The sequence below is a fragment of the Scleropages formosus genome, chromosome 17 (assembly GCF_900964775.1).
Source record: "Scleropages formosus chromosome 17, fSclFor1.1, whole genome shotgun sequence".
Lineage (NCBI taxonomy): Eukaryota > Metazoa > Chordata > Actinopteri > Osteoglossiformes > Osteoglossidae > Scleropages > Scleropages formosus.
The window spans coordinates 11,162,784-11,306,962 of NC_041822.1; the positions used below are offsets into that span (position 1 = coordinate 11,162,784).

Below are 144,179 nucleotides of genomic sequence, written 5' to 3' on the forward strand. Positions count from 1 at the left end.
CTCTGAAAATAATTAAAACATGCTAAATGCGTGTGGAATCATTATTTGACTCCAATTCTCTCGACTGAGTGTAATAATCTGTATGATTAAAGTGACGATTACGGTGACAAACATAACGTACAACTGCTATACGTAACGTAGTTCCCTAATACTGATCTTTGCTCGTAGTCGTTACAGAAAATTATGTAGGTGGATTATGTGATTACATTTTAATTAATTTACACTGATAGAACACGAAACATGGAAATACTTATGATAGATGTAGAAGGGAGTGTACTAAAATCAGTTTATGCCAAAATGTCTAGGATCACAGTGTTGTGTGAAATCTCTATAAAAAACAGTGTAGCCAAAATGCATTATTTCAAAACGTACATAAAACTGCAGACATTTTGTTTTGTATGTGTACGGCATCTCTATTTTATTGGTTAGGTAATGCCAATGCGGTCCTGATGACTAATCTACACTGACCAAGATGTGGTATGTATGTGTGAAGGTTAAGTGTTAACAGAAGAGCCCAGAGACGAGAAATGTACACTTGCCCTTTAAGAAAAAATCTAAAGTAAACGAGTGAAATCTAATAAACGTGGTGGTGAACAGTACCAATGAAAATGATATGTGTTCAGATATTACTGCCAGTTATATCAGCGCACTTAAATTTTTGGATAAAAAAAAAAAGATAAACACGCGTAACATTTAATGTGTGAAACAATGTTCACATCATGTACAGTTACGAATTTCTGTTTATCAAGTTAATGAATGCTGAGTCGCAGCCACGGGTTTCATTTCTGAAAAACTTTCAAATCTTATTAAATATTTTTCATTTAGGGACTCGAGTCATTACACACAGTAATCAGAAATGAAAACAGAAAATATAAGCTTTGTTTGTGGCGCAAATTGTGTCGGGAGGCGGCAGATGGAGATATGAACACCACAAGCTAAAACGCCATGGAAATTATATGGGATCTGACACCGGAAACGAGCAAACCTCCAGCACGACGTCTTTCCATAGGAGAGGCTCGCGTGGAGCAGCATCACCGACGAAGAGTGAATCTTAATGACTTAAAACTTCCAGATTAAGGAACAGCTCTTGACATCTGCGACTTTTTTTCCCCACACACTGCCGCGGCGATTTCGCAACAACAGCAAACGAGGGGAAAGGTGCGGTTTCGCGAAGGGCCAGTTGCTCAAGTTGATCTCTGAGCTCCAAGCGGCTTCGCTGTATAGTAGGAAGCTGTAATGTCAGCCCCGACACGGGCACGCAGCGCGCCGCGGCACTGAGGCAAACACACACCACACTCATTCACACACAATGGATGCACTCTGGGTTGTGCTCGCGATGCTCGTGCCGGTCCTGCTGTGCACGAGCAGCACGTTCGTGTTTTATTTCAAGAAGTGCTTCTACATGGCCTGGATGATGATTCTGGCCGCGATCACGATCCCGATCTGCGTGCTGAAGAGCGGCGGCCGCGACGTGGAGAACATGAGGTGAGCGCGCGCCCCTCGCGCCGCCGACACGGACACTACTACTACTACTAGTGCTATTAGCTGCGGCTAACGGGGCTCAAAAGGCGCCTCATTCCATTGTTTGTGGAAACTTGTAGTGCTTTAGTTTACTTAGCTGTGTAGCTGTGGCTTCACGCCCGGCTGTGTGCACGCATGGCCTTTTCGTGCTCAATTTGGCTCCTTTCCTTTGTTGCTAGCCGTGTCCCGGGGGAGGTCCGCAAACGCCCCGCCGCCTCGTTCACCTGAGCTGCTAACGCCGCTAACGGCAACTATTGTCTTCATTGATCATTCACATGTAAAAACGGCGATTTTCGACGGCTGGCGGAACGCACCCTTTTTGCCCGTCTGTCTGCTATTTAACTTCTCGCTTAACTGGCACTGACAAGGTTATTTTTCGACAAGAACGTGAATTTTAAAGTTCCAGCGAACAACTTCATATAAAATAAAACTAAACTGCGATAGTACGCCTTAGCTTAGTTGTGCCCTTAAAATATTACGTAAAATGTATAATTATTCCTTCTTTGGCTTGAACGTTGAATAAATGTAAAGTTTAATAGTTCAGTCGTCTAATGTCATATAATATATAATATGATAAAGGCAATTTCCTGTTTTTCTCTCTCCATATTTTATTGCTGAGGTAAAAGTGTTCAGAGTTGCCCGTTGTGTCCTCTGCAAACAAATTGCAACAGGTTGAATACTGGTGGATTTTTTTTTTTTTTTTTTTTTTTTTCCTCCATTTCTTTCCAGTAACATGTATAAAGGACAGAGATGATGATCATGATGACACAGGTCAGCAGTACTTTTGAAAGCCTAAAACTGCAGAGTGGAGCAATACACGGCCAACCTACAAGCCGAAGCTCATTTGGAGATGAACCTAATGCTGTTGATCGATTTCAGCAGTGTGCGAGTGTGTAGTTGATACTGGATCCTCATGAGCGGTAGGGTGAAGATCCCTCTGTCGCCCTGCCCTCCTACTTCATAATTTTCTGTTCCACACTTGAATGACTCCTTCACTCGAGCTATTCCTTGGTATCAGTAAACTTGCGCATTCGTCTTTCTCTAGGCCTTGCTTTATTTCTCTGTTAAACACATTCGTGACCTCTACTGCTGGCTGTGGGGCTACGGCTAGAGGTTTGTGAGATGAATAGGACGGTTGATATTGTGCTTGCTGCAAGATGTTATCGTTTATTGTTAATAAGGGACAGGAATGATCTGAAGGATTTCAGGTGTACGTGCATTATTATGTGAAAGTCGTGTATTAATTCTGGCAGAATGCGAGTGACAGCCATGTCCGTACAATTGTGCAAATGTAGTTTGCTTCAACGGTTTTCTCATTAAAGGCAAATTATGTCTGAAATGTGTGGAACAGATTTAGTGTCAGTTTTCGCACGGAGTGTTATGCGTTAGCTGTGAAACTTAACACATTACCGGTAAAGACCTTTCATTGCAGGGGTAACATAAATAGAGAACGCTGAACTTGAAGATTTAAGTCTTGCAGTTCCTGTTGCAGATTCAGTCCATCAGATGAAGGTCAGGAATGGAATCTCTTGCTGTAGGCGTGAGAAAAGGAAAGCCTTTGGTCAAGGTTCCGGAATGCAGTCCAAGATTGCTGGACTGTGAGGATATTCCACAGTCCCTAGCTGTCATGGAGGCCTACAGTGGGTAGCATATCAGTTAAGGACATCTACTTGTTACTTGAAGTACTGTAGTTGAAGCCCCAGTCCCTGTTCCTTCCATAGACTGTTCAAGGAAGGTACTTTCAGGTACTTCTGTTCTGGTACAGTAAAAACACCTCGCTGAATAAATTAATCAGTAACTGTGAGATTGAAGTGTCAGCTAAGCAGCAAATTATTGCTGCTGTTTTTAATTGACCATGAGACATTCCTGTTTTTATTGGAAGCATCTGAAAATGAATGGCTGAATTTTGCTGAAATTCAAAAAAAAAGTGGATCAGCTGATGGAGGAATGATGATTAAATTGGTAGACTGATGGATATTTCTGGATCTTTGGAAGGCTTTGAAGAAGAGGGGTATGATGGGAGAACTGAGAAACCGAGTAATTGTAGCATGCTTGGAATTGACAGAAGGTGAAAGCAGGCATGAAAGTTCTAGGAGTTAATAAGGATAACCGTAGGGGGCCTAGAATAGTGCACTCGACTATCGTTTTCTTGTCACTGCTGTTCCCATACAGCGTGGGCAATTTGCTACAATTAGTAATAGAATATAATTTGAAATGTTTAATTTCAGCATGCTTTGTTTCACTGCATGGTTTGAACATTTTTTTTTTTTTTTTACACTTATTGGTCTAATTTGCTTGCCTGTTCAATAGGTTCAAGTCAAGTACATTGAGTGCTTTGTTTTTGGTTAAACCTTTTTTGCTACAAGAGAAGCAAGTCAAGGTCTCGTGTAAATTATGTTGAAAGGGGAAAAAAAAAAATAAACTGTGGATCAGTTCATTAGTTTTTTCATAGTTCTAAGTATTCTGTGAGGAAATAACTAATCAATTTAACTCTGGAAATAAAGTGACTGTTAGTACTGTTTTTTTTCTTTCCTTTCCTTTCCAAAAACCTTGAGAATCACAGGTTACCCTTGGTCTATTGGGAAGTCTTTTGACAGCTGTCCTCTATTTAAACCATTTAGGACTGGATATTTACTGATGTGTAGACAGGACAGCACTGTGAAATGCAAAATGCTCTTACCTTGAAGGAAAAGGCAATTCGAAAAGTGTTCTTTTCAGCTGGAGTGTGACTTTGAGCTCATTTGTAGCTATGATGACAGTTGTAGGTGTGGATCTGGATATGCACGGTACCCTGAATGAACATGTCTGAGACATTTTGCAAAAACTTTTTTTTTTTTTTTTTTTTGTACTTTGTCCTCTTTGGATCAAATCCTTTATATGACTCAAAGTGGTGTTCTCTTTCTGTTTAAACAACTTATATGGGCACTGTAAATTGTGAAACATTGCAGTTTCACAAAATTTGTGAAACTGCAGACATGGAGTAAAGGATGACTAAAGTAAACAACTTTAAACTGATAATAAAATAGTTCATCCTCTACAGCACTCAGAGTGCTTTGTTCTGGTTTATAAATGTGAGACCATGTTGTGTGGGTACAGACAAGAGGGTGTTGTGCTGTTGTGTAATGAAGGGTTGGGTGGGGAGAACAAAGTAAAAAGCATCACACTTTAAATACCAACTGCGTGTCTTCTGGAAAAACAAAGAGAACCATTCACAAATAAGAGAATGATGCGTCAAATAAGCATTTTTCAACATCTGGTTAATTTGTTTGGAATCAAAAGGTGTAATAATAACAAAATTCCTCTGTTTGTTTTTGCTAAATCTATAGGATTTAGCTGTAATACCTTTTCAAAAAATACAGTGACTAAAATTGGTCCATGAAGGGTCCTGTTTCAGCTTCTGCTCCCACATTTGAGTTTCTGGTCTGTATGTTTGTTGCCCACTAATTCAGGCCATTTTTCACTCAAGAAACAGAGAAATGATAGAAAATCAAACAGTGAGGAGAAATTAATAAAAAAGAAATAGACTTGGAAATACTTCTATATTTTAAGTAGTGTATTATAGTCATTCAGCAGGGTAAGAGGAGATCCTAACATAATTCACTTTTAGAGTTTTATGTAAATTATGAGGGGGGGTGCGGTGGCGCAGTGGGTTGGACCGGGTCCTGCTCTCCAGTGGGTCTGGGGTTCGAGTCCTACTTGGGGCGCCTTGCGACGGACTGGCGTCCCGTCCTGGGTGTGTCCCCTCTACCTCCGGCCTTACGCCCTGAGTTGCCGAGTAGGCTCTGGTTCCCCGCGACCCTGTATGGGACAAGCGGTTCTGAAAGTGTGTGTGTGTGTGTGTGTGTGTGTGTGTGTGTGTGTGTGTGTGTGTGTGTGTGTGTGTGTAAATACTTCTTTATTTAAGAAAAAAAACATAAATTCGATGTTGATAACATGAGCTACAAGTGTATGTTCCCCCATAATAGTGTAAGATTTATGAACATATGGACTATTACAGCAGACCCCTGTTAATGTGTCTTCTATAATCCAGGCCAGTGTTATTTTCTTTTGCATATGTTAAACTGAAGACTTGGCCACTTCAAATAACTATTTTAGTATTTTTGCAAACAAACTCCATCTAATTTATTTATTTATTTATTTACTTACTTACTTACTTACTTACTTACTTACATCTAATTTATTAACTTTTAATGGGATTACATGAATAAGTTCTCTGGAAGACAATCATGTGAAATTCATAATAAGGAAAATTATTTGTTCCTGTTTTGGACAAGAATGTTTTAAGAGGCATACGTTAGCATAAGATCTGTAGACTTTGGGTAACTCTTAAGTTCTCTTTGATAAATGAATATTTGGTATGTTAATTTAATATTTTGAAATGCTACAATGTGAGACAAGCCCAAGACTTGCTCACAGCAATGAGGATCAAATGAGGAATATTATATATTTAATTATTCTTGTCTGAACCCTTCATTTACTCGAGTGAGAGATGGTAAAGAATGAGCACGTTTAAAAGCTGATAACAATATGCCGTTGCTGCAGATAAAAGCAGCTACATCTGATTTACAAGTTAGGCCGTAGAGTGTTTCCGTTGGCGTGGTGTTCAAAGGTCATGTATCATGGCAGTCCTTCATCCAGAGTGGCTCATTTACCATGTTTGTTGAGTACGTGAACATTTTCTAATTCATCATGCTATCACAGCAATTTGTTAAAATGCATATGAAAGTCATCACTCTTTGCCATGGCATTTGGTGAGTTTATTTCAAGTGCTTGCCAAATATTTGTCATGAACAAAATGAAGGAAAAAAACTGTATATTTTTAATTTTTTATGATTGTGTATAGTAAAACATACAGAGAGACTTTTTTTAATATCTAGCTGTGAACTGTGTTTTTTTTTTTTTTTATTGATACAGATGTGGATGTGAATTTCCGATTATAGAATCTCCAGTGTACCCCCTTTTTGTATACTTTATGATGTTCAAGTAAATGCAATTTTGATTGTTCTGCAGAATAATTCGTTTCATGGTGCGGCATGTGAAGTACTTGCTGGGCTTGAGGTTTGAGGTGAGTGGTTGGCAGCATTTCCAGTTGGAAGGACCATATGTGATCATATCCAACCACCAGAGCTCCCTGGATGTCTTGGGTAAGTGCCTTGCTTTTTCTTCTGTAACCTTCCTAATCAGTGATGGAACAGAGAACCGCTGTTCTACCTCTATGCAGCTACTGCCATAGTTACCTCATCTTTTGTACTTGAACTATAATAGCTCTGACAGCCATGAAGGTATTAACATCAGCTCATTAGTCCACAAGACCGCTTCGTGTTCGCTCGCTACTGTGACCTCGGTGACGTCGAACACAGTGCAATAAAGGGAGCTCACTGCACCCTAGCCAAAGAGATCCAGTACAGATGTGTACTACTAGACTCCGTGGCTGTTGACTTGATGTGACCTTGATATCATGGGTAGTAACATGGCCCCAGGTTAACATTATTGCTGCTATTATTGTTATTGGTCCATTTCCCATCTGCATTAACTACTTGTCCTGTGCAGGGTCATAGCGGTCCACAGCATATCGAGACAATATAGAGCACAGGGCAGGGTTCGCCCTACACGGGATACTGGTCCATCACAGGGAAATCACAAATTCATTCATTCACTCACTCACACAAGAACATATCATAGGCAATTTAGTGTCACCAGTAGATCTGAAATGCATGTCTGTGGAGTGTGAGAGGAAACCAGAGCACCCAGGAGAAGGGGAAGAACATACAAGGTCCGCACAGACCGAGCCAGATTCATACCCATATCCAAGCATAGTTGAATAATAAAAATAACAGCCTTTATGTGGCTGGTAAAATGGTCCTAGTGGACCTGCAGTGTTGGATAACAAAGTTTGCATTGATTTACTAATTTATACTGGTCCATATTGTTTTGTATGAATTCAGGATATTTACCTTGATTAAGAATATTACAGCTGGAGGGATATTTCAACTAGAATCCTTCAAATTTATAGAAAGAAAACAGCTCTGACTGCTACGCCACCTGCTGTTCCACCATCAGCACAGTGGCGCATCCAAGCCACAGTGCGATTAATGATGGGGAATTGTGAAGTACTGAACTATAAAAAGTTGTCAGTCAGTACTGTGACATAACAAGTACAGAAAAGTACCCTTAAGTATCGACTGAACCTGACGTAAGGATCAGTCAAGCTATCAAATGGAACAAATGTAGGTAGATGTTGAGCATCGTTTTCCCATCTCTTGGAGATGCTGAAATACTCTTTGTTGTTGAACTTCATTCTCAGCAGTTACATTTGGTGAGCACTACATGAAGCAGTCACTGTAAGTTGTACACTGACAGCGCAGTGTTCTTAAGAGCACACATCTATTTACTCTTCCTCAGTCTCACAGCTAATAGGGTATTAATTGTGGGCTGATTAAAGTCAGGATATATAAAGCCTGTTTTATATCCTCTGTTACTATTACCTGGCTTCTCATATTGTGAACGGTGATGCTATGAATTTTTGAAGATGGGAACATTTTCCGCTTCTCCTGTACTCTGATCTATTTTCTAGAATTGGGACAAGAGGTAATGTGACCTGTATTTACACGCCCAGGCGGTAAAATGCACCCAAAGAGAACAGGAGTATGGGGCCGCCTTCGTTCAGCTCGCTTCCACAGGGTTTACACATCATGTCTGCTGTGCTTGGTTGTGTGTAAAATAACAAGATGAGGTGATCATTGACAGGGGGAGGAACAAACTGGTCAGCAGTCAGGATTCAATAGGATTTGTGGAAGAAGGTATTTTTACATAGTCACTTTAATTTTCAAAGTTGAATAAAATGTCAAAAGTACTTTTATTTTTGCCAAAGCTATAGCCAGGATTTTTATAGAATCTAACTGCACATATATCAAGTAAGGGACATATGTTGAGGGGACACACCCCGGACGGGACGCCAGTCCATCACAAGGCACCCCGAGCAGGACTTGAATCCCAAACCTGCCAGAGAGCAGGACCCGGCCAAACCCTGCTGCACCACCGCGCCCCCAGTTCTGTTGAGAACGCAAAGCAGGATCTCCAGGCAGTTCTGTTAAATCAGACCCACAGAGTACTGATTTGTCACTGGTGCTTTTTGCCGCCAGCTTTTAATGAAACACTCGTCTGCTTTCCAAGTCTGTCGGTGCACCAGCATTGGACCACTGGAGGTTGGCAGGAGTTTCTGACTGTTAGGGTCCACACTGGCTAGATCCATTTGTGGATTTGGGGTTCGATTTACTTTGGCTGGCGAGAACGACTGTGTTTTCCTTCCCTGTATTAATAGTATCGTGACACTTTTTCTTTCCAGTGTGGCGGAAGCAATGCACACAGGTCTTAGTAATGGAATGGAGATGGACTTTGTCTTTATTTAAAATTTTATTATATGACAAATTCAGCTTCCAGGGCATTATGACAGTAACTAAGGATGTATGACACTCAAACATGGCATCTGTATTTTATTAATTGTTTGGCATATTCAACAGTCAGCATCAGTGCCTGCGGTGCAACCAAAAGACTTGATAAAACACATAAAAGGTTAAATGTGATCCCAGTGAGCCCTGGCAAGAAATGGACTCCAAGCTGGGGTTTGGTGTATTCAGGTTGTCTCAGGGACAGTGTTAATAGGAGGCTTATCCACTGGCACAAAAGGCTACTCCTGAATTTTTACTTAAAGGTCCAACATCTGAGGAGGGAGAGGCCACCCGGCTGCAGCCAAGGCCCACTAAGTGCTAGTAAGAGCCTGACAAAAAGAATTTGCACTGAAGAATTTTAGTGCAGCACTCATTTTTTATGTAACGTAAAGTTGTAATTTTCTAATAATTTTTATTTTATATTCTGCGCTTTTTGCTTTCTTCCCCTAAGGCAAGCCAGGGGTGCCTTTTATAAGCAGTGCATGAAAACACGTCCCTGTAAGTCAGCGGAAACAGGTGTTAAAATTGTATCAGTCTGTGTCGCCGTCTTGCTCGGTAGAAATAAAAAAAAACGAGTCGCAGGAGAATTACCCTATTGATGCCCGGTACTTGGAAACACCGTGTTCCTTCTGCCTGACTGAAAGGGAAAATGCAACGCAGACTGACTGCTCAGTCCTACAAATTTAGAATATGCTGCCCCTTTCGTTTTAAAGTTTAGAGGATCTTAAAGGACTTGACATCCAAGTCCAGCGATGTTCAGTTGCGGGAACAGTTGCTATAGGAGAAACTGTAACCTGTCAGATATATGTAATAACTTCAAAATTCCTGCAGACAGGATTCTCATCAACACAGATGTGAGTCAAGCAGAAAAAAAGTGAAGTAAATGTTGAGCATTTGTTCTCAGGGTTTGGGAAGAAGAGCCTTGGTGTCCATCCTCGACAAAGCGGCCGTATTTGTGCAGTTCAGCATTACGTTACGAACTTTAATGACAATTAGAAGGAATGCAATGTACATCTTAAATGTTTGGACTCTTAACTCTGGATTGTACAGTTCACTGTACACTGCAACAAGGTAACAGGAATCACATGTTTCAGTTGGAGCTTTTCTTCATTTTTCATATTTGTCACATTGATCATAATCAGTGCTATATTGTCCCCCCCCCCCCCCCCCGGCTAACACCTTTGTGAAATTTGAGTGGAAATTCCCATAACTTTGCACAGCTTGATATTTTATATGAGTAATTCAGGTTAATTACTGCACCATTGCTTTAGACCCTTGTGGGACTTGATCAGACAGGCGCTGCTATGTGTCCATTGATACCTGTTGGCATTTTAGCTAACAACTGGTAACTGGAAGTTGCAGCTGCTAGTTTCTTGTAATATAGCACCCATTGTGTACCTTTTATTGATGGTTACAGTTTTTTGTGCCAGGAATGTGTTGGAGTAGCCACGCACGCACTCTCAGGTAACCAACTTGCTCTTATTTTCAAAGGCCTGATTGAGGTCCTTCCTGATCGATGCACCTCGATTGCCAAGAAGGAGCTGATGTATGCTGGCACCGTAGGGCTGGTCTGCTGGCTGGGCGGCGTCGTGTTCATCAATCGGAAGAAGACGGACACGGCTAAGAGCGTGATGGGTGAAGCGGCCAAGACCATGCTGGACGAACAGGTTGGGCTGTTTCATCACGGTACCAGTCACATTTGCCAATCCTCATTCGTGAAAGAAAACAATCTGTTGAAGCACGTTACTTCAGTTTCACCGCATTGAGGAAGAGCTGAGACACATTCACTATATGAAGGGCAGTGTAAAGTCCATATAAGTGTACGGTTTACATACTTCTATTTTTGCTGAGCTTTGTGTACGTACCTATAACACTTACATGAAACCTTATGTGTGAGAGGGACCATAAATTTGATAAAATGCGTGTAAATACATATATAAGTACTATATATTTAGCTGTCTGAGCTTTTCAGTTTGGATGTTTTCATGAATTATGTGTGCATGACAAAAAACTGAAGCTCTTTTGTACACCGAATGCAGTGCTGCCTGGTCGTGCCATTCCAGCGTAGTTTTATATGCAACCCCATTACTGTACATTCCCATGGAGAACATATCTGTCCTTGAGCTATTTCTCCCCCCCCCCCGGGTTACTTGTCACAGATCCGTCTGTGGATTTTCCCAGAAGGAACACGGAACCAGAAGGGTGACCTGCTACCCTTTAAAAAGGGTGCGTTCCACTTGGCAGTGCAGGCACAGGTGAGATTTGGTTTCCACTGCTTTTTTTTATTTCTTTCATATTCTTGCATACTAGGGAACAATATATTATCATGTTATGACAATGAATAAAGCAGAGAAGCTGGGTTTTTAATTTACTAAATGTATTATGTTTGCTAAGTAATAATTAATTGAAATAATTTTTAAAAATCTGCACAGTGGTTGAATTTAAGAGGCATTGTTTCGCCATGACCCCACGGTCAACAAACGCATGGTTCGGATCCGGAGTGAGTCGTCATAGATGTAATTCCCAGAGAAGCATCAGTACGCTGCCTTCTGTACAAGACTGGATCAGTTGTCTAAAGATGTGATTCTGAGTCAGTCTCTGAGATCACTCTGTCAGGTCTGTAGAGCTGCAGTTTTGACGGTTTATCATACGTGAGTCGAGAGGGAATTCTGTTACGGTGATGCCCTGATGCATCTGCACAACTGTCCAAGTGAAAGTGCTTTAGACTTTATAGTGAAACTGGTTTTTATTTTGAGTTTTGGGGCAGTCCCCAGGGAAAAATGCTAAATATTCAAATAGTGCAATTGCTGATGTCGCAATGTTAAGCCTTTAAGTCATAGTTACATTTTATTCATATTCATTCTACAACGTTAATTTTGCTGCAGTGTTCATTGTTGCAGTGTATTCCTTGAATGCAGGGTGTTTTTATATCCGATGTCTTGTGATGCTTTAGCCACGGACCTTTACTTTCTTTGACTGACTCTTTGACTCTTCTGCTTTGTTGTTAGTTCTGCAGACATTGCTTGGAAGCCATGTAATCTGGTCCTGATTCCTATTCTTTCGTGTGGTTCGTGTGACTGTATGCCTCAATACTGCCACGTGTTCTCCCCTTTCAGGTTCCTATCATACCAGTAGTGTTCTCCTCTTACAATAACTTCTACCTGCGGAAAGAAAAGCAGTTCAATTCTGGTAAGAGAGATTATTGTAGTTTGTTTATTTAAAGTATTGAATTAATATAAATGTCGTACTGTAAACTCTTATATGAGATTGACTAAATAAATCACATCAGAACTCTGTTGAGTGTTTAAATGTACGCTGAGTCATACTGCTGGATGTTTCAGCTGATATTGTCAACACTATATGCAATAACACTTGATATATTTCGCTGTGGTACCATTTTTCACCATAGGTCACATGTTACGCAGTGCAATCTGTCTGTCCACCATCTGCCCTCAGGTACAATCAAACTGAAGATCCTTCCCAAGATTGAGACAAAGGGTCTTTCCTCAGACGACGTGTCTGCTTTGTCCGAGAAATGCTACCAAGTCATGCGCTCTGCGTTCATAGAGATCTCGGGAATGACAGGTGACAGCAATGGGTCCACTGGCCATTAAGAGCCCCTGCACCAAGCCGGCCACCCGCAATCCAACGGGATGATGACTTAGTGGGTTCTCCAGATGTGCCCACATTCTCCTCCCTGTGCCACGGATATGGCGGGATGTTGATGAAGCAACATGCACCATTTGAGATTTTTCTGGTGGGTTGGGTGACTAAGGTCAAGGTAGACCGCTGGGTATGAAGTGGAGGAGGAGCATATTTGCAGTTAATTGGGTGGAGAGGACAGTCTGTCATTCAGACCCTGTATTTTTAGCCCAGCTGGTTGCTGCCATCGATGTACACTGCCCTACAGCGCAGAATTGTGCTTTTGAGGCCTGGATGGGCCTGATTCAGCCTAGTGGGGTTTTTTTTTTTCCCTCCTGCTGTCAGACCTCGTGTTTTCTTTACTGACATCTCATTAACTCCTGTCTCTTTCATTTTTGCCTTAAGTTTTTTTTTTTTTTTTTTTTTTTTGTCTTCGTCTTCTATCCTTCCCATTATTTTTACACCTACCTTCAGGTCAATTTCACCAGCACCTTTTTCACAATTTTTCTGAATTGGAGCTCTCTCAAATTAAATCTGACTGATGAAAACACAACAGAATGCAATACTGATAAAAAAAATAACTTTTTTTTCCTCTTTCTCCCAGTGTCATTGTTTTATTCAGGGATATAGGTTATTTTGTTTCCCACCCCTTACCATTATCAACAATCTGCATGAAATCTAAGTTTCCAAGCTGTCACCCTCTATTTATATGTATATTCAATAATTTATTTTTTTCTTGTAAGATAGCTTGATATAGTGTCTTACAGTGCACATGTACAAAAAAAAATGTCAGTGGTAATTTTAGAGTTCAGTGTGGAATCTGTTGTTCAGTATTCACTGGACAAATGTTACTGTTCATGTAAGTTATGACTCCATTTGTGCCTGGTCAGGTTTTAAGCAACTGGTGAATTGTTCAAAAATAGAAACCATGGCCTCACTGCTGTATGCCCAGTACTGCCTGAGCTTGAACAGAATTAGAAACACTAACAGTGAAAAGCAATGTTCAGTGTTTGGCTGATGGGGAAACCGTGTCAGGTTTTCTTTTTCTTGTGGCCTGCCATTTGTTATACTTTGAATTTTTGAAGTAGCACACTGCATTGAATCTTTTCTAGTCCTATTTCCTACCTGTCCTGAATTAATGTAGTGCAGACTTTTCTTTTTCCCATCTTGGAGATGCACATTTTTGCACTAGTTAAGGTGGTTTAAAAAAAAAAAAAAAAAAAATCTTGATTTAAAAAAAGGAACCCACTTCAAGTACCCTGTGTGGATTCTGCTTGCAGTTTGGCTGTACTCTTTCTAGAAACGTGTTTCAGTGGACAGAGACACTTCTGCTGTTGGCAAAGGAATAGCCTTTATTTCATTAACTGCTGGAGGAAGGCAGCCAGTTTTACACAGAATGCTACAAGTTCCAAAAGACACCAGGAACCCTTTAGTGAAGGCAAGCTTAATACTGCTGCACTTTCGTTAATGGATTGAAATGCACTTCAATTTTTTTCCAACAAAATACTTTCTTGGGGACTGCTGTTCATGAGATTGTGTTGTATATCTTAGAATCACTAAATAATGATACAGCAGTTTGATACTTCATCTTAAGGCTGTTTGGAAGCAAGCAGTAACTGCTATTCACACATTCCATAATGTTAAAACAAAGTGGACAGCCTTTGACCTGTTTATGAATCAGATACAACTCTACATGCTGTCAGTGTCACCAGTTAGGAGGATGGGTATAAAATGTTTTGCGTAGGAGATGTATTTCCTGAATGATGTTGTGATTATAAATGCTCTGAGGTTCCACAGGAATGATGGCTGTTCATAGACAGGTACAGTTGGGAATCATGGGACCTCCATGGCCCTTACTGGATAATGCTTAAACTGTACTCAAACTCTTCCATGAATTATCACCCATGGCTTTTTTTGTGATTATTTCATACAAAGGTTTGTGTATTTAAGTGTTAAAATACAGTTTTGGATATTACAAGTGAGGACTTTCAAAATTGTTTAAAATGTGTTCTACTGAATTAACCAGACTTATTAAAATTTGTGGTTTAAATGCAGAACCTTGTGTGTTTCTATATTTAAGTATAGTTATTCATATGTCCATATGAGTGCAATGTGAACTACTTACTATACAGTATACAGCTCTGGTACTACTAAGGATTTTATAGTCTCACTGAACCTGTCTGGAAATGGTTTATTAAATAATTTTTCTATGATTCCATAATGGTTGCATGTGTGTGATTCTGTAAGACAAATGAATCTTTGAACCAGCACTGGGTTCCAAGTGGGTACTAACGTTAACCATTTTTAGATTCCGCTGCCACAAATGTGTCTTTTTGGGAACAATTCTATCATCAGAAGAACTTACAACTGATCCACAGAAGCACACTAAATGACAAATACATAAATACAGATAACCCATAAATCTGAGGGTAAATACAGTTGAGAAAGGTGTTGACTTTCCTGACTAGTGGTGGTTTTATCATATAGCTATAGATTTAAAATGACAAACTTCAGGGTGCAAAGGCAAACAATGCCTTAAAATTCATATTTACACTGTAGGAAAAGGTCTTAGCAATGTGTTACGGCAAACAAATAAATAAGATGTCCATGATTGTTGTTCAGAACAATCAGCCATTACTGCTTCCATCCTGTAGTGCCATCACTCCACAAGCAGGCATGGACACTACACTGCACGTTCTTACCACGGTCATTTCAGCGAGCCGCAACTATGAAATCACTGAGAAACAGGTCATCGTGAAAACAGTCCACTGTGAAACTGCCTGGAATAAGTAAGGAAGTAGACCTCCATCCTTTAGAGCCTCCTTATGGTCTCCTTTACATCTTCTCTTGGCAGGAACCTGGAGTGAGAAAGAAGGCAAAAGGTTGCTAGTTGCAGAATGTGGTGGAGAAAACAGATGATTTGCTGCCCTTATTTCATACTTTTTTTGTCCTTTAATTTAAAAAGGCTGTTCTACAATATATAGATATGTGCAAAGTACAGCTAATTAGAACTTTCTTCTTCAGGGTAACCAGAATATTTTCTCTTCTTTCATAGGAATGTCCCTGTTTAGGCCAGATCAGACAATTCGAGTGACAATGAGCTCATCCTGCTTCCCGTCCAGAATGATGGGAAGTGATGGACCCCCTCCCAGCATCACAGGCATAAGGCTTAGGGCTTATTCTCTGTACATTCCAGCCTTTTCTCCACACAGTGCTTGTAATCTGGTTACAAGTGTGCCCTTGTTCTCTGATTCACTTCACTTGTAAATTGTGCATTGCAAACTTGATTACCTCAACATGGAACTATAACGTATCCTTCGGGAATGTTTAAAAAAAAAACAAAAAAGGAAGTAATATGGCATATTCTCTGATGGCGAAAATGTGGCATATAAAATAAAGCAGTATTAAGATATTAGGGCTTGGTGTCATCTTCAAAGTACAGCTATGATGCTAATGTTAATAATTCTTAAGAGAGACAATTAGAATCGAATGATTAGTGTCATTAGAACAGAAGATCGCTGGGTGAGAGCAGGAGGCGCGAATAGGTACCCACAGGTCTCGAGGCGCTCCTCCAAAAAGCCGATCTGCTCGCTGAGGGAATCGATACGGTCCAGCTGCTGAAAGGAATGGGAAAGGAAGTTGGACCGCTCCGCCACACTCTGGTCCAGAGACACTGGGAAGAGGCTGTTGAAGGGAGCCAGAGCCTGGTGCAGCTTCTGCAATGAACCACAGCAGCTCATTAATTAAAAAGGAAGCATTCTTAAATCAATATCTTAAACGGCAATGTCCTTAAACAGGTGAAGCAACCAATATCTACACTAAAGTGAACAGTTCTGGTGAGTACTGTATTGGAAGATGTACGAAAGATGGGTCTTGGTCTAACCGACAGTTGTTTCTCCATCAGAACCAGCTGTGTCGACTATATACTGACTGTTCATTTTCGGGGATGGCTCCCTTAAAATACTGGCAGGTGCACTAAACCAACTCCCACTCCACAAGCTATAAAATGGGGTGTTGTACGTTCACGTGGATAAGGGCATTGTGTTTGGCTGTACCTCCTCCAGCAGTTCCACTCTGTTCTTCAATTCCTGGACCTCCTCTGTGACATTGTCAACATTCTTGACACCAGAGCCTGGAAAGAGGAGCACAGCACAATGAAGAGTGTCATTACATGCAACGCTTCTGTGGATCTCCTCCGAGTTACAACGCTACCAGTGTAAAATACTGACACCATCATTCGGCCACAAGGGCTCCCAAATGAGACAGCTGGTAGCGTAGGGGTTAGAGCTGCTGCTGCCTTTGGACGCAAAGGTTGCAGGTTTGAATCGCACCTCTGCCTGTAGTACCCTTGAGAAAGGTACTTACTCTGAATTGCTCCAGTAAAAAATGTTATTCAGCTGTATAAATAGGTAAATAATTGTAAGTTGCATTGGAGAAAAGTGTCAGGTAAGAGTTGAGGAATTTTATTCCTCTGGTTTCACTGATGGCACAGTCTGGGGAGACTTTCTACAATTTAAACTCACGGTGGGTTTGGTGTATTGTCACGGACCCAGATTCCGCAGCAGTAACCCCCCCCACCCCCGGCCTTCCATGTAACGTGTAAGTAACGTCAGTGTTTGGCCCTGCTGAGGACCATTACACTTGTCATGTAAATCTAACCTCAGCCCAGACGAGAATCTTTCCCAGATGTTGGCTGTCGGTCAGACCTGTGAAAAGCACTAAATGTAGGGGCTGGAGTGTGAACCCCTGCAGACAAGGCTGAAGGAACTGGATCGAGAACACAGAGCCACCGAATATAAAAGTAATCCTCCACTAAAGGCAAACAAAGGTTTTCCTGGGTCCATGGATGTATCGTTGTTTCTTGTGACTACGATCAACTGAAACCAAGTGGTTTAAGTCTTAAAAATAGGTCTCAAAAAAAAAAAAACTGAACTATTGGACTAGTACATAGCCAGAAGTGTTTTCTGTATGATTCCATTGTTCCCCCCTCATTCCCCAAGCATTCATGTGTATCTGTGTGATAAAATAATCAAACACACCCGCCATTCTACTTCAGTCCAAAGCTGCACTGGTTTCAAAAGATATTTGTATGGCACCTGAGCGGTGGCTGCCCCATCACGAACACACCTGCAGCACTTCAGGCTGGACATTGCTAATATTACTCCGCTGTAAATCTGAGACTGAACTAGTCAACCATTTGACACCGATTTGTCCAATTCATTTAGTGTAATTCAACAACATTTTGCATTATTGAATACTTTGTCTTTTCACATTTGACATATCATGCATACCTTTTTCAACTGAGACTCTAGTAAAGAACTTGCATTGCTGTCAAAATCTAGCAGTAACCAGATGTATCTACTACTCTCTGTGCAAAGGAAAACCCATGCGAAACAGTCAAACCATGGTGTTTTGCCAACTCATGTGTGTGTGTGTGAGTTTCTGGGATATGGCGCTGTACGACAGCAGACATAAACAGCCCCCTCCCCCAGGGCTGGAGCGACCTGCTGGCGACGATGCCGACCACAGTGCATTATTACTCACGGTACGAGTTTGAGAGTGGCCTAGCGCGTACCAAAAGTAATAATGAACCGTGCAGCCGGAAATGGTCCAGTCTTCTCGCAGGCAGGAGGTGCTGCAGCGGCAAACAATTTTAATCTACAGAGAGCCTGACACAAACACATGGGGCGCAAAGACTACTGCTAAGAACTCCCTTGGAATTCTGATCGTCAAGACAGCTGCATGCAATTTCAAAATTTAACACGAACTGTTCTTGCAAGAGACTTTTCTGAACCTCTTGATCACGGAAGGAGAACGTACAGGGTTGATCTGGAGAATATCTGAACTCCGAACCTAAGTCAGGACCCCGGGTCACGCAGAACGACGGCTTGACCCCATGCAAGTGTTTGACCACATTCCTAATACACCCATTTCCTGATGTTATTAAGAGCTGGTCACTGGAGCTGCCACTGGGTTAACAAGTTGCCATGGAGATGGGGAATACAGGGAAACACAAGGAACACTGCAGTGCAGCAAACTCATTTCCCATTTCAGATGCTGGGAACTAAAGGCTGTAGTTCTACTGTTGGCAGGGCTCACTGGTGCAGACACACTGGCAGATTGCACCGTCTTGCCCTTTTCAAATAGCCAAGACCTGATTAACCTAATAACCCGTGCGGCTCCAACACACCTTCTCTCGCAAGCGAAATACAAATGTTGGCTGTGGGAAGACCCCATCGTTCGGCAACGAAAAGCCGTTTCCGTTGTCGCAGCGTTACCGTTTTCGCTGGCGGACGCTCTGAGGTTGTCCGTTTTGGTCCGGGCTGGAAGGGTGGGTGGCGGCAGGGCCTCACAGGACCGCCCATCCTCAGCCAGCGCGTAGCCCTCCTTGCACTCGCAACGGTAACTCCCTGCTGTGTTGCGGCACGTCTGAGAGCAGGGCCGAGAACCGCTGCACTCGTCCACATCTGCAGCACAGGTAAGGTAGAAGGAGAGGTTCTTACTCCTCGTGGCGTAAACTTGGATGACCACGAAACCACTGTTAGACCCAGTGAGCACAGTAACAAATAAAACAAAACGGGATTAAACAAACAAACAGGCCATTTTACGGTTACCTGTTTGGCAGCTCCGGCCCGTCCAACCCGACGGACAGACGCAGCGATTGGGCCTCGCGCAGGTACCTCCGTTCACACAGCCATCAGCACACACCGCTGTTGAACCAGGTAAGGGTCAAAGCAAAGAGAGCAGGATGCATATTACCTCCACAGAAAGCAACACTGTTAGGCAGGTAAAAACTAGGAGGACCTTTTTCTTACGCTAACTAAACCGCATACTTGTCACACAGCAGGACCAATTTCATGTGTAAGAACATGTTATGTAAAATTGAAATCCCAGATCTCGTTATTGTAAAGCCCCTTAAACACATTTCATTTACACTAAAACTGCTTCATTTTGCACACTGTGTGAAACGGTACATAAAAACCGTAGAAGCGAAATACTGTTTGCGCCCCAATGTTAATGCAGCGAAGGAACGGGAGCAGGGAACCCCCTCACCTTGATTACAGCTGCGAGAGTAGACCCTGCGCCAACCCGGACAGCATTCTGGGTAGGAATACGTGTCCGGCGCCGTTCGGCGAACTTGCCGATAGGCCACCCTGTACAGCGTCCTGTTAACGAGGAGTGCGTTATCGCCATGCTTAGCCTCGTACCTCCCACGCAGGTTGTGTAATTGTACAGACATGTAAACTGCACAAAGCCCCTGGGATTAGCCTGTGCTGGGTCATTTCTCTTTTTATCTGAACTGTCTGCTAACAAAGTTAATTAGCCCTCTATGCCTGCGCTAAGTTTATAGAAGGCGCCTATTTTTTAAACCGCATTATTCGCGTGAGCTTATTAGTCCCACGCACACTTGTAACCTGGCGTTGACCACATGTATGGAATGTGAAATTTAGGGCAGGTACATTATCAAGCGATTAATAGCTGTCACGCAATGCCAAGTGCTCCGTACAAAAGGAAATCGCATGCGTTTCGAAAAAGATCACGGGGACCGTCTCCGAGCACATGGGTGTCTGTGCGAGACAGCAAAGAGCGTGGTGCCAAATCTCTTAGATTACACCGATGACTGATGTAGAGATTTTTCCTGTATTGTGTGATCCACGGGAGACTTCCCAAACACTGCTTAAGGACGGTGGCTGTTGTTCATGCATTCTGAAATCATGACTAAGTTGGAAGAGGTTCTACAGTATGAGGTCTGGAATACATTGAGCACTAAGGCCAGGACGATAGACCTGAATACTAAATCAAATACCAACTCTTTTGCCTGGGACATAATCTGAATAACTGAAGCCTTTAACAGAACACACCAGGAAGTCATCATGGATGCAAGTCCTATACAGCGATAATAAAGTAACAGCACTGGGGAACTTTAGGGAACAGTAGTTACAGAATCACTGCATTACAGCAGCTTCTTGCTCACAGTCTTTCTGGACACAGGAATCCTGCCTCAATGTAAAGGGTCAAAAACAACCTGCCATGAACAAACTTTTGAGTATACAGACAATCACAACACACACACACATATACATATATACACACACACACACACATATATATATATATATATATATATATATATATGGTATTTGCACTACTGACAATTGACTGTAACAATGGCACAAACTTTTGACAGAAAACCTTTACACTCATTTGTTTCATGCATTTTTTAAAATTCTTTGAAAAAAAGAATGTTTTTTAAATAAAAAAAAAAAACCCCACGTAACTGCAACCTGTGTCTGTGGCATTTACCAATCAGTGAAATCTATATGTGCTAATATGGATTGTATCTGTAAACCTAAAATGTCAATACCTCTGGCTGGTCAAATATAATCAAGATTAACTATATTTCTGGGAGTCAGAGAAATGCAAGTAGTTGGCCACTAAAGTCCTATTCAATTTACTAGACAACAAGCAGTTAACGTTAGTGCCATTCAGCCCATATTACAAATTTACAAGCCAGGATGTGGCAGGTAGATTTCCATCAGTGTCAGTAGGGTTTCATACCATTCAGCAGGAGTAAAAGAGGGGAGCAGGTTACTGAAATTGCCCACTAAAGCAAAAGCTCACCTGTAGGTGCTACAAAGCCGATGGCCTGGGCATTGGGTGATGTAAGGCTGGTGGATTGGCTGCACAAAAGACTCTGTGCGGACGACTATGGGGTTGTGATGGAAGACACCCTGAGCGCAAGTCCTGCGCCTGTGAACCCAAAAAAAAAAAATCTAATTCAGTTGGTTAGTCGACCAGCAGTGGCCTTCAACTACTTTGTTATATACAGTATATACAAATAACACCAAGGCAATACTACACTAATAATAACATCAGAAACATCACCACCATTCCCTGTATTGACTCTGGCAAAGTCTTCATTACTTAACTTCAGCAACTCATGTATTCACTGAAGTTCTCAGTCCCCAGCCTGTACTCTGACTGGCTTTCAGTCTGTTCAGTGGAGCTTTTATTATACGCATCTATGCGAGTACATGCATACAACATGGTTTCAGAGGAAACTGCAATAAGGTTAAACGAGGTTAAACGAACCCTTTTCTGGAGCGTTTGAGTTAAACTGACGGGAACCTTCATGGTAAAGAACTGAAAATTATGCCAATTTAGCCCTATTACCGCTCGTGAATTTGCCTTGCCCTGCTGGAGCTGAGTAACTTATTTAAAACATATTGCCCATGAAGAGTCAAAAATGTGGTCCTGAATGGAAAAGTGAGGAGGCCCAGAAAATAGATTCCAGATGAGAAGCCCATGGTCACCAAGCATCAAAATGTTGAAACAATGCTGTCAGTTCCTCACTATGTCTTCAGGGGAGGGCATGACCCTCAGGCCAGAGTGACCCCAAAGATTTGCAAAGGAAGCCCAACATGAAGCTCATGCAAGCAGGTTTCACGGTTATAACCCAATATACAGAGAAAGTTGCACAAGATCTGACACGGGTTCCAAAACAGAGAGGATTTTGCATTTGACAAGAAGCACTCAAGTATGCCACGTGACAAGAATAGAGCGGGAGCTGGTGGACACAAGTGAGCGCTGATACCCGGGGCGCCCGTAGTGCTGGTGCGCATTGGAGACTGCGTGTAGAAGGAACAGCACCACCAAATACATGGCTGGCTGTCTTTCCGTTTCGTTTTCCCAGGTTCCGTTCTACAGGCGACACCGCAGCTGACGGGAGACCCAAGTCCGGTGGGGATCAGTTCCTCTCCTCGGGTCCACCTTGAGCAGTTGACTCCAGGTGACTGCATTTACAAGAAAAACAAAAAAAAAAGACAGTGATCACCAAAAGATCACAATTTACTTTACTGCTCAAGTGCTTTCTGTCAATATCCTCCACGTACATCAGCTGTAGATCTAGCTAGCTTTGACACCGTTTCAAGGTGCAAAAATGTGAGAAATGTAACATATCCACTACAGACAATGAGACTGAAATACGAGAAACACACTCTTGATGTATTCTAACGACTTGGAAAAAGCGATCAGACAATCATCTGAGGTCAGAAAACATTTTTCAGGTACTATCATTTGAAAAGAATCATTCCCTCATCCCAGACAGCAACAGCTGAAGTCACTGGAAACACAATGACGGGGCAAAATGATGGGACAATATTCCTGAAGATACAGGCCAGGACAACAGATTCTTTCGCTCTCAGAGACTATCCACACATGCAGTCATCGATCCATGACTGCATAACGTGATTAGTTATGGCAAGATAATGCTCCAGTGCGGCGAGTATCCAGCGAGCGTCAGCATTACGCAATCTTTAAGGACTGTGTGACACACGGTTGTGTCGTTCAGGGTGTGACCGCGGGTCAGGTGGCAATGGGTCAGCATGCTCCTTTTTGTCGGCCTCTTCCCGGAAACATCGAAAAAATCCGCAAAACAACAACAAAATACGAAGAACCAAGTGGCCTCATAGCTGTAACAGAAAGAAATTCACCTAAGTGGACAGTAAAAATCCTTTCAGATCACTTGAAACACAAACTCAGATCACCAGAGCAAAACACAACCATCACACCATAGTGATTCACACTGCTTTCTGCAACAGACTACTTCAAGTCCACGGTAAACAGGGTATACAGCACTCACGTGAAACATGACTATGGATTCATTTCCTTGAGACACTGGCTGACAGCATATTGCTACTGAGGTTTCTGAAGGGAATCCAGCTTTCTTAGCCTAAGGAGAAGACTGACAGTATATTAGGTTGCAAAGAAAAAGGGAAAGACGATCCTCCTGGTGCAGTAGTACCTAGGTTTGCCCCCCCGGCATAAGTTCAAATTTAAAGGTCCGATGGAAAAATGAGTCAGACTGGACTTGAAGGAGTTATACTGAAGTTCACTGACTCTAGTGACTTGCAATAATGTCTGTCTCTGCCAAAAACTGTTCCCTTGGGTGTGTTTTGTGAGCACAAAGACAAATAAATTAAAAACAGCAGAACTCTGAAGTGTGGTGGATTGTTTTTTTTGCCTTTCTCCATGTCGACCTCTTCTATATACAGAAACATTCGCAGTGTTATATTGTAGTAGATTCATTTTGAACTCTGAAGAAACAGCAGTCCAGTATTAATTAAACATTACACATTCTCACACTTTGGGACTATGGTCCTATTAGGTTCATCAATAATGTGTTACAACCACACGCAATGGGCTGAATGCAGAACATTTTAAAAAGAGACCTGTGTAACACCCTACAGTAGCAGGAAGCCTCGTGCCAGTTGTGCTGCAGTCTTGGCTTTTATGTATGCACTTCCTACCATTATGCTGCAAAACGCAAATTATTTTTACACCTTGAATTTGCAATGACTTTCATTACCACTGATTTCGTGACAGTTAAGAAAATGAGAACTAGCATTAACAACAAGCTGAACTGCCATATTTATAAAAGAAGTGGGAAAGGTATGGGACAGCTGGTTGCGTAGTAGTTGAGCTGCTGCCTTTGGCTCCAAAGGTCCCAGGTTTGATCCATACCTCTGGCTGTAGGACCCTTGAGCAAGGTACTCACCATAAGTTACTCCAGTAACATTACCCAGCTGTATAAATGGGTAAAATAATTGTAAGTACTTAACATTATAAGTTGCTTTGGAGAAAAATATCAGCTAAATGAATAAAAGTAGAATTGCAAACCACTCCTTTAGGGGCAATAAAGAGTTGGTTCTACATCACCTTGACAATGTAAATATTGCTCTTCATCACTTACAGATCAAAGAGAGTCTGCCGAAATTTATGACGCTTACAAACTGCCATCTTCGGCTTCTGAGTAGTGCAGATCGCCAGCAGGTGTTTGGCTCGGTGTCCCTACACGCAAGGAACATTCCACCATACAGCAGCGTACCTTATTCAGCACCAGGGGGTGTAGTGGGCAGAGAGGGATGAAGAGTGTCTCACAGAGACGAGTGGAATGGTAACAACTCTGTCTCTTTTCCTGGTTTCACTACATTACCACATTACATAACTGCAGACCCGATGGTTCTGACCAATTCTGAAAGAAAGCTGAAAGCGGAAAGCAGAGCAAATCCATTGACCGTGCAGGTATTGGCACAGCTTTAAATCCTATGCCAGGGTTTTGCAGCTTTCAGACACCAAAGCTCTGAAGGCCATCATCCATCTGTCTTCAGTAAGTCAAAAGAAAGCCTATGTCCTTCTGGCGGACTGGACGTTTCTATGATTTATGAGTGGCTTCCTGCCAAATGGCCAAAGCCACTTGTGCCGTGTCCATTCAGAAACATTACCGACACAGCCCTCCCATTTGGCGAAATGAAAGCTCAACAGAACACCCCAAACAAGCTGACCTGGAGCTGGAACAGGGAAGTAATACAAAGGCAGTACCCATTATCTACTATATAGACAGAAAGGCCTCTATGCATCGTTCCCTCCAAGTGGCCCCTTCTCCTTTCACCGTAGGGTGCACTGTTAATGCACACCTGAGCCACGAGATATCTTAAACACACATTTCAGTGCAAATAAATTATTATTTCTTCAAGTAGGCATGACACTTTCTGGAAGCAGTGCGAAAAGTTGAATTTTGTCCAGTGACTTTTTTGCCAGCATGACACCTTGTTCAGTGTTATATAATAATTGCTATTGCCAAAGTTATCAATATACCTCTAACATAAGTCAACATTTATATGTCACATGCAGGCTCAGACACCACACTAGGCTATTAGGCAAACAGTGCAAGACAGTACAAGACTGCATGCATGCTTTCTGAAACAAGCACGGAAGTACAGCAGCAATGCAGGATATGTGGTTTCCGCCTGGAGTTTACATTGTGCCATTATGGCAGGCACGGCTGCACTCTGCTCTACCGCCTTGACTTCGGCGAGCAACAGATTGTTAAACATCGTTCCGGGTTCCCTTTGGCCTAAAGAGAAACCAGGCATACAAAGAGGCCTCTCGCCAGAAAACAGGCACCGAATCTGCACCTCCCGGCCCGGGTCACGGTCCTGGGCGGGAAGCAAAAGCCGAACCCCACCCCCAGGTGTCAAACCGCAATGACCCAACATAATACCACACTGTCTAAAGGAGGTCCCAATTTCAGGCAAGAACATGCTAGCAAACACTGCCTTGCTTAGTAGTGCTTGTATCTTTAAAGTAATTCGGAAATAGCTGGACTACAATAGAATGCAGTTCTGTTATTTTACAAATATTTACAGTACTAAACATATGAATGCAAAATTAGAGGTCTGCAGTGCAAAAGTAGAAAAAGAAAGACTACAATAATCTAACTGGGTATGTTTCACTCCGATGTTTACTCAGTACCCAACAAAATAAAAATGACAGATGAATCCAATTTTTAAAAAGTTTTTTTCTTTTTTGAATTGAATTTTGGTTTTTTTAAAGGATTTTTCAGAACTGTGGCATTTGTCCCTCACAACATGAACCAGACTTCATGGAATGATTGATTGACTGCTCCCTGACCACTGGCAGGCAAAAGTTGCTTCTCTTTGACAAGGAAGAGGTAATTGGCTGTACTTTTCTTCCAAAATTCATTGAGAAAGAAAGTGAAAAAACTAATTAGGCAAGAGTTTCGTGAAAGCCTCCACTTCCTGGGGCGAGCACTTCTTCATTTCCCCCCCCCCAGACAATACCAGCTTTTGCAATTGTGATCTCAGGAATGATTCTTCTGTGACTTTTTTCAAATAAGGTACCGGGAAAGGGGGTGGAGTGGGCAGTACGGAGGGCTGAGGTCATAACCCTCTTGTGGGGGTAACTACTTCAGTCAATCAAACCTCTTCATGCAAAGCATTGCTATTCAGGCCTGGATTGGAATGCTAAAATGCAACACAAGAGGACAGGAAACGACGACGGCCAAAAGACGCACGCAATTTTCTCCAATAACAGCGAATAACACTACTAGCACGTATTTTTTTTTTGCATGATATGAGCTTGAGTAAAAGCAGGATTTATATTAAAATGTCCAGTACCATGGCCTTCAATGCACAAGAAAAAACTGTAAACCTAAAAATTAAGAAATAAATTAATAAATTGACATGCATATTACATGGAGCACAATTAACTTTTTGAAAGATCTTCACTGTTGGACCATAAAAACAAATCAGCACTATCCCCCCCGTTTGAGAGCTCGTGTTTTTGCTTCCCCTGTGGGCCTGTTCCAATAATCTCAGTCACTGCAAGAAACAGTTTAAAGGGATGAATGAAAATTTACACCGGACAACAGCGTCTGCTGGCCAACAGGGGGCGTCATGTTACAAGCAACGGGAATCTCAGCGAGCGCGTCAACAAACGGCTCCGTCTGTATCTCACCGCACTTAAAGCTCCACGAGAATGTATGGTGCAAAATGTTTGTCATTAATAAGCAACAAGCTCTTGCTCACGTCGACGGTGGCATATTCCAGAACCATTGCGAATACGAAAATGCAAAAAAATTAAAAACTTTGTCCATGGCATTCAAAATAGCCCACTCACATTCACTTTTTTGAAGTACGAGTACTGCAGTTAACTTGTGTTCACTCATTATTACGGGTTTTATATATATATATATATATATATATCACTATTTGGGAGAAAATAGCATAATAATATCATTACCGCCAAGCAACTTACTTCTTCCTGCAGCACCCAGCTGGAGGACAAACGAAATCTGCAGTGATGGGTTCTACCGGTGTCTCGGTGAAGTTACAATTTGTGTCCCGCTGCGGCTGCGGAGCGCAGACACGCCTGGTCTGCGAGGCGCCTCTCACTGCAGCGCGCGCGCCTCCGATGCCCGGACACACACACAGCGCGCGCGTACTCGCGCGCGGACTCCTTCACCTCGCTTCGCCGCAACGGACTGCGGGAGATGCTGCTTTGCGCCTTTTCCACCGTAGCGGGGATGGCCGGAACGAGCGGGGGTGCGAACCCCAGCCTTCTTTACACCCCACACGCGCACACATCCCTTACCCCCCGCGACAGGGAAACACCCATCGTGACGTAATGAGACCGGGATTCCGACTGGGAAGCGAAGCTCCGTAAATAATTTAAACAGAATTTGTGCCTGGGGGATTTGTCTGTAGAATGAATTTTAAGATTTGTTTATTGAACCAGTGACTGAAACAAGCAAACATGATTTAAGGGAAATTAAAAACGGAACACTGTTAACCAGTTTACTTCCATAAACAATAGTTACTCTGTCATAATAAATATGCGACACGGCGCTACAGCTAGTAGCGCTGTTGACTCACAAGCACCTGGGGGGTGCAGGAGGACGTGGGTTCGATCCTCACTCAGTCTGTGTGGAGTTTGCATGTTGTCTGCGTGGGTTTCCTCCAGGTGCTCCGGTTTCCTACCACAGTCCAAAGACATGCTGTTCAGCTTTACCCCTGCTAGTGTGTGAGTGACACACAGAGCGTGTGTTCCACTGCTATATTATGAGTGACCCAGTGTAAGTAGTGTATCCAGGCTATCCAGCAGTTTAAGTCACCTTGGTGAATAAGGTGTGTGGGCTGATAACAGTACAGAGTTCATTGGAAGTTACTTTGGAGAAAAGTGACTGCTAAATGAATAAATAAATGCAATGTGTACATAGTCTTGCATGATTAAAACGCGTAGTTTCGAAACAGAGGAAACGTCATCATCACAATGATTTACAGGGCCGGCACAGCTAGGCAAAAATCAGTCCGGAACCCTTTATTACCACACTTAAATTAATAGCGGTATACAAACAGGGGGGGTAGTGGCGCAGTGGGTAGGACCACAGTCCTGCTCTCCGGTGGGTCTGGGGTTCGAGTCCTGCTTGGGGTGCCTTTGCGACGGAGTGGCGTCCCGTCCTGGGTGTGTCCCCTCCCCTTCTGGCCTTACGCCCTGTGTTACCGGGTAGGCTCTGTGACCCCGTATGGAACAAGCGGTTCTGAAAGTGTGTGTGTGTGTGTGTGTGTGTGTGTGTGTGTGTGTGTGTGTGTGTGTGTGTGTGTGTGTTCACACATATTGCACACACTTTCATAAAGGGCTTGTTGCTGTCAGGGACGGGGTGGTGCGGGGCCTATTCCAGAAATGTGCGCAAGGCAAGGACAGGCACGGGACGCCAATCCACTGCAAGGTAGTTTATAAATAAAATGTTATTTTTACTCAATTGTTTATAAGAACACGGGTGTGTGAACGTTTTATATGCTCACAAGACAAGTTTGTACCCGAAGGGCTAAAAACGGACTGAAAAGCAATGCTTACGAGTCAAGTGCGCTAAGGGGACAAATAACGCGCACACCGGATTCGTTTCATACAATATAATATGTTACCTAAAGACGAAACGTTTCAAAGCCATGGGGCACGACGGTTACATTAATAGTTCTTTAATTATTAAGGAGAGAGGAGAGTTTATCTAATAAAACTGTTTCTTTATGACTGAGGGACGTTTTCAATTGTTTTCTGAAGATTGCAAAGTATTTTTAGGTTGCATTGAACTGTACCCACGCATCACGTGCGTGCATCCAAAACTCTCCTGGATGTAATGTACTTTTTGTGTTGTTTTAGGAGATGTACGTCGCTTTGGGGGAAAGGACCGTTAAATTAATAGGCAATAATGTAAACTCGATGTCGACAGCTTAGATTGGCCCTTATTATCACTTACATTTCAGTGTCCAGAAATGGCCAACATCATGGTGTGTGGGGACTGCGCGCCGTATTTACTATCAGTGCTGCTCTTTCATATTAAAATTTAATATGATTTAATTTAAATCGTCCCAGACACTCGAATTAGCTGCATTCAGCCAACTCGGAGTTTACAAATTTACAGGGATCGTCAGTATTCTTGTGTAAAATATTAAAATAAGGTTATGAAACCTAAATCCTAAATCAAATTTATAAAAATAAATAAATGATTATAATTCATACATGATTCTATTTACCTACTTTAACCGATGCAACTAGGGTTCATTTATTTGCACCAGCACTACTTCTGCTTTTCTACTACACACATGATTTACTAAAGCAACATATGGAACTGGTCATTACACACCTCTTGTGTCACATGTGAAAGACAGGTTCTCAATAAATAGCGATTTTGGGGTAAAAACAGGGGACTCAAGGGGTTCACATACTTTCGAGCAGCACGGCACATACTGTTTTCTACATGGATGAGTAAAGAGAATGTTTTTCGCCTTGAGACTAATTCAGTGCATGTTAGACACACACATATTTATCCTTTTTATGGAGCAACGTAGCCTCGTAGGCTAATTACTCGCTCTGTTGTACTACAGCCGAGATTGGAACCTATGACCTTCGGGTCCAAAAGCAGGAGCGCTAACGAGGACACTACAAGGAGTATGGAAGAGCTACCTATTCAGATTCGTACTCATTCTGACACTCAGCTCATCGGAGACCAGTGAATGTATTTATGTAGTGCAGAGATTCGAGTTGGTAAACTTATTAAAGCTTATCAGCTGAAAAATAGCTGTTTTCTCGCTGTAACAGAGATCTGAATTAGATAATTTATTATAATATCCTTATATAAAAGCGGCTCCCTAAGTCCATCAACCTTCCGAAGGTATATTGTTGTATATATTGAAGATGATCCATAACTGTGCAGCAGTCCACTGCATATTACATTTACATTATTCATTTAGCAGACCCTTTTCTCCAAGCGACATAAATCTCGCCGAAAATATAACATAAGAGAGACATAGCTGCACACGTTATTAAGTAAACCTAGTTTGTTACTTTCCACTTTGATGCACCGATGTTCATCGCTCGAGTAGGTGCATAATATTATTAATTTGCCACAATGTTATTGTAGTTTAATTCAATGAGGAGACGCATTTATTTATGCAAGGGCATAATATTAGAGAAAAAACGTTCTCATCGTTTTGTAGGGCAGAGTGTTTTCAGGGGAGAACAGATCGGGGTTAGGAACGCGTCTAGGCTAAGCAGAGGGATTCGAACCACAAACTTTCGCACCAGGAAAGTACAGCCCCACCCCCTACGCTACTACTGCTTCGCAGAGACATCTTGTCGGCGTCAAATGGCAGCTTAAAATTAGATGCTTTTACGCCCCACTAGGAAAAAGGAAAAAAAATAAAAGAAAATTTTCGAAGCACCACTAAGTATGTCTAGAGACAGCTGCTGGTACTGTGGTTATAGCTCCTCGCTTTACATATGAACAGCGCAGGTTCGAGTCCCTTCTCCGCCTGTACTTCAAGGTACTTGTCCTGAATAATAATTGTTCCAGTAAAATTACCCAGGTGCATCAGGGTCAAACATTGAAACTTAACACACAGTTTGAGTTTCTCTGCGCCCAAAAAAAAAAAAAGCGTCAGATAACGTCAATGATTATTCAACCTTTTGAAGTCTGATCTCATTCAAAAGTCGGCATCGAAACAAAAGCCAAACGGTGCCAAATCATGGAGCGTCACAACTAAAAAGCGGTCGTCGTCCTTATTACAAATTATCCTTTGAATAATTGAAACACTCCTACCTGCAGGCTGCGATGCTCGCTCGGCAGTGGTGTCCCACGCGTGTCCACAGACACACACACACACAACAAGTCCACGCAGCGCTCCGCTCGTGGGCCCCCACGCAGCCCCACAGCTGCACAGCGCTTGCCCGCCATTGTGGGCTCTTATTACTGTTAATAATATGAATTAAAGCAGCTGCAATAAAGGGCCACGAGCGCTGTTGTCGCCGCTCCCCGCGAGTGGAATGGCGCGCGCCGAGCGCCTCGCTGCTTTTTATGGCAGCCTTCCTGTGTGGAAGTGAGGAATGAAGGACAATCCCAAACCGGAATTCCCGTGTGTGCTTCCAGCTGATAAAGTGTATTCAATAAATAAATAAATAAATAAATAATAATTAAAAACACACACTGAGAACAAAGTTCATCCTGCTCAGTTTGATGGGGTCCCATTGCATCGGGGCCTCCTCCCTTTCTATTTTAAACGTCCAGGAGCCATTCATTAATGGCAACTGTATTTACCTTTACACTCACTCATTCAGTGAGCAGACACCTGTACCCAAAGCGAAATACGAGTGAGTAAAAATAAAAGAGCATTTCACCGAGAGGAGGAGGAGAGAGAGAGATGCAGACACACGTTGTCTCCAAGTGCAGTCGCTTTGTCTGATGTGACCATTTAAACCATTTAACCAAGTGGCTGTACACAGAATTGGTAGCATAAAGTTTCTCAAACAGGTGACATGATTAAGAGTAACATTACTTCAGTGGCAGCATGTACAATTACAGGAAATGCTAAGATTTTTGTAACAAATTATATAGTGTAAATGTATAGAGTGAAGGGGAGATCCAGAGAGAGAAGTGAGTGGCAGAAGAGGCGCTTTGAAACCCTTCTTCTTGAGCATGAGAGGGATTCTGCAGTTCTGAGTGATAGATGGAGCTCATTCCATCAGTTTGGAGCCAGAGCTTTGAGGTTTTGATTTTGGACCTCTAGCGTGTGGGACTAGGGGTCTGTACTACAAATTTCCCAAATAGTACTGTGCTTAACAACACTCTGGACTGTGTCACCCTAGCGGTTAGAGCTGCTGCCTTGTTTGGCCTTAAAGGCTGCAGGTTTGATTCCTACGTCTGGCTGTAGTACCACTGTGTAAGGTACTTACCTTAAAATTTCTGCAGTAACATAACCCAGCTGGAGAAATAGGTCATAATTGAAGGTAGACTAACATTGTAAGTTGCTTTGAAGAAAAATGTCACCTAAATGACCACCACATGCGTTCAGTATAACCAGGTTGCAACCGCTCTGTCGTGCAGTCACGTAGTAAACGCGTTTTTGAATTTTGCGGCCTACGGACGACATGGTGACGCGATTGTTGTATTCATCAACATTTATTCCGATGTACAGATGTGAACCAGGCTCCGAAGTCCTTACTTCTTTTGACGCAACTGTAAAAACGCAGCGGCGTACGTGACCCGTGCCCGTCAAAACAAGAGATACGGCTGTATGGGGAGCAACTCGGCTGAGGTGTTTGGGTGTGGTTTGGTCAGTACAGGTGGCGTTTTTAAGGATTTTTTTCTGTCTTTGTCTGAAATCAAAGCTGCGCTAACCCGGTTTTATTTCGAGCTGCATTTTACAGAAAAGTCCCTAAAAAAAAAGCTGCAGCATTTCCTGCCAGAAAGGAAGCAGGAGGTGGCTGCTCTAGAGAGATACCAAAGCTCGGTTCCTCAGGACAATAAAAATCTCACTTGGACGGGAAACGGACCTGCGTCAAAGGGGACCCAGCAAAGGGCAGCGTCACTGACTTCATGGAGACATGATTAAATGACTACTTTACAAAATTTTTCACTGACTAACACTTTGCACTGTACAAAATGGCCAAACAATAATTTGGGGCGTTATTATAATAGCTGCGATGCAGGACATTTACTGGAAAGCTGACACTATTCACAGAACCACCTAAGTCCCTGAATGAGTAGGGAGACATTGTGCACTTCTAACTGGCATTCAGAAAACATTTTCAAATGTCTCTTTGGATGTTTCTGCTTAAACATTGCCATATGTGTTTGCTGAATTGTAACATTTATTTGTAGTGTTTCGTTCCACCGGATCTTCCTAAAAGAAAATATTCTGAAACTGTCAGTGAGAAGCTGACCAATGGTAAATTCCGACAAACACGACATGCATGATGAAGGGATTCATGTCTCAAGCATTAAAATTCTGCGACCTCAAAGCTATGATATTCAGATATATCAAAGAGCAGTTGGCGTTTGATCTTTAAGAATGATTAATTCCTTGTAAGAATAATTTTTTTTTTACAAGTTTAATTTTGAAGAACATGGTGGGGATTCTTTCAGTGGTAAACATGTTTTCTGAATTTTCCAGCCAAGATGCAAACTACATCCTGGTCCTCCATCCGTGTCAGAAAGAAAATGTGGCATGATGTCTGCTCTCTTGTGAATATCAGGATCTGGTTTCACTTTAAACAGAGACAACATTTTTCGCATCAAGTGATGAATCCTTAAGTCATTAAAAAGCTCTCCTCTCTAACTGATTTGTAGTACATGCCTTGGGATTTGTCTCTCACTGCTAAGGAGTAAAGATGTATTATGTGTGTATTTTGTATATGCACGTGTAATGTATTAGCAACCCAATTTAGACAGTTTTGTTATGAATATCAAAAATTATAATCAATGGTAAAATGGACAGTGTTTAATTTGCTCTGGAAGAGTTGGTGTAGCCCCTTTGTGCTGTAATTAACTGCGTTCATGATCTGACAATCTGATGTTATTGCACAACTGAACAGAAGGCGCTTGTACTTCTCATTCTTAAAAATCTTGCAAAGGTGCAAAGGGACAGCATATGCACGTTAACAAGCACACTTGTATGCTGTGATGTCAGAGCACCCCCACATCTGTGATCCTTCGATAATCTCCAAGACTCACTCTGGGATCAATGTCCAACATGGGGAGCCAAAAAAAGAATTTCCTGGCTGCTCATGCCTGGAACCTTCTTTCTTCCACTTACTGGATGCTGAGGGCACACTTACCAGGGACAACACATGCTGATTCCAGGCAAAAGCACACAGAACCCATTCAGATGGGTTAAGAATGTAAAGCACAATTTCTAGGCCATCTTGCGTCCTGCTCCCGGGTTGGAAAAATGCCCATCAATCGATATATATTGGGAACAGACATGGGGAGTGTGGGGAATTAGATTTTTAACTTCAGCAATGATACTGAATAAAAAATTATTCTAAGCACCACATTAGTGTTCCACATTGCACTGGATGTTGTAAAAACACTATAGTACAACAAAAATGAGATCAATTCAGTGTTTTCTTCAATAACTGATCATGTGGAAAGAGAGATTTCCAGTTCTGGACATCAGCTTAGTAGTACAGCACCAGTGTGGTCTAGGTTCAGATATTCTGGGGGTTTTTGATTTGTTGGACAGGTGAAAAGACTTCATGGTTTAAAAAACATTTTTTTCTGGAACACTGAAAACCCTTCATCTGTCTGTAACCCTATTGTCAGAAAAGTGCTTAAATAATGGCATTTGAGCAACATTGTTTCCTTAATGAAGGAATTTGGCAGTTTTTTTTTAATTTTTTTTTTTTATCAATTGCAGTGAATGTCATGCTTAATTCACTATACCTCCACTATACCTTCTATACTGAGGTGATGTCTTTTGTGCAGACACCTCTCTTCTGGACAGGATGAGGGAAGTATTGTGGAAGTACTGACAATGTGCAACATGATGGTAGATAGTGGCTTTGTGTTGAGATTTATGGTTTATTTGTGTTAGTGATCAAGTTCCTTCTTTACAACACTCATATATCAGCTATGTGTCTCGGCAAATGGAAGAAACGCAAACTGACTTAAGTCATTAAGTCATAAAACTGAACATTTTTAAAGCTTTAGCCTGAGCTTATGGCCACTGTTCATAAAACAGTTAAACACAAATCACTGTTCTCTCAAAACAGAGAAAAAAGCAACAGAAAACAGAGAAGCAAAAGGAAAGGGTTTCTGGCAAAATGCTTACTTTGGTCTGTAAGACACAGACGGACAGTGCTTTGGGTACACACGCCGGGCCCCCTGCCGTGCTCGTCCGTGTTTGAGCGTCAAGCTGCACTTCCATATTGTCACAGGTGGTTATACCACAGTCATCATTTGCCATCACTGGCAGCTTGAAGCAATTTGGCAGAAAGCCTGATGAGAAAGAAACGAGTGTGAAGAGAGGCATCATGTGTGTTAAACCTGGAGGCCTGCGTGGTGGGGGGGTGGAGGTGTGAAAAATGGCCAAACACTGCCTGAGAGACAAAGAAGTCCTACAAGGCAACCACTGGCCAAGCAGGAATCAGTCGATTGACTGTACAAGCATTTATGCTTCATTCATATTTTTTGCAGTTTCTTCATGAATATAAATGCACTACTATAAATAACCGGCTAGCCCGCGGGGTCACGCAAAATAAAATAATGGGATTACAGAACTTTTACTATTGAAGGGTTTGTTTCTTTCCGAAACATTTTCAAATGAGACCCATAAAAAAAAAAAAATCACCTCATACCTCACTTTGTATCACCGAGGCTCTTCTTGCTCACAAATTATCAAGAGGGTGCAAGTCACTTTTTGTTGTTTATTTTTTCAAAATTTCATTTGTAATTACAAAAAATAGACTGAGATAATGCTATGATTTGTTAAAGCCCTCAACGTTTTAGAGTACAGTGAAACTATGCTGCGGTGTAACTGCACTTTTGGATATTTTGGACGAGTGGGCCATTGAAGGTTGGCGCTTGGAGGACACATGGGCACTCGCAGCAGGGAAAAGGCCAAGGTGGAGCAGGATGTGACACAAAGCACTGCAATACAGCAATGCCACCATTCCCAAACCCAACCATGACCAGACAGACAGCTTTTCCTGGCCGTGCCGCAGGGGGTTAATGGGCTTGTTTTGAATTCCTTTTGTCCTGTGGCGGAATGTCATTCTAAACCTTGAAAATAAAGCGCAGAACAAAAGGAGGAAGTGATGTGAGAAGTTCCCTGCCTTTATCTCACCAGTGCAGTCCTCATCTGACTAACTGATTCCACATCAGCCCCCTGACCAGCCCCCACTGCCCCCCACCTTCTATCTGCCCCAGCCTTTTAAAGGCTCGGACCTCACCTCACACTGCTTATTTTTTATACCACTGAGGGAGTAATACACAAATCCACCAGAGGGATGCCCTCAATGGGTAATGTGCTATACTTGTCAGAGCCACAGTGTGCTTGACAGCTGCCACAGCATTGGAAGAAATCACAGGTATCAAAAAATCTGTCCCGTGACAGCAGACACAAGGATGTTTCAGGTATACCCCTGGGCGTCACATACCAAATTAACTTATGTTCATTCATTTAGCTCATGCTTTTCTCTCGAGAACATCTTACAATTATTGCTTCTGTAAAAGATTTAATTTTGGATGTGGTGACAATAGGAGACTGTTCAGTAGTGGTGCGTATGTGTGTATGATGAGTCTTTTCTCCTCTCGGGGTTTGTCATAGGCTGGATTTTGTACATGCGCAGTGGAGTGCATCAGCCAGTCTTCTTGTAAGTTATACACGTGTTGCATCTAATAAAGACTTTGAAGGTATTGGAAACCAAACCGGACGGGTATCGTTTGTTATTTTCTGGAGCCCTAAGCGTCTAGGCGAACCCGACAAGAACGCTCGGTTACATTGGTGGCAGCGGTGGGATATATGTAAAAGATTTAATTATGGATGTGGTGACACTAGGAGACTGTTCACTAATGGTGGATATGTGTGTATGATGAGTTTTTTCTCCCCTTGGGGTTTGCTATAGGCTGGACTTTGTACATGTCCACTGGAGTGCATCAGCCAGTCTTCTTGTAAGTTATACACGTGTTGCATCCGATAAAGACTTTGAAGGTGTTGGAAACCAACCCGGACAGGTGTCATTTGTTATTTTCTAGAGCCGTAAGTGTCTAGGTGAACCTGACAAGAACACTCGGTTACATTACTGTCTCTCTGGGTAAGTACCTTGGTCAAGAGTAATACAGCAGGAGGTAGTATTTGAACTTGGGTCTTCTGGGTCTAAAGGCAGTGGTTGCAATCACTATACTACTACACCTGCTGCCTAAGGTGGGTTCTTCTCTAATCTCTTGCCGCAGCTGTTCCGGAAAACACACCCTGCCTTTCATTTGATCACATCGGCGGTGTTATAAAAAGAGTGTCCGACAGAGATGGGCAGAGAACATTACAGAAAAGGGAGTAAATTGTGTAGAAGACACGGTATTTTATTCACTGGCATGAAATACAGAGTTGTGGGATACATGGATGATTAAGAGCTATGTTAACAAATTCAATCCTTAATGTGGGTATGAAAAAATTTAATAAATATTTATTTTGTGGAGGGGTGGATGGCCAGCCCTAGCCTTGGAAAACACACTACAATTAGACTCTGACTTAGACCTGAGACACTGTATCACTTGACTTTCAGAATAAAACCATTGCTTTTTAATGTTCACTGTTGTCTCTCTATCACAAAGCACTCTGAGATTTGTATTATAATTTAATGATAGTAAAGCAAAGGGGTGCGGTGGCGCAGTGGGTTGGACCACAGTCCTCCTCTCCGGTGGGTCTGGGGTTCGAGTCCCACTTGGGGTGCCTTGCGGCGGACTGGCATCCTGTCCTGGGTGTGTCCCCTCCCCCTCCGGCCTTACGCCCTGTGTTATCGGGTAGGCTCCGGTTCCCCGTGACCCCGTATGGGATGAGCGGTTCTGAAAATGTGTGTGTGTGTGTGATAGTAAAGCACAAGCATTGTAACTCTTTGTCCTTTCATGACTTTAAATCACGCTGTATTTTTCGATTCATTATTTTGCAACAAGGAAGATTAAGTTTGTCGTATAAAACCTATTGGGCGATGAGATGATTGCTCTGGTTGTGAAGTGACGGAAATGTCTGTGACTAGATGGGAGGGGCAGGTGGGCAGCATGGCTGAGGAGAAATGAGCGAGACATGGCATTGTTTGGAAACAAAGGCAGTGTGGCGTTCCTGTGCTTTGGGGAGAACTGAAACGTAACAGGCGTGAAAAATTACAGCCTTTCATCCTTGCTTTTCAGTTTTTCTACTCTGTCTATGAATCGTTTTTTTAAACAATTAATTCAATATGGGTGGTGCGAGAGAATGTGGAATTCAATATGATTCATATCGAATATTCAATATAAGTTGCAGGCATCCAAAAAATACGTTCCACATAAGTAAAATGTACTCATCAGAAACTAGTACAGGTGGCACGGTGGCGTAGCAAGCAGAGCTACTGCCGTACAGCTCCTGGGCTGTATAGGTGTAGGTCTGACTCCAGCTCTGTCTCTGCGGGGTTTCATGCCCCTCCTGTGTCTGCATGGGTTTCCTCTAGGTGCTCTGGTTTCCTCCCACAGTCCAAAGGCATACAGTTCAGGTGAACCGGTGATACTAAATTGCCCAAAGTGTGTGAATGGGTGACTGTGATGGACTGATGTCCTGTCTGGGGTGCATGCCCCCTTAGCCTTGCGACCAATGATTCCTCCCCTACCCTGATCACTTGGCAGTTAAAGAGTGCAAAATCTGCTCTACGCACACAAAACAATATCTGGTATTGAAACCATGTCAGTTATGGGAAAAATCCTTTATGTCATCTCACAACACATGTAGAAATAGAAAAAGTGAAAAATAAAGTTTAGAAAAGACACACAGAGTCTGAAACCACTTGTCCCAAGCAGGGTCGTGGCAAACCAGAGCCTAACCCGGCAACGCAGGGCATAAGGCTGGAGGGGGAGGGGACACACCCAGGACAGGACGCCGGTTCGTCCCAGGGCAACCGAAGCGGGACTTGAACCCCAAACTCACCAGAGAGCAGGACCCAGTCAAGCCTGCTGTGCCACCGCCCCCCTAAGTTTAGAAAATATTTTACCAATTCTAAATCATGTGCACCAGGCAGGGTAAGCTAAAACAGGGCAGGTAGGCTGAACACCAGAAGCAAGAGCTTTAACTGCAGGAAACTGATGACAAACTCTTTTATTGGATACACACCGGGGACAGAAACATCTGTAGGTCGAGCAGGAATTGGTGTGAGGGTGTGTAAACAGCTCCAGCTGTGGGAGAGGAAGCCTCCTCTGTGGGGGACGGATTAAATCATAACCCATAAAACGCATCGTGTCACAGTTCATGTGCTTGGTGTAAGCGTGTGGATGGAATAGTGAGAGGTGTGTAGAACAATATAAAACAGTACGAATATTAAAGATTATTAAATGAATCATGCTTATTACTCTTCTCACAATAAATCAACAAACAAATATCTTCATAGCAGTACCACAGATGTTATCGTAAGTCATTTTATAGTACGTACATGATCTCTCTGAAGATTGTAAAACATTACCTGTCATACATTAGTAGCACCAGGCTGTCTTATATGTACGTCCACCCTTCCGATTTCAATAACCGCTTGCTCTGATCAGGGTCGCAGTGATCCGGAGCCTATCCTCAAATTACTGGGCACAAGGCTTTACCCTGGACAGGATGCTAGTCCATTGCAAGGTAACCAGCACCACAACACACAAACACAGAGCAGGGACAATTCAGAGTAACCAGTCTACTTGAACTGTTTGTCTTTGGACCGTTGGAGGAAACCAGACACAGGGAGAACACGCAAACTCCGCACAGAGCGAGCAGGGATTGAACCGGCATGCTCTCGCACCACCCAGGCGCAGTAAGGCGACAGCACTACTCACCATGCCACCGTGCTGCACGTACGGTACGTACATTACTACCATAATTAAAACAAAGTTAAAACAATTTAAAACATTTTTCAGGTACAAGGGAGACAAGAGGAAGCCCTATTAAGGGAGCTTGCAGCTGCATAGCCTGTGGTGAAACCTTCCGACCCTCTATAAAAAAGGCTTGGATCAGTTAAAGCCGTCTCCCACCCCCCCCCCCGACTGAGAAGGTGGCTAAGCACCAAGGGACAGAGTGAGATCCAGGTACAAGGACGAACTCCTGGAGACCTCAACAACAATCTTGTGTCACTGACCGCCCTCCTAGACGCACCGTTTCCCTGCTTCACCACCGCTCTCCTTTTGCATCATGCATGTGCGGAAACGTGAGCAAGGGCGCGAGTGCTGGTGTTAGTTTTCCTCAAAGGTTCTGTCTCACGTTTATCCAAAGACAGCACCTCTGCAATAACACAGGTGTGCACGGCCTCAGAGATCATCCCACATTTACATGTATCGTCTCCAGGGCAACTGGCGAACCAGTGGCAGCACCTCGAGGATGGCAGCCTCATTATTCACCCCCCTACTTTCCTCTCTTTTGGGTTGGAGTGGTTTACATCTGCCAGCATGTTTTGTAATTATAAACAAAACGAGTGAAGGAAAATGAAATAATTCGAGGACATCAAAGTAACGGATCCAATGTGGGCCTTTGTTATGGTATGATGGTAACCATTTTTATTTGTATTTGGAACAATTTCTGGGCTTCAGATGATAATGACAGTCCTTCTGTGCCTCACTTGGCCTTTTGATGGTATTGAACGGATACTATGTGCGCTCCACCAGCATTCGAGGATGGCTGAACTCATGTTCTGTAGACCGGTAGGTTCGCCAAGCATTCTGTGCACACCTGCGTCGGTCTCTTGTGTAAAGAACGTGCATCTTCAGTTAGTCCTCCGATCGCGTTCCACACTCGCATTCCCTGAAGTCTGCTCGCTCTCCCTCTGCTTCTCTCCACAGGTACTTACATTATTTTAGGAACAACAGCTGTGTAATAACTTGTAAAAATGTAACGGAAGTTATATGTGTATTTTTTCCTTTATTCTTATGGCTTGTAGCCCAGGTTCTCTCCATGGTAGCAAAGCTTCCTTCTGTATGGACATCTTTAACTAATCCGACGGTGTTTTACACAGCCTTTATAGACGTCTCCCTGAGGCTTCATTTACAAACGGTACTGGTTATACTGGTTTTACACGGCCTGCCCTGGCCTCTCTTCTGTGTGCACTAGGACTGCTTTTATTGGCTCTTAGCGCATGACTGTAATGATCAAAGGGGCCATTTGCGAAGGACTCCACTGCAGCCCTTGAACCACAGAGTGCCCAAGTGTGGTGAAATGAGGACTACTATTTACCGACTACCTGAGGGAGTTCACTGCTGCAGTGAAGGTTCCACTGGGCTTAACACTCCAACGTATCCCAGCCTCCCGCGTTTATTCTGTACCTGGAGATCGACACTTTTGAACGGATCTCTTTTACACATGGCACAAATTACCTGCAAAGCAGATCAATGAGTCTACAGCAGACGGGTTTCACGCTGTTCGGCTGTATGTGTTACGCTTAATGAATGAGGACATTCATTTCCATAATGCTCTCGAGCACAGGTGGACAGCAGTAGTGGAATGGCTCCCCGATCCAGCTTCTTCTTCCATGCTAATGAGTTTCCTTCTCATGCAAAACATGGCAGTGGAGCTGCGACCACATTCACCACATGGCCTAATATTTGTCTATCTTTCTGGCAGCATCTTCAGTAGGGCGTCATCTGAACTTACGCTGCATAGTAAGCATGTCTTTTTGGTGTCCCATGATAGAGCCCAAAGAAAATACTGAGTCCAAAACAGACTAACTTTTGAAAGTATTTTGCACAACAAATTGGTCTTTAAAGTTAAGGATACAGTTTGGTCAGCAGGTGATATAGTGATTAGAACCTCTGCCTTTGGACACAGATGGGGTAGGTTAGAACCCACCTCCTTTTGTTGTACTCTTGAGAAGGTTACTAAAAAATAAATCAAATAAACAGTGAAAGTGAAGCTCCGGTAAAAATGATCCAGCTCCATAAATGTGCAATTTCAAAAACATAGCTTAACACTATAAGTCGCTCTAGAAAAAAGTGTCGGCTGAATAAATCCGAATGTTCGCTCCCTGGTAAACTCTGTTCCAGAAGGGAAGGTTACATGAAGTTTGACAGTTTTTGTGTACACTGTGCACAGCACAAGTTTTGTCTGATCGCGAGTGTGTGAATTGGGGTGAGTATAATTGTTTCAACAGGAATGAAAGCTGGGATCAAATGGTGGGAGTCAGACTCTTCTCTTTTGTATATAGGTACTGATATATTTGTACATACTGTAGGTATACTGAACTATATCGGAATTGAGACGCTCAGCAATACGTTGATCATTTTATGACACACTGACATATTCTCCTAAAAATGAAGTATCAACTAATGCAAACCGTATATTATAGCCGAAAAAGAAGATTCAAAGATAACTTTTAGAAATTGATTATAAACCTTTAAATATCGAGTAATTATTTAAATGATGAGAACAGTATTAAATGAGGAAACAAGCACTCTTTTATCGATTTCTTTCAAGAGATAGTCAGTAAGTTCACATTTACTTCAGTAGCGGTACAGCAGAAAAAAAAAGGTCCACTGTTCTAATTGTTGGGATTCATAGTTTTTCCATTTGATAATGGAAAACCTCGGTAGTTATATCCAGAATGAGACCAAGTCACAACGGCTGAATTCTCAAAACCTGAGTGCAGTTTCCCAGAAGCTATCGAAACCTTGACAATTTCAAAAGCAGCACTGGTACTGTAATCCATTTACTTAATGGATTTGAAAACATTCAGAGAACTACATTAGTATCCAGTCAAACATTTTAACAATTACACGACTGTTTGACGTTCTCTTTATTTACTCAGTCTGCACTGGATCATAATGCAGTCCAGAACCATAATTCACGCTAAGAAAAAAAAAAAAGGAGGCCTTCAGTCATTTACACACACAATAATGGTTTCATTCAGAGCACAAACCCATAAATTTAAGATGCAAGTTTTTGGACAAAAATCACAGAGGACTTAAGATTTGCAATCCATGCATACATCCCATCCATACATATATTTCTTACTGTGATCAGAAATTGAACATAAGCATCTTCATTCTTGAGTACAAACAGCTATGCTCTTTAGACAATCAGTATCTCTCACTCACACACACACACACTTTCTGAACCGCTCGTCCTATACGGGGTCGCAGGGAACCAGAGCCTACCTGGCAACACAGGGCGTAAGGCCGGAGGGGAAGGGAACACACCCAGGACGGGATGCCAGTCCATCGCAAGGCACCCCAAGCAGGACTTGAACCCCAGACCCACTGGAGAGCAGGACTGTGGTCCAACCCACTATGCCACCGCACCCCCACACAATCAGTATCCACATTTGCAAATGCATATGGTAAAAATGTGAGTAATGCAAATCAGAAACATTAGATGGTTTTAAAAGAAATGCTCCGAAGTGTCACAAATCAACACTGTTCTCCTCCAAGGAGCCGCATGATGAATATAAAGAGTTATAGGACAACACTGCAGAAGGGGACATGTGCCATGTGGTGTGTGAAGGGTAACACACTTGGAGCTCTTTTGCACTGTATATGTAGTAGTCTCCTTACCTTAGCACTGTACCCATTTCACCCTGTGGGGCTCCGGTGACTCCTTCTGTCCAGTGCCAGCGCTTCTTTTTTGATACTTCTGGCTCTGGTGTCATCGAGCTCCTTGCGACAGCAGCGCTTGCAACGAAAGGCTCGGTACACCTACCCTGCAGGCCACAGGCCCGATTCGCGGAGCGCTAGGGAACGCCGGAATCCACAAACTCACCAATTACAACATGCAGTTTGTCGCCCCTGATCGGAAGGCTCCGCTAAGTGAGACGCTTCATGGCGCTGGTCGTGCTCTCCTGGTCATCCACCGAAGACAGACCTGCCGCTGGTGGACTCATCCCCTCCTCGCTCGAAGACAAAAGGAAGCATTACTGCATTAAACGGGAAACTCATGACATGTGGACTTGCTAGCCAAGTGAAACACGCGCACGCAAGTGCACTCTTACACGCAGCCCCAGCGAGATGAATGAGTGACTCCCGCAGCCCTAGTGCCGTCACGAGCGAAATGAGGTACCGAACCTTTGCAGAGCAGCGACCGCGAACAGGTGCTCGCACTTATCTGCGGATCACAGACGCTTCCTTCCTCGGCGCAGCTCGTGTCGTTCGTCCGGGACCCGCAGCGAGCTCCCGGCGCTGCTAAAGCACTCAGCTGGCAGGTCTGTGTGCCTCCCGACCGAACATCTCAAGGTAAGGGGCTTCGTTCAAAGCACGGGGAAGCCAGTTGTCAGGATAAATCAGGGAGGGAAGAGTGTGCTGTTCTCTCTCCTCATAATTCTTTTTTCTTGGGCCCAAATACATCTACCAGAGGCTGTGCAAGGAGGGGGGGCACAGACACAATGGGCTGTCAGAACATTGATCTTCCGCACCTTCTTGGTTCAAATCGTGATTTATCCTTCTGGGCTGTCGGCTACAGAAGGAGGCTGGGGAGGGGCAGGGGGGGGTGAGAGACACAGGCGCTTTTATTTTCGGAGACCAAAGAAGACCATCTTCAAGTCTTATTCCTAAACTGTGGGAAGGACACTTCTCTTGGTCCCTTGAGAGGCACGTGCTGAATATTTGGATTCATAAACTGATGAATTGTGGAATAATGAGTGGCAGTGATCCTCAGTAAAGCAGTGTTCTTACACAAAGCAGTAACACAGTGTAAAGCAGTGTAAATGTGACTTAGAGGGAAGTGGATGGAACCTAGTTCATTCTCATTAAAAAAAAGACCCATGTTGCTTTTTATCCAGCGGTCGCCCAGATAAGATGCCCCATTGAAGATAAAAAAAATAATGGGCACCGATTCCCTTGAAAGTTAGGAAAAGGGTATTTTCACACCTTAGACCGAAAACATGCAAGAAGAGAAATTTTATATTTTTCAGTTTAAAATCTTTTTTAGACGTTAAATCCTTTTTGACAATTCTGGATGTGCACAAGGTCATTAAGACATTCTGAGACTTTTCATTGTTTAAACTGCTGTGTAGATGGAAGCCCCAGGAGACTCGAGGGATGATACTGTCTGTGATGTTGTCTGTCTCCTTGTCCACTGGAGCCTGTAGCACAAACAGATCCTCCCCAGAGCGGTGGGACATGCATCACTGTCAGGGAAAGGGCAGCAGCCTGAAATTTATGATGTACAAACACAGTTTGGGGTCAGAGGGGCCTGTGGGTGCCTGTAACCCTGGATCAGCAGGAGAAGCACTGCAGGGGGTCTCTCCCTCAGAAATTTCCCATGCAATCAAATTGTGGACAAACTTCGCTTTTGTGGAGTATCAGGGCCTCTAACAAGTCATCCTTACTGGTGCTGTTGGTGCTCCTGGGAAGGATTTTTCTACCGTCTATGCACCTTCAGAAACAAAGTAATGTTTGGAAACTGTAATTACTGCATTTCTGTTCACTACCAGTTGAGTTCTTTTAAACTTTTCAATTATTATAGTTTATTTACATTGATTCATTTAGCTGATGCTTTTCTCCAAAGATAATTACTATGTTATGGTTGCAATTACTACAGCTGCAAACATCCAATTATTTATCTATTTATACAGCTGGGTAATGTTACTACAACAATTTTTTTTTGGGTAAGCACCTTACTTAGGAGTACTATAACTGGAGGCAGGGGGGGGCTTGAACTCACAACTATGGGGTCTAAATGGAAATGCACTAACCACTACACTACCAGCTGTCCCCTTACTTAAACTCTACACCCATCCTTCCAATTTCAACAACCACTTGTGCTGATCAGGGTCACAGCAAACCAAATCCTATCGTGGAAGCATTGGGTGCAAGGCTGAGGGGGTTACACCCTGGATCATAGAGAGACGCACACACACGCACACACAGCCCCATTCACACAGCAAGGGCAATTTAGAGTCACCAATTCATCTGAACTGCATGTCTTTGGGCTGTGGGAGGAAACAGGAGCACTCGGAGGAAACCTCCACAGACAAAGGGAGAACACAGTAACTCCACACAGACTGAGTGGGGACTGAACCCTTGTTCTCTTGCACCATCCTACAGTCTACATGCTTTTTCTAATTTATAAAGAAGAGCACACTATACTCTTTTTCATAACAATAAGAGCAACTGAGTGTGTTTTTGAAGTACAGAATTACACTAAAGAGAAAAGAAAGATTGCCTGGAACCCCAGTAGGAACTTTGATAAGATGTTGCAGTCTTTAGATGAGACCCCCCCTGGTGGAGAGGGGGTGTATGACAGTCATGAAGAAGCTGTTTCTCTGTGCAAGTGCAAGTATCAAAAACTGAAGAGGTACAAAATAACCTACAGGCTCCTTGTTCTTTTTTTTTTTTTTTTTTTTTTTTTTTTTTTTTTTTATAATGTCAGTGAATGTAAAAGTGTACTTCCACAAAAGATCATTTAAAGTGGGTATTTTATTCTGGAAATACTGTTCTTGTTTGCAGTCGATCGCAGGGTTTGATTACGCTCACATTTACTGGTTTAGGTGACAGGGCCAGACGTAGCAGCTCTAATCACTACACCGCCTGCAGCCAATTTTAAATAATGTTGTAAGGATCAATACACAAAACATTAGGTTCAGTGTTTTATGACATCTGTCTGGAAGTTTTGTCATGTTACCAATTAAATTAACAAAGACAAAAGGGTAGCGTCATGGACTTCAGGCATCAAGTAGAAAGAGTAAGAGTTTGGCTGCAGTCATTGCAACAAATATCGATGCAACAAAAAATAGTGGTCTACACCATTGCTCACACACATCATCCGAAACCACTTGTCCCATACAGGGGTCGCGGGGAGCCGGAGCCTAACCCGGCAACACAAGGCACAAGGCTGGAGGGGGAGGGGACACACCCAGGACGGGACGCCAGTCCGTCGCAAGGCACCCCGAGCGGGACTCGATCCAACCCACAGCACCACCTCCTACACCATTACTGGTGACGTTAAAGTGCCCAAAAGAAGTGGCTTCACTTCAATCCTTCACCACCGTCGTACCAGAATCGAAACGAAATGATGAATAAAAATGTCTTAATTCCTTGAAATTATGAATCGCGGTTTTAACCCACCATGAAAGTCTGATGGAGCTGTAAGGTAATTAAAAAGGTAATTTCATATTCCAGGTCCTCCCAAAGACGTACTAGTGTGTCAAGGCTCTGGGTCAGGCACAGCACTGTTTCAACACTACTCTCTGCAAACATCATGCTTGCAGTCCTTGCTCTCGAACCCATCACTTTTGGTAAGAGCACACAGAAGGCAAAATACAAACTTAACAACGACAGCTTTTCCCCATTTTCTCTTTTATTGGCACAGTTAATACAATGCAATATATTCAGTGCTCAGGACAGAAGCACATCAAATGTAACACAACCGAAAAGAGGAAAAACACATTAAAACATTTGGCCGACTTTACAAAAAATGACGAGCAAAGAAAAAAAGTAAACAACAAAATGTACAGTTACTTTCTTTTTAAAAAATATATTTATTTTTGATTCTCTCAATGGGTTTTAACATTATTTATATATTTATATATAATTTTGCACGTTGAAAAGCTCATCTCCTGTACACGGCGAGGGCGGATATGGGCAACGTCAGCGAACTGCGGCGTGAATGACTGTGCTTCTTGCCTTCCTGTGGTCTCGACCCTCAGCACGACAGCAGCGGTCGCCGGGCGAGGAGAGGGATGCGGCAGCCCTGTGTTTCTTCTTCGCTCCGGCAGCATTGCTCTGCAAAGCTTGGGCATGCAGTTTTGCCATGTTTTTCCACATTTCGTTTTTTGACAGAGGCCGAAGCACAGGTCTTTGTGTGTCTGGATCAGTTACAAGAGTTCTGCAGGGCTCAACGGGTGGCCAGCAGGAAGCCTCACCTGTAGTTCAGCTCTATTTAGTACAGAAACTCTACACGTGTTATTTGAGTATATCCCCATTCACTTTTTCAGTCCCTGCAGTTTAACAGTAGTTAACAGAAGTGGTGCTGTTTTCCAAAGACATTTCAGAGCATAAAATTACTTAGATGCCCACTTAGTGCAATAGAAGCTCAACACTTCGCAATTCTCGCTCAGCTCTTCAAAAGTCATGGAAGGACTTTGACTCCAAGACTCATGACTCCAAGGTCAACTTAATTTCATTGCGCAAGAATGGCCAAGCAAATTCATGTTTCTGCTCTATTATCCACATAGAGCCCAATTATCATAGTTTTAAAAAGACAGTTAAATGGTTATGTGCCACGTTACAGTTTAAACACTGATGCTCTGCCATTGTGGACCAACAGTAATGTACTGTCTGACTACACAAAGAAACAAGCACCAATTTCCTACAAACAAAAGAAATCAAACAACACACAAGTCCAATCAGTACTCTTGGAAATCACAGATCACAGAATTTTCTCTAATCAGTTAGTCATAAAATACCCCAATTTGGCATTTCTGTAATCACATACAGCTCTTGAGGGAAAAGGTACAGGAGACTTCTGGACGGCGGCAATGAGAAAACTATGCCAGCACCTCCTAGGTCTGGTTGTAACACTTTGTGTTTCTTGTCAGTGAGTTCCCCATCTTTATATGTACAATATATATTTATATATGATGATGAAAGACACATGACAGTATGGTTCCAATTTAAAAAAAAAAAAAAAAGGAAAAAAGCTTCATCCGGTGGTGAAACAACAGAGATCAGAAGACAAATTTTAAGGGAACAGGTGGTCATGCAGAAGAGACAGTGTTAAAAACTCCAAATAATGATTAATATATATAAAAAAAAAAAAACACAGGCACAAAATTAAAGGTAGAAAATAGGTTTAAAAACTGTACAGGCAGTGGGTTAATTGAAGTAAGAAGCATTAAGGTCAGACCTCTGGGATTGGCAGAGGCAAGGAGACAGGGCAAGCAAGCATGCTGAGAGACACAAGGCCAACTGAGGACCCGGCAGTGGCTGCCTGGAGCTGTCGCTACTGACAAGGGGTGTGGCTTGTGATAAGAGGGCGTGGCCAGAGACAAGGGGTGTGGCTTGCGAAAAGAGGGCGTGGCCAGAGACAGGGATGCAGCCAGAGAGGTGAACTGTGACAGGGCTCGCCATGGCAACAGCCTATGCAATGCCGAGGTCAGAGAGAGGATCTCTTACCTGTGCACGGTGGGGAAGTTAACGTTACAAAATGTATTCTCACCTGTTTCCGTAGTACAAAGTAGTACAAAGTGCCATTCGGGTCTACGGTTATGGTTGTGTGGCTAGCTACTCCAGTAAAACAGAAACTGGTAAACTGTCCTTAGCGACACTATTTACCACTAATTGTGTGGATATTGCAGAGGCAATATAAGATGATGAACAACCCCCGAAATGCTCAGGTTCTACATGGAATTTAAGCGCTTTGCACTGATTGTCAGCGTTGGGATGCATGTACTTTACAGATATGGCTACAGGGACAGGGAGAGGAATGTGTGGTCTGACTGATCCGAGGTCTGTAGGACCTCCCAGCTCTAGATCCAGGTCCGGTCGGAGCTCCGGGCTCTGGCTCCAGGGCTTGAGGGGACCTGAAGTCCCTGGATCCGGGACTCGCGGTAGCTCCCGTCTCTGACCGCGGCAGGCTGCATGCTGTGGGTGTGGAACAAGAGCCATCCGCTGCCACGCACGAGAGCGCAAAGCCAGGTTAGTACACCAAAAAGCAAGCTTTGCGGAAATATCAGCAGCAAAATAAGATATAAAAAAATTAGAAAAATCACGCAATGGTTGCTGAATTGTTTTTGCTTCGATCAGCTGTTCTGGAGAAGGAGGACTAAATGGATTACTGAACGGAACAGAAATTGAAGCGTTTTTCCTAGTTTGTCCCCTAGCTTGTTTCTGCTCTTTCGCAGATTTTTAAGCACTTAAAGTAGAGGGTGGTTTTGTCCCAGGCAACTTGCCCTGTCATTCCTGTGCCAGTCCCACACTTTTAGGAATCTGCAATAAAATAGGGGGGGAAAAAAAAAAAACAGATAACAAAGCAGGTTAGAGAGGAAGCATGAAGCAGAAACCAAAAAATACTGTGCCAACCTCAAACAGCTCAAACAGATGGAAACCACTCAGCATTTCAGGATGGACAATGATGTGCTAAAGCTGTTGTCAATCAATCAGAGTGACCAGTTTTAATTAGGTGGTTGACATGATGACAACCACTTTTGCTGAAGTCTAAGCTCTTTTTCTAGTTAAAAAAACATTCAAAACCACATGCAGTCATTGCCCAGTTAACGCCATACATGTTTAAGGACGGCACACGTTTTTTTGGACCATGTTCACTAATACTCAGTGCACTCGTAAGTGTGTTTCTACTAAAACTCACGTCTTTGACCGAACCTGAGTAACCGACCATTAATATTTTTGAGTCTGCTCCGGCAGTGCAGCTCACACATGTCCACTGATTAAAGGCATACGATGAATAAAAATTCATTAATTATTTGCAAATACAGGCGTAAAGCATACATTATGCTGCATACTTACGTGTAAATACAAAGGTAAGGCTTTCCAGTTTTCTTATTTTTGGTGGGGGGAAATGAAAATAGAGCAGCGCCTCATCTTGCAAAAAACAACTGGGACCTGTTTTTAACTTGGAATTGCTTGTCAAAAGCTAAAACAATACAGCTTAATCCCTTAGTTTATGTATGGGTTAGGTTCTGTTAAAACAGAATCAAATAAAGGGATAATGAGTTAAAAATTTGCTGTAAGACTTTATTTTTATCAGTAGCTCATACACTGCAGGGTTTCGGTGTTCCCCTACACCGGAAACGGTGGGCGTGAGACAAGATTAGTTCGGACGAGACCCGAGTTTAATTTATTATCTTTTGCTAAGATGACGCAGCATTAACGTCATATCATTTCTACATTTCCTGCTTTATATAAAGGGCAGAGTTCTCAGCTACTTCTGGCTCAGGAGAGTAGAACAAAGAGGGTGAGCTGCAGCGTAACGGAGGATTGCATGGGGAGAACAAATTAAAAGTGTTTCATCTTAAATACCGACTGCGTAACGCTGTGCAGTTTCCATAAAAGTCTTGGATAAAGCTATAATACATACAAATAAACTGCGGAAAGTGTGTGTGGTTCAACAGCTTTGAGCTTTGATATGGTGCCCCCCCCCCATCCCCCATCTCCTCCTCCCCAAAACAATGAGTTTATATTTTCCAACAGTTACATTGGAAATGCAGGCTGGTTTTGCTCCCCGATAGAGAAATTTTAGAAAATTAAACAGTGAAGAAAATACAATTAAAAATAAACTGTGACCTTTCAAAATTTGTTATTTGGACATTCATAACACAAGGTACACGTGTACAAAGAAATTCATTGTAAAATAAATATACGTAATTATTTATGTATATTTATACGTAATTTATATAAATGGTAATGGTGTGATGGGTTTGGGGAGTGACCAGGTTGTGAGGTGGTATGGGGTGAATTTATGGAGTGTTTTATTAAAAACGTAAAACAAATAGTGCACCAAATTTTGCAACACTGATGCTTATTTTTTATGTGTAATGTGATATTTCAACAAATTAAACAAAAAGACCTAAAAATGTTTATCTTGGCAAAACTGCACCCCCAGCTGTCTCACTCAATGGTACCAGTCATAGGACCTCACAGGAGGAGGCACTAAACCCAAATGTAGTGTTATCGGATGCGCTTCGGTCCCTTAACAATGATGTTAACTGGGCAGTGACTGTGTCTCTGTGTGTGTGTGTCTCTGTGTGTGTGTGTGTGTGTGTGTGTGTGTGGATAGAGTCAGACAATTTAATTTAGTAATATCTAACATGTAGAACAGGGGAACTTATGAAAATCTAATTTCATTACTTTCAAAAAAAAAAACTAACTAGGTAATGGCCTGGGAATTTTAAATAATAATACTGTTATGTTGTACCCAGAAATATAAAATGTACTTCCGCATGACAACAACTTAGATCCAAACAAAGAAGCATGAACAAATACTTCTGTATTTAGACCATGCTTTCCGGCAAAAAAAACATACAAGAGGCAGCCTCAAACTCATGCACACTTATTGTTTTGAAGACACCATTGACCTCATGTTAATAAGCAGGTTGTGATTTGTTGTGTCACATCTTACAATGAGGCTGATCTCAGCTGTGTCACTTCATGTCCTTATGCTGGCAGCGTTTGCTTTCCTCATTCATTCTTACACATGTAACCGTTGAAGATTCCTTTTCAATTTTTAAAAATGGAATCTGGATGAAATTCCTGAAAGCATGCAACATCAGAAGCTTTTTTTTATAATAAAAAACCTTGAAATTTCATATTTACATTGTTTTTTTTAAAAAAAAAAGGAGTTTCCATCATTTCATACCATATCACTTAGCATGCACTCCTATTTCATATAAGGTGAAGTCACAGCTTTAAATGCTTCATAAAGTTATCCAGCCGAATTAAAAATACAAAAATGTTAAAAGACTTCTGTTGTACAAGCCACACATTCTCAAGTGAAAATTCTAAGGAAAAAAAACAAGGGTCACTTAAGATCAGCAGTAAGTCAATATGTTCTGAGAAAGGGGAGAAAGAAAGTTGAGTTAAGAACTGAAGAAGCAGGGACTGCGACGGTATGACAGACACACGCACTGTATCTGCTGATGTCATGAAGGTACCATCCGAAACATCTCAACTCCGAACCCTTCTACAGAATCTGGTCGTTTCACATTGCTACTGGGTTACATAATGAGTATGGATCAATTTTGTTCAAGTACATACAGCACATGCATCAAAAAAGGTATAACCCATATACTCAGTATAAAATTCTATTTTTGAGTAAAAAAAAAAAAAAAGAAGGGCATAAAATGAAATAGATTTTTTCCTCTGAAGGCTATGGCAACGTACAGATGAAAGTACGCCAAGAAGACTGTTCTGCACTGGAGCCAAAAGATATGTACAAAGTTTGTATCAGCCTATTACTCTATGTCACATTTTCACACTTGACTCGTGCAATATGATCAAAGCAATGCGAAAGCAGAAAAACCCCCACTGTACAGCAGGGGTGTCCAAATATATTCAAATCTATGTATGCTCATTTAGAATGATCATTTTCTTCCTTTAGCTGATGGGCTACATAGGGGCGCAGCGGGTGGTGCTGGTGCCTTATAGCTCTTAGGTTGTGGGTTCGGGCATGGGGGTTTGAAATCTGTGCGTGAACGTTTGCTTGTTCTTCCGTGTTCATGTGGGTTTCCACCAAGTGCCCTGGTTTCTCCTCTCAATCCGAAGACGTGTGTTTTGAGTGAACTGATGGGTAAAACCTTCCACCATGTGTGTATATGAGAGTCACTGAGTGTATGTGATTTCCCTGGGATGAACTGGTGTCCTGTTCAGGATGTACCCTGCCTTATGCCCTATCCTTCCAAGGTAGGCTTTAGGCCACTCCTGCACAGTGTTTGTACGAGAAGTTACAGATAAATGAATGAATAATTTAAATAAGGCTTAGTTGATATTTGCATCCAAAGCAACTTAGAAAACTGAGTAATTTATACACTGGAGTATTTTCTTATTATATGATACTTTTACCAGATTTTTTTCTTCAAAGCAACTTACAATGTTAAGCTACCTACAATTATTTACCAATTTATACAGCTGGGTATTTGTTTACTGGAGCACTTTAGGGTAAGTGCATACTCAAGGGTACTACAGTAAGAAGTGGGATTTGAATCTGCGACCGGATGCAACAGCTCTAATCCCTATGCTACACTACCCTGCCAGTATATTAAAAAGTTTGAATATTTAAATGTTATTAATATTTTTTAAATGTACAAAATAAAGCAAATAAATACCGAAGTCGCTTAATAAGGGACTACTTGGACCAAGTAAGACGAGTAAAATGGCTGGAGCAAAACCCCGCCTAGAGAGAGACTCTTGGTGAATCGAGTTGGACACCCCTGCTCCAGAGTGTACTCTACTCACTGTTTCTCACGGCCGGAGCTGGCGGGGGGACAAAACCACACACAGAGAAATGAATGAACTTGCTTTCCAGCTCTGCACTCAATGGGTTGTCAGTAACTCAAACAATTAACACCAAAATCTTACCTTTCAACAGTTAAAGGAGAAGGAAGCGGAAATATAATTAGAGTATGAACACATAAGAGAGTCAGGCACTCGCAGAGCTACCTAAACACCCCAGAAACCCTCTGAGATACAGTACATTTACTAGACTTTCTTGAGCAAGGTCTTAGCAAGGTGAGAAGATGTGGACATTGTCTGGATTTTAGCGCGCTGCCCTGTTTGAGCCCTGTGTCCCGAGACCCATCGCCCAGCGAAGGACCCCCCCCCCCCACGCTCAGTCCCAAAGGGAACACTTAAATGTATGTCATAGCACCTTTGGTGTTTTCTAGAAAGACCTCCACATAGGATGTAGGCACGTATCCCTCCTCGTCGTCGTTCCGGCGCACACGTGTCCAGCCGTCGCCCTTGTCCTCCTCGATCACGTGCAGCACTTCGCCCTCTGCCACCGATATAGTGCCTTCATTTTGGCCTGGGGGGTGGGAGACCACAGAGAGATACATATGAAGTACATTGTTTATTGTTGGAAGGACCACCAATGAACCGCTGATAGACCTGACACCATGAACGCAAGACACCGAAATCCGCCATAACAAAAACACGTCGTGACAAAACGGTGTCATCAGATATGTTTACGTTGGTGGAAGAGTCACAGTGACTTTCCTCATTTATTTTGGTAGAGCCCTTTCACAACAATAAAAAGCAGAGGCCCCCAGTGGACATCCTGTATGCCCCCCCCACACGTCATTCACAGAAAGATAAGACAATAAACATGAGGAGATCCATGCGGACATACGACTTCTAACTGATTGCCGAAAGTATCACGAGAAAGGAAACGGGTTGTTTCATGCATTGTTGGCAAGGTTACATGTTTTAAACCGATGGCAGTGTTATCACGAGGAGCATGTTGCTATGGTAACCCTCAGGCACTGTTTTTTCCCTACTTCTTCAAAGTGAATGTTGCAACTATCTGTATTTTGTAAGAATACTCAAAACAAACACACTTGAGAATCCTAGAATACATCCCCAGGCTTTTGTGAGTAGAGAGCACTGCGGTGGTCCTGCCATTCGCCTCGGTTGAGTCAAGTCTACAGTGACAATCTAAACACCAAACAGCCAATTGTTTGTGGGTATTGCAAGTTGATAAGTGAAGAACTGCATAAAACAAACTCTAATTTTACTGTAACTGTAATATAACTGACTGGCTGCAGTTTTTCATACAGGTCCTGTGGGACTCCCTGAGAAACACAAATGGACTTTGCGTTTTCATATTAAATTTCAGAGAGCCATAGGGATAATAGAAAATGAAAATGCAAATCAGAACTGTAGTTTAAATTTGGATATTGACATGCACCATGTGTGCACAGCATGGAATTAAACCGCAAATATGTTTCAGACGCACAATTTTCCAATTTGTTATGTAATTTGAATTGTGGCAGGACAACACTTCCATTATCTGTGAAACGATTTTTCGAAAAAGGCTCAAATTTGTCACGCTGCGTCTTGGCTGTTTTCATTTACTTATCTAGCTGACGCCTTTGTCCGATGTGACTTCCCACGTTAGGCTTGTATGCCAAGCGTCTTACAATGATTTAGCCATGTGTACAGTGTGGTAGCTTTCACTGCATCAGTTCAGGACAAGTACTTCAATAAAGGTTGCTACAGCAAAAATAAGAATTTGAACCTACGTCCTTTCAATTCAAGGTGACCGCTCTAACCATTCCCCCTCCTTATTCTGTTTCCTTGTTGAGAATATTTTACATATTTTGGACATGTTATATATCACAACTCCACTGCACTGAGTTGAGGTGTTTAATGAAGGGATGTCCAGCGCATTTACTGAGTTTGATAAATGAATCCTAATCCCTGTCACCACTACAGATGTCTCACAGGTCCACATCTGGTTGTCACAGCCAACGGTAACGAAAATCTCTCTTTTGCATACTCCTGCCATTAACACAGACGTGTCCTTGGATTGAAATGTAACAGTGTCATGACCAACGGGGTCTGGAGAACTGTGCAATGAGATGATGTCACACCTCTGCGTGCTCTGAGAGTGGATTCTGAATTCCAGAGCTCTGCTTGAGTGGTTCAGGTTGTTGCCGAGTTCCCCAGCTTTGTAGCCATTACCTTCGAAGGGGTACAGCACTTTGCAGGTTCCAATGGTGGGCAGCGGCTCCTCGTCGTCGAACTCGTCATCGAACTCTTTAACCTGGGCTTCTGAGCTTCGCTCTTCTGTGTAACTGCCATCTGGGCTGCTCAAGGAGGAAAACATGCACCAACTAAAGCGAACGGCAAAGGACCCACAACCATGATCGCACTGCACGAGCACATACCGTCTCAGCACAAACTAACTTGTTACCATGGAACATTCCTAACAATCTCACACATGTTGTCTGAAGCCACTTCACCCAAGTGGGGTCACGGCAAGCCAGAGCCTAACCTGGCAACACAGGGCACAAGACTGGAGGGGAAGGGACGTAACCAGGATGGGACACCGGTCTGTTACGAGGCACCCCACGTAGGATTCGAACCCCAGACCCACCAGGGAGCAGGCCCTGGCCAAACCCACTGCACCACTGCACCACCACACTCCCCCGACCAATCTGTAGGCTTGTTCATCCAAGTGGAGGCCAAATATGGACTTTGTCATGTCTCGCCTGAACTGACCTGCACCGTGGTTTACTATGCAATGGATCTCGACGGATCAACATCAGACAGCAAGTAATGGAAACTGAAGGAAAAAAAAAAACCACACAAACCAAACGTGGATATTTACAGTACCTCTCACGGTCCTGCGCACAATTGTTGTTGACGGGGGCATTGTTCTGGGCCTCAAACATCCCGCTCTGTCGTTTGGATGAATCACTCCTCACTGGCATTCTCCCCTCTACCTCTGCTAGCCAGCCCTTAAGGGGAATATGTGCAAAAGGGTGTGACAATGAGACTCTCATGCCCATGAACATATACTAAATTGCCTAGAGGACTCCTTGTTGACGTGGCTCTCTTCCACGGTGACGTTTTTGCTTGGACTTTTTACTTTTTCCCCAGTGGTTCGACCAAGTGGTTTTCTAAAGCCTAATGACAGGAATCACCGAAAAGCAGAAGGACTCACATCAAATTTCTGGAGCTCGAGCCTTAGCTTCTCAATGTTCTGGCTGATCTCCGCTAGCCGTGGATCCACACTACTGGGGTCTCCCATTTGGGGGTTCTTCAAGTACACGTCTTTCATTTTAGTAAGTGCCTCCCTGGGGAAAGAAAAAAAAACCATCTTCACTCATCACTGTTCAGAAGCAAAGCTCGGTCTCCTTTTCTAGGTGTGCGGCTTCACCTCTGGTCCATCTCTTTTTGGATATCCTTGTTGATTTCGTCAATCTTGGCCTGCAGTTTTTTTCTCCTCTGCTCGGGAGGCAAGTGGCTGAAATCTTCTGGTCCAGACCCCTTGGGTACAGAGGGAGACGAGTGAGGTGTCTCCGTACACAAACGATCCACAGCAGCGGAAGAATCGACGTGCACTGTCTCTCGGGGGACTGCGAGCATCCCCCGGCGCAGCGTCCTCCCTTTCACTTCAGTTCTCTCAAGGGTGCGGTGAAACACTAGCGAGGCGAGCGACTTCAGTAAATACACTCAATCGGCCAAAGTGGATGCAAAGTAGAACACAGAAGGACACCCAATCCCGCTTATGGCCCTAGGCCTCGTATCTGTACTTCTAAGCAAATCTCTTGTTAATACTGCACCTCTTAAAAGTGGATGTGGGACAGTAACCTCGCTGTGTACTCGTCTTGCTCCCTACGACAGACTCAGACCTGAACGTTTTCAATCTAGCCTATGAATTCTACACAGGCCCTCATCCCCATTACAGATATGCTCAGTGTGTATTCTCCGCAGCTGTGATTTATAAAATTAAAGGCTAAAAGCCTAAAAAACTGAGTCATCATACTTGCAGCATTTATAATCGTGTAATAAGCCAATGCATAAATCAAGGACATTATGTCCAGTAAAGGAAATGCCTGAGCGGTTAACATGACGACACATGAATGACGCTGGATGATTCACGGCCTGGATGATGAACTTGTACAAACAAAATTTTCTTCTTTGCTCTGAGAACTGTACGAAAATGTAGAAGCGCTGGATAGAGACTTGGTATTAGAGACAGAATTCACACCGGACACGGGTAAGACTGAGTCTGTCTTATAATTAGACGTTGACTTTAGGATGGCACTAGACTGACCATCGATGTCTAGCTCCTCTCTTTTGGTCCCCTTCTAGTTTTCACAACATGTTTTCCTTGGTTTAGCCTCTTGATGGCGATACTGAACCATCATGACAAATGGAAAAGGAGGCACAGAGACTATTGCAACTCTGGTGAAAAAAATCTGCACTGATAACCTTCAAGGCCTTTTCGGTTTTTGTAAGAAGTGGCAACATTATTAAAAGCAATACGGGTGTTTGAAATGATTTCTGTCATAGGAAGACTAATAAAATAATGGGGGTTTATACTGTAACCTTGCATATGCTGTACTGCTGGGAAATTGCTGTTATGGGATAGTTTGGGCTGAACAGGTTCACAAAATCAGTAAAAACTGCAAAGGGAGGTTAAAAAAATGGCCAGTTTTAGACAGTTAAAATTCACAGGTCTACCATGGTGAGCTTACCCCTTCACTTTGCACCACCACACAACACTCATGCGACACATTCAGTGGGTTTCACTGCAACCCTTGCATACTTTAACAAGTGCGTCCCATTACACACTGCCATAAACACAACAGTGACTCCCTTAACTGGTTTATACCGCCAAAAACAGCTGGACAACACAACACAGATTTAGACAAAGCATTTCACACATGAGCGTTCATTACTTACCATCTTAGGCAGGCACAAAAACAACATTTCACTGAGCATTCTGAACATGTTATCTACTGCAACAACTGATGTTAACATGTAGGGAAATAGTCATTAAGGCATTATAAATAAATAAAGCAAACTAAATGTTTACAGCGCTGTTCTTTTAGCTAGTTTCACAGAGGTGAGCTGCAAAGGGCTGTTAACATTAACGTCTGTCATTGTTTTAAAAAAGAAAGCAGTGCAATTCACAGAAGAACAATTACCGCAGTACTAACATCACTGCTGCAAACTAGATTAAAGCCAAACAAAAAAAGCAATATAATACTGCTGCTGCAGGTGGGTTGCTGGGATGTGGTCTAATATCAGGTGAGCGTTTTTGATTTCCTAAATGCAATATGTCTACAAAGTCAACTGCCATGCGACACACAGGGGGATAAATGGGCTTAAACCCGTTGGCAGCAAACAAGGGGAACGGAACCGCCGCTGTGGCCGCAACGTCACACTGTGCAACCGGACCCAGGAACACGAGAAGGGGGTCACGACTCCCTGGAGCGCAGATCATTGTACCATGCGGGTTTCTTTTGGAGTTGGTCTGCTGTCTGCTTCTAACTTCCAGTTATATGTCAATTATTCTCAATTTCTCTTATCCTTCGGGCACCGACACAAGGGCACGAAGTCCCCCATCACGGCTTTGATGCAAAAGATGCTAAAAAGACTTGCGCTAACAGAAGTCTAAGGGACTTGGCGGTGGGGGGGGCTTGACACACAAACACAAATTTATTCCTTTTGAGATCTGGAGTTAGAGGGAAAAAAAAATTCAAATCTCACTTCCACGTACTTGAAATGAGGTGTTTATCGTGCGGTTTTTTGACTGTCGCATTACAGATTTCCCTTTGATGAGGGGGAAAAAGGGAAGTGCATCAGGCAGCGATTTACTCTCGTTAAAGAGACAGGGCTGCATTGTTCAGACGCGACCCCGATTCAGCGGGAGGTGGCCCGCGTGTTCCTGCACGGGCGGGATTCGAAAACGGCGGTCCGAGTTGCAAGCGGATCGTCTTCCCCTCGGTCGCGCGGGATTCCGCACCGGACCCAGGACTGCCGCTCGCATTGCGCCGCGAGCCCCAGCTGCGGTGTCGCAAGGCAGCCGAAAGTACGCCGTTACGGGAACCCTCTCTTCTACTACTGTCAGCAAGTTATTGACAACAAAATAAAGTGAAATAATGAATAGTTCTGGTCACCTCAATTAGATTCCGGACCTGAGCATTGAGAGTGCTCTGACAGGACAGATACACAGAAGCGGACAGACACGGCGACAGAAGAATAAAGAAGAGACAAGGAAAAAACATTGACAAAAAAGTTTTGACAATTGATCCTCAAGTGAGAGCAACAGCAGGAACAACAACATCGCAGCAAGAACAACGAGAGCAGTAATAAGAAACACGGAGAAAACAAAAAGGAGCTAGTGTGTCAGTCGGAGGACGAGCATGCTGCGGTCATGCTTACCAGCTTGAGGGAAAGCTTCAGGGTAGAAGGGAGAGTGGTGAAAAAGAGAAAGAAGAGAAGAGTGAACTTCATATCGAGCATTTCTGGCGCACGATGGCAGCTGTCGGCCGGAAAAAAAATCAATGCACCTTTCGGTCAAAGGTCAACAGTAATAAAAGTGCCCGCCGTGCATTGAACATTCACCATATGACACAGGTTGAGCGGAACTTCTCGCAGACTGGCGTGCGTTCCCTGTGCCCGAGGGAGAAGAAAAGAGAAGGCGTTGACGCTGGGTTCAGAGGGACAGAGTGAACTTGGAAATGCGAACGGCTCGACCGCAGTCTGAAAGTTTCTCGCTCCATCCGCCCCATCTTGGTCTGATCAGGTCAGATCCTTTCAAGAGGTCTTTATGTATCGGTTGTCATCATGTGGTGAAGGTCTGTGACAGGTTTCACGAACGAAACACTTCTTAATGGCACAGCACACTAGTCTAGCACACTAGTCTAGGCATCCAGTGAGCAGCGAGGGGGAAGGGGGAGAGGGGCGGGGCCTGGATGAGCGAACGGGCTTGCTCCGCCAACGGGGCACGGCACGAACACACGAACACATACACAACACACACTAATCCACGTACGCGCACGAACACCAACACACAGAGTGATGGGAGAGCGTCAGGACATGCAGTGCACGGACACGCCACTGGGAGGAGCCCGACGGGAGTACGTACAGGTGCGGCGACCCCGGGGGGATCCGACCCCATCCTCCCATTCTCGTCGCCTGGAGCGAGGAGGGCCTTGGAGCCCCACCCTGCCGGCCCAACCCTGCCACACCCCCATTGCTCTTCGAACCACTGTTGCATTACTCATCCACGCACGCATCGCTCTTAGTTGTACATCTGACGCGAAAGGGGCACACGTTAATTTTAACGAAGCATCAAAAGAACCATATGTCGCTAAAATCTGAGCCCTCTTCGGCCTACGGAACAAAACCGATGAGGTGTTCTTGTTCTACCTTTTAGCAAAGTACACTCACCAGCCTAAATGCTGCCACATAAATAGCAACCCAGGAGAGGTTTGTATTCTAGTGTTTTTCAAGCACAGTTTATGGTTCAGTTTATGGCTGTTCTGGATTTGGGTTAGTCAGCAGGTACTTAATTTTTCTTAAGACAAATAATAATAAGGGAAATAGGAACAAGATTATAGCTGTTCGTTCCTTTTCATAAGAAACACCTTTAATTCAAACTCGAGCCAAAAGTCATAATTAGACCACGGAGGCTTTCTAAATAAAACCTTACCGTGTAAAAGGCGGATTTCAGTTCATGCCGCCCAGTCTGGAACAATTTTATTATCAACTTTTCAATTAATGTATTCTTCAGACCAAAGGTGTCCCCAGGGCCAGTGGCTAAATGGAAAATGTCACTGCGCAGGTTTTAACCATGTTTAATAATAGACCTCATATGATGTTCATCAGGCGGGATCAATAGGCTTACAGAGGATTAGGACTTAAATGTTACAAGTGCTGAACCCAATTAACGCACATTTACAACAGGAACATCGGTGTCGTCATCCTCCGTTACACACATACTTACCAGCACGAGTCCATACGTTAAATTTACAAATGAAGCACGTTAATTACCCTTTGAATTGAAATAAGTGCCGTTCTACATATTAGGAGGCACAGATAATGCACTGATTAGCCTTAATATATTGTCTCTTTTCATAGGCTACAAATAACAGCACAGGCATCCGTTCGGTGCGTTTCGACCAGCGTGCTAAACGTGCACTGCTTTTTTTTGTGTTAAATATGGTTACCAGTGAGCAACAGGAGGCTGACAATCCTTGAAAAAGCAGAGATTTAAAAATATAGGACAGCTGCTGGGGAAAAAAGGAAAAAAAAAAAAAAAAAGAAAGAAAAACCAACAGATGGGCAGCAACATTTTACATTACATTTATTCATTTAGCATATAAAATGTGTGCTCATTACTCCTGTAAGAGTATCACCAAAGTGTCACCAGCACCTGAAAGGGCACAGATTCTAGAACGAGATGAGGAAGCGCAAGGGTGAGAGTAGGGCCTTTTCACTTCCTGTAGACCACACCCCCAAATCACTTCCCTATTTTTGCTGGTGCGTGCAACACTCTGATTTAACCCTTCGCTGTAGTGCGGAAATGCATGGATGCGGAGTAGAGGGGGTAGGGGGAGGGGGAGGGGGAGGGGGAAGGCCAGCGATGGTCAGGCGAATGAGCGTCTAGTCTATGAGCACGTAGCATCTGCTCCGTGGAGCCACGGGCTGCAGCAACACATGGGGCGAGAGATGAGGTCGTGACATGTGATCATGTGACCAGTAGAGCGCATTTGTTACCACAGACACTAGCCTCATTTAAGGGAGCCCAATAAAGACTGCTTTGAGGAAAACAAGCTGGTAAACAGGAACAACAAATTCCTTCTAGTGATGATGGTGGCGGGGAGGTGGGCGAGTGCACTAAAGGCGGCCTTATCCCGAACGTCTCCGACTTCTTTTGCAGCACACTTGGCATTAAAGAGAGACCGAACAAAGACTAAATCCCGAATAATGAAAACGAACGGGCTCCAAACGGAGACAGAAAGTCTAACGGAAACAACGTGACCGTGTGAAATCGTAAGAGCGCAATTTGTGCTTTGAGGATCCTTTGCCCATCACGCGACGGAAGCGTGGGCCCGTGAGCATGACTCCGCTTCCCCGGGGGAGGGAGGGGGTTGGGGGAGCAAGCACTGGAAGCCATGACACGTCCGCTTCCACCGTTTAAATGCGGTTAGTGTCTGTGCAGCCAGCGGACGGCCCGGCCGGGCCACGCGCGCACACACTTACGACATAGCGCCTGGCCTCGAAGGCGTACGTCGGCTTGCCTAGCGTCCTCTTCATGAGCTCTTTGTGATAAGTGTGAGAGCAGCTGGACTGCTGCGGGGGGTGGGGGTGAGAGAGAACACACTTTCGTTAATGCAGAGGATCGGAGGGGTGAGCTCTAGTTGGGCGGCTCAACCGCTCACAAGAAAATCATTCAACTGCTTTACATTATTCCATATTAGACACACACACATTAGCTGAAGCCGTTTGTCCCAAGCAGGGTCGCGGCAAACCGGAGCCTAACCCGGCAACAGGGGGCGTAAAGCCGGAGGGGGAGGGATCGCACCCGGGACGGGACGCCAGTCCGTCGCAAGGCACCCCAAGCGGGACTCGAACCCCAGACCCACTGGAGAGCGGGACCCGGTCAAACCCACTGCGACATCGCACCCCCTTCTCCGTATTAGACAGTATCCGCCTATTGCTTTCGGTCTCATTTGCCTTATTGCTCCTACAAACGGACGTAAGCGAGAGCGCGTGGCTCGCACCCTCGCCCGGAGCCCAGACGGAGCGTGATCCTCTCTTTGTTTCCACGGCCTGTTAGTCTGAGGTTGCCCTCCTGCCCTCATTGCGCAATACACCGAAACGGGCAGGTTTAAACGAAAGGGGCAGGTAAAAGCTTCGCAACGCCGACACGGACAAGTGAGCCCCGCCGAGACGCAGTATCGGGCTTCAACGGGCCTCTCGCGTGTTAGCGCTTGCATGCGCAACGTTTGTGCCCCAGCACTTTGCTTTTAATAGCAGTTCTTCTAAAAACCGCTACAAACCCCGGATTCCACAACAGCTTCATTGATGCGAAAATCAGCTCGGCACCTTTAAAAGATATATAAAGAAAGGAAAAGAAAAACAGAGAAATGCAATGATAATGTAAATGACTATGGGTATCAATGATGTCATGAAGTGCATTTGCATTTTCAGTTAGATCGTCATGGAACGATGCACAATTTTTACTTTGTCACAGTCCCATTGCCACAGACACATAATCCATTTTTTTTTCCCCCGTGTCAGCATGCAGGTGTGCCCTTTGCCACCTCTCCTCCCATCTTCTTTCCGCTCGACTGTACCCTGCCTGTGGAACCACTGGCAAACCATCTACTGCTGGAGAAGGACACGGTGCCCGCTGCCTACGCAGCTCTGACGACGGCACACGCTTCCATCACCCGGCTGAAACCAGAGACGTGCACTCAAACACAATTACGGGCCAGTTAAAGTAAAACCCAAAGTGAATCCGAAATCCGCGGCAGTCCATCGAACAGAAAGAGCCTCCGGCGGAGCGGTGAACGTTTCCCATTTCACCTTCCGGCTAGAGACAGAAGATAACTAACGCTACGCTACTCAACACTTGGTAAATCTGGTACGATTTCCGTTTACTGCATACATGTTTTGCTGCAGCTAGTCACTGCACTCTTAGAAAGAAACAATGGCAAGCACCCGATCTGACCCAGCAGAGCACGAGCGACGCTTTCCGTTTGGCCTGCGAAGAGTGCACGTGGATCATGTCATAGGAACATCGTAAGGAAGAGTGCGATGCGAGGAAGGTCCCGGCCAATTGTCCCATCTCATTAACACGTCACGTGGCCTCACTTTCCATCCAGTACGCACAATTTCCGAAAGTGGAGCAAATCCCCCGGGACTCAGTTAGCTTCATTAAATTTCAGAGTATATTTAGCAATTGCACTAATCGCTTGCTCACCATTGAGCAGAGGTCAAAAACCGCAAATGCCAACGAGGAGACCCGGACGCTGTGTCTCAGGTACGGCGACCACGGGTATCCCGACATGTAGAGCGACACCGCCGGAAGGGCGTAATGCCACTTTTCGCAGCAGGCTTCCCCGCAGATCAAAAATGCAGAAATCGGGCACTGCAAGATGTTGTGCTGGAGAGGAAGCGTGCAAGAGGCAGCGAGGCACAGAAAGTATGAGTCAGTGAGGCACGAAGAGCGTGAGAGGAGAGCGCCGTACGAGGGGAACGAGGGTCCGCCACGGACGCTGCCGAGCAATCCCTCCGCCGTATGGAGCCGGCTCTCGTTTGAGCGCATCACCGCGGTACATATTTAGAAACGTACATTAACTCGGAGAGTTATTTCGGCGCTCCAAATCGAATTGCTCACGTTCACTCTGATGGCAGAGGAAGCTTCATGGCTAGATTTCAGAGAGCCGATCGCGCAGGAGTAAGACGTTCGGGCTGTAAATGCTGTGGAGCACGAAACAGCCGGTGATGCGGATTCTTACGAGTCATAGGGAAACCGTGGTTGTCAACAGTGGATCACGGAAGCACCTCAGCCTTGGTTGAATATCTCACCTCACCACTGATAAGCATGCTCAGCATTAAGACATAGAACCAAGGCAGAACGACCCGAACCACCGGAGACATGATCAGCTCCTCCACGTGCTTCTTTTGGACAGCAGATTCCGCTGCTGTCGGAGCCGGGACCCCGACAGGACCGTGGTCCCCATCGCATACGGCGGAGTGGGACAGCGAGAGACGCACAGCATCCACAGGACAACTTACCCCACGCTTCAGACTCCGGAAGCAGTGCATTTTGGGTTTGGAGGTCATGAACTCGTTGAGGCGGTGTGAGAGGGGCTCCTTGTGCTGCTTGGGAGACTGGGGGCCATTGGGGATAGCAGAAGGGGAGGGGGAGGCAGGAGGGGGAGGTGGGGGCTGGTGGGGGGACGTTAACAGGGACATAAGCTACCGAGTAAGATAGATGATGGTGGCAGAAAAGAGGAGCGAAACAACAAGGATAAAAAGAAACACAAAACGAGAAAAATAAGACTAAAGACATGAGCAGCAAACAAAATATCAAACCAAACGCTTCTGTTTCTTCGTTCAATTAATAGAAGGGACAACTACACAAACAAAGTTTAGAAAATAGAAAAAGCGAAAGGAGGTTGAAGCATGTTGTTAGAGGTTCATGCGCTCGTCCTTTATCCATTTGGCACATGCAAGCGATTTGATCTGGACTTCGGCACATTATTGGGCAGCAGCATAATTCATTGCCATATTGTTTAAAGAAAGAAAAGAAAAAAAAAAACACAAAGCACACTCTTGGGTGCAAACGAAAATGTACCGTACAGCTCTCCGCTCCAGGATATGAGCGTATTTTAATACGACCCTTCATCACTAATTTTGACAAAGTCATGAGATTCAAACCAATTTAAAGCAAGTGTCTTGATAATGTGCCACAATTTTCAACAGTATCAAACAGAATTAGAACGGAGGAATACTGGTGAAAATGTAAGTAAAAAGCAGCGTTATTACTGCTTGAAAGAATAACGCTACGACTGATTTACTTGCACACATAAACAGAATGTTTTCTCAGCCACTGCTCTAAAACAAGGTCTCAGTTACTCCCTCATTTCTGTGTGCTTGGAATCAGTAAATCAATGCAATGTATTCAATTAATATACAAATCAAGGCCGAGCATTTAAGAGCTTTACTGGGGCATGGACGAGCATACCCCGTGGCCTGTGAGGACGGGGAATTAAGACCTGGGACGCAACCAAATGCAGTAAAGGTTTAAAAAAATAATAAAAAAAAAATCCACTCCCCGTTTGAACTTGTGATGACATTCATATAAATTTAGGAGCACCTTAGGAGCGAGAGGAAATGTTTTCCTGCTTGTGCTTTTCTGTACAACATATTAATGTTTGTTAAAGTTTTGTTAAAGGCAGCCATAAGTTTGACCTCTTAATTTTCATCTTTTTCCAGGTTACTTTCACAAAAGTTTAAGTGGTTACTAAATAATCTTCAAAACAATTAACTGACATCACATCCAGTAAGCAAAGCAAGTTTTTGAGAATTAGCAGAGTATATCATAATATGCAAAAGTATCTCTTTAAAATCTAAATCTATTACGATCACACAGAAAGACAAATTCAGGCAAATATTACCAATCACTTGGTGGTTGTTAATAACGGAATTAAATTTCCACTGTTGCCTTATGGACTGTATACAATATATTTACTATATAGTATACTGTATAATTTATTTATGTACTATGTATATTTAGCAAAAATTTACCAGTATTTCAGTACAGTACAATCTTAATTATCCAGCTAAACCTGAACAACTGTGGGCTGGAAAACAAAAAAATCCAGAAAATATGGACCCATATCGAATACTGTATGAGATGCACTGTACTTGGATACAAATTGCTCGATCGGCAACTTAAAAAGCTACGAAAACTTTAATTCATTAATTTTCAACCAAAGGCAGTCATCATTATTTCAGTGTATTTGAAATAAAACCTAAAGCAAAACAAAAATTACACCACAGTTATTAAATGGTCACAGTTCAGCACACAGCTATGTTTAAAAAAAAAAAAAAAAAAAAAAAAAGCTTGTAAAACGTGTGTGGGGAGTAGTATGTTTGCACGTGCTGCTAAAGTGGATGGACTTTCAATTAGAGACGTTTTGCTAAAAGCGTAGCATAAAAGACACAAAAACACGTGCAGTCAGATGACATGGAGGACTGGATAACGGGGACCGTACTGCATATTCGGGACTTCACGGTCAGCTAGTAGCAGTTCAACTATAGCAGTTAATAAGAATCAGTTAGTTTGCGATACGCGCAGATGTGCGTCCATACGGTGGACTAGTGTACGATGACCTGGATAACCTAGATGGGATCGTTATTTGGCATAGTAGAATTTTTTTTTTTATCCTTATCCAAAAGACCTTTATCCAGATGGCTCAACATACAGAACACACAACTGACATACGAAGAGCAACACGTACATGTCAGAGGAGTGCTTCATAAGGTTGTCATTATAATGCGATGCTTCGATGGCATGTCTGAAGCGCTTCAGTTTACACAAGGAAAACATCCAAAATATTAATTGCTCTAAAAATGTGCCACATTCCACTAAAAAAAAAAACCTGTATGACTTATAAAATTTGAAACGCATGACTTGCACTGTATTTGAGTGTTTGCTATTAACATTTCATTCCAGAACATTCAGTTCTGTTCCACAGCACTTTCTCTTGCTGCTGTTAACAGTTTGTGACATTAATCTGGCAAACCAAATGGCATAAGTGCAACAGGTCATATCTGTCATTTATCTGTGAGTATTGTGACCCCTATTCCTGTGTCCTCTGACAGACAGCAATACTTCTGTCATCCATGCAAAACAGATAAAACACACCAAATATACAAAGGTAGGTCAAGGGTTGGAAGGTCCATTTCCTTGTAATGACGATGAACTGAAACAGGATCCGTTGCTTTAAAAAATGCAGCAGGAAACTCACATTTCCCTGGATATGAACAAAACTGTGATGATGTTTAAAAAAAGAAAAAATGTTTCCTTGCACTTGACACATATTTGTCCTTAATAATCTCAACATTTCCCAACTGACAGATGACTGCCAAACTGTATGGTAGCTGGGGATTGCGGTAAATCACTGTAAATCACACCAGACACACAAGGATGAGGAAATAATTAATAGAGGATAAAGGTGGGGTGAAGCAGAGAGGGGTATGGCAACAGCCAAAGGGTGAGGTTATGTTTTAATCTATTTCATTTGGAGAGTGTCTCTGTGGCTCAACAACTGTGACAGGGGAGAGAGTTAAGAAGGATGGTTCAAAAAACATGGAAATAACCAATGACCAATGGTGGGTGAAGAAAAGAAAAGAAAAAACTGCAATCACAATACGTATAAAAGCCATAAACAGCCTGAAATAAGATAAAGGAATGTGAATGGCAAAACAAGAACAGTGATGACAACACAAGGAAAAAAGGAAATTCAGAAAGTGTGCAATAAGATGGGATTGAACCGTCGAGTAAAGGATCCCAAGGAGCGCCGTTTCTAAGGCACACCGAGACGTTAGAACAAGAAGACAACTGGTGGATCTGCACTGACATGAAGCACATTCTGGGCTATGAGAGGAAAAACAAGTGGATTTTGTTAGTAGGTCTACCTTATTCTTCTTGATGAAAGGCCACAGTTTGCCCTTGCTTTTGCTGATGGGCTTATCTGGCTTTCCTTCATTACGGGAGTTGGACAAGCTGGTGTCTGATGCCGTCCTTTTCATTGGCTGACTGTAGTCTTCAAACTCCACGTCTCCTGGTGGCTCGAACCCAGACTTGTACGACTCTATCACCTGATTTGAATCCTAGGAAACAGTAAGACAATAAGAGAATCTCGCTAGGAAAAAGGACACTAGAAAATAAGCTATCATTAGGATGGACTTAGCATTTATCACCACACACACACACACACACACACACACGTCGTCAATAACCGCTTGTCCTGAGGGGGGCACAGTGAGCTGGAGCCTGACCCAGCAACACAGGGCGTAAGGCCGAAGAGGGAGGGGACATACCGAAGACGGGACGCCAGTCCGTCGCAAGGCACCCCAAGCAGGGCTCGAACCTCAGACCCGTAACATAGTGGGGATTGGCCAGACCTCCTGCCCCCCCATTGGATCACCAGTTTTAAGCAATACAGTTAAATCCCACAGTTAAAAAAAAAAATAAATAAATAAAAAACTATGTTTTCTTTCTTTTAGATAATTTTTTCGATCAATGTCATTGAAGCCCGTAACAGGCTACTGTATTTGTTTTTATAACAGTTCTATTATTCTGATAAATTACATAGAGGAAAATTTTTCCAGAAGCTGCAGGAAAACTTGTAAGATGAGCGAGGACATTAACACGAGTGCAAACCAGCGACCGTCAAAAGGGAAAAAAAGGAAAACATTAAACAATCAATAAAAACAACAAAGAAATGGAACGAGGGGATGGTGTTTGAGTAACGACTTCCTGTTGACATTACGTCATCTGCACTCCCTTTTCTCCAGCAGCCGGAGGCCGCACAACAACCGTGGCGGCTTATCTTAGTCCGCAGCCTTGGACTCAGGCCACAGTGAAGACTGGGTGCCGCATCCCACTTCTGACACCATCAAATCAGAGCGAGCAGCTAGGCATAGGCAAAAGGGCTACAGTATTACAGTGCAATTTTCACATTACTGCTGTTAATGTGTCCTTACTTCATGAATCAACGTAACTTAACATTACATTGTTTTTAGTAATGCTGTCTTTAAGTATATGGGAGAGATTAGGTCATATAGGGAAATGGTGATCATTTAAGGTGAGCAATTTGTAATTTACAGAAAAATCCATCAGTTTTAGGCCTAGGTTAGTTCCCCCCTATCTCTCTGAATGTAAGTGGTCTGCTGAAGATACTGCCTAGCAACAAATTTTGCAGGTTCATCAATTAGTTACTGTATGCGAAAGAGGCAGACCATTCTCGGGAATCCGACTTCCATTTTGCTAGCATGCATAATTCATCCGCTTTCATAATGGCCTGCATTCCACAGTGTGCAACACTTTAAAATATTCCTCACAGTCGCTTCTGAATTTTGGTTTTACTCATTAAACTCTTTTACTTTCATTCGCTTAGCGTGGGAAAATAATTTCAAAGAAAGTAACGACAGAATCTAAAAGTTCATTTCTCAAATCTGTTGCTCTCAGTCGGTTAGGTTTTTTTTAATGCTAATATAACCAGTATTCTCATTAACGTACTTGTGTTACATGTGGAGTATGACCAGAATAAAGAAAAGTACTGCAAGCATCTTATTCTACTTACACTTTTGGGCTCAATAGATTCTGCTGCCTTAGTCATGCCATCCAGACACTTGCCCACAATGGGCAGCACTTGGCGGTCAACCTCTGCGAAGGTCTTCATGGATTCCCCAACTTTCTGAATCCGCCTCTCTTCCATGTCCTGAATCCTCTACGAGAGTCAAAAGTACATGGCTTGACTTCCGGCGTTCTTAATGTTTAGAATGTTGCACGTCGTTTCCACCGATTCAAGAATACATTTTAGGGACCTTCGAGGATTTCGGAAAGGAATTCTGCAGGTACTTGTAAGTCAGACTATAAAGTAAGCCATTACCTGGAAGATATGTGGTATAAGGGTGTAATAATGTTCATTCTGCTCCTGGTTGAACTTCTGAAGGCAGGCTGAGTATTCATTCTTGCTGTCCTCTGCCATCTGATGCCTCATTTGTGCCTGCTGCCGTGCCTGTCGGGAGAGCAGAGGAGATGAGGTGGGGATATGATGGCATAACTTACACTTGCTAACACTGTTTTATGGGACACTTTTGAAAACACCCTGATGTGGCACACACAAAGCCCGGTGCTGCTCCGGATGTGAAGCACAGTAGCTCTTTGTGGAGGCAAAACTCAGCAAAAAAAAAAAAAAATCAGGCAAGGACATTTCTGTGACGGCAAGTGAAATGAGCACTTGACAAACAGGGAAGTGGAAATTTATAAGCACGTGCTGTCCAAATAATGTTAAAATACCTCACTCTGAGAGAAGTGCTTAATATCACAGAACAGGTTCTTATTTTGGCACTATAAAGAGCAGCCACAAACAATTAATTATAATAACATGTAAATACAAACCAGCGAACATCTGCCTAAAGCTGGACTCGCATGGATTTTAACCTCTCTCGCTTTATAGATTATTTTTTCAGAATTTTTTTATTTTGAGTTCTTTTTACTGGTGGCGCAGTGGGTTTGGTCGGGTCCTGCTCTCTGGCAGGTCTGGGGTTCGAGTTCTACTTGGGGTGCCTTGCAACGGACTGGCGTCCCGTCCTGGGTGTGTCCCTTCCCCCTCCAGCCTTACGCCCTTTTTTGCCGGGTTAGGCTCCGGTTCACTGGGTCCCCACTTGGGACAAGCAGCAATGTGTGTGTGTGTGTGTGTGCGTGTGTGGTTATTAAGATGTCCACAGCAGGCATGACATCTTCATTTTAATAGAAAATCAGGATGTATGCTTTTCACAGTCTGGCTGCTTTCTTTCCTTTATTATTATTATTATTATTATTACTTTTCATTGTAGGTAAAGCTTACTGAAGTTGCAGTCCCTCCATCACAGCTCACAAGCGGCCACCTGCACATGCCTGTCCTGTCTGTAGGTGGCGCTCGAGCAACAACAGATGCCCCGTCTTCTACCCAAAAATGATTTTTTCAATAATAGGTCACAATTGACTCATAGCACAGTGTACGGTACAGAGCTAAGTTAGGAATAGCACCTTAACTGGCTGAGCCACTTGGAAGCCCACAGGCAACATTTTTACCTAAGGTGCATGACGTCTTTTCCACACAAGCCCTTCCAGTTGGACATGACCTCAGGGCAGAAACAACCAGCGTGTTAGAGACTCCAGTTTTATAGCAGGTGTAAAGCTTTCCACTTAGAGGCACCTTGGCCCTCCTTCAACTGCGTGTAGACAATTCTCCATCCGGTTTTAAATGTTGTGCCCAGGGCAGAGAGTGCGCGTGGCTTTAGTGAGCAAAGGCTGAGGCTCCCCCGTTTCAGCCATGGTAACAGAAGGCAGAAGTCTCCTGGCGAATGGATCCGGACACCGCACATGACAGCTGCTCAGCATTTTAATGTGAGTCACGTTTGGGGCAGACCTCCGCAGCGTCCGTTTCCATTTTGTGACGCATGACCTTTCATACATGTACTCTGCCTGCGGGCACAACTCAGTAAAACAAGTCATCCCCGGTCATGTGTTTTTCTTGTCATCTCATTTATTTTAAATGGGATAGCATCTTCGTTAGAGAAATTAATTTTTTGCCCATTCGCTTATCATGACTATGTGGAAAAGCCCTTTGTGAGGCGTCAAACCCCCCTTATGAAACGAAACGTGGAGCCTTTGATCAACTGGCAGAGCTCAACCACCGCTGCCGTAATGGCCCGGTTCGCAGCATTTGCAAAGGCCAAAAACATCTGCAAAGGCCTTAAATGGTCCCAGTCACCACATCAAAGCAGCAACCCAGTGGTCCATCACATGGTGGATGAAATAATGATCTGGGCATTACAGTTTGCACCTGCACTTCTCCGTGACACAGCTCCGTCAGACCGGAGGCCGCTTCAGTAGGATGGGTGATCTGATGATCCTGGGACACTTCCCTAATTCTACCCCAGGTGAGAGCACATTGTCACGCGAAACATAGGGAGCCGGGACGGCTGGACCCAAGTGCAGCGTCGTTCGTCCGGAGTCGAGGGATGAGGCAAGTTCTCGGTGTCGGGGACAGATGAAGGGTCGGTCGATTGGCGGTCAGGGTCAGGGTGAAGATTCACGAGCAAGATCGGGGGACTTAGCGAAGGGTCGGTCAAGTGGCGAACATGACAGGAAAGAGGATCCGTGGACGTGGTTGGGAAACGAAGCGAAGAGTCAAAAACCGGAGGATGTGAACGAAGCGTCACGAGGAAGGGCGGTTGTCTCTGACGAGATTCCGCAAAGGTATGGGAGCTGTAGAGTGTTTTTTAAAGGGTAGGGAGTTAGTCAGGTGCTGGACCGGAGTCAGGTGCCGTCGACTGAGTTGCGGGCGTGGACGTGACACACATGTAGAATGTGTTGTGCAATGCTGGGCTGCGCAGCAGGCGTCGTGCTGCGCTTAAAGGATTGAAATCGAGCTCCACCTTGCTCTACCTGTGACCCAGCTGGATGTCTTTGGTAGACGCAGCATGTTCCCCTATAATTAAGCCACTCTAGTCCCGACAGCTCACAAATGACTAACGAACAATGTTCTGATGACTCGTCTTACATGTGCAATGGGAAGGATGTAAGACTGCAGCGGTTTATAGGGGACAGAGTTTCATTATCTAAATGTTAAACCACGAGATCCTAACGCCCTATCGCATTAGCGCTTATGCCTCACAGCTCCTGGGCTGCGGATTTGGACATGAGTTTGAATCCAACGCTGTCGGCGTGCAGCGTGCACATTTCCCCGTACCTGCCCGGGTTTCCTCCAGGTGCACGGGTGTCCTCCCACATGTAAAACTCATGTTTCAGATGGACTGGCAACTACAATTCGCCCATGGTGTGTGTATGTCTAGGATGTATCCTGACTCATGCCCTGTGCTTCCTGGATAAACTCGAGACCACTGCAACTCTGCACCGGACAAGTGGTCACAGATAATAAATAGACAAATAATTTTTTTTTCCCCTTGTGCTACTGTCAGCTTCATGGACTGGTGTCTCATCCTGGGTGCTCCCTTCCAGCACAGGCTCCAGACCACCGCGACCCTGACTTGGACAGGGATTTCACAGTGAGTGGGTACTGCGAACTGGAGAAGCGACGGGTAAAACGACAAACAGATTAGAATGGGACTGGAAAGAAGAAAGCCAAGTTTTGCTTATAGACTGATGTGTTCTGCATGTTGTAAGAATGACAGTTTGAAGTAAAAGATATGAACCGCACTCAGTATAAGAAGCTCTAGCTTGTTGAGTAAAGGAAAACAACGCAAGTGTGAATGGTGAGCAGAGCCGCCAACACCTCAGCTTGACACGAGGGTCCAACTGGAAGGACACACCCAGAAACTCGGCACTGTCAGTCACACATGAGGAATGGACCTGCTGGGCACTATTAACCATTGCATGTCTGAACAGGAGAGGAGTGGAAGCTGAATGCCAGTCGCTCTGTTTCTGTACCAGTGTGGTCAATCTTGATGGGGGGGGCGGGTACTTGGCATGCATTGAGCCACACACACACACACACACACACACACACACACACACATTTTCAGAACCGCTTGTCCCATATGGGGTGACAGGGAACCGGAGCCTACCCGGCAACACAGGGCGTAAGGCCGGAGGGGGAGGGGACACACCCAGGACGGGACACCAGTCCATCGCAAGGCACCCCAAGCGGGACTCGAACCCCAGACCCACCGGAGAGCAGGACTGTGGTCCAACCCACTGCGCCACCGCGCCCCCCGCATTGAGCCATACATCCTGAAAATAACAGCTAACTGAATAAAACAAATATATTATTTCATTCATGTGGACAATGCACATTTATAAAAATATCAGTAAATATTGCTTTCATTCATATGGACGATTGGTAAAACATCACTATGAATTTCCTGTGCATTCAGCAACATCCATGGCATGCTGGCTCCTCAGCAAAAACAACACATACTGGCATAAATGCTCACCTTGACTGCCTGAGCAATATTTTCTGCCATATGAAAGGTTTTGGACTCATTCTGTTTGCTTCCATACATTTTTAAGCTCACTGGCACAGCGGTACCAAACCCTGCAATTAGCCATCACTGTTCCCTTTATTCCCATTCTGTACTTTCATGGAGATGATTTAAAGGTAGTGATTTCAGCTGTTATTGGAAGGAGAAGGTCAGTATGTTGGGACCTTGAAGCATCATCACTAAATCATAATCATTTAGTTCTTTAGCTCACCCTTTTGTCCACAGACATGTAGCACTGAGCTGCTGGAGAAAATTCTGGTTAACTTCCTCACCACATGGTAACTGCAGCAGATCCTCTCACTTTGTACCCTTAACCACTAACGCACCTGCTGAGCACCGGGAGTCCAGGCTCTGAGGGGAAAGCAGAGCACTACCATGTGAAAGGATCCCTTGGGACAGGACAGGCTGCGCTTTGCAACTCCAGCAGCCACCCTCTCCCCCCACCCGCTCCCCGCTGCCATCTCTGCCTGCCAGAAACCTGGAGAGGAGTGCCGCCTGTTCGGCGACTCCGACTTGTTCTGGGAAGCGCCGTGAGAGCGGTCCAGCAGATGGACGGGCTGCTTGGGCCGGCAGGAAGCAGGAGGAGGACGGTGGAGACACAGGACCCCTCTCATTTCCTTGCTCCGTTTCTGGGGACAAAGACCCCACTGTGTGCTGTCCGCCTGCGGTCCAGTCCTGCTCCTCCAAGTACAATAACAAACGGGGATCTACACCAAAACATTTAAAACCAGTCCAGTACGTCAGTGACCTGCCACAACACTATCCTTCACCCCGAGGACAATGAACACACCAGGCATGTGCTATTTATCAGAACCCAGCTTTCCCTTATTATACAGTTAATTCAATTTGCCGCTTGGCTGCATCACAATCTCTTGCTTTTACTATGCAAAAGGCAGGACAAACAGAGACATCTATGCATCCTGCTGGATGAGAGCCCTCCTGGACCAGAAGAGTGTTGCACTGGCACCGACAACTCGGGCTTTTGCAGAGAGCGACGTCACAGCTGCGCCGATCCAAACAACATCAGAGCTCATGAATCTGCGGGGCGACAGAGGCACCAGGGACCGGGAGGCTTTCGAATAAATCACAGCGCACCAGTCCCACTGTCTCCCCGCAGAGCTTGGCACACTTCTACATAGGGCAGAGCTGCATTTTTAAGGAGCAATTGCGCTATAGGAATAAACGATTTCGAGCGCTGCTGTGTTCGTCGAAGGGACAGGAATGTGCAGAGGGCAAAGTCGTGTTCCTGAGCACCGGAAACTGTGGCTCCGAGCTCACAGGCAACCGCAAAGCAGCTGCACCTCCAATGCACAGCTTCCTGTTTCTGTCAAGATCACCATAGCACCTACGTAACCAAGGAAGTGCGCCGCCATGGCCAAAGGAAGTCGACTGAGAATTCTGAGAAAGTATGTTGCTCAGGAAACTGTATTAGCTGCCAAAAAGTGGCACGCATCCCAGTATTGTCACCTCTGGCAGACATCTCGCCGTAACCGCACCGAGCACATGAGATGGGAAACGACGAAAAGCTAAAAGCCCGTAGGCTTGTTAGGAAGATCTCGTCGGAGAGCCTTGTTGCGGGGGTCGGAAAGGCTCACAGAAACGTGTGAAAACGGCAGAGCCACGAGCTGCGATGACGGTGGAATGGAAAGGCAGCAGGAGCATGTGTGCCCTTGCAAATCACACTGAAAAGGAATTGGTGATGAAATATGACCTACTTCTCTCGCAGCTAAAATGTAAGAGTGACGCGTGCGGCTGTCTTTAGGAAAGCCGTCAAATCCAAAGTTTTCCGCAGAGCACTTTTTAGGAACTTAACCAGCACCCTCCTATACATTTCCAGCGTATCCAAGTATCCGTTTAAAATCCCAGCCTCCACTTAACTGAGTATCCTTAGCGTGATTTCAGTGGTAAATACGGCATGAGCTGGATGGACTTGGGGAAAAAGCAATAAGTGACTCATGCTTACAGCGACATCGCGAAAACAAGATCTGAACGTATGACCAACATATTGAGTGTGACACGCAATAAAGTTAAATACAGGTACACAGACAGGTGATATGAAATTCAGCCAAGTTAAAGACCGTACGCACTTTACCGCGGCATGCAGGAAGCAAACAGACAGGGCTAAAAGGACAGACGGCATGTGAAGCAGCAGAAAACGACCAGGACTTTCTCTGGGATGAAGAGTCAAAGACGAACTCATTGAAACTAACGGGCTGATAATGGGCTTTGTTCAGACCATCAAGGTGGAGAAAGTTCGTTAAACGAAATGCGACTTTTCACGTTGTTCAGTTTCATCACCGAGTGCCATGATAAATAATGAATGCCATAGAAAAATTTCATTTTCTATGAATATGTTACAAAATAACTAGGCATGAAGCAACAAAGGTGTGTGGGAGAAACGTGTGCCGGTGATCCGACATCAGAACGTATACTTCCAGGATGAGTTCCAGAACACGATTATAGAAGTAAAGGAGGCATAGATGCCAGTAAACCCTGGTCGTGATTCAGCAGAAGGATACGCTTTAGGAACGTGTTTTGCTTGAACAGATGGCTGGATCTGGTAACACACTGGCCTCGGCGTGACTATGGGTGCACGTTCAACAGATAAACGGATCTCCACAAACACGAAGGACGCCTGTGGGACCTACCTTGAGGGAACTTCGCTTCAGTGCATGTTAGAAAACAGACAGACAGAGCAGTTAGCTTTAGGCCCCGATGAGAGAATGCCCTGACCCACATCAGCCTTTGCCCTAAACAATGTTCATCTCAGCTGACGGAGACGACGGACCGACCGGCATCACTTGTGATGATCAAATTCTAATACATGAACAGTAAGAGAAGGAAGAGGAGGAATGCTCATAGGAGACCGATTCAAAACAGTAATAGTACAATACAGCACTAGTATAAAATTATTTTTGGTCAGCTTCTGCTAAAATGTAACTGTTACATAATAACCTAACCTGTTTCCAAGTTCCTTGGAAAAATGGGTCTTATTCAGGGAAGAGTGATATATATACAGACCCATAATTATATATATAATTGTGCAAAATATGCAAATTACAGTGATAGTTCAAACAAGGCAGTAAAACAAACTCACTCACTTTCAGTAACTGCTTATCCTTATCAGGCCTGCAGTGATGTGGGGCCTATCTCGGAATCACCGTGCCCTCGGCTGGGGAGGGGGGTGCACTACGGACAGGGTGCCAGTCCATTTTGAAGCAGCCACACGTGCATGCAGTCACACGCACGGTCATGTGACATGGGCTGTTTAGGGTTGCTAATTTAACCAGAAGGCATGTCTTTGCGTTGTGGGAGGAAACCCAAGCGCGTATGGGGTGAACGAGCCGACTCCACACAGACCGAGCTGCATTCGAGCCTATGCCCGAACAACATGAGCATAACAGCACCTAGAAAGACATGCCGTCTAATGCAAATTAAATTGTTAAACTTAGAGCTTTACGTACAGTTGTTCATTTTAATAAAGGGTGTGTAAGAGTAGCACAGCCTTACACTGCCACGGAAAGACCTCCTCTGAGCAGTCGGTACATCCTGTTCCCTCATGGCTTCATTGTAGCACTAAGGAACTGAGTCTCAACATCTGCTGATGGTGGATGGCTCCTGAGAGCAAGGCAGGCCTCTTTAGACATATACATTACATTTATTTAGCTGATGCTTTTCTCCAAAGCAACTTACAGTGTTAATCTTGTAACTATTCACCCATTTCACCAGAGCAATTTAGGGTAAGTGCCTTGCTCCAGGGTACTACAGCCATAGGTGAGGATCAAGCCTCTGACCTTTAGATCAAAAGACAGTAGCACTAACCACTACGCTACCAGCTGTCTAGACAACACAGCCACCGCAAGAGTCTTCACGTCAGCCGACTATTCCAACTGATTCAGAGTATTGGAGTGAGGAAGTGCCCTCCACAAGGTATATGCTCCATTAGATTGTCCTAATCACCGTACCACACCCCAGTACAAGTGATGACATGTTCTGGGTCAAAGAGACAGTCTGCATTTCCCTTGACAAAAACTCACATTTAAGGAGCTAATGAAAGCATTTGTGCCCCTGACCTTAGCTTTTTTAGTGTGTCCTCTTGGGGCCTGGTCTGGCAGATACATGGTTTGCAGAACCAGACAATATCCAGTACTTGAGAAGAAACCATTCCATAAAGCCTGCTTACACGCTAAATTCAGAAAGCCAAAATTCACACCCCTACAGAATCAAAGACAATAACACGTTGTTATTCTACAGGCTTGGATGAAGTAACCCATGATAACAGCGAAGCAGCAGCGAAAGATCGCATGCTTTAGCAAAGAGCTTGTGAAAATGTGGATGCAATAGAATGTAAAATGGCATAAGCACATTACATCAAGTCGCTCCTTTTTACCCAGAGACACGTAATTGTGTTCCGATTTGTCGAAGCCGACAAAAAATCAAATGTTGAAAGAAAAAAAATCCAAGAATTATTGAGGTGCACATGACAATACTTCAACTGATCTGCTACCGAGCGCTGAGATATGAATACCCATTTGGGCCAACGACCTCGGCGGACCTACGTTTGGCTATGCAAATGCCAAGAAGCTACAAAGAGATTAGGTGGAAGACCTGAGCCTGATCTCCTTTTACTCCCCATGAAAATGAGGAAAACATCCTGGCCCCACCAGAAAAAAAAAAAAAAATTAAAACAGCAAATGGGTGTGTTGAATGGCTGTCGCCGTGAGAACAGGCCAGCTGGCTCTCCTACCCTGTACAACTCAACAATGAACACACACTCCTTGCTCGTCTCACACAAACACACTTCCACGGAATGCATAGCATTACAACGTCTTACTGGTTTACGTTACCATATCAGTGTTGCTGTCAGTGTGCCAATAAAATGAAAAATCACTCTGTTGTGGAATTTTATTCTTCCGAGATAAATATATATGAGAAGGAGTGATTAGAGCTGATGACTGTTTGTTGGTGTTTGCTTCACTGTAGGCTTGTTTGTTCAACCAAAAGAGCAACAGGATCCCACCTCTTTTTTGGGTAATGTCACTAAGCATATTTACAAAACTTTCCACTTGTGGCTATTAATTAATGCACTATGCATACCTTACGTTCTGAATATAGATCAGAAAATGTTAGTGGCTTACAGCGATTTTGAAGTTCCCATTCATTGTACTTTCATATAGAAAAGGGATCGGAACATATTCTTTTGATTGCAATGGTTCTAACCACTTTTCCATCTGGTGCCCCTGACGCCCCCCATTTGTTTATATATACCTGAAAATGTTGATGGACATAAAAGGCAGCCAAGGCCTAATTAATGTATGATGCAAAGCTAAGCAGCCTCAGAAATTTAATTTTAATATGATCTCCTATCAGCCTGCAGAGATTGTGCCAAAAGATACATCACTTTGTACGTCTCTTTGCATCGATCTCACAAAAACTGACATCGATCGCCGTGTTTAAATCAATACGACAGACTCCCTTCCTGTACTCGGGTTACGTATAAAGAAAGGTGTGGGACGGGAGTTTCTATCCACGACGTCCAGAATAAAATCTGATCTAGATGTAATCGCATCATATATGCAATAAAATGACACCGAGACACCATTGTCCTTTCAGCTAAAGATGAGCCAGCACAGCAAGCCACAGCAAAGTAACAAAGTCCAGGATGGATTGTTATTGATGGGGAGACACTAAACAAGGTGACTGTCAGGGAAAATAAATGACTATCACCTAACTGACTATGGCAACAAGCACACGTTTACCGAAATCCCAGGTATATGACAAACGATGAGTGTATGGCAAATGAATAAATAGTAAAAATAAAAAAAAAAATCAGTTTTGTGCTAAACTTACTGGGAGGGTGACAAGGACACTAATTTTGGGGTCTACAGCCTTCGGACTTTAGTTGTAATTAAGATGTCGTGAGAGTAAAGCATGAATACCGATACTCTTTTATTATTAATCACTCATTTGAAGACTGAATTAAGAGTAAAGATGATTCATGACCTTGGCACTAAGATGCCTTAAAATATGGAAACACCGCTGCTCCTTATGGGTGATAATGGAAAAAAAAAAAATGTTGTCAATAATAGCACTGCATTCCAAAAGTCCAAAATACTAGAGGGACAAAAGTTTATACCTCAAGACTGCTTTACCATTGCAGTTGGGGGGCTTCCAATTTTCAGATCTCTGCCCTTCTGCAGCCAAACTGCTTCTATTTTGATCCTTTCACAGGGCACCCTAACCTCTCCCTCCCATCTCCTTGCTTTCTCCAATACGGCATTCGTCCCTGCAAAACTCAGACGAGAGCAGGTGCTGCTTTAGCTCTGCTGCTTTGCGCCATGTTCTTTGTTTACTTGATGTCCTCCAACACAAAGGCCGAGCCGAAAAAAGTTCCCGTTTTCCTCCTTTCTTCCTGCCAGAATCACATAAAGGCCTCAGCCTCCAACAAAACGGATATGAGTCTTGCTTGTCCTCCCGCAGAATAAAACCGCCACTGGACTCTCGCTACATCTGAAGAACGTTATTCTTCTCTGAACCTAACAAAATACTCGGTTACCCGTAGGAATTCCACCCAGAAATTTGTGGGGCTTCTGGTATCTGACACGGCTGATTCACAGCACTGAAGTTCAAGAAGAGAAACCGGGATGTGAAAACCACGTGTAACTGGCTTCCTCCGCTCGCAAGACAGGAAGGAACTGTGGTGCTGCCTCAGAGTCGTCACCTTACCTTCTCCACGTCGGCTTTCGTCACGTTGATGTCCGCGTCCATCTTCTCAAAATACTGCTGCGCCCTATCGGCCTCCTTGCAGTCCCTCTCGAACCTCCGTTTACTCTAGGGGAACAAGCGTGAAAAGTTAAATGCGTTTCTCCTCCCAGTTACGAAGAGTTTGGTTTTTCTCTTTTGCTTTTCATTCTGACACTGATCAGACCTTTCCCTGATCTGATGTTTTGAGGAAATAACATTACATTAGATTCTAGTTCAGTAGAAATACGCTAGAAGCAAGCTGGGTTACGGAATCCTGGTTATGTCCTCCGCAGGAGAATTCTAATCCTGGTGTCCTGATCCACAGACACAATTCTAAAACCATCGCTGTACTGCTGTGCATCAATATGGGGGCCAGGTAGGGAAACAGTGCATCAAGCCACTCAAAGAGTGCTCTCCCTTTATGTTAGTACTCGACTTCCAAAGAAACCCAGAATGCATCACACTTATTAATTTAGCTGAGGATTTTGTCCAAAGCAACATACAACGTTAAGGTACTTACAGTTATTCAGCTAGGTAAATTTACTGGAACAATTTAAGGTAAGTACCTTGCTTGGGTACTAGAGGCAGCAGTCTAACCACGAGGCTCAAATTGCTTTGTCACTTAGCTCTGTTACACTGTAAATAAAGCAGTAAAATATGTTTAGAAAATTCAATAACAAGTTAAAAAAAAAAAAAAAACTTTAAACACACACACATTTTCAGAACCGCTTGTCCCATACAGGGTCGCGGGGAACCGGAGCCTAACCCGGCAACTCAGGGCGTAAGGCTGGAGGGGACACACCCAGGACGGGACGCCAGTCCATCGCAAGGCACCCCAAGTGGGACTCGAACCCCAGACCCACCGGAGAGCAGGACCTGGGCCAACCCACTGCACCACCGCACCCCCAAAACTTTAAACACTTTGCTAAGAAATCAGCTGTTCATAACAGTAATCATCTTTGCTAATTTAATTGAAGGGGGGTGCAGTGGGTTGGACCTCGTCCTGCTCTCCGGGGGGTCTGGGGTTTGAGTCCCGCTTGGGGTGCCTTGTGGCGGACTGGCGTCCCGTCCTGGCGTCCTGTCCTGGCTGTGTCCCTTCCCCCTCCAACCCCACACTCTGTGTTGCTGGGTTAGGCTGCGACTCCATATAGGACAAGCGGTTCAGACGATGTATGTATGTATGATTTAACTGAGATACTTCAAAAAAGACAATATCTATGAGGCTTCTTTTGGACAATATAGTTTGATCTTAATGTTTGTGTTTTACAAGCAAAAACAAAAAGAATCAATATTGAAGAATAAAATTTCCTCCAAAAACAGGTCCCCTTATGATAAACCAGCTTCACTGCCCCAGTATGTGTGGTAGAGAAGTGAAATTACATTTTAAAAAGCCTTCAGAAATCCTTACTGAAACTTTTCACTCGGCCACTGTTTGTCTGTCTGTTGTCGTCAATCAGTTCAGTTTAGCACATGTAGGAACCCTGCCAGGAGATCACGTTTGCCATCAGCAGGGTCACAGGGGGTCATTTCAAGGCTACGTCACCCAGCCATGACAAAGGTACGCTTAAGGCAGCGTGCCGACGCAAGCTGCAATTGCGGACCGTGAAGGGTCCCGCGGACTCCCGGCCAAAGACACCACGCTGCCATAAATCTCCCTTCTTTCTTTAGAGACAATGGCTGGGGCAGCAAAAAGCAAAAACGTCCTCTGTCTATAACAGCAGCACCAGAGAAATTATGGTTTTCTCAAAGAAATGTTGCCCTTAAAAGGGACAGCGGGTCGTGTAGTGGTTAGATTTGCTGCCTTTGGACCCCAAGGTCATAGGTTTGATTCCCCCCTCCAGCTGTTGTATCCTTGAGCAAGGTCCTTACCCTGAAATGTTCCAGTAAAATTACCCAGATGTATAAAGGGACAGATAAGTGTAAGTTGCTTTGGAGAAAAGTGTTAGATAAATAGAATTGCACCTATGTATAAAATCATCCTTCTTCCATGCAGGTTTCAAATCAGGCTGTGGTTATGTGACAGCCACCAAAGCCATAGTCCTTCATAAATAACGTCCCTCCGCACCAGAGGCTCAGCTCTCTCCCGACGGGAGCGCTCACCGATTCCAGCTGCTTCCAGCAGTTCTCGATGTGCTGCTGTGCCTTGCGTCCGTCGTGGAAATGCTGAGGGGGGGGGAGAAAATGAAAAGCCGTTAAAAATGAACCTGAACCGCCATAACCCTTATTAAAGTGATTAAAACGAACCTTGATTGCGGAATATTTAAAGGTCCGGAGAGAGAGGGGGAGGAAGCAGGTTCACAGGAGTGCAGCAGCGAACTCAATGGCAGCACACACGCCATTCACCAAATAACACATTTGGTTAACCAGATACCACTTTCCACTACTAGCGCTCACTTGAGTGTGATAGCAAATATGTTGTGGTCTCATGAAAGCTGTCAACAGGATCAGATGGGAGAGGTAAAGAGGCCCGTGGGCTGCTGGTTTGCACTCGGCTGCCCTGCTAGAAGTGCGTAACTGGGGCAGAGAGCGAAGACGACACTGGGGGACACCAGCAGGCGACGGGAAGGCGGCGATGAACAGGGGACAGCTGGTAGCGTAGTGCTTACAGCTACTGCCTTTGGATCCGAAGGTTGCAGGGCTGATCCCCACCTCCGGCTGTAGTGCCCTTGTGCAAGGTACTTACCCTAAATTGCTCCAGTAAAATTACCCAGCTGTATAAATGGGTAAATAATTGTAAATACCTCAACATTGCAAGGCGCTTTGGAGAAAAGTATCAGCTAAATGTAAATGTGCAGAAGGAGAGGGAAGGCAGAGATTTTGCAACTGTTACTATGGAAGACTCTGAGGTGTTTGGGCTGCACATCTGATTGCGACTCATTCCGCGCAGGGTTCGCGTGTTCTTCCCGCGTTTCTTCTGGGTTTCCTTCCACAGCGAGTGTGTGCTACACTGCTCTGTTGTCAGAACAGGCACAGCGATACTTGCATGCAGTGTATCTAGAAGTGTAAGTCACCTTGGACAAAGAAATCAGGTAAGTTGCACTGCACTGTCTACAACCACTTGTCGCAAGTGGGGTCGCGCCGAGCCAGAGCCTACTCGGCAACACAGGGTGCAAGGCCAAAGGTGGGGGGAGACGCCCTGGATGGGACGCCAGTCCGCCACAGGTCACCCCAAGCAGGGCTCAAACCCCAGACCTGCCACACAGCGGGCACAGGCCGAACCCACCACACTGCCGTGCCCTTCCTAAATCAGGTAAATTCTACATAAGAACGATCTTGTAAGTGCACGGTAGATGTTTATGTTTAATAATTTTTTTTATCAGAAATTCTTGAACAATGGGTAAACCTTTATAGAGCTACTCGTGTGATGCGTCCTGGTTCGTATGGTGGAATGTAACAAATTAACTGTACTCTAGAATCGCGTGTCCGCATCCAAATCTCTCCTTCCGTTGATGTAATGCACTCTTTGTATTTTTCCGCTGAGACATGCATCGCTTTGGAGAAAAGTGTCTGTTGAAATGCAAATGGAAAAGTAATAAGGAATATGAGCTTTAGTCCAGAGCGGAGGATGCATGTGGTATTCAGGGTTAGGGTTAGGGTTAGGCCCACTAGGTCATGATCTGTGTAGGAAGGAGTGCTGCTCAGATCCCACTGGCGACTGGGTAAACACGAGCACTGCACCAAAGGGCAAAGCACTGCAGGACTTATGGGACGGCATTTAGTACAACATAGTAGTTCCCTCGAAGCCCAATGAACAGTACCGCTATATTGCTGGAGCACATTTTTAAATAATAATAAAAAAAAATAAAAAAATCAGGCTGTTTAGACAAGCACTGCAGGCAAACAAAGAGTACAGTTCGGGAGGAAATGCGGCAATAAAAACAGAAGACGTGACGCAACTTTCAATGGCCTCCATTTGTGTCTTAGGAACTGCCTGTGGTGCCCTGTACAAACACTGATGCCGGGTCAAAGGGCCAACTCTCCCAGAGACCACTGCCGGCAAACAGTCAAGGTCTGGATTTTAACTGCCGGTCGTGACGGTCAAACCCACACGGCAGCACTGGGAGGGACGACTCCATTAGTCATGTCGCTAAGGCTGCGATGATTAAAGTGGCTCATAAAAGCGTTCGCATGAAACCGCCTTTTTAGAAATCGTTCATCACGTGTAAAATACGAAGCGGCATGCGGAGGACAATCGCATTTAGAGGCGATCGAAATCGCAAGCGCGATTATCCGTCAAAGATCGAGGGATCGAACCGTCCCTCGAAATCCTCTAGATGAGAAGGCCGGGGGGGGGGGGTGGGGGGACTTCCTTGGCTCAGAAGCATGTTTCACTGCATGCTGTTAATTTAATCACCAAACACCCACAGGTCAATAAGAATATAATTGCCTACTGCGCATGATAAGGGCCAAATAAATATTTGACTGAATTCATATCAGGTTAATCCACCGCGCTCCGAAGTGCCATCGGCCGAGGGATCTCGGAGAGCGGCAAGCGTACAGGAGAAGGAGAGAAGCACACGTGGAAAGCAGAGCGTAAATCAGTACTGTTCAAAAGGAGGTACCTGGGAAAACATGTCGCTCAGAGAATGACAGGAAGTGACACTGACCACACAGCAATGACCAAGGTTAAATGCATGCCGTGCGCACGTGATGGAAAACACCCCGAAAAAGAGAAATAGTTATTATAGCACAAAAACATGATCCAGCGCTGCAACAATGCATTTATGGAGGCAGCGGGTAGTGCGGCGGCGAGAGCTGTGGCCTCGAACGCCCGGCACCTGGGTTTGACGCCTTGCTTCTGTCGTAGAACCCTTGAGCGAGGTAGTTGCTCTGAGCTACTGCAGTAAAAAATGAACCGTCTGCATAAATGGTTAAAAGCATATGGCTTAGTTTAGAAACTAACAAGGTGCTTATTGCGAAGAAAGGTGTTAGCCAAATTAATTACTATTAGTATTATTGTTATTATTACTTTCTCAGAGACATCGAAAGGGTCTACGCTACACTGCGCGGCATCAACGGGGCTGTGGTGAGAATACCGACGCTGCACCAGATACGAGCCATGAGGTACTCGGAGTCTGGATTCTGAACGGCCGACATCCACTTGGCCCCAATCCCATACATCGGATTTAATTATCTAGAACAATTCGATGCAGCGACGCTCCCTTAGGATCACCCGACACCGAGCGCCGTCGTTCAGGGTGGGGCTCTATCAGCGGAACAGCGGACCGGAGTCCCGGGGCTCCTCGGCAATCCTGCAGCACTTGCGGAGAGCCACGGGCATGAGGAGGCGGTGGTGGCGGCCAGCGTGCCCTCAGGGAGGAGGGGCGCCTCGAGGAAGCCTGCGCTTTCCACACAGGCACAGGTAAAGCCCTGTGAGCGTAAGCAGATTTCTCCAGGGTGTAAGGGTGCTGCGCTGTGCATTTTCGCGTAAGCCGGGCCTCTGCGTCCGTAGCCGAATTAGTGCAACAAAGAGGCTCCTTAGTCGAATCACGTGATTTAAGCGCGCGAAGCGAACGCAAGCCCCCGCGGAGACACATTTACGGCGACCTCGCTCTGCACGCTCCGCTTCCAGTTCCGCTTCAGGCACGCATGCGCGGAGGGGACTCGAGTGCTCCAGCACTTCCCAAAGAGAGCCTCTGACATCTAGTCACAGCCTGCCTAAGCTCAACATTTACATATAAGAGTTAGGCATTAATGGGAAGTCGAATTAAAAAGTAAAGCTGTTCAACTTAATGGGGGGGAGGGGGGTGCGGTGGCGCAGTGGGTTGGACCGGGTCCTGCTCTCCAGTGGGTCTGGGGTTCAAGTCCCACTTGGGGTGCCTTGCGATGGACTGGCGTCCCGTCCTGGGTGTGCCCCCTCCCCCTCCGGCCTTACGCCCTGTGTTGCCGGGTAGGCTCCGGTTCCCCGCGACCCCGTATGGGACAAGCGGTTCAGAGAATTTGTGTGTGTGTGTGTTCAACTTAATCATATTGCAGACCCACCTACACTGAGCTGACACTGAACTCTGAATGCTGAGTTTCTTACTGTCGCCGCAGTACTTTGCACTTTAACACCCTCCCGCATGGATGGATCTAAAACAAGAGTTGAACCACGTAGCGCTCGAATACGAACAAAAGTGCAGCTTGCTAAAACATTACTCTTCAGTACTGTCGAGCGATCTGTAGCACCACTGCTCACGCCGGGAAAAAGGCGAAATGCATTCTGTCATTGTCATCTGGGTCCAGCGTGCCACGAACTGGAGGTACGAGGCTAGAAAAAAGAGTTTCACACGGGTTAAGACAATGCAGTCAAATCACCGAGGTCGTCGCCTCCCCGTCATCTAACTGCTGGAAAATATATTTTTCTTTGCACAGGTCAAGCACGCTGAGCTTAACTGATTTCGCAGGGAGCGAACACATCCTTACTGCCAAGTGTTCAGAGGCACGGACAGTACTGGGCCCTTTATCTTGGCCGGATCACATACCCCGCTCTTGTGCGCAGCCCATATTAGGAGCTGATCAAAAGGGCGAATTTGGGAGATAGCCTCAGGAGCTTTTCTCACACGGCCCCGCAGCCAAACATTCCGGCAGAGTTAATGAGGATAACGCCGGAGGCCTCATCGACACATGTAGGCTAAGCGTTATTTACAAATCATAAATAAACCATACACGGAGAGAGCTTTCCAGAGCTTCCATAGGAAAATTAATACCCTTCATCATCATTTTTTCTGCATGCACAGCCATCAGTGTTAGCCTGACAAACAAAACACTGAATAATGTAAATATGGAATGATTCTAATGAAAAATAATTGAATATCACATACCCTAGTACGGAGCACATTTTTTTAAACATGTGCTATTAATGATCAATATGCGCAAAATTGACGACGATTCTACAGCGTCGTCGGGAGCCGGTGGCCGAAGGGGCGGCCTGTGGCCTGTGCCGAAGCAGAAAGACGCACAAAAGGCCTCTATACCCATGTCACTCACGCATGAGTGTGTGTGTGCATGCGCATCAAGAGAGAAGGAGTGAATGGGGGGGGGGGGGGGGGGGTCACATGTCACACCTCCGAATAAAGAACTGTACAAAATACAGCAACATCATTTATTCAAGCCCAGCTTTCATAAAAGGGCCTTTAAGAGAAGCCTGGATGCTAACTTCTCTGTGCTCTACCCCCCCCTTTACCCCCCGCCCCCACATTCCACCCCTCCCACGGCCATCCCTGAATTATTAAACAACAGCAGTCTGTGTCTGTGCTTGACATGCAGTGGCCTTTTCAAGATGCACACCCTGGCAGAGCGTGATCCCATTATGAAGAACAAATGCTACAATAAGGTAGCCATCAAACAGTTGTAGTGGCAGCCTGGCCTTTATTCTGGGTCTAAATCACATGTCCACGTGGCTTGGAACTTCGGTGTCCTACATGTTTTAACTGTTGTGTAGCTCAGCAGCTTCTGTTAAACAATCAGTTATGGTGTAAACGGCCAACTGTTGTCATCCACAATAAAATTCAAAGTTGAAAGTATGAATAACTGCAACAATTCCCCGCTAGCCCAGGCTCCTAAAAGCCACTGCATTTCAGTTCATTCACGAGCCCAGGGAGAGGCATTCAATTATACAGCTATTGATTTAGGAGGGCATTCTTATACACACACACACACACACACACACACACACACACACACACACACACACACACACACACACACACACACACACACACACACAGTCCGAACTGCTCGTCCCATACAGGGTCATGGGGAGCTGGAGCCTAACCTAGCAACTCAGGGCTTAAGGGGGAAGGGAGGCACCCAGGACAGGACACCCACCCACTGCAAGGCACCCCACATGGGACTTGAACCCCAGACCCACCAGAAAGTAGGACCCGGTCCAACCCACTACGCCACCGCACCTTCCCGAGGGTGTTCTTGCAAGGAACAATTCCATTAAGCCTGAGTGAGAAGCAGAAGCGGAACGTCCTAAGGGGAGCCAAAGGCCAAGCCGAAAAACCGGACGCCACCAGAAGGCGAGACCGCCCCATCTCCGGCTTCGCACCGCACGAATATGGCCTTTCTCACGTTTGCTCAAGAGGTGCCTATGTTGTCCTCGGTTGCGGCCGCAGCCTGGCCAGCAACAGTTCACACGGCAAGCACCTGCCCGCATCTCTGCCTTCCGAAACACCAACAGCGTGATGCTCAGGGACCACAGAGACAGGGCTCCTGGGAACAGGGCCAAGTCAACACGGCAAGTACAGGGATGCGGGCCAGCAGGCACCTAAAGAGGGGAGAACAGTGTACGCGCTGTGTGTCCCTCTCCAGACAAACACAGAGCCCCCTTCACCCCCCGAGCTCCTCTAGGACAACCTCGTGCCTCCCCAGCTGTTATCTAATGACATCACCCCTGAGCACTGCGTGTCCTATATATGCACAAACACTGCGGTGAAGAGCAGCGTTAAGCCGACACGCAAAGTGCAGTGAGCAGCATCAGGGCAAAAATCAGGGGCAGGCTGTACTATATTTCCCATATGTTTCACGGCACAATAAACACGAGGAGAGAGTCGAGCTGGGCCGGAGGTAGGAATCCCCACAGTAACGCCGCGGTTTAGCCTGCGGAAACAGCCCGGGCCTTCTGTGCGCTCGGTGAGTCTTACACAGCTGCTAATGGCAGCACAGCGGGACTGTTTCAACAGAATGCTGGACGGCGCCGACGAAGCGATGTGCTCTAGTTTTGAGAAATAACTGAGAAGTAATGAGGTGAGGTGTCAGAGAGGCGAACGTTGAAAGGGTTCCTTCAGCTGTGCCTGAGAAGAAGAGCACCTGAGCGCCCCTGCAGTGCCGTCCAAAGAGACGCCCTCAAAGAGAGCTTCTCCCGCAATCCCGCAGAGACGTGTTCCGCAACGCGGTCCCGCTTCACGTCTCGCACGAAACTTGCTGCGGCTCACCTTCTGTCTTTTTCATTTTCAAAACTTTTAAATTAATTAAGAAAAAAAAAAATAAATCAGTGCAGCAGGTAGCGCAGTGATTAGAGCTGCCACTTTCCAGGTTCGAATCACACCTCCTGCCGTACTAACCTTCAACTAGGTATTTTGATAGTCGCAGATTCATACAGTAAAAATTTCCCATCTGCATAAAAGGGTAAACCATTTTAATTAGCTTAACAACGTACACTTCTTTGCAGGAAACCATTTACTTAACAATATCCCAGTCTTTCCCAATATCCCTAAAATTTGCACCGAACAAGGTTTCAAGTGGCCACAACTTTCTTCAATATCAAGCTGCACTCAAGGTTAAGATATAATTTATTTGGTAAGAACGTGTCTAAAACTGAATATAGACATTACAGTTGGCAAAATCCTCCAGCAACCGTAACGCAAACCATCTGGCCAATATCAAGATAATGAATAAACACGAATAATGAAAATGCTACAACTTCAGCTTAATAACTGTTAAAGGAAACCTAAACTGAGACTTGAACGGTAAAAAAATCACAACGGCAATAGTAACGAAACACAGAGAACAATAAGGAACGGAGACGGTTTATAACAGTTTTCACACTGCTTCACCACGTGCTACTGGATGCTTTTTGCCATGGAGAAGTGCCCCACGAGGTGACGGTACGGTCTAGCTGCGTCTGCCTATTACTTCCAGCCACCAGCTCAAGATAGAGGCTTTTTACTCCTATTGCCCGCATTCCAGGGGAAGTGGGGGTATCCTCCTATTGGTCTGTTCGACTGACCTGGATAGAAAACCCAATTTCATCTGGGGATTATATGGAAACAGTAGCTCCAGCGCTTTCAGCAGGAGCATTTTAAACCCCATATCGGCAGTAGGACACAGCCCAGTTCTGACGACAATTCACATACGTTTACTACATTTATTCCGCGATGGGGCAGATGGTAGTATAGCGGTTAGGCCGTCACCTTGCAATCTAAAAGGTCCCTGATCTGAATTCCACTCCTGCCGCAGTCGTCATGCTATTCCCCCGGCGCGGTTGCGTCGGACCCAAGTGCGGGGACCCAGGAAGCTTGGTCAAGGGGCGGTTCAGTAGACATAGTCGGGGGCAGGCAAACGGTCACCGATGTACAAACGGAATCCAAAAGGGGCAAATCCAAGAACCGTAATCCAAGAAACAGGCGAGTGATCAGGCAAATCGGCGAGCTGGAGACGAGGAGCAGGACGAGGAGCGAGGATCGAGGAGCAAGACTAGGAGCGCGAGCGATCAATAAGGCCGAACAAGGTTCCGCGCCGTGCCGTGCTCCGCATTCCCTTCTTATACCTGTGTTTAACGAGTCGTGGCAAGTGTTCCCCGTTGCGCCGCCGTGGGGGGCGTGACAGCAGTACCCTTGATCAAAATTAACTGATGCAGAAATACAGCAGGAATACGCAGTTGTAAAAATGGGTAAATAAAACACCCGAATATAAAAACTGATCGTATTAAGTCACCTTGGAAAACCACATCATTTGTAACAATTAAAAACGTATTATTTAATATTCCCGTCCGTTGAATATGTACAACGGTACATTTCCGATACATTTCACTGCGGAGGCCGAGCAGCTTGTGCCACAACCGGGCTTCAAAGTGTCAGATAAATTGCGAAGCAGACAAAACAAATTAGCTGTTAACCGTTACAGTATCGGAAAGCAAATTTACAAAGCCAACTTTTTTCGAAATACACAAAATTACTCGCACGTTTCTCATTCCCCAAGTCGGAAAATGTGAGACATGGCCGGAGCAAGGAAAAGCCTCAAGAAAAATTCTACAGAAGCAGCGACTTACCGACTTCCGCTCGGCTTTGAGCTCCTGGACAAAACGTGTGAGCTCGCAGATGATTTGCGAAGTCAAGTTTTCCGCGATGACTTCATGCTGACCAGCATAGTCATTCAACTCGTTCAGGGTTGACAGGAAGGCCCGGCATGACGTGTACCTGTCAGGAGCAGTCGCATTACCAAAGAAATTACTCGATAAATGTCCTCCCGCCCCACCATTTGTTAATAATCAACTTTCAGTTACTACTTTCTCATCTGGAGAAGCAGCGAGCAGAGGATGGCTTGAGATCCGGCCAGATCCGGAACAAACCACCACTGTCCAAACAATTCCAATTAGTTACACACACATACACATTCAGAGTTACAGATTTACCGAAGTGAATGGAGTCATGAGTTATCAAGAGTACCTGCTGGGCTTCACGGTCACGTTTGGACAGAAGACACAAAGCAATCACCAAGAGCACGAGAAAAAGAGGATTGAATAACACTAAACTGTTCGACTCACAATCCCAGAGACCCAACACTACAAGCTATTCATTCCAGCCTGGCGATGAACCACCCGTTTGAACCTGCGGTCTTAACTGAACCCATTCCAGCACCTTTCTGAGCTCCTAGTCCTGCAAGGGCAGCTGGGAAACATGCTGGGATCAGCGGTCCAGGCCACGAGAAGAATAGATCTGCAGTAACATTGTCCTTCAAGCAGGTTTAAAAAAAAATGCTTGAAAGAAACGGCAGATTTCAGAAGAATATCGAAACGGTAAACTACGAAACGCTGTATTTCTCGTTAGCGAATTGTACCAATGTGCCACCACGTGCACTGTAATACAGCACAGGTTCCTCTGTATTTAAGGCTGCCAAACTGCATTCTTTTATTTACTTTATCCCCTTTTCGTTGTTTTCGCTGGAAACCACAAATCTGCCGAATGGCCACTCGGCCACCGGAGCTTTGCACAAAGAGGATCAGGCCTTTTCCCTTAATTATGTGACCATATTCAACCCCATTTGCCAACAGTTTTAGAAAATAATACTTTTTTTTTTGGCAGGAACTCACTTGTACTCTTCATCCTCCTTGGAGTTTTTCTTGGGCTGATATTTCTTTGAGAGGTTCCTGTGCAAAAAAGAAAAAAAAGGAAAAAAAAAAAGAAGACCCAGTCAGTAATCGAAACTAAACGGCAGTTCTGTAAAGAGGAAAAGGGCGTAAAATTGGGAGAAGGAAATCACATGTTTATTTGTTTGCCAGTTGTCCTGGGTTGCACAGCCACGAAGGGCTGAGTACACCAAATCACCGCCGCTTTTGCCAGATTGACCACAGCGTGCGAGGACTGGACTAGTGGCCTGTAATCAGCTGTGTGCACCAGAGTGATGGGTAGGAAAGGGAAAAACACGCCATGGAAACCCTGCATTTTTACCCCACGACCAGAGCGAAGAAGAGGTACGAAACCGTGACATCCGATTTCCTTTATCAGGACCACGTCACTCCTGAACGAGCAGTGCCGTTTGAAGGACACCAACGGAAGGGCTGCCTGCGACGGTACAGGAAAAAAAAACCCCATTCATTTGTCACTCCCCGGAGATCCGTCTTCGTAAATGAAGTGAGCGGCAACTGGCAAAACGTTATTATCTATTTGTGCAGATTAAATCCCTTTAATTAGAAATCATCGCATTACTGACGAAGCGAAGGCGGGAGCAAAAAAGTGTCTCCGCGCTGTTCTCTACGGCATCGCAGCGTAAGATCCACGGAGAGACTGCCCGTTGCAGCCCCATGCAGCCATGCTGGTCCTTCTAATTGGATCTCGGTTCATTCGGGCAAGGTGTCCACTTCACGTAGCAGCGAGGTGCTGCGTTCGCTAAATCCGCATCGCAGGATGAGCACCGCAGGGATACCTGCTTCATTTTATTTTAAGAAATCCCTCTCGCTAAAGGATTCAGGCAAGTCCATAGAACTCAACAGGCAGGTGTGAACCAGTGTGCTGTGCAAAAAAATTCAATTATAAGACATAAAATGATGTAGCAGAGGACACCTGCAGTGCGGTTACCCTGGAGACATGATGCTGTTGTCACCCCCCTCGCTATACTGTAAACGTGTTTTTTTCCCCTTGCGTTTCGACCAGTCACAGGCTCATCTGACAGTGCGTAACTTCATGCTGGCCAATTAAAGCTCACCTGGCAACAGACATCAACAAATCAGCCTATGAAGTGTGTCGCTCACCCCGGGCTCTCGAACCGTAGACTTGACCGAACACCTCCGATTAGCCATAGCGAGAAAAAGCAAAGGCAAACTCTACCAACCGTGGATTTACAGTACAAATTATGAGCTAAACTGACACAGCACTCACATAGGAGTGGCTATATCTATATATAGTCGCAACATTATTTTCTATGCTAGCTGTATCCATTGTACCTATGAATGAAAAGGGAGACTCTCGTGCCGAAAAACAACAAAAAAGCAAAACCAAATAAAGCTTGGAGGTTTGTAATATGGACCAAAAAAAAAAAAAAAAAAAGGCAGGAATATATAAAAAGTAATTCTCCCTCATCATATACATTTGCTTTAATTATCTCACTCATTAAGAAAACAGATCAAAGTCACAGTAACCAACATTAATAAAGCATACGGCACAAAAAAAAAAAAAAAGAGACCCTGGCGGACTTTTCGTTTTCCAGTACGGTAAATATCCCGATGTAGGGCTCGACGCTGGCTATGCCCCCGGAGTCTCGGCGGTTGCTGGGCAGATTGCTCTCCTGCTGTTGCTGTCTGCTTATGGGAGGATATCACAGCTGGGTTTAGCCAGTATTTAACCAATAAGGCCCAGCGATGACTGGAATTAGCTAAGATTACTGGGTTCGGCTCGGTTAAGTGACCGTATTGAATGCCGACTGCGCCACGAGGCAGTCTGTGGTGGTCCGCAAGAAAACGCAATCCAAAGAGCAGAGGAGCTTACGATAAGAACGCGAGGTTAGCGGGGATTACTGCGAAAATCAGGCATCTCGATTTTCCAAAAACACTAACGCATCTCAGTCAAAGTTAACAGCGGTGAAAATATAGTAGGCACAGAAAAAAAATGTTTGTGTCGCTCAGGAAGAAATGGGAGAGTTTCTTTTCTTCACAGTCCACCATCCCTCGTTTTATTTAAAATTAATGAGCGATATTAACTGTGCAATAAATTAACAACGGGGGTGCGGTGGCACCGTGGGTTGGACCGGGTCCTGCTCTCCGGTGGGTCCGGGGTTCGAGTCCCGCTTGCGGTGCCTTGCGACGGACTGGCGTCCCGTCCTGTGTGCCCCCCCCCCCAAAGCCTTTTGCCCTGTGTTGCTGGGTTAGGCTCTGGCTCCCTGCAACCCCGTATGGGACAAGCGGTTCAGAAAATGTGTGTATATTAACAACTGTCCATGACACATGGTGAGGCAATGGCAAGAAGGACATGAAACAGTGTTACAGCTGTGCACAAGTAACACAGTGTCGGCAGTAAACTGCAGGTTATTACAGCTTAGTAAAGACCGTAGAAGTAAAAGACATCGGAGATGCATACGATTTTACAAAAAAACAAGTATTCCTTATTGTATAAGTACAGCAAAACAATTTCCGATATTCTAAACACTTTTTAGTACAGATTTATAGTTTTCCTTCTTCCGGCATCAAGGGAGCACAGCAGGCGATAAAACTAAATACATTTACACCTAAATTTGCATGTTTTTTTAGCATAAAGCAATACAATGACGCAAACAACCTTTGTCACGGAGAAGGAAACAAACTTCTGGAGCTCCGTGTGGTTTCAGGATCGCTGGAGACTCGCCGCAAGAGGATTGCCGCCATAATCGGGGCTGAGTGATTACGGAGTCTGCTGTTCATTGCTGGGGGAGTGACAGACAGACTAGAGGGTGAACACCACCCCCCGCACCCTTCTCCGCCACAGGGGGCCGGTCTGCCAGGAACCAGCACGGTCTGCACGGTCTGCTCCCCGCAGTGGGGAGGGCCCTGACACCGAGGGTGGAAGGGTAAAATGTGGGTCAGCGCTGTCTAGAACTCCGGAGTCTCGTTGCCATGGCAATACATCCTCCTACCGCCAGCCTCACTTCCTGTGGCATCAGGACGGGTTCGCTCGCCGAAAGCGCACCTGAGCCGACTCAGCTCTCGAGCGCTGTCTCTGAACACAGAGAGAAATACGCTGAAGTTTCAGCTCTCGGCTCATAACGCCAGCCCACGTCGGATTTAAAGCTCTCATAAATAGGTCAGAACGCAACCCAGGAATCTGGGCCTCGTTCCGCGTTTTGTCTGCGGCTTTGTTTTCGAACTGCCTAGCGCTTCGCATATCCAGGCCGCCTGCCTGCGGAGCGGCAGGACATCGGACTCGGCCGCACGGTGGGTCTCCGGGCTGGTAAGATGCATTTAGAAGGGGAAAAGAAACAGACACGCGCACTATAACAAACAGGATATACATAAAGCGCTAAGCGCACAAATGAGCGGAAAGTTCAAAAGCTCACATATGCGGCGCAAGCGTAAATGCACGGCGTGCCGCTCTACGGTCTGTGCCAAAACGAGGTGTCAAAGCGTCGACCCAAAAGACTATCCTGGTTCCATCTCTGCGTTCGTAAGTGTCGTGCCGCACAAAGGCCTCGGGCTTCTTACCTGATCTGCTTAGCATAACTGATTTCGATCTCAGACCTCTCCTTGACAAATTTCGTGTAGCGCTCCACAAACTCGATGCCCCACTGAGTGTGCTTTTCCAGGTTGTCAAACTGATCCTGTAAGAGAGCGAGAAGAACAGAGAAAGGTGTGTGAATGGGAAGCAGGGGCCCAGAGTACCTTCAGCTAATGGCAGCAAACCATGGGAATCCCAACGTGACATCCAGGACGCCCGGGACCGTCCACTGCGGTCTTGGGTCGGTACTGGCGACATACGACAGCAAAGTCCAGAGCAAGGGGTCACACTGGGTAAATGCAGGGGTGATGACAGACACGTTTAAAATATTAATTTTCCAAACGCGCAAACACTCCGGAAGCGAACCTCTACAAGCAGTCATCGTGACGCTGATCAGCATGTAAACATGAATTTGTAAGAAGAGGCAATAGAAAGAGCACTGTTTTTTTCAGTCAAAAATGACACATTTTGTCCCCGGAAAAGCTATGAAAGGATTCCAAGCAATGAAGCTGTCCAATTGTCACTTTTAAACTGTATTTTTTTTTGATAGCATAGAGACTAATATGCGATCCACTACAATAAAGACGCTGTAGGAAAAGAGAACGCGTAATGGATTTAAAGGTTTTTAATTAGAACAATTTGTCTCACACCCGACACCTTCCTCCGAATTACTACAGTACAATAGTAGAAAGAAAGGGGGATGCGATGGGGCAGTGGGCTTGGCCAGGTCCCACTCTCTGGTGGGTCTGGAGTTCAAGTTCCGCTTGGGGTGCCTTGCGGTGGACTGGTGTCCCGCCCTGGGTGTGCCCTCGCCCCCTCCAGCCTTGTGCCCTGTGTTGCCGGGTTCGGCTCCGGTTCGTCGGGACAAGCGGTTTCTGACGTTGTGTGTGTGAGTTGCGGTAAGAAGGCAGAGGCAGAGGCAGCCGGCAGTGCGAAACACTGTCGTCTTGCAATGCGAAGGTCCCTCTTTCAAATCCCACAGCTGCTGTGGTGCCCCTGAACAGATACTGTAACAATACCATTTCATAAATGGTTAATCGCAGTAAAGTTGACTTCCTAACATTGTACATCTCTTTGGACAAAGGTGTCAGCTAAATAATGGTTAATATTGATAAGAACAATAATAATATGTAATAATTCCTTCCCAGCTCTACATGGCTCACTATTCAGATATTGCATATTTCTTCAGCGGTATTTATTCCCAGAACAAAGAAATGAAAGTGAGCTTTCAGAGTTCACTTAAGTTCACAGAGTGAGGGCTCACACTAATAGCATTCATACTACTGTCTCAGCATTTCACCCTGGACAAAAAGAACAGTGATACGTACACTGCACGGGACAAATTGCACTTCTGAAAGGAAAATATCAAATTATTTAATATTGTTATAACTGTATCCAAGGGCTGCCAAGGTTGTTTTTATCCTTTGCACTGCACTGTCATTTTCAGTAGTCCAAGTCTTAATGCTTTTTTCTTTTTTACATTTCCTACTAGTGTAACCATGCCACCCGGATAAACGGAGGAAGATGGATGGATGGATGGATAACCATGCCATTTTCTTTGGGTTAACATTAGCAAAAAGAAAGAAGGAAAAAAAAAAAAAAAAACAAACAAAAACTAGATTCTCTACAGCGACTATTTACGTTCCTGACACAGAAAGGACAGTCGGGTGCAGTGATTTGTTCTTGAAGGAGTTTGTAAGTCCATGTGAGGCCAAGAGCCAGAGAATGACACCGAACGATGACGATTCATCGCGAGACACAATTTCATAAGGGCGCTCCAAGCTCGTAGAAAACGAGCGCTACTGGAGCTTTGTTTGCGACGCCGGTGCACAGTGAATAGCTATTCACAGCCAAGCGAACAAAAAGCGCTTTCAGAAACATCCACAGTGCTTCATGTCACCGGTCAGTCAACTGGCCCAGTGTTAACAAGCTTTTAGCTGATATTTATCATTGGTTTTTATTCTTACAAGTTTGCACAAACAGCACATGTTCCACTAGAGGGGAGGCCAAGGCCTCTTCCACCATGTAATCCCAAAGTAATCGGGGCAGCTGGTAGCGTAGTGGTTCGAGCTGCTGCCTTTGGACCCAAAGGTCGGAGGTTTGATCTCTGGCTGTAGAACCCTTGAGCAAGGTACTTACCCTAAATTGCTCCAGTAACATTACCTAACTGTATAAATGGGTAAATAATTGTAAGCTTGTAGTAACTATAACCTTAACATTGTAAATTGCTTTGGAGAGGAGTGTCAGCTGAATGAATGAATGAATAAAATTGTGTTTTCAGATACTTTTTAATCGTACGAGTAGTAGCCAATCAGAGCGCCCATTACTTTGATTAAAACTAACTGTGTGCCAGCAGTTCAGGAAGGACGCCAGCGGTCAGTAGCAGAACGATATGCTGTCTTGTTATCCCGGTACAAGCTCCGCCAGCGCTGCTGTCACATTATCGGCTCGGAGCCCATAAACCGGCGGCTCCTCACTACACCAAGTGTCCCGGCGGCTCCGGAGACTATTCAGTCACTGCAGAGATTGTTCTTTTATTTACCTGGCTGACATCTTTTTCCAAAGCAACTCACGATGTTAGGTTCGCGTACTAAGCTACTTATAATTTGCGACCCATTTGTACAGCTCGGGAATTTTTCCTACATCAATTCAGGGTGCATTCCTTGCTTAAAGATACTCCAGTAGGAGTGGGGATCGAAACTCGGATTCTTTGACGTGAACGCAAACGCTCAGGCCATTACACTACTTGATGAGCCAGCTTAAGGCTGGGTATATGGTAAACATGAAGATATTATTTAACGAGCCGGTCAAAATTTAAAACGGGTTATGCTCCGAATGGGTGAATCCTTTTGGTAATACCGTATCTGCCCTTCTCATTCACTCCTTCAGCTGTCCTGGAGCCACACCTTTCTAGCATTTAATGATTCAAAATATAACTTGGTTTTGCTTCCAAAACTTTGGCTCGCCCACTTGACCCCCCTATCAAAAAAAAAAAAATAAAAAATAAAAAAGCATCGTCCTTCTTGTCACACCACACACTGACTGACTGTAGGCAATCAGAGGTGATGGATGGTATACAGAGCACTGACACCATAATGGAACCTGAAAACAACGCCACGCGATGGGTGACCGTCTGCACCGGGAGCCATCATCATCCCACAGCAAGATTCAAAGTAATACGGAACACCACGCGTGCATCCGCTACGAATCACAGTCCAGTCAGCAGCAAAGCCAGAACACAAAAGAAATTACATTCGGGTCACATATCCCATCTATTGATCTTTACAGGCAGCAAAGAGAGCGCCGTTTCGAAAGAGCGGTGCGCGCTTCCCCAATAACGAGTCAAGTGCAGTAGTGCGGCAGGACTAGAGCCTCCCGCAACAAACACACCCTCTATTCCCACATGAGCGAGCCCATCAACACACATCCCTTCGATCAATCGCACCAAACCTTACTGCGTTCAGTTCATTAAGAGGCGCTCAATGCATGGCTCATTAGGGGCCTCATTAGTTCCAGCCCCCATTTCCCCGACCCTCCCTCGAAACGGCCCCTCCGCCCAACGCTGGCGTTTACCCTGTTTCCCGTCCGCAGCATGTTATCCTGCTTTTGTCCGACGCCGCTCCGGGATGGGGTGTGCGAAACGAGGCGTTGCTGGCCGAGAGGGGGGATGCGTGCACGAGCGAGGCGCTGCGCGTTCACCGGGCTGACTGGGAGGGAGCGCGTGTGCGTGAGAGAGTGGTGGGGGGTGTCCCACACTGCGTGCCAGCACATCACCATCGCGATAGCTGCGCCGCACGCCAGGCACGGGGGAGAGACGAGACTAGCATGCTGTGCCGGGATAAGGCTGTTTATCACCCAGAATCCTCCTTGCAGATTTCGGCCATCTCTTCCCAGTGCTTTTACCGATGCTCTAGCCGCCCTTCTGGCTCCCTTAGCAACAAGCGAGCGGGACCCTGCCTATCCTCTTCATGCCATAAGGGAGCCGGCCGAAGACAGTCGGGGCCATTTAGGGGACCAAGACCTCGTGTCCCGGTGAGGCCAGCGCAAATGTCTATTTATGAAGGTGGCACAGCCACCAAGTGAACCTGCCTATGATTTGTTCTACTGGGAAGTAATTTCGAGTTTTGAGCAAATGGGTTATTGTTTCACCGTACAAATTAACTCGCGGTTCCTAGTCCCCTATTTATTTCATTGGTTCTGATTTTTACTGGAAGACATCTACATGCCTTCATGAAAACCTTTTAATATCACCACACGACACGTTTCGCTGTAGCACACACATTTTATGGAAGCCAGTGAGCATTAAGGGATGTGAAGCACTGCAAATTCTGCGAACAGCACAGCGAATTGCTCTGCAGCTCAGAAGAAGAAAGCGTTCCAGGTTGAATAGACAGGAGCGTGTAAAGTACAACACTAGCAAGGATCTGCGTAGACACATGGCCTCCCTTCACCGCCCGGCCTCCTCGGTCACTCGGCTCCCTTCGTCCGGCGGTCATGCTTTATCTCACTGATTATACGGTTACGGTCAGACACAACTCCTACTGTTCACTAAGCGCAGTGGGACAAACACGTTCGTTCTGCTTTAGCTTTCCTCCTCGCTTCGGTGGAACTGCGGTAATCAGCCCATAAAAAGATTAAAGCAGCGTTATAATGCAGCATTCTAGCAGATCCCATCTTTCTCGGGTGTCAGAGAAGGATGCCAAAGACTTTTACCGACCATTATGCGGGGGGGGGGGGTAACAAACAAACAAACAAACAAAAAAAAAAAAAACTACAATATTAACCGAGATACAGAGTAATCAATTAACATTCATTCATTCATTCTTAGCAACCACTTGTCCAGTGCAACGTCACAATGGTCCACAGCTTATCCTGGAAGAATAGAGAGTGAGGGAGAGTATACCCCAGGTATTAGTTTTTTTCCTAAATACTGAATACAATATATTTGTATCTGGATGCAACACACGATTTATGCAATTAGAAAAATATTGCCTGGCATGCTGCATTAAATGTGCGGCAGACCACTGACTTCCCACGTACCACACTTTGAGACCTACTCTAGGTTAGCAGGGTGTTCCAACTATTATTCATTTTTCCTTGATTTGTCATCTTGTCAGAATTTGACTAAAATGTTTAAAAAAAAAAAAAGGGCTGACAGTCTATATTTTACTATGACTAATCGCACTGGGGATTTCCAATGCAAAACATCCCTCCTGTGCCAAGCAGCAGCCCAGAGCTGCATGAACATTGTATGGATGGAGGTGGTTACATAACGCTGTGTCTCTCTTATTCCGTCTCATTTTATCTGTCTTATGTGGAAATATATAATCACGAAATTCAAGCTAATTTATTTATGGAGTTGGCATTGAATGTGAAATACCCTTTGAGTGTGGTAGGGGCTATGAGCTGTATTTTCATCATATTTCTACAAGCTCTCTCCCCCCGTTGAGATAGATGTTGACCTCAAAGCGAGCACTACCAGTTCATCTGGGACGTTGACCTGCCTTGTGACACAACATGAAGCTCCAGCAATAAAAGCTCTACTGCCGCTGTCGATGGATGACCACGTGCTGTATTGTATAATATGCTCGATTTCTCAGATATGGGCGCTTCTCGTTCCCAGAAGGGTATCCGTCAGGCTTCAAAACCAAAGCGAGCTCTCCTGAAGCTGACCGAGAACTGCAGAAGGAAACCCGGGTTCATGCAAGGCTGGAGTGACCCCAGCGAAGGCCACCGTGGGCCCCTGGGGCGTTCTGTAAGAATACGAGCGAGACACGGAGTGGGGTCCATAAGCACCATTTTACACGCTTCGATAAGTACTTACAAAGACGACACGTTTGAAATCAAAAGTAAAACCCTGCAAAAAGATTACTGAAATTAACACAGAGGGATTTTACAATGAAATCGCAAAATTTAAATATAACAAAAATGTAAACCTGACGGAATTAACAGTCATGTGGTGCTAAAATCTGAATGTGCTACAGTCTGAATGTGCTAAAATTAGAATACAAATTCCCCAGGAGGTTCATAGCAGCAGCACAGTTAAGGGGGTAGTTCTGGTTTTACAGTGCTTTTCCACTCTTCACTGTTGCTTTGCTACTGCAACATGTGACAACTGTGTAGTGAGCCAAAGTGCCTCAAAGCCCATCTTACGTCAGGAAAAACTAATGGCAAACATCACATGAAATACTTAAGAAAGGACTATTAAGTTCAGAGAAGTTCCCATGAAAATCAAGGCAAGAACAGAGACTGCATACATTTCATGATAAAATGTTACAGACCAGTGTTGGCTTTATATCTTTAATTGAAACCATGGAAACGCCCGCCTTTTCCTTTACGATCCATTCCAAAGCACCCATAGTATCCTGCGGTGACCCTACCCGGACGACTAACCAACACCAAAAAAAAAAAAAAAAAAATCAGGAAACGCTGGTGAGAACACATATTCTGTACCTCTTCAACAACCATGTTCTTCCCTCCGTTTCCTCCTCGCTGGTCCTTACCTATGCTCTGTGATCCAGGTTAGTGTTGAGTGGAACATGCCAAATCTCCACCCCCAAGCCAGACACCTTCTACTGCATGCTTCCCCTCACACCTCCCCATAAGGACTCACACACTCCTGTTTGACCCTCATCCACTTCTGGGGCAGAATGGGCTTTGGTAACTAGAAAATGTAATCCTGATTTATAGCATCTTATAATTGCCTATATACAGTATGTTCAAGTTCACTTGCTGGAAATAGGATTTTTTCTACAAGGTATTCGGTGAACAAGTTTCAGCAGGAAACACTGGACATGTCTCTTCAGCTTTTCTGCAGCAGTGATGACGTAGGACACTTGTGGGTTGCTTTGCTTTTACTCGCTTGTAAGCACTGCCCTAATGTGCTCACACTTTTGACCAGTAATGTGTATATATATTTTTTTACATCATTCATATAAACATTCTTTTTTGGGAGTGTCCAGATTTCCAAGCGACAAGCAGGTCACGACATCATCAGTGAAGGAATCTCAGGTCAGGCACTCAGCCCTCCATAGTTTTGTGGTTCTGTGTAGCCCAGGTGTTGGACTAGTTACAACAGGAGCTGTAAAGTGACAAAGCATTTTATTTTATTAAATACTAGACCAAGAGCAGTGAATGAGGCCCATGAGAAAAATTAAGTCAGCCTGTTGGGATGTCAGAGTTTAGAAGAACAGTGTAGCAGCAGCGAAGACCTTTAGAACAAGGCAAGGAAGAAAGAAGCGACTTGATCTGCGGTAAGAGAAAAACTACAACCCTGTGTCCACGTCAATACTGGTCTGTCGGTAACACTTTTCAAACCGTGGTTGCAGAAACAAGCACGATCCCATCGAACAAACATACTGGTGCCATAGGAATCCAGACTTCTGGGTGTTTCGCCACTGTACTCTTCCATTCGCAGTAAAATCCCGAGCTCCTTCTGAATGAAGCGAACACTGCCAAAGTCCCTCAGATGTGACACCGAGCAAACGAACAAACACTTGCTGACATGCTTTCTATCTTGAGCTGAAGACATCTAGCGGCACAGGTTTCCTCCATGCCTTAAAGCCTTCGTACTACACTGCTTGTCCGACCGCATCCGAATGCCCCGCGTTGTGCGTGTCACACTGCTGATTCTTCAGTTTGCATTGTATCGCACATTCGGTATTGCGACCCAGTGATTAATTCTTCACTTCTTTACTAAAGCAAACCCCTTTCAGTGACCTCTTTGTAAGCTGTGAAAGCAGACATTATCCGTAAGGCTTATCTGACAAAGTTATCTGTGACAAAATAAGTTTTACATAGATCAAATGACCATACGCAACACTGGTTTGGATGTGTGAAAAGGAAAATATGTTTACAGCTTCAAATAAAGGCCTCCTGTCTACTTATCCAGAAGCGTTCACAGAAACACGGTGCTTGAGGACACAACATGGCTTCAGGATTTTGGGAGGCAGGGTTTCAGAGGGCAGCTACTCTACTAGTCTGTTTTCAGGAAGAAGCTCATTGACAGACCGTAAGTCGCTTAACGTTAGGCCACATGTTCATCATCCTCTTACTGCCATGACAGACAGACCTGGAACACCAATGATTTCCTTCATTCCTGCTGAGTTACTCTTTTATACTTAAGGTCGCTCGAACACTTATCCATCACGTAGTTAGCCAGTTTCAAGCTTGACGTGAGTATAAAACTGGACGTTGAGGATTGCTGCACGCTTGTTCGAGCGAATCTCCAAACAAACTGTACAACTCAGCTAATGTTGAGTTTTTTTTCTCTTGTAATTGTTGAGTAAAACTGCATGCGCGAACGCTTGTCATAAAAATGCATTACGTTAATCAGGGCCAGCGGGTGGTGTAGTTTGAGCGATTGCCTGAAGGACACAGGTTCAAACCCCTGCTCCTGGTCCAACCCCTCGATCAGTTCACTTATCCCGACTGACTCCCTTAAAAGGTACCCAACTGTACTCATTGGTAAATCACTGTAAATAGCTTTGTATGCAAACCCCCCAGAAAAAAAGAAACAGGTTCCAGCTGAATCAAGCTTAATAAAACTATATTCAGCATAATTGGATTCCGCACAACAAAAACTTTTATATTTATGTCCCTGGCATATGAAGAACTTCCGACTTGCGAATAAAAACGAAGTGATGAGGTCTCAAGTCTCAAATTCAGATTTGTGCTGGAGAGCTTTGGGTCTCAAGTCCAGTTCCTCCTTATCGCCCGCTCAAGAAAAGCCCATTTCTTATTGCATGCCAGCACCTCGCTCGCATGAACAGCGGCAACAATTGAAAAGAGTATCTATCGGACGCTTGCAAAAAACGTCATTACCTCTACAACCAACTGAAGGACAAGCAAACTACTTATCTTGAAACTACAGCATATAGGCACAAGGATTGATGAAATAAATGTTTACATAAGTCTCTTAAAATATAATGTGTTGCAGGAAAATGTTAAATAGCTACCTTGACCTGCAGAACAGATGTATTAAAAGCAAAACAATATCAGATCTTCAGGAGTCATAGCAAAGTTGATCCCACTGGTTTGTTTGCGGGCACTTTGCAATGCAAACACGGCCGCAGGCAGAAACAGGAGATACAAGCCAAACAGGCACAAGTCTTTGCTGGGGGTTGGGGGTTGGGATTTTAGGTGTTATAAATAGAGACATCCAGCGGTCTGAAGTAGTGGCAGCGGGTCTGCTCGATTTACACAACCCCCTCAGCGCCCTGGCCCTCGGGTCACGGACGGGAGGCGAGCTGGGAGGAAATTGTAGACGTGCCATGCTATTCCAGGGTCCCATCAGTCTCCCTTCTTGACCCTTGCTTCCCTCTGGTCACACTCACCAGAAAACTCAGCTGTAGCTCAGTTACATTATTAATACATGGATTTACCATCAGACGGACTAGGAAAAAATCCGAGGCCTGATTTAAAGCCACCTGCTGCTTCAGCCGTCTGCTGCTGGATCACGAGACATGAATGTGCAGTTCTGGTGGTATGTATGTTGCTCCAACATGCCGCCGTGGTAACGGAAATGGCAAATTAACCATAACCGAAGAGACAGCAGGACAAAGCAAAGGAAAACAGAAAATTTTTTTAAAAATTAGCATAGTAATGGGCTGCAGAGATTAGTTTCCTGAACATGCTCGGCACCCATGGCAGCCAGCTGGAGGCGTCTCATTCCGCAGTCCATAATTCAGACTGACTGCCCCCGTCACTCCAGGAACACGTGCTCATGAGTTCAGGCTCCAAAGCTCCTCAGTGGCAGGGACTGCAAGGCTGGGTGAAGTATAATATCAAACCATCTCTTTCCAAAAATGAGGCAGAGTTTGAGCAAGGGTGAACTTCGAGGTGGATGATGGGTGGTGACAGGAAAGAGTCACATGGCACCTCTCCAAGCACGCAACACCTCGCCAGCCACTGCGGCGGCTGCTCTCTCAATACCTTGCAGGCTTAAATTGCCTTGTTGGCAGTTATCCTTGGAAACCATTTCGCAGGGGATGATCAATTAGGGACAGACGGGGGATGAAGACAGGCAATCTAGGGTAATTCCGAGAACGTTGAGGGCCGGACACCTCGACAAAAGCACAACACTTACCTCCCTTTTCTGCCCCGACTCTCAATACGTTCAGTACTATACCAGCTGACAGGCCATGCGATTTACCGTTCATGCTTCAATACTTTATTAATCCTTTGAGTAAAGCACATGATTATGTTCTCAGTATAAGACTCTGAAAATTATCACTTCATTTTAAATTGAGACCCATTTTAGTACAGTAGTTTTCCATACAGAGAATAAGCCTAGTGTTGAACTTAATTACACTATCAAAGGGGTTTCTCAGTTTAAAATGCAAGATTAAGTCTAAATTTAACCCATATCCCAAAAAAACCGACCCTTGGAATACACACCGCACGTGTAAAACATTTTTTCCGAACGGCCATTTTCATCCGAATTTTATTTATACCTCGTTAAGTTTAAGGTTAAAGAGATCTTTGATTTTACCTTATAGGGAAATTCTGCTTTGCTTCAGTTACAAGTAAAAAAAAAATATATCTTTCAAAGTTCTTAGCACTGATCGCTTTGAGAGTGCAGCACCCTGAATTTTAACAAGAACATCTGGTAATAATTGGAGAAAATAAATTATTTCGAGTACAGAACCATCAACACAATGACCTCTGCTCTTTTACTTTCCAGGCTTCTGCAGTAACCTGTCCCACCGCTGCCATTTCTTCTTTCGTTCTGCAGGACAACTAATCTGCCCTAACGGGCAATGACAATTTTATCCATTTATTTTGCTGCTCGATTCTTCTGGCTGCTTCCAGTAAATGGCCTCTCTAACAAGGCATTCGGGGGGGGGGGGTACTACCCAGCTGCTTCCATTCCATCTCTATTTCACCTGTGAAAGCTCTCATAAGAACCACACTTTTACATTGTCAAACTTCACTGACGTACACCCTGGACATGTGATCCGCAGGTAGCTGGAAGCAGCTGGGTAGTTCTTTTTTTTTTTTTTAGTTCAACCAAGCAGATGGAAGTGAAAAGCAGAAGACAGACCCACCGGCTGCGTTTCACAGTGGAACCTCCAGCAAACCTGGAGGACCTGCTTGAGGTTGCACGCCGCTGGGTTTTCCCCAGAGTTTCCAACTAAGACCACGGCCATCATCCTACACCAGGAGTTGACGACAGGCCCCCCTCCCACACAATGCTAACTCCAGACCCTCTGAAGTCATTTATTCCACCTTCCTGTTTGCTGGTGATCAAACGTGTACCAAATATCAGCAGTATGAATGGAATCCCTCTTCAGGAGCCAGGAATACTGACTCACTGAATCCAGTTCAAAGATAAGTGCTCATTTTTATTTATCTGACTCATCTTTAGGGATGAGTCCTGTCCTTTCACTGTCCATAATGAGGACATGGCTCATTTGTTATGCTCCAAGTATAAGAGTATACTCAGATCATATGTGGTATACCGAAAAATTGCTGCAACAGCTTACGAAAATGTGTGCTTTTTTCCATACAATTTGCTTATTGTTGAGTTAAAAAAAAAAAAAAAAAAACTGAACAGAGACTCATGTATTCCAGGAGAAAGAGTAGATGATATAATCTGTGCAAGAGGCTACTGAATTAAGCTGATGTCATTTGACAGAACTGTACACTGTCGGTACACAATCACCTAAATCAAAATTTACTATTAAAAAAAAAAAACAGGAGTCAAACATTCCATGGTATTCATGGTATTTTTTTCATTCAACCTGTGTAATTTGGCAGAAAAGATGAATTTCCAGAACTGAAATTTATCCTAGCCTTATGGAAGGTGAGAAGAGCGACGGCGACGACGACGCTCTACGAAAACCGATCGTCATCATCCTGCGGCCAAAGTCACCTCTTCCACGCGTTCATTCCGTTCCGCAGTCAACGCCGAGGCTCAACCCGGAACGCAATTAGCGCACGCTAACAACAAAGAGCTTCCATTTCACTCATTGAGGAAGGCTAAAAACAAAAATGTGTGAGCATCGGACTTCTGCGGCAACATTTGTTTCTGTTTTATCCCCTTCGGAATGTGAGCGGGGTGATCTAGTCGTGCAGATATTTGAGCAACGCTTCTAGAAAACGGAACCACATGGGAAACGAACGACCTGGCCGCGAGATCGCTCCGCGCTCCGGACGTCTACCGACGCGAGCGGGGGCCCGCGTCGTCTCCCGGCCAGGTCCGCGCTTCTTTCGGGCAACGCGCAACCATTACGTGCATCTGGATACGATCAAGCTGCCGCTCTGTTTCTGATGGGGAAAACATTACGCAGGTACCGCTCATTTCATCCAGCATCCCAGACTGCTAAAGAGCGCTAAAAGGGAGTCAAGGCTGCGTTTCGCAGAAAGTAACCCGTTTATATCGGTTCACGGTATACGTAATCGGTTTTAACAGAGGCTCGGCATACCTTCAAAACACGCGGTATACGTAAATGCCAAAGTTACAAAACCGCTTCAAATCCCGAGTCCAAAAAGCACATTACTCTTTCTGCCACGTGAAGAAAATGGCCGCCAGCCAGGCCCAAACACAGCCTCTTGCATCAATCCCTTGTCTCCGAAGACATAAACAGACAGTTTTGAAAACAGGGAGGACGCTGGAGCACCGCGGCCGGCCCACGGGGGAGATCGCCCCGGTCCAGACGCGCGGTAACCTGCACATTATCAATATTGGAGCGTCGCTGCCGCGGTGCACATATAAGGAAGTCCTCGGTGCAGCACCGATTAAACATTTCCCTTTTAAAGGCATGTTTAGATTATAGGTTTGTTTGCTTTGTGCAACCCTTTTATCTACTTAATCATGAATTGTAGATAAATATTTACTGAACCGGGGGTGCGGTGGCGCAGCGGGCTTGGCCAGGTCCCGCTCTCCGGAGGGTCTGCGGTTCGAGTCCCGCTTGGGGTACCTTGCGATGGATTGGCGTCCCGTCCTGGGTGTGTCCCCTCCCCCTCTAGCCTTACGCCCTGTGTTACCGGGTAGGCTCCAGTTCCCCGTGACATCCAAAGCAAGTCTCCAGAAATTAGAACATCCAGCTGCATGGCCTTCTACCTAACAAGTGTTATTCCTCTCCTGCTAAATTATGCAGGAGAATATTCGACTTATTCCCTGATCGCAGACTACCGCTGCAAAAAGATGGAATCGACGCGATACTGAGGAGACCGGAAAATCTTTTCCGAATGCATTTATGTATCTCGATGAGTCGAAGCGCCTTGAATTAAAGCTTAGCTTGTAGCCTATGCAGTAACTCAACGGAAGGTATAATCATGCTGACTACAGAAAGCCTGGAATGGTTCACTGCTATAGGCACCGCAAGGACAAGCGTATCAGTGAACTTGGCCTGCCCGCATAATCGTTCCCTTTATTTGGTCTTCACTTTTTCGGCCTGCGATTATCAATATCATTTACCGTTAATCAATCTGGATTTTCGTTTATCCGGTCTGCGGAAGCGATCCGGACTCAAAATATTTTCTCTATAGTGATAAGCTGAGATCACATCTGAAGACTGTGACATGCAGCTACATAAGAGACACTATAAGACTCACCGCATTATGGGAACCATGTTCTCACACTCTGCTGAGTGCTGCAGTCTGGCATGCTACAGTCTCGCTGGTGTACGCACATGTTTCTATTTGCATCCTCTGTTTTCCACCATTGTGATTTGATTATCTTTCTATCTCTCTTCATCTTCCCCAAGCCATCCCCCCCCCCCCCATACACACACACACACACACACACACACACAAAATCACAGTAAGTTTATTTCATTAAGTATCTTTGTGTATAATACTGCCATTATTATTCATTCTATTTTAACGGATTAAACCACTTTTCCAGACAAATAATTTTTGGTGATTTTGGAGTGAACTAGAGATGGGCTTGGAATGAATGGAAAACACACACACACACACACACACACACACACACACACACACACACACACACACACACACACACACACACACACACACACACTCTGTCTGAAGCCGCTTGTCTCAAGCGGGGTTGCAGCGAGCCGGAGCCTAACCCAGCAACACAGGGTGCAAGGCTGGAGAGAGGGGGACACACCCAGGACGGGACGCCAGTCCATCACAAGGCACCCCAAGTGGGACTCGAACCCCAGACCCACCACAAAACAGGACCCGGTCAAACTCGCTGCACCACCATGCCCCCCCCCCGAATGGAAAATAACAAAGTAATTTATCTGTTTTTTCAAAATATTTGGTTGAATTTCAGGAACAAATTAGAATAGGAAATTGGGGGATAAGTGGTAACATTTACCAACATTGTCCTGACTTTCAACATCAAAATATTTTATTGGATTACAGTATAAGACTCCTTCAATACTCTGTCAAGTCATAGCAGTGGGCAAAGATACGGTGAAGGTCACACTATACGGTACAATGACCCAGAGGCACCAACTAAAGGACTGGCACATCTTTGGATACTGAGAACCAACACTGTGCTGACATCCGAAGGCGAGCAGTAGGCAGTTTGTGCCATTTCCTGTGGAACAACCTCTATAATGTTTGAGGCGAGGTAATAAAAAGATGTTCGGCTCACGTGTTCAAAGAGTCCATGAACGCAACCGTTATTTAACCTCCAAGCTGAAAAGCTGGTAGTAATGAAATAAGTAAAACAGGCAAGAGAATAAGTCATAAAACGCACAGCATGCACAAGCGCTGAACATTACATTGATAGTTCACTTCCCTAAATTCCAATACAACGAAGGAACCCAAAGACATGCGTGCTCTTGTAACCGTGCGAAACATACAAACAAAATTTCTCAGATACTGTATAGAAAACCAACAAGAATAAATGTTAAAATATTACATTGACAGATTTTTATACATGCATTTCTAGATATTTTTGGTTTCTTTATATTTATTACATGCAAATCAACGATTGTATAAAAATGCTGGATGGTCAGAAAGAAAGAATGTACGTATGTTATCACGCTTACGTTACGTGATCATTTGCATGCACATATACACTGTATGCTCAATGTTAAAGCTAATGCTACAGGCTTGGGGGGGAGATGGTGGCGCGGTGTGTTTAGCCAGTACCCACTGTGTGGTGGGTCTGGGGTTCAAGCCCTGCTTGGCATGCTCTGAGATGGACTGGCATCCTGTCCTGAGTGTCTTCCTGCCCCCCTTGGCCCTGCATTGCCGAGTAGGCTCCAGCTCAATGCGACCCTGCTTAGGACCGTTGGTTGGTTGGTTGGTTGGTTGGCTACATGCTCAATGATCAGAAATACCAGTGTTAGAGACATTAACGAAAGAACAATTTCAGAGTTGTTTGATAAAAGGCTTCGGTGGAATTTATAGTTACCATAGTCTAATACCTGATTTACCCTGTAATATTTACTGTAAAAGCAGATTTCACAAGGCATGCCCCACTGAAGAGCTCCAGAAGTACATTTGTCACCATCTAAATAAAATTCTCCCTGATAACATATTCCCTTGTATTATACTAACTGTTCAGCATTATGGTAACTGTTGCACAAACAAAGTCTGCAGGTATCAAAGACACAAAGAAATCAGCCTGCGGTCTCCAAATTTGTTTTAGAAACTGACCGCCGCTGCAGTCTTGAAATGCACGGGCCAGCTCAAGATTAAATATAACTCCAGCGACTGACAGGCTGAAGATTGTGAAGCTTAGGCGGAGGACAGGTGAGCACACCGGCCCCGCATGGCAAGCGCAGGGCTTTGCCTGCTGCTAAAAATATGGCACAGCCGAAAAAAGGTCACAAAATGAAGATGCGAATTCAAAGAAATGACTCGCTGAATTAACCCGACTCTGGCAGACCACCTTTTCAGGTTCTAGTCAAAATCAGAGCAGAACGAAAGATGTTTCTTCATAATTCTTGCAATGACCTGCACAGATCAAGAGGAAACCAGAATGACTGGATATGTAACCGTTAACTTTGTTACTTGGTCTCTCAGACTGAAAAGGATCAACTTCGGCTACGAAGGCCAATATTTTTTTCCAGGATGGAAATATCCACAACTCCAGAGTTTAGGGTCACAAGTTCTGAAAATTGGAATTAGTACTGGAGCTGGTCTTGGAATTATATTAAAAACCTTGCTAATAATATCAAACTTGTCTTCAGTGCACTGGCTTCCAAATGCATATATAAGACAAAAATGCACAAAACCCTTTACGCTAGTCGTACACACCTGTAACACATTATATTAGTGGCAGACCAGAGTATATTACTTTAGTGGATAACACCCATACTAAACTATACGAATGACAGACAGAAGTAAAAGTAAACTGAACATAGTTTGATGGAAAGAAGGAAAGGTTTTCCCAGCAAAATCAGCTCAGTAAAAGGGGCAAAAGAGGGTAGAGTTTAGGGTGCGAAACGTGAGGCACGTCACCGATCTGCCAGGACACATTACGGGGATTCTCCCTACGCAGTGCCGGAAGACACCATGCAAAGGCAGGGAGAAAGAAAGAATTACTAATCCAGGGTAGAAAGCTTCTAAGACAAATGCACAGATAACTTTGAAACTCCAGAAATGAGTGGCTTTGGGGGACAAATGACACAGAGTTACTGGTTCACCTCCCACCCTTAACTACCATTATACCAACATTCAGTAACCATACAACTTTAAGAAAACAAAATGAACTGTTTTACCATATGTACTGTACCCATGCAATTAATATTAAATCTAAGAGACTGGGTTGTGAGTTGGATGATGGGTTCAAAACCAGTTCAGAATGTCTGGGCTTTCTGTGTTCTCCACATGTTTGCATGGTCTCCTCCAGGTGCTCTGGTTTCCTCCCAATCTAAAGACTTGTTTCAGGCATACTGGTCACTAAACTGCCCTTACTGTGCAAATTTCTGCGATTAACTTTGCCAGTGACTGGCTTTACATCCTGGGTGTAGCCTGTATCTGAGATAGGCTCAACTCTCCACTAGACCGGTTACAGATGGATGGACGAAGGCATTGTACAGTACTACATAATCACAGACTAATTTATAAATCAGCAAAATTCTGGGACCAAACTGTATTATCACCCTGTTGCAAAAGTAATAGATGTTTTGATGGCTGGATCATGATAATTATTAAGCAAGGCCTGAAATTTTCTAAATGAAATTTTACACTGAAACATGTGCCTGAGTCACCATCTTACTCAGGAGGTTGAGAGGACCTCAACAGTGGAAAAAAGCCGGAGTAATTCACTGAAATTGATGCCACTGCTTAGCACACAACACAACACACAACATGTGAAGAGTCCTGGGTCTCGATGGGGGGGCGAGCGAGGCAGCGACTCATCCAACCAGTGCACGTGCTGAGAGAGGGGAAGTTTTACTTAACTTATACACGTCACCGGGTTTCCACCCTCGGGATGTCTGCGATTACACATTGCCGAGACATAATTAATTTTGACTTTTCTTCTTTGTCACTTCAACAAGAACTGAGCTACGTATGCCGGGGGGGGTCATCCTGGGGCAACCCCAAACACACACCCGTCTGTCCTTCCGCTTACAGAAGAACACATGCCTAAAGTATCTGCATCACATTGTCTCACTGGGGAAGAGACCAGGTGACGATCGGTGCAATTTTTTTTTTTTTTAGCTTGCCACCTGTACTTTCTTCTCATCAGATTCCTGTAAGAGTACGAAAAATGCAACGGAAGACCTGCCGACAGCACTACCTTTCAGGATGAGAGGCGTGCGTCCTAATCTAGGATTTAAATCCCAGTACGTTTGCAGGGGAGCCCAGCTGAACGCGACTTTAAGAGGGACCGGCCAATCACCGAATGGGAGAATACATTAAATACGATGGCATGCATGTCAACGCTGCGCACCAACGGCATCGCACAGCAAGCGAGATCACAGCTGCACAAAGGAAGATGTCTTTGATTCTGAGGTTGCAAATGTAGGTTACGTGGCTCAGGTGCTGAAGTCAAGCAAGTTGAGGATCATCTCCGTTCACATGACAGGGGAAAAAGCGTGATCACTCGCTGCCAAAATGACACGTTTCCTCTGTATTAAAATTGTACAAGGGTTCAGATCGGGTGCATTTTGCACATCAGCTCCAAAAATTCATATTCAAAGATTATCCCCCCTTATCACAGTTCATTCGGATGCAGAAAAAGGTTAATATCTTAATAGCAAAAGCAAAGAAATTGAGAAAGAAGGGTTACAGGATTACAGTAATAGAGGTGCAATCTGGCAAGGGCTGCAGAGACACCAGGGACAAACCACTGCTGTCCGCTGCCCTTCCTCCATCAGGACTACTTGTTTAATATGTTATTATTCAGTTAAAAATATTATCTTGCACAAGGCAAGGAGTCTGCTGTCTAGATGTGCGCTCAGCATATATAAGAGTGAAGTTAGTGCCTTTGCATTCCCAGTTAGACTGGGGATTCTCAAGAAAACTGCACAAAAACAGAGTATTCCAGGTACAGGGCATTAACATTATCAAATGCAACAGGAAAAAAAGGGAGAGGAGGAGGAGGGAGAGAAAAAAAAAAAAAAAAAAAACTGGCATTGGAGTACTGTGTACTCCCTTTCAATTTAATTAAACCAACCCTGGGGGAAGGGAGTGTGTGTGTGTGGCGACTGAGAGCCTTTACAAACACACTCGGAACCACAGATGTGATGAGAGTGCATGAAGGACCAGAGTATCCGAGCGCAGGCCAAAATCTCGGCCATCGCTACTCCCTCCGACTCCACACTCCTCAGTCATCAGTCCACAGTCATCCCACCACCATCCACACTCTGCTGTCTCCTCCTCCTCCTTCCTCGGGGGCTCACTCCCCAGGCCTCGTTCGTCACCCCTCAGCGCTCATCGCCATGTGAACGGATCCAGCTCACACGTGTCACACCAAGGGATCGTGGGGGGGGGACGGGACGGGACTTCCACACACGGGTGCGTCTGACAGCTGCGTGTGTTCGGCCTGCGCGCGCTGGCGCTTCCACCTTCCTTGGCGCGGGATCGATCTCGCAACAGCCCGCTGCTCCAATGCGCACCGATGGCAATCGGCGCCACGAGACACGCCAAACACAAACAGCACGGCTGCAATGCCACTTGGGGTAATAAACAATATAACGACACGCGTGCGCGGCTGAGATGCCGCAGTAGTGTGAAGGCTCACCCACGAAGCGCGCGCGCCCTGTGTGACACCGACAGGTACGAACACGCAGGCACGACGATGCCCGTCCGCAAATGTCGCGCACTCTCCACTCGCGGTGGGGGACCGCTCACAGCGGGGAGCCGTACACGGACACAGAGCGCGCGCGCGCACACACACACACACACACACACACACACACACACACGCAGACAGACAGACACACGCACGCACGCACGCACTCACCCAGAGCTCTGTCCCCCAGCTCATGGTGTCCACACTGATCGAAGCCAGTATTAATCCACGGCTTCACGCGAATCGACAGAAAAAAAAACAGGAAGGTCACTCTCTCTCTTTCCCGCTCTTCTCTTCTCCTTCGAAGCCAGGCTGTGTGTCGGCGGCAGCGCTTCTACTCGACCCCCCTGAGCCGCTCTCCTCTCATCTCCTCTCCTCAAGATGGCCAGGAGCCGCAGCGGAGTCTCTCCGGAACGAGAGCGAGACGCGGTCACCCGCCCCAGCGCCAGTCATCCAGAGACTAGAGCTCCGCGCGTGCGCGCGCGCTCGCTCGCTCGCGAGGTCCGGGCGGGGGGGGGGTGGCTTGTTGACTGTGAGCGCGCGCCCAAGAAGCATAAGGGAGAGGAGAGGCTGCACGTTGTAGAAAAGGCGCAGTGTGAGGAGCGCAGCTCCGGCGTCCGTGACCATGTGCTCCTCGCGTGGCTGCAGTACGGAGAACCGCAGCGCGAAAACGGATGATTAGCCTCTCGTTTTCTATGTGGAACGAACCCATTATTAAACTAAAGTACGGAAAACGATTAAAATTGATTTACATGTATCCCCACCCCCCGCCCGTGTGCGTCATCACGATATTTGCAGACCACTGAAGCATTTGAGGGAAACGCCGCTCTCGTGAGCGTGTACACTAGACTACATGTACAGTGAGTGATGTTTTCGAGCAACAGCAAGTCACGTTTCTACGTCGTGCGCATTGTGTTCGGGGTAGCGCTTTTTCCTCCTTCCCGAGAGGACGTGGTGGGTTCGAGTGTCGGTGGGAATCATGCCGTTCTACCTTTGACCAAGGTGTTTCATTCAGTATGACCTGAAAGAGAATGCCTGGACGTACAAGTATTCCACTATTTTTCCATCTGAGGCTTTTCTCCAATGATTGCTCCAATGCAAAGTGATTGACGCTAATCTACTTACACAGGTTACAAAAGGTGATAAAATAAAGCATTTGCGCAATCGTCACCCCTGTGATAATATTTTTGCAACAGTGGTCAATAGGTCACGTATACCGTATGTTGTGCGCTTTGTTTTCAGGATAAGACTCGGTTCCCGTTACCGGAGAGAACGGTTTAAAATGCAGAGCAGGTCTGTCTGCAGCGGGACGCGAGTGCTGAAGGAGAATAGCGACACCTGCTGGCTAGACGGCGACACGTTCACACCCGCTGAGCGCGACAAGGTTCCCGAAGGGCCACGCGCAGCTACAAGAAGCTCCTCACCCACCGCAGACAAACGCATGGCCGCTTACAAACGCTTCTCCAATTCGTGTCTTGCTCAGAATATTTACTGCAGTCAAATATGTAAGAAAACATTGCACCGTATTACAGTAATTACTATGTGAAATCAAGGTTCTCCTGAAAGCATCTTAAACTATTTTACGGTAAGAAGTGTATATGGTACAACAACAAAATAAGGCATCACAGAAAATTAAAATCTGCAAACAAAGTAATTAAAAGGATTATAATGCAAATAATTTTAAAACCAATGAGAGAAAGGGAAGAGGGTGTAACATCTGGATGTGAAAGAAAGAGATGCAAAGTGCAATGATGCCAACAGCAGAGAATAAATACAAGTTCACGGTGCTAACCAGGAATTAAAGTGCACAGGTGATACGATGGAGATGGAACAAAGACACACAGGATGTTATACAAGAAGTGAAAGTGTTGTGTGAACTGAGCTCATATAAGCATGTTTGGCAAAGACAAGGTGGTACACAGGATCTGAACAGGGTCACAATGGACTGGTGTAAACAGGACAGGAGCTCCAAAATGGGCCAAGAGCACACTAGACCAGTAACATGAAGAACCAGGTCAGTGACCGACCACCACTCACTAACCACAACTTCAGTTATAATGATGAATCCACAAACTAGTGCTGTTCCATCAACCTCTTTGAAGGTCTAGGAACTGATCAAGTTCATTGACAGCAGGTGTGTTGGCTTAATTCACGATCGTGAAGCTTGTCCTACTTTATGGAGCAGAGAGCTGGGGAAGCACTGGCACAATCATGAGGAGAATCCAGAAGTTCATCAACGCTTGCCCCAGAAGGATTCTCTGGCTTTGCTGACCCAAAACACACACACACACACACACACACACACACACACACATTTTCAGAACCGCTTGTCCCATACAGGGTCACGGGGAACCAGAGCCAACCCGGTAACACAGGGCGTAAGGCCAGAGGGGACACACCCAGGACAAGACACCAGTCCATCGCAAGGCACCCCAAGCGGGACTCAAACCCCAGACTCACCAGAGAGCAGGACTGTGGTCCAACCCACTGCGCCACCGCACCCCCATCCTGACCCAAAACCATTATCACAAAAGAACCTTGGCAGCAAACAAAACAGGAACCAGTGGAGGACGAAATACTCCAAAAATGCTGGAGATGGATCAGCCACATCCTCCGAAAACCTTCTTTCAGCATCACACGGCAAGCCCTCACCTGGAACCCACAAGAGAAGAGAAGTTGAGGCCGACCAAAAAACAGCAAGTGCTGCGACACAGAGGTAGATATGAAGGAGGTGGGATTCACCTGGAGACAACTCGAGACTGGATCTTTGGAGTGCTCTCGTCGGTGACCTATTCTCCAGGCGGGGCCAAAGTAGATGATGATGATGATGGTGATGGTGTGTTTGCTTAGTTACATGGATCTCAGGTGATGCATCTGGTGGCACTCAGGGCTTTCACCTGCTGGGGTTGTGACAAGGAAGCATGTGGTGAGGGAGAGTAGAAGGTGTGTTGTTTGAAAAGTGGGTTCAAGGTTTGATTTAAAAGTGCTTAGAGGAGTGGATGTCTATTTTTGAGGAGGAAATTCTACAGCTAAGGAGTATACTAGGAGAACTGTATCTCCCGTAGATTGTGCTTAAGGATTAGGGGTGTAGAAGATCAGTTAGGTAAATAAATGCTGTGAGGTGGGGAGTAGACTGGTTTTTGAAGGTCTTTGCAGTATAGAGCTGCCAAGCTATGTAAATCTGTATAGGCATGTATGGTAATTTTGAAGTCAGCTCCAGAGCTTAAAGGAAATGGGGCAGGGATTCTATAGCATGTGGTGACTTGCAGCTGAATTTGGTCAGGATTCTAGCTGTTAAATTCTGAATTTAGTCATATTGTGAGATACATCCACTGGAGTTACAAGGATTGAACTTCACAAGAAGTTTAATTTCTTACCCCTCCTTCAGCTGACATGTTCATGGACCACATTTGGATGGTGAGAATTCATTTACAAACTGATTGCCTGATGCAGGGTCATGGAGGTTCAGGTACCACATATATCAGAGTATGACAGATGAGTTATGTTAATTTCACAGCAACATCTCTGTTGGTCTTTCCGGCTTTTTTATAATGTTCTTCAGCAGAACAGAAAACACAGAAACAGACATGTGATAACATTCATCATCAGCAATGCAATGGGAGATTTGAGGAACAGCCCGAGAACTTGCATATTAATGTTCTGCAAATAAATGCAGATAAAGTTCAAAAACTGTATGTAACTACATAGCAGGTAATTTATTTATACCACTGAAATGTAGATCTAACCTGACCTTGTTCCTAAACCGCAACCTTTTTAAAACTTTTTCATGCAACACGTTACACTTGAATCTGTGTGATTTCAAATATAAATTGCTTAGCAAGGTACCTGATGAAAAGGAAGTTTACAAAAATGGAAAGAGGAACCAAGACATGCAGCAGGTTCCAAAGGGATTTCAGTTAGACTTCCCATGCGATTACACTTAAAGATAATAAAAGCAGAATTTCACGGTCCACACTCATTCTGCTGTTTCTGAGAAACTTGTCCATTGAAAAGAAACATCATTTAGGGACACACAGAGACAACCAAAGCATTTAAAAACAACTGCATGTTAATGTATGTATGTAACTAGCGAGGGCTTAATCTTTCTTTTCAAAACACCAGCCTTATGGACTCCTCAGCATAGTTTTGTTTCATTATGGACAGGTAACTTCTTTGGTCTGGTCTGAGAATGGCTTTGGGTCCCTCAAGATAAGTCGGAGACAGCTGCTTGGGAAAGGGAAGTATGGTCTGTCCTGTCTCCCTGCTGCCATTGGATAAGCAATTTCACAATAAACTGATAGATGTACTTACACTTAATGCTTTAAAACAAAATATGATTTATTTGGAAGCATAAGAACTAAACTGGCTTTTTACTGAGTAGTAATGTTTATGCCAGGAGAAGAAAGAATTGGTTTAAAAAATGTGGAGCCGCACCCTTGTATGACTATAACAGGCAGTAAGCATTGTGTCAAAGAAGTTTTCTTGTTGTTTTTTGGAAGATACTAATAGCTTTCAACTTTTTTTTCTAGTTCTAACCTTTATCCTTTGTCAACTCGTCTTTATGATTCCATTTTCTGGATTTATCCATACCCTCCTCGCATTTTTGACAAAATAGTATTTTCAAGTTCCCTGTTACGTTTTCTAGTTGAATCCAGTTTTTTTTTTCACATTTGCATTTTATGTCCCCACAATATACCTTGACAATTTTTAATAACAATGCTTAGTACTGCATATTGCATAGTATGCAATGAAAAGACAGAAGCAGCCATAAACTTTTAAGTATATCAACCTACATTATTTACATTACATTTACATTTATTCATTTTGCAGATGCTTTTTCTCCAAAGCAGCTTACAATGAAATACATGAGGCGTTTAGCTGACTTAGTCATTCACTAATCTACACAGCAGACGAGCACATGTGCGTGCACACACAGATACTATGAGCAATTTAGAGAGTCCGTGTCTTTGCATCGTGGGAGGAAAGCGGAGAACCCAGAAAAAACCCACACAAACACGAGGAGAACACGTAAACATGATCTATCAAGTGTCACATTACAATTTACAGTTAAGGCCACAAGTGAGCCGTGACTAAGTCTTAAAACTTTCCTGAGTGCTAAAAAAAGAGTTGACGCCCATTCACATGGCCGCTGCTGACTGTTACTTACCCTGGAACTGATGCAATACCTTTATAAATCCCCGACAAAGGCACCGCAGTGAATGTTCAAACTGGGCAGATGCAAACTTTTTGAAAGAATATTTAAAGTAAAGCTAAGCAATTGCCAGTAAATGTCAACTGAATCAGAAAAAAAGCCAGCAAGGAACTGCTGTTGTACCGCAGAATAGGTTACGCATCACCAGGTACTTCAGCAAATAGGTACAATTCTAAAACCAGAACCAAATCATATCACATACCTTGTCTATGGACAGAGTGAAGGGTGCCTTTAAAATCAATTTTAAAAGAATCGCGGTATATAAAGGACTTTTCCTTTAGTAAAAAGGAAACCAATTAAAAAAATATGTCAGTTGTTAGACATACATTTAAAAACACAAGTGAGACATCTACTGTTCCTAAAGATTAGGAAGTGGAAGTGAAATCTCTATGACAGCAAGCACTTGTACTCAGTGTGAAAGCTTGAGAGCACAGCAGACTCATTCCTAGCTATACACACAGACTACAGGCTCCACACTGAACTCAGAACTTCCGTCAAACTGGTGTTTGCATTTTTGACCATTTCTCATTGAGCCTGGAACTTCTTTCTTTTTTCTCACAGCTTCTGGAAGACTTCTCTTGTTCTTCCGCATTTGTTTTCATCTTCAGTTACTTTGTGGATTTTGTGGTAAAATCGTTTCGTCTGTTCTGGAAGCTCTTTAAAACTCTGTTTATTTCTTTGAAAAGATCCTTATTTTTCTGGGATTTGGTTTGTTTCCTCTTCTGATTTCTGCTATATTCTGACACCACTTTAAGCACCTTCTTTACTGGGAAATAATAAATCATAATAATTAAGATATTAAAATTTTAAACCATTAAGGGAAAACATAATCCACTCATGCTAATTGCTTGTCCTGGTCACAGCACAAAGTCTATCCTGGAATCACTGGGCACCAGACTATGAGTACATACTGGATGGGATGTGGGGTGAGGCAATCTGTTATTTCCAATACAAGTTACATTATGAAGGAAATTCACAGAGAAGGTCGGGTGATTTTTGACTTAGTCAACTTGGATGAAAGCCTAAACTAAATCAATAAGCACAGAAAAAGTATACTGCTACTACTACTGCTACTACCACCACCAACACCAACAATAACAATAATAATTACAACAACAACAGTAATAATGTAATGGAGGGCTAATTAATATAAATACTTGGTGTTAGAGTCTATTTCTGTAGTCCTGTGTTCTGTTCTGATTGGCTGATATGTTGCTTATGCTTACATTGCCACGGGGGAATTCTGGGGGGCTCAAGGGGTAACCTCCTAACCGTTGTGTGGAGAAGAGAGGCTTTGAGTGACATGGGGGAACTCCAGTGTTTGGGGATTAATTTGTACTCTGAGACATCTGTGTTAAGGCTGACATGATTACATTAGCTGGTCTTGTTGATTTTTATTCTTTTGTTTTAGATTTTATTATTGGCATGGCAGTTTTTAGGATTAGGGTTAAACTGTACGTCTAGCTGTTGTAGCGGCTCTGGGACAAGTGGTTCTGAAAATGTGTGTGTGTGTGTGTGTGTGTGTGTGTATTTATTGGAAAAAGATTTTAATTATCGGAAATGGTGAATGGAGAAATTTATTCCTGTCGAGTTGGACAGTGTGTGGAATGAGAAACCTTTAGTGGGCTGGTATCTACTCTGATGAGTGGGAAAAAAAACAGACGTACGTGGTCAGTGTTGAGTTGTTTGTTATTGTTATGGGTTTGGGGGGCACGGGGGCGCAACGGGTTTGGCCGGGTCCTGATCTCTGGTGGGTGTGGGGTTCCAGTCCTACTTGGGGTGCCTTGTGATGGGCTGGCATCCCTCCTGGGTGTGTCCCCTGTGCCCTGTGTTGCCTGGTTAGGCTCCGGTTCGTTGCAACCCTGCTTGGGACAAGCGGTTTCAGACACTGTGTGTGTTGAGGGTGTCTTATTTGGAGATGTTAAATTGCGCATTTGTATGGTCTTTCTATTTTCAATGGGAGTTAATAAAGAAAAAAAAAAGTACTGTACGCGGTCAATAAAGAGAGCAATTTCGAGAAACCCTCACTGCTGAGCCTGTCTCCAGTAGCTCCTTCGGGGGACACTCTGCAATCATAATTTATCATTTTATGAGTTCAATCTGTGGCGTGAACTAGTTTTTGAGGAGCAAACAGAAACCCGTGAAACCGGCCGGACAGCGCAATTCGCCCCTTTCCTCTTGTTGCTCAAGAAATGAATCTCCGGGCTCAAATATTCCGGCCACTGAGCAGCTTTTCCTTTCACTTTTTCTGAAAAGCCCGCCCAGTCCGTGTCACCGCGAGCGCGTCTCGCGCTCACACCGACCAGGCTGCTCGCCGAAGAGGGACGATGGCGGGCGAGAGAGCACCGCTCCTCAAGAAGGGCTCGGCGTCCACCAGGTACTCGTTCCACCTGTCCAACTCTCTTTCTACGCATGGAGCCTCGCAAATGTGCTTCACACGGACCTTGTCAGTACAGGCTGGCTCTGTGTGTGTGTGTGTGTGTGTGTGTGTGTGGGTGTGTGTGTGTGAGAGAGAGAGAGAGAGAGCGAGAGAGAGATGTTCCGATCAGAAGATCAGATCTGCCACCTGCAGAGTGTTACATTTGACGCCGTGGTACCTACCGCAGCTTCCTGACATGATGATTCCGCACCTCCTTCATCAGTAAAAAAGTGCGCCTTTGTTATTGTATTGCTGTTTTTATTTATGTATTAATGCATTAAATTCTTTCTAAAACCCATTTTATAGTACTGAGTTTATACACATTTACAAATTAGATAGTTTGTATGTGATAAAACGCCACCATTTGACGTGTTTCAATGTCAGACATTGATAACAGCAAAAATGTGCATGATTTAAAATGCCTAGTTAGACAATTTCTCTATACATTTACACTATATTATATAATTTGTTACAAAAATCTTAGCATTTCCTGTAATTGTACATGCTGCCACTGAAGTAATGTTACTCTTAATCATGTCACCTGTTTGAGAAACTTTATGCTACCAATTCTGTGTACAGCCACTTGGTTAAATGTTTTAAATGGTCACATCAGACAAAGCGACTGCACTTGGAGACAACGTGTGTCTGCATCTCTCTCTCTCTCTCTCCTCCTCTCGGTGAAATGCTCTTTTATTTTTACTCACTCATATTTCGCTTTGGGTACAGGTGTCTGCTTACTGAATGAGTGCAACTGTAATACTGGGAATATACTGTAGGACATGAGACAGGGTACATCGTCGACAAGGCAAATGTATTTTATCATATTTTATTAACATGAAGCAGCATTGAAGTTGTCTACTTTAAAACATTATATATGTGTGTGTGTGTGTGTGTGTGTGTGTGTGTGTTACATCCACCATCTCCTTTGTTCGGTGTGTTATGTTATGCTTTTCCCATGCGAGATGGTGTACTGTTATGTGTCCCTTTTGCACCTCAGAAGCCCCAGGAGAATGAAACAGTGATGTAGAAAAATAAGTCAGTTGGAGGATAATGTTGCGAGAAAAGTATTAAAAAGTGTTTCACTTTAAAATCTGGACTGTGTTTAACAGGCCATAAGAAAACCACAGCAGCTTTTTTGTCAGCATGTGGTCACTTTGACTTGTACCTCTTTTTATTCACTAGGTAGCTTTTGCAAAAGTTTTGGATATAGCTAATATAATGAAAATGCTCCAAATAAAATCTGTATGAAAAAATCCAGAAGTCCCAGTGAGTCACCACTGCCTCATGCTTCTGCTCCACCTTTGTCTCTTCCCCTTCTGAGTATGTTTTACCGCTAACTCGTGGCAGAAAAAGGAAATGCAGGCCATTTTTATTGGGCATCTGAGAAATTTCAGGAAAACTGAATGGTGAGGAAAATCCAATTAAAAATAAGTAAACTTGGAAATGTTTGGAAATTTGAAACTTTGCAACTCAATTGTCGGTAACCTGAGGTACAGGTGTACTTACCCTGAACTGATATAGTAACAATACCCTGTTTTTATAATGCCTTGTAGCTCAGTACAGACACCCCTCAATTTACGCAAATAGACCGTTCTTCAGTCCCTTACATAAGTCAAAAGTTACGTATGTCAGATTCCCCCTTCTCCCCCACCATTCAACATCATTGCTTGCTCCTTTAAACCTGCAGCATCCTTCACTGTCGTATTCATTGTCAATACAGCTAAACCTAGTTCCCATGCTATAGACAATAATCTTTGTCCACCTTCATATCTCCTTATTATTTTTAATTTAATCTCCAAATCATTTGCTGTACGCTTGCAAGATGGTTCTTGTTTTCTTTCAAGTGCACGTTTACCACCAGGAGTTGTGACTAATGAAATGGGTAAAAAAATATGTGAAAAAAGCAATACGCTAACAAGAGGAGATGCGTTCACAGCTGAAAACACATGAGAACTGGGAAGATGGAGCTTCCAGCCTTGTCTGGCTACACTGACCTGTGCTTAACACATTTCAGATGTTTTGCGTAAGCGTTATCCGTAAATAATGTGTATGCCAGGAATACTTACACTGCACACACATGATTAATTTTTATTTTATTTCATTTTATTTTTAACCTTAAATCACAATTGGTCTACTTTCAGTATGGTCACTGGTCATATACTATACATATGTTGTATACATGCAGAACTTGCAATTATTATAGTTACAATTACACATAGATTACAATCTCAACTGTAACACAGAACAGAAATACAAAAAACTATATTGTCACATCTCATCTAATAGAGTTGCATAGAAATTTTACAAGGGCTTTCAAGGTCTTTTTCTTTGTCTTCTTCTTCCCAGCAATGCCAAGCTTTACCTGGCAACATTTTCTGCAGTCCTGGGCAACTTCAGCTTTGGGTACTCTTTGGTATACCCATCTCCAGTGATCCCTTACCTCCAAGTAGAGGACAACCCCAATCTGAGAATGGATACACCCCATATTGCCTGGTTTGGGGTGAGAACAGATAATCCTTTAAAGAAGGACTGTACTTGCTTATTTGTGTATCTTATAATACTTAAAAAAAAAAAAAAAAAAATTGGTGGGAGGGTATCGGGATTTGTCTATCCTGTGTTTTATGCACCTACTCGAATGATGAACCTTGGTGCAGCAAGTGGTTGGCAACAAACTAGGTTTGCTTGAGACTTTCATGTCTGCAGCTATGTCTCCTTCTCTTAATGTAATGCATAAATTGCACTTTTGCTGAGATGTACGTCGCTTTGGACAAAAGCGTCTGGTAAATGAATAAATGTAAATGTAAAGAAAATTGAAAAAAAAAAAAAACTACATAAACTGTGTAGGAAAGTAACTGGACTTCGCGGAAATAGTTTCAAAGCAGCCTTAGTGATAATAATTTAACTACAGGAGTACTGTACAGTGGATGATGGCTGAAGACTAATGATGGCTATAACTTACAGAGTTTGATTAGGAATATGTACCTGAAAAATTCAATTAACCTCCTTACATGAACATCATAGAACGGGTAAGACTGAAATGAGAAATGCTAGCCGAAGACTAAAAAAGAAAAAGAAAATGAATTGTGAATTTTTTTTTTCTGCTTTTATTCACCCAACAGTCTGTGTTCTCACTGGGAGCTGCTATGGGAGGCCTTGGTGCCATGCTGCTGAATGACAAGACAGGACGTAAGATGAGCATCATGATATCAGCAGTGCCATCCACGGTGGGGTCCCTGCTGTTGGGCGCAGCTCAGACTAGATGGATGCTGTACCTGGGACGCATACTGACAGGCATCGCCAGTGGAATGACGGCTGCTTCTATCCCCGTATGTCTCGTTGACCACAGTTATTGGAAATGTAGGCAAACTAGCTGAGTATTTTGTCTTTTAACAATGCCTCCCTTGTGATTTAGCACATTACTAGATTTTTTTTTTTTTTTAAAAAATCTGTACTTTCAATTTCAGTTGATTTGTCTAGAATATACAGATAGTAGCTAAGGTACAGGAATACTCATTATTACAACATTACTGTGAAACCCTGTCTAGGTTTATGTGTCAGAGATTTCCAGTCCAAGTGTGAGGGGTGTGTTGGGATCCTGCCCTCAGGTTACGGCTGTGTTTGGGTCTCTTACTCTTTATGCACTAGGTAAGAAAAGGAGAAACCCGGCAAAGATATATTCTCTATTTTATATTTTTTGGAACCATTAAAAGTGTTAAAGATATCGTTCAAAGTGAAATAAATGTAAATTATACCTTATGTGTAAACATGTTCATTAAAAGTTTGACAAGTTTTCCCCACCTGTGTTTAATTAGGGCTGCTGTTGCCATGGCGATGGTTAGCTGTTGCTGGGGAGTTACCAGCTCTTCTTATGCTTGTGCTGCTGTGCTTCATGCCCAAATCCCCTCGGTACCTTATCAGCAAGGGCAGACAGGAGGAGGCGCTCAAAGCGCTGGAGTGGCTTCGGGGGAGGGATGCCGATTTCATATCTGAGTTACAAAAAATTGAGAGGAGTATATCCAGTCAGGTAACAACCTTGTCAAATTGTGGTTCATGTATAACAAATCTTGCAAATAAATGAGTCAGTTTCAGCGGTGTCGTATTCACGTTTACTTAGTTCATTTTCTTGTCTTAGTGCAAAAAAAGCACCTACAGGTAGCTTTTGTCACAAGGTTTCTGCATGAAAAAACCAAACACTAAATATAAAACATGTGTTCTGTAAATACAATCATCATCAGCATAACCGTCATTTTAGTATACAATCCTATAATGACTAATGGAGAATAGAAACTTTTTCCATATAAGTACAGTTTGATAATATGATTTATGTCAAAGTTAAAATAGACCCAAATGATTTTGAATCTTAATATGTTGTTTTTTAGGGTCACATCAGCTGGTCAGACCTGGCCAAGCCATGCTACTACAAACCAATTCTGATTTCAGTGACAATGAGGTTTTTTCAGCAAATGACTGGCATAACCCCTATCCTGGTGTACCTAGAGCCCATCTTTCACCGCACCAAAGTCACATTGGTAAGAAACATTGATTCTCATAAATCCTTAGCAATTAATTAATCACATATGTTATCAGAATCCATAATATTTAGAGACTTAGTTGTACAATAATTAATGATTTGTAGTTTCTAAATAATATGAAAGCCATAGATATTATGGCAAATAAGTAGGGCAAACACACCAACTTCTGGGTTCTTCATACAGGAGCCTAGATATGATGCTGCACTGGTAGGTGCAGTGCGACTTCTGTCAGTTATGATTGCAGCCAGTTTGATGGACAGGGCTGGCAGGAAGAGGCTTCTCTTCACCTCAGGTGCGTAAACACACTTTTATGCTATATACAGAGCCATAATATGAGGCAAAGTTAAACACAGAGCAAGCGCTCACTGCCAAATGACAGCTTGAGCCTGAAATTTGCTGTTTAGCTGGCAGCAAAGGGTAGACGTGACTGACAAGACCTCTGCTTCTTATTTCTAGTGAGCAGAGGACAGGTGAGGAGATAGATAAGTAATGATGACAGGAAGCACACAATGTTCTGCATAAGATCATGAGTGTTGATCAGCTCACCAATGGGCAACAGGTCATTTCTTGGTCTCTCTGTACCCTCAGGGTTCCTGATGTTTCTTGCCTGCCAAGCCCTGACCATTTACACCCACACCACACCCTGCCCTTCCATAAATATTACACACTCCCAGCTGCACACACCATTCAGCATTCTGCAGTCCCACGGGGTTCAGCAAAGTCCACCCTTTGACCCCATTACTGTCATCCCCCTGCTCAGCACAATGGTCATCATATTTGGTAAGCCTAGATGTGTGTTATTCCACTTTGTAATTTATAAAGCAATACAATTTTGGTGTTTACATTTTAGTAAGCTTTTTTTCCATAAAGTTTAAGTTTTTAGTAAGTTGTTTTACTTTCTCCTTGACTGACCTCCCCTGCAAGGTTATGCAATGGGATGGGGCCCTATCACATGGCTGCTGATGTCAGAGATCCTTCCCCTGGGAGCTAGGGGTAAGGCTTCCGGTGTGTGTGTAGGTGTCAGCTGGGTCACCGCCTTCATCTTGACTCAGGTCTTCATGCACGTGGTGGTGAGTTCCTTTTCCCTGTTTCTTCCCCTTACTTCTCTAGTACTAATAATGGCAAGGGCACCATCCTGGCCATTGGCAAATCATCATTTTACTTTTGCTGCGACTTTTCCTGTGTAGAGAGTTAGCTGAGTATCTTCATTAGTACCTTCCAGAATACCCTCCAAAATGCACCCGTAACATTTGTCTTTTTTTTCCTCTGCAGGAAGCCTATGGCCTGTTTGTGCCTTTTCTGTTTTTTTCTGTGGTGGCTGTGATCAATATCCTCTTCACTGCTTTATGTGTGCCAGAAACCAAGGGTCGCTCGTTGGAAGAGATTGAGAACTATTTTCGAACTGGACGGAAATTCACAATCAACCAGAGCTAAGGCACTGGGGAGTGTCATGGTTGATTTTCTACATGCAGGGCTAATGTCAGAGTTTTATGTCAGTCTCTATATGTATTGCACTGTGCAGGTTCACAATCCCTTATCAACAATTCTGAACTCTGAAAAGCTCTGAAAACTGAAAGCTTTTTGAATATTAGTCGTCAAACCTGTATAGAAACAAAGCCTAATGACAATAATGTTGGGATCCTCAAGGAACCAGATATATTGACCGTTTACTGCATGAGTATATACAAGTATTTAGCTTAGTTTAAATTTGTATATGTTGATCTTGAAATGGTAGGTACTGCATTAGTGTAACATTTCTCTGTTGTAACACTGTATAAGCAATTTATCAGATAAGTTATATCAAAATGATTGATACAAGTAAAAGATTGTCGTTCATTAATTGGTTTATATGTTATAAAGCTATAAATTATATATGTAACTGTAAAAGAATTTTAAAATGACTTCAAAAGGAGTATTATACAGAACAAAAAATAGAGAAGTAAGCATGAGACATTTAAGTAAATGTCATTATATTCTTGTTTTTCATTAATCTTGTATATCTTAAAAACCTCAATTTATTGTTTTGCCATAAAGCGATGGTACAGACCAGTGAAAGGACATGAGATAACGGTAAAATGTGACGCTTGTATTCAAATAGGGAATCAGTCTATGAAGCCTCCTTCTGACTGTCACATGTTGAATGTAAAATGTTGAGACGTATACTGTATATATCATCTCCACATAGATAGGTTAGTGGAGAGGTTTACCCAAATCTTTAAACAAGGAAGTTGGTACAAGGAAGGGTGGTAGAGCAGACTGGAGAAACTGGTACTCCTGCCTTCCTTTTAAGTTTTTAACTCGTTGGCAATGCCTGTACACGGTGACTGAACAGATTGGACCAATCATATTCAAGATAAGCCAACCTGGATGCCAAAATGCAGGAAGAACAATATGATATGAATTTCTTAAAGGGGACAGAGAAATCTGACAGTCTGTTCCAGGGATGCAAACCCTGGACAACAGCAGCAACTCAGTCTCTGCTAGCAACAAGTGCTTCTTGATGTGCTCTTCACCGTCCGTGATGTCTCAGACCTCCTGGGCCATAATACCCTAATCTTACCATCTGGAGGGAAAAGTTACCATTTGAAGAATTGGTCCAGCCCCATTATCCTGGTCCCAAAACTCAATGGCAGCTGGAGTATTGTATTTGCAACAACTTTAGACAGCTGAACACCATCTTCAAACAACTGATTGAACATGTTGGACAGGTGAACTACATCACCATCCTAGACCTCTCCAAGGGCTACTGGCAGGTGCCACTCCACCCCCAGGTCCTAGGAACAGACTCTCCCCTAATCTTCCTTTGTGGTCAATAAATGTGTACTATGTTATCTGTTTAAGAATTAAAAAAATTACTATATGCAACTTCTTGTGTACTGTAAACTGATATATTTAACTTTTTGTATTGTTCTCTGAGATGTAGTTCGCTTTACAGAGAATAAATGAATAAATGTAAATGTAGTAAATTTGGAATGACTTATCCAGCAACTCTGTGAAGAACAATTTAGAAAAATAACTATCTAGCTATTAAAAGATTACATTATGCACTTCTGTTTATTACATTATTGAGAAAGATTTAAAATATATTGTTAAAAAATAATAAGTAAACAGTTTATATTACAGATAGTACAGCTTTTTCCAAAAAATTACTTAATTACAAGTAATGAGCTACAATTACTTTGTTACTAACCACCTCTGTTACTAACTACATACTTTGGTAGGTACATTTTCAAAGCAGCATGAGGAAACTAATAGAGGTCAAAAGTTGGCGCCCAAGTTGCAAGGGTGTCACTCACAAAACCTGCAAAGTTATTTAATTTTTTAAGCAAAATGGCCTCAAAACTAATGACAGCATAGACCAGACATGGACAAACTGCATTCGTAGAATGGTGGTTGCAATTCAAAACATGCTGACGGGGAGATCCACACTGGGTATTTGCTGAATGCCACAGAATGATAGCCTCAAAAATTACCACAGAACTGAATGAGTAACTCTGTGATCCAGTCTCAACAAAAACTGTATCTTGCGAACCTCACAAAATTAGAATTTATGGCTTCCATTCGGAAACCACTTGTATCCAGCTTACAAAGATGCATATTCTGGTGTAAGGACCACAGACATGGATCCCTGAGCAATGGAAAAAGTAATATGGTCTTATCAGTTATCTTGCACCCAGTTTTCTATATTGGTCCATTGTACATTTGGAAAAAGCCAAAGGATGCCTTTAACCCGCAATGTCTGTTGCAAACTGTTAAACATGGTAGAAGATTTGGGGAGTCATTTGGTTTGATGATTGCTTTGCATAGTTGTATAATGGCCAAAGAATATGAGGCCTTTTTACAGGATTGGGTATAAGCACTGCTACCTCATGATGTTGCCAAATTAAGCTCCCCATTGGACACAAGGATGAAGTCAAATGCCTTCTATGGGCTCACTGGGGCTTTACTGGAAGTTCTGGAAAGCAGAGTGCAAAGCGGATTTCCGCCTCCTTTATCTCTCAAAGAACTGGAGGTGTTTCTTCTTGAAGAATTGTGCAATATCCCACTACACACAGCTCAGGACTTGTGTGTCAGCATTCCAAGAAAGCCTGAAGTTGTTCTGAAGGCACAGAGTAGTCCTACTCCTTATCAGCTCCTTGATACTAATGTTAAGTTTCCATTAATTTTTTCACCCTCTTCATTTGCCAGTGACTAAAAATAAAGCATTTGTCCAAAGTACATGTGTCATCCACCTACAACAATCATTTGTGAACAGCAATCCTTTGATGACAAGTCACATAGACTGCATGTTGTGTGCTCTGCTTTTGGGTCTAAGGCTTGTTCTTGATTATTGGAGAAAATCGCTTAAAATTTGTAGCTGGTCAGTGCGGAAGGAGAAAAGTGATATCTGCTGGACTGACATGGTTGTCAGTTCAGAAGTGCTCAAACAGGAATCCACAAGAGACTGCTTGTGCTGTGTCCTTGTATACTTCTCTCTAATGGTAGATCTAATAGAGATATCCGAGGAGGCTGTCTGTCTGTGGTGGAAGTGGACAAGTGCTGTGTCCAGCTCCTGCCACCGTGACAGATGCCAGACATACCAGAATGTGACAGGCAGCAAGTCTCTTAGTCTTTTCCCTTCTTCATCATGTTCTTCAAGAAAACAGAAAAAAAAAACACTGAAACAGGTGAAAACATTAATCATAAGTAGAGCAATGTGGGATTTATGAGAAATTGCCAAGTAGCTTGCATATCAATGTTCTAAAAACAAATGAAGATAAAGTTCAAAAACTATATGTAACTAAGCAAATTTCTAATTTATTCTTGCAGCTGGATTCTACTTTTTTCTAAAGCAAAACTGTTATAAGTTTTCCTTTTAAACCACACATTTTTTTAACCATATTTTCAACTTTGTGCTTTTAGATATAAATTGTTTTATATCGAAAATTGGAAAGAGGAGCCAAGACATACCAGGCTGTTTTGCTTATCTAAATTGTCCAGATAACTGAACTAAAGTCTCATTGATACAGCACAAAAAAGTTCCCTGAAGTTGACCCCTTACAAACAGCTCAAATAAAATAAGCTTTATGATGTTTTAGTGTTACATTTGTGCCGTTGCAGTTTTTGAGATAGTAACATTTCTTTACTTCGGTGACGTCACTCCAGCCGCCCTACAGAGCCGCAGGAATTTGAATTTGCTGATTTGTGTCGTTTAAACCATGGTTCTACCTCCTTTGGTTGTGGAGATATACATGGTTGTTTACATGGCACGTGACGTCACTTCGGCCCCCCCACAATACCGGAGAAACTCGAATTTGGGCTCATTTGTTAGTGTTACAATCGGCACAAATTCGAGTTCCTGCGGCATTGAAGGGGGGCTGGAGTGACGTCACGTGCCATGTAAACAACCTTTAATATCTCCAGAACGAAAGGAGATAGAAACACGGTTTGAATAGTACAAATCGGCACAAATGGAGCATAAATGAATGAGCCCAAATTTGAGTTCCTGTGGCGTTGTAGGAGGGCTGGAGTGACGTCACTTCCAAAATAAATAAATGTTAATATCTCAAAAACTGCAACGGCACAAATTCAAATTTTTACGGCACAAATGTAGCTCTAGCGAAAGATAAGGTATATTTCATTTGTGCTGTTTGTAGGGGGGCCAACTTCACAGAGCTCACAAAAAATGGTTTTGATTCTTGGTGTTCCATCGGGTACTTTAATGGTAGTGTAGAGCAGTAGATAGCAGAGTGGATAGAGCTGCTGCCTTGCAAGCGGAAAGACCCTGCTACCACTGTAGAATCACTTACCAGACACCTTTACTCTCATTTGCTCTGGTAAAAAAAATAATTACCCTGCTGTATGCATATGTAAATGAATGTAAATAGCTTGCAGGGTGGCTGGTGGCGTTGTGGTTGGAGTAGCTGCCTTTGGCACTGAAAGTTGTCAATTCAATCCCTGCCTCAAGCTGTGGTGCTCTTGAGCAAGGTGCTTGACCTGTAATTGCTCCAGTACCTTTGCCCGGCTGTATGCCTGAGTAACTAGCTGTGGCCCTCCGGAGGACTGATGTCCCATCCAGGGTGTGCCCCCTTCTTCCCAGTGTTTCTGGGATAGGCTCTGGCTCACCGTGACCGCACTTGGGAGAGGCTGTTATTGAAATTGGTTGGTTGTAAGTAGCTTCACGTATGAACCTAACATTGTAAGTCAGTTAAAATAAAAAATGAATCAGTGTTTTGTTTATTTTGAATTAAATTTAGAGTGAAGCTCAGCAATCAGAGTGAAGTCACTGCTCCTCCAGAATGAAAAAAGCGAGTTAAGAATGGTTTGGTTTGGACATCTAGTTAGAATGCATTGTAGATACCACCCATAGGTGGCACACCAGGTTTGTGCTACCAGGAAGCCCAAGGTGAGACTCAGGACATTCTGGACAGATAACGTCTTTGGTCTGGCCTGAGAATAATTTTGGTTTGGGAAAGGATAGTATGGTATCTCCTGCTCACCCTGCCGCCATTGGATAAGCAATTTGACAATAGACTGATGGATGCTTGTTTTTTTTTGTTCATGTTTTTCAACTATGATTTATTTGCATTTTTAACAACTGAACTGGCTTTTTACTGGATTATAATATTTCTGCCAGGAGAAGAGGGAATGAATTAGTTTAAAAATGTGGAAGTTGAGTCACTACAGACTCACTGTTGCATGCCTTTAAGAGGAAAGAATTGTGTTACTGTTGACGTTCAGTAAAATATATGCCTAATTTTTAGTTACTGGAACATTCAAATGACTTTCGAGTTCTTTGTGAACTTACTGACTTTTTGCAATTCTAACCTTTGTTCTTTAAGTCTCTCTTTACATTCCTCTTTTTGGGTTTCCTCATACCCTACCCACATTTTGATGAAACAGTATCAAGTTCCTTGTGAAAATTTCAGATTGATTCAATTTTTTTCCACATTTCCATTTCCAGTGTAAATACTAAACCCTGAGAATTCATTAATCACGATGTCTTGGTGCACCATAAAAGGCAAATAAAACTGAACGGTACTATATAATGTAACTGAACTACAGACGCTGCCTTCTGGAAGTGTCATAAGGACATCCACCTACATTAGTGTCACATTACAAGTTACACAACTGAGCTATGACTAATTCCACAACTTTTTGGAGAACTGAAGAGTGAGACCCAGCCTTTCATGGGGCTGCAGTGAATCTGGCTGCTGCTCTTGGTTAATTACCATGGAATTGATCCAATGCCTTTACAATTCCCCTACAAAGGCTCTACAGTAAATGCAAAATCAATGTAGAGATGCAAACTTTATTGAAAACATTTAAAGTAAAGCAATGCAGTCATGAGCAAGAAGATTTAAAAAAAGTGGAAGATGAGTCACTACAGACTCACTGTCTCATGACTATAATAGGTGATAAGAATTGTGTTACTGTTGACATTCAGTAAAATGTTTAATTTTTCTTTTCATTTTTTAAATTTGAAAGTCATAACCAAGCCATAACAAATACCCTGTCAATAAACCAAAGGACACAGTTTTGCAGCAAGGAATGCAGCTGCCTCACAGTGCCTGAGCTGTTCAGGTTTGAATCCAGCTCAGTCTGTTTGAAGTTCACATGTTCTCCATATGGCTGATGGCTGCATGGGTTTACATTTACATTTACATTTATTCATTTATTCATGTGCTGCGTTTCCCAGTTCAGGTGAATTAATGATGCTAAATTGCCTGTAGTGCATGAATGGGTAAGTGAGTGTGTGTGTTTGCGTGTGTGTGTGTGTGTGTGTGTGTGTGTGTGTGTGTGTGTGTATGTGTGTGTGTGTGTGTGTGTGTGGACTGAGGTCCTGTCCAGGGTATATCCCCCTCAGCTTTGCGCCCAGTGGTTTTGGAATGTGCTCCAAACCACTGTGACCAGGATAAGCAGTTAATCAAAATGAATGAATGGATAAACTGAAGCAAAAATATGTGAGTTGTAATACACACACACACACACACACACGTTTTCAGAACCGCTTGTCCCAGACGGGGTCACGGGGAACCGGAGCCTACCCGGTAACACAGGGCGTAAGGCCGGAGGGGGAAGGGGACACACCCAGGACGGGGAGTTGTAATACATAAATTAAAAACCACATGTGAGGCATGTACTGTTCCTAAAGATTAGGAAGTGGAAGTAAAATATCTATGACAGCAGACACTTGTGCCCAGTGTGAAAGCTTGAGAGCACAGCAGACCCATTCCCAGCTGTACACACAGACTACAGGCTTCACACTAAAACTTAGAACTTCCCTCAAACTGGTGTTCGTGCTTTTGACTCTTTCGCATTGAGCCTGGAACTATTTTGAGTAATTATTTATTATTGATCAAAATATATTAATTAAAATAAATTATTTTAATTATTTAACTAATAGGGGGGTGCGGTGGCGCAGTGGGTTGGACCGCAGTCCTCCTCTTCGGTGGGTCTGGGGTTCGAGTCCCGCTTGGGGTGCCTTGCGACGGACTGGCGTCCCGTCCTGGGTGTGTCCCCTTCCCCCTCCGGCCTTACGCCCTGTGTTACCGGGTAGGCTCCGGTTCCCCGTGACCCCGTATGGGACGAGCGGTTCTGAAAATGTGTGTGTGTGTGTGTATTTAACTAATTTGAAACAATTAAGGGAAAACATAATACACTCGTGCTAACTGCTTGTCCTGTTCACAGCACAGAGTGGATCCTAGGAATCACTGGGTACCGGGTTGTGGGGGTACATACTGGATGGGATGCCAATCCATTGCAGAGTGGCCACACATGCACTCATCGTTTCACACACTACGGCTAATTTAGCACCACCAATTCACCTAAACTGAATATCTTTTTAAATTTTCCTTCAAGTCAAAAGATGCAGTGTAATGCAGCACAGCGAAAAAAGCTCAGGAGCAGCGGTAATAATAAGCTAGGAAATGTAGCGAGGCAGGCACGGTTAAGTCGAAGTCCTTCGAATCAAACTTTTTTGCGCACATTTAAGGGTGATGTGACACAATCTTCCATTTCTGTTAAAAGACATTCTGAAAGTGGGTCTACTCTTATTTTTGATGTTTGCAAGTGCATGAAAGCCCAGGGAAATCAAAAAGCAAGGAAACAAATAATAATAATAATAATAATAATAATAATAATAATAATTATTATTATTATTATTATAGTTTAACTCCTAGAGATTTTAATGAAAGCCTGCAACTCAATAACAAAAAACTTGTAGAAATGGGACCTTTTTCTACAGTGAATAAAGTTGAAAATAAAGTTAATAATTGTAGAAGTTGGTGACTACAAAATAAATTACAGAGCAATTCATGGAAAAGTGTATGAGAGAAAATGAAAACACCTCTTCTTGCCTCTTCCTCCTCATGTTGCTTAATAAATGAATCTCCAGGACTGAAAAAGGGATATATTTCTGTCACCGACCAGCTTTCTTTTTTACTTTCTGCCCATGTCACCCTGTGTGTGCTTTGCTCCCAGACCTCAGGGTGAATGCTGACAAGCAACGATGGATGAGAGAACACCGCTTCTTAACAACGGCCCAGCATCCACAAGGTACTGATTTCCCATCTGTCCAACATCTAATTTTTTACCTTGAGCATGACTCTGTCCATCACACAAACCTTTTGTGTGTACAGGCTGCGTTTGGGTGTATCCGTGTGTGTGTGTGTGTGATTTCAATTAGCAGATACAACCTGTGACACCTCAAATGCTGTGTGTTACACCTTACCCTGTTCCTTTGGCATATTGCTGACACTCCACATCTAAAAATCCTTGACCAATAAGGAACTGCACTTCTGTAATTATGTTCATTCATTCATTCATTCATTCATTCATTCATTCAATCCTAATTATGATGGTGGGTTTATGCACTTTTACATCTAAGCTATTTAGCACACAAGACAACATCTGACATTACCATACAATGTTACACGAGACAATGGGTGGCAGGTGGCATTGTAGTGTTTAGGTCTGTCATTTTGCAAACTCCAGATTCAAATGCCACTTTTGCTATTGTACCCTTGATTATCGTACACTTGTACATCAACATATGAATGAAACTGGAGTCTGTTCGTAACTAAGAACTTTTTAGAAGTCCTCCCACAACATCACAATCAATAAAATGCATAATAATACAATTTTATCTTTTCAAATTGATTCAAGGGCTAGATTCTGTTGAAAACATGCAAAGCTACGATCAGTTCAAAAGGTAACACCTTATACACTGCAGGGTCTCAGTGTGTGTCTATATTGGACACATCAGGCATAGGACATGAACAGGACACCAGTGTAAAATGAAGCATCAGGCAGCATTAAAGTTACATCTGCTTATAACAAGCAAAAAGTAATATCCACTACGTTCTGTCAGGTGTGTTATTTTCTGCTTTACACATGTGAGATGGTGCTATATTACTTCTGGACTTCAGAAGCAACAGGAGAATTAAATCTTAGTTTAGAGAAAGGGAAATAAGTTGAAGGATTGCTTTGGAAGAAAGTATTAAAAAGTGTTTAACCTTAAAATTCAGACTCTCCAGGAGGAAGCCACAGATTTATCACATAAGCATGCTTGTTAGCAAGTGGTCACATTCAGTTTTATGATCTGAAAAGCATGATGATGGACCTGTAGTTTTCTAGTACAATTTAGCATAGATTACAATCTTTCATAGCACAAAAAATCAAGCTCTTTTACTTCACTCTGACTGCATATTGGCTATTTAGTCACTAATAGATACACTTCATCTGACAATTTAATGCTCTTACAAGGTTTCTTAAGGTTTTTTTCTTGATCTTGTTTCTTTTCCTTGTTTTTCTTGTTCTTCTTCCCAGCAATGCCAGACTTTATCTGGCAGTGTTCTCTGCAGTCCTTGGCAACTTTAACTTTGGGTACTCCTTGGTATACCCATCTCCAGTGATCCCCTACCTCCAAGTCGAGGAAAACCCCAACCTCAGAATGAACACAACATACATTGCCTGGTTTGGGGTGAGGACAGATAACCCTTTAAAGAAAATCAGAAGAAATGTGGAAAGGTTTCTAGACTTCAAGGAAATTATTTTACACACACACACACACACACACACACACACAGACATACACACAATTTGCTCAAAATAATCATGGATTAACTAGAGAAGTACAGTACTGTAGATAATTGCCAAAGTATAATAATAGTAATGATATTTATGATACATTGGGGACTGATGGGGAGTTTGCACCTCAAGCAAGCAATTAACCACCATATATGAGAACTGTAAAAGAGGGAAGACTGAAATGGGAAGTGCTAACAAAGGGGAAAAAATTCAAAAGTGAAGAGTTGATTTCTTGTCTTCTCATTCACCCAACAGTCTGTGTTCTCACTTGGGGCTGCTGCGGGAGGCCTTGGTGCCATGCTGCTGAACGACATGATAGGACGTAAGATAAGCATCATGATTTCAGGAGTCCCGTGCTCTGTGGGGTACCTGTTGATGGCTGCAGCACAGACTAGATGGATGCTGTACTTGGGACGCATACTGACAGGCTTCGCCAGCGGAATAACAGCTGCCGCCATCCCTGTAGGTCTCACTGACAACAGTCACTGAAAATATGTACAAATTGCAGTGCTGTGAAAAACTAAGTACACCCCATGAAAGAGCTGTGAACATATTTGCATTGAAGAATTTTTCATCTTCATTTCAACAACATTGTTAGTCAAAAGTGATGCAAAATGATTATTGTGCAAAAGCATACAAAAAACAATTTTTTGTGATCATTTGTTCACCAAAAAAGTCAGAAATTCAGTTCTCTGCTATGGAAAAATAAGTACACTTTCTTGATTCGATAGCTAATGTTGGCCGCCTTTGGCAGAAGTCAGTTCTTGTGTTCGTTTTTTGTAGCTGTCTATCAGCTTCTTACATTAGCTTTGTACATCAGCTTTGGGGCTTTGAATTTGTTATTACATACTTTCCCACTTCTTCTTTTTAAGCATTCTTTTATAGATTTTCTTTGTTGTTTTAGTTTATTGTCTTATTGCAAGGTCCACTCCAAATCAATCCAACGTAGCGGTGAACTGTTTCTGCACAAGGTAATATCCATTCATCCATCCATCCATTAACTTGCCCGCTTGTCCTACAAAGGTCGCGGTAGCAATAGGGAGAGCAGAGGGGCCCAGACATCCCTGTCCCTTGTAACTCCCTCCAGCTCAACTCAGGGGATCCCCAGCTGCTCCCAGGCCAACTGGGAGATGTAATCTCTCCAGCGGGTCCTGGGCTGACCTTGGAGTCTCATCCCAGTTGCTCATGCCTGGTATACCTCCAAAAGGAGGCGTCCAGGGGCATCCTTACCAGATGCCTGAACCACCTCAACTGGCTGCTCTCGTTACGGAGGAGTAGCAGCTCTACTCTGAGTTCTTCCCGGATGGCCGAACTCCTCACCCTGTGACAGAGAGTGAGTTCCACCACCCTGCGGAGAAAACTCATTTCAGCTGCTTGTATCCGCGATCTCATTCTTTCAGTCATTCAGAATTCATGACCATAGGTGAGGGTGGAGACGTAGACTGACAGGTACACAGGGAACTTTGCCTTATGGCTCAGCTCCCCCTTCACCACTGCAGTCCGGTACAGCAACTGCATTACTGCTGCCGCTGCTCCCAGTCTGCAGCCAGTCTCACGCTCTCTTCCCCCCTCACTCGTGAATAAGACCCCAAGATACTTAAACTCCTCCACCTGGGGCAAATTTTCTCCGTTTACCTGGAGGAGGCATGCCCTTCTTTTCTGTGAGAGAACCATAGACTCAGACTTGGAGGTGCTGATCCTCATACCAACTACGTCACACTCGGCTGCAAACCATTCCAGTACATGCTGGAGGTATCCGTGTGACGGTGCCAAAAGGACAACATCCAAATCCACAAAACAGATGTAGACTGGATTGGCGAACTTCTATGCCCCCTCAATTATCTGTGAGGGGGTGAAAAGCTGGTCGTCTGTTCCACAACCAGGACGGAATCCGCATTGTTCCTCTTCAATCTGAGATTCAGCTATCGGCTGGAGCCTCCTTTCTAGCACCTTGGCATAGACTTTCCCAGGGAGCCTGAGAAATGTGATACCCCTATAGTTGGTACACACTCTTCAGTCCCATTCTTGAAGACAGGGACACCACCCCAGTTTGGTAATTTAAAGGCACTGTTCCCAAGGTCCATTGCAGAGGCGTGTCAGCAACGACAGCCCTACAACATCCAGGGCCTTAAGCAATTCCGGGCGAACCTCATCCACCCGCAGTGCTTTGCCACTGCGGCACTTTCCAACTACCTCAGTGATTTCCACCAGGGAAATGGACTCTGATACCCTGGAAGCCTCTGACCTCGACTCCTGTAAGGGAAGCATATTTCTCGAGTTTAGGAGTTCCTTAAAGTGCTCCTTCCACCTCCTAACAATGTCCTCATTTGAGGTCAGTGTTTCTCCAGCTTTGCTGAGCACAGCTTGAGCAAAGCTCCTCCGACCCCTCCTGAGTCGCCGGATGGTTCTGCAGAACCTCTTTGAGGCTGACCAAAATTCCTTTTCCATGACCTCTCCAAACTCCTCCCATGCTCTGGATTTTGCTTCTGCAAGTGCAGCTGCTGCCTTTTTTATCTACTGGTACCTATCTGCTGATTCAGGAGTTCCCAGAGCCAACCAGGCCCTAAAGGCCTCCTTCTTCAGCTTGATGGCTTCCCTCACTACTGGTGTCCACCAACAGGTTCTTGGGTTGTCACCATAACTAGCACCAACAAGCTTTTAACCACAGCTGCACCTGGCTGCTTCCACAATGGAGGTTTCTAACAGGGTCCATTCAGACTCCATGTCCCCTACCTTCTCCGGGACATGGGAGAAGTTCTCATGGAGGTGCGAGTTAAAATCATTTCAAACAGGGTCCTCTAAAAGTCGTTCCCAGCACACCCTCACTATGTGCTTGGGTCTACTAAGTCTGTCTCTCAGTTTTCCTCGCCATCTATCCAGCTCACCACCAGATGGTGATCAGTTGACACCTCAGCATCTCTTTTCACCTGAGCATCCAGAACATGTGGCCTCAAGTCAGATGAAATGACTACAAAGTCAATCATTGACTCCATCTGTCTGGCAGCCAGCCAGGGCTTGAGAGTATCCCCACACCTGCTCAGCGCCTCTCATCCTGTGCAACTCCTGAGTAGGAGAGAGACCACCCCCTATCGAGGAGTTTGGTTCCAGAGCCAACACTGTGAGTGGAGGTGAGCCCAACTATAACTAGTTGGTATCTATCAACTTCCCACACCAGTTCTGGCTCCTTTCCCCACAGTGAGGTCATATTCCACATGCCAAGAGCCCATGATGCCACGTGCCACCCTGCCCCCCACCCCCTCTGCCTGAAAGGCATTGCACCCGACCCCCATGTTGGACCTTGCAGGTGGTGGACCCACATGACCCCCCCACGTGGCCTTTTCATGCTGAGCCCGGCAAGGTTACATGGGCTCCCCAGGCCACCAGGTGCTTGCCTAGGAACTCTGCCCCCAAGCCTAGCTCCAGGGGTAGGTTCTGGTGACCGTATTCCAGTAAGGGTAAATGTTATAATGTTTCCGTTTTTCATGGGGATTTCTGGATTGTGTTAGTCTGGATCTTCACTCCAGACCTGTTCGCCTTGGGAGACCCAACCAGGAGCATACTGCTCCCGATGTTATATCTCTGGAGATCCCTAGATCATGCAAGCCCTTCTGCCAAGACAAGGCCCCAATGCAAATTTGTTCTCAAATTTAGTGTTAAAAAAATAAATTCTCTAAATTTCTATTCATTTGTCCAGAATTTACACATAGAGGCCAAGGTACAAAAATATTTGTTATGACACCATTACTGTGAAACCCTGTCTAGGTTTATGTGTCAGAAATTTCCAGTCCACGTGTGAGGGGTGTGTTGGGATCCTTCGCTCAAGTTTCAGTTGTTGTTGGGTCTCTTTCTCTCTATGTACTAGGTAAGTAAAGTAGGAGCATGGCAAAAATATATTTCTTGTTTTAGGTTTTTTTTTCATAAGGATGGAACCATTAAATAAATATTTAAAATATTGTTTGTAGTGAAAAAAAAAAAATATTATGTATAAACATGTTGATTAAAAGTTTTGACAAGTTTTCCCCACCTGTGTTTAATTAGGGCTGCTGTTGCCATGGCGATGGTTAGCTGTTGCTGGGGAGTTACCAGCTCTTCTCATGCTTGTGCTGCTGTGCTTCATGCCCAAATCCCCTCGGTACCTTATCAGCAAGGGCAGACAGGAGGAGGCCCTCAAAGCGCTGGAGTGGCTTCGGGGGAGGGATGCCAATTTCATTGCCGAGTTAAAAAATATTGAGAAGAGCATATCCAGTCAGGTAACAATCTTGTCAAATTGTAGTTCACCAGTATAACAGGTCATGTGAATAAATAAGTCCGATGCAGCTACATTATTGTAACAGAGGAGGCAGAAAAATGGTGAGGTGCTTGCCTCGCGGCGACTTTATTTAGGGCTGTGCAGGGGAAGATAACAGTGGGGGAAAAGGGGGAACCGGGAACTGGTAGACAGGGACAGTGCTTCGTGGTTGTGGCCGGGATAGGGGACATG

The 144,179-nt window shown here is 44.2% G+C and overlaps 5 protein-coding genes across 17 annotated transcripts in view; 3 read left to right on the forward strand and 2 right to left on the reverse strand.

Moving 5' to 3' along the window:
- Positions 1–764: 764 nt before the first annotated feature.
- Positions 765–13,189, forward strand: LOC108938569 (1-acyl-sn-glycerol-3-phosphate acyltransferase alpha-like). The gene is made up of 6 exons (XM_018759207.2): positions 765–1,485; positions 6,532–6,665; positions 10,461–10,636; positions 11,129–11,224; positions 12,086–12,158; positions 12,426–13,189. Exons 1-6 carry the CDS (start codon positions 1,310–1,312, stop codon positions 12,581–12,583), a joined length of 813 nt encoding a protein of 270 aa, XP_018614723.1. The 5' UTR covers positions 765–1,309; the 3' UTR covers positions 12,584–13,189.
- Positions 13,018–31,308, reverse strand: LOC108938568 (epidermal growth factor-like protein 7). 3 transcript variants are annotated; one of them, XM_018759203.2, is made up of 9 exons: positions 31,072–31,308; positions 22,207–22,405; positions 21,234–21,362; positions 19,665–19,777; positions 19,226–19,321; positions 18,890–19,078; positions 16,667–16,743; positions 16,165–16,327; positions 13,018–15,469 (listed from the first exon to the last, which is right to left on the reverse strand). In XM_018759203.2, the coding sequence occupies exons 2-9, from the start codon at positions 22,272–22,274 to the stop codon at positions 15,447–15,449; spliced, it is 858 nt and encodes a 285-aa protein (XP_018614719.1). In that variant the 5' UTR covers positions 22,275–22,405; positions 31,072–31,308; the 3' UTR covers positions 13,018–15,446. The 3 variants fall into 3 exon arrangements, with proteins under 3 accessions (XP_018614719.1, XP_018614722.1, XP_029115210.1); XM_018759206.2 differs by lacking the exon at positions 31,072–31,308 and adding an exon at positions 27,854–27,888; XM_029259377.1 differs by lacking the exon at positions 31,072–31,308 and adding an exon at positions 27,231–27,811.
- A 16,863-nt stretch (positions 31,309–48,171) lies between these two features.
- fnbp1a (formin binding protein 1a) lies at positions 48,172–116,909 on the reverse strand. Of its 11 annotated transcripts, XM_018759160.2 has the most exons (18): positions 116,638–116,909; positions 97,274–97,389; positions 93,698–93,754; positions 92,657–92,804; positions 84,001–84,063; positions 81,883–81,987; positions 71,055–71,183; positions 70,746–70,892; positions 69,076–69,270; positions 65,665–65,847; positions 63,121–63,210; positions 60,295–60,309; positions 57,278–57,387; positions 57,062–57,194; positions 56,731–56,855; positions 56,077–56,204; positions 54,263–54,418; positions 48,172–49,869 (listed from the first exon to the last, which is right to left on the reverse strand). In XM_018759160.2, exons 1-18 carry the CDS (start codon positions 116,659–116,661, stop codon positions 49,862–49,864), a joined length of 1,932 nt encoding a protein of 643 aa, XP_018614676.2. In that variant the 5' UTR covers positions 116,662–116,909; the 3' UTR covers positions 48,172–49,861. The 11 variants fall into 11 exon arrangements, with proteins under 11 accessions (XP_018614676.2, XP_018614675.2, XP_018614673.2 ...); XM_018759159.2 differs by lacking the exons at positions 48,172–49,869; positions 116,638–116,909 and adding an exon at positions 100,860–100,931 and having other exon boundaries at positions 53,643–54,418; XM_018759157.2 differs by lacking the exon at positions 48,172–49,869 and having other exon boundaries at positions 53,644–54,418.
- Positions 116,910–123,944: 7,035 nt separating this feature from the next.
- On the forward strand, positions 123,945–130,238 carry LOC108938504 (solute carrier family 2, facilitated glucose transporter member 6-like). Its single transcript, XM_018759084.2, has 10 exons — positions 123,945–124,055; positions 126,444–126,597; positions 127,217–127,423; positions 127,643–127,742; positions 127,910–128,121; positions 128,477–128,626; positions 128,813–128,921; positions 129,218–129,409; positions 129,554–129,699; positions 129,902–130,238. The coding sequence occupies exons 1-10, from the start codon at positions 124,006–124,008 to the stop codon at positions 130,061–130,063; spliced, it is 1,482 nt and encodes a 493-aa protein (XP_018614600.1). The 5' UTR covers positions 123,945–124,005; the 3' UTR covers positions 130,064–130,238.
- A 7,836-nt stretch (positions 130,239–138,074) lies between these two features.
- Positions 138,075–144,179, forward strand: part of LOC108938510 (solute carrier family 2, facilitated glucose transporter member 6-like) — an 8,353-nt gene continuing 2,248 nt past the window's right edge. Inside the window, exons 1-5 of the mRNA XM_018759093.2 lie at positions 138,075–138,166; positions 139,439–139,592; positions 139,955–140,161; positions 143,462–143,561; positions 143,738–143,949. Coding sequence (XP_018614609.1) covers positions 138,120–138,166; positions 139,439–139,592; positions 139,955–140,161; positions 143,462–143,561; positions 143,738–143,949 — 720 coding nt within the window. The 5' untranslated portion in view covers positions 138,075–138,119. The remainder of the gene's footprint in view (positions 138,167–139,438; positions 139,593–139,954; positions 140,162–143,461; positions 143,562–143,737; positions 143,950–144,179) is intronic.

Coding starts and splice junctions, on each gene's coding strand:
- LOC108938569 (XM_018759207.2), top strand. CDS start 1,310: ATGGATGCACTCTGGGTTGTGCTCGCGATGCTCGTGCCGGTCCTGCTG. Junction 1,486..6,531: donor CGCGACGTGGAGAACATGAG/GTGAGCGCGCGC, acceptor ATTGTTCTGCAG/AATAATTCGTTTCATGGTGC. Junction 11,225..12,085: donor ACTTGGCAGTGCAGGCACAG/GTGAGATTTGGT, acceptor CTCCCCTTTCAG/GTTCCTATCATACCAGTAGT.
- fnbp1a (XM_018759157.2), bottom strand. CDS start 116,661: ATGAGCTGGGGGACAGAGCTCTGG. Junction 97,390..116,637: donor GCTGGGGGACAGAGCTCTGG/GTGAGTGCGTGC, acceptor GCTCTCTTACAG/GATCAGTTTGACAACCTGGA. Junction 92,805..93,697: donor AAGGAGGATGAAGAGTACAA/GTGAGTTCCTGC, acceptor TGCTCCTGACAG/GTACACGTCATGCCGGGCCT.
- LOC108938504 (XM_018759084.2), top strand. CDS start 124,006: ATGGCGGGCGAGAGAGCACCGCTCCTCAAGAAGGGCTCGGCGTCCACC. Junction 127,743..127,909: donor TCTTACTCTTTATGCACTAG/GTAAGAAAAGGA, acceptor GTGTTTAATTAG/GGCTGCTGTTGCCATGGCGA. Junction 129,700..129,901: donor AGGTCTTCATGCACGTGGTG/GTGAGTTCCTTT, acceptor TTTCCTCTGCAG/GAAGCCTATGGCCTGTTTGT.
- LOC108938568 (XM_018759203.2), bottom strand. CDS start 22,274: ATGTATTTGGTGGTGCTGTTCCTTCTACACGCAGTCTCCAATGCGCAC. Junction 19,778..21,233: donor CGGCTTTGTAGCACCTACAG/GTGAGCTTTTGC, acceptor CCTCGTTAACAG/GACGCTGTACAGGGTGGCCT. Junction 19,079..19,225: donor GGGCCGGAGCTGCCAAACAG/GTAACCGTAAAA, acceptor CCTGTGCTGCAG/ATGTGGACGAGTGCAGCGGT.